A 139,822-nucleotide genomic window follows, 5' to 3' on the forward strand; every position below is an offset into this window, starting at 1 on the left:
AAAATGCCAACCTGGAGGCAGACATACTTATTTTTGCTCCGAGTTTCAGAGGTCTCAGTCCATCTTGGGGGGCTGCGCTGAGGCAAAGTATCCTAGCAGAAGAGTGTGGTGGAGGAAACCGCTCAGCTTACCGCAGTTGAGAAAGAGAGCGGGGGTGGGAGGGAGAGGAAGATAGATAAACCCTTCCAGGGCTTGTCCCCAGTGACCTCTTTACTCCAAGTCGGCCCCATCTCCCCGTAGCTGACTCAGCCGTTGATGGATTAATCCACTGAGGAGGCCAGAGCCTCATGACCCAGTCACTGCCCTGCAGCATCGCTGCCCAGGGAAAACATGAGACTTTAGGGAACAGTCCAGACCCAAGCTAGTCTTTTCCCCACTTCAATTTTGGGTATAGACAATTCTTCTAATATGTCAATCATATTGTAAGTGTTATGTAACCGTACCTGGAAAAATCATGAGATCAATAATTTTCTTTGATTTCCTGAATAATTTTTTTTCTGATTTCATCTAGATTTTTTTTAAAAAAAACTTCCATGGATGAGCATATGAAAGAAAAGTTAGAACTTGATAAAGAATATTTTATTTATTATTTTTTAAGAAGGCAAGTTTTAATTAGAATCCATCCCACTTATTGATTCTTGATTTTACTTCTTGCGCTTTAGGAGTCTTCTTAAGGAAGTCAGATCCAAGGCCAACGTAGTGCAGATTTTGTGCTATTTTTTCTCCTGTTAGGTTCAGGGTCTCTGTTCTAGTTCCTAAGTCTTTGATCCACTTTGAGTTGATTTTTGTGCAGGGTGAGAGATAGAGGTTTAATTTCATTTTGCTACATATGGATTTCCAGTTTTGTCGGCACCATTTGTTGAATAGGTTATCTTTTCTCCAGTGGATGTTTTTGGCACCCTTGTCTAGTTTGAGATAATGGTATTTATGTGGGTTAGTCTCTGTGTCCTCTATTCTGTACCATTGGTCTACAAGTCTATTTTGGTGCCAATTACCATGCTGTTTTTGTTACTGTAGCTCTCTAGTATAGTTTAAGGTCTGGTATTGTGATGTCTCCTGCTTCACTTTTCTTGCTAAGGACGGCTTTAGCTATTCTGTGTCTCTTATTTTTTCAAATAAATTTCATGATTGCTTTTTCTGTTTCTATGAAGAATGTCATTAATAATGTGAGGAGAGAGCCTACAGATTCACCACATGCACCTCTGATAAAGCATTAATCTCTAGGATATATAAAGAACTTAAAAAAACACTAAAAAATGCAATCAATAAATAGGCTAAGGAATTGAACAGACACTTCACAGAAGAAGAAATACAATTGATCAACAAATATATGAAAAAGTATTCGACATCTCTAGCAATTAGAGAAATGCAAATCAAAACTCTAAGGTTTCACCTCACTCCTGTCAGAATGGCAATCATCAAGAATACAGGCAACAATAAATATTGGTGAGGATGTGGGGGGAAAAGGTACACTCAAATATTGCTGATAGGACCACAAATTGTTGTAACTACCATGGAAAGCAGTATGGAGATTCCTCAGAAAACTGGGAATGGAACCACAATTTGGCCCAGCTATCCCACTCTTTGGTTTATACCCAAAGGACCTAAAATCAGCATACTATAGTAACACAGCCACATCAATGTTTATAGCAGCTCAATTCACAATAGCTAGACTATGGGACCAACCTAGGTGTCCCTCCATAGATGAATGAATAAAGAAAATGTGGTATGTATACTCAATGGAATATTACTCAGCTTTAAAGAAGAGTGAAATTATGGCATTTGCCAGAAAATGGTTGGATTTGGAGAATATCATGCTAAGCGAAATAAGCCAATCCCACAAAACCAAAGACTGAATGTTTTCTCTAATATGTGGATGCTAATTTACAATAAGGTGGGTGGGGGAGGCACTAGGGCAGAATAGCATTACCTTAGATTAGGTAGAGGGACATAATGGGAGGGGAAGGGAGGGGATGTGGGGATAGAAAAGAGCAGAAAGAAACAGACATGATTACTGTATGTATATATGTGACTACATGATCAATATGATTCTGCAACATGTACACTCAGAAAAATGAGATATTATATCCCATTTGTGTATAATATATCAAAGCACATAAATGCATTCTACTGTCATGTATAACTAATTAAAACAAATAAAAAAATTTTAAAAAAGAAGGCAAGTTTGCAAGACGGATTATCAGGTAACCTCTCTATATTATTATTAGATTACTTTTAACCATTTAGCTGCCACCAAATGAAGTTCTGAAGTTATCAATTGCAGGTTGAATAATTGTCAGGGTAAGAGCTGTAACCTGGAAAATTTTGTTTGTATCTAACATTTTCCCTCTTGTCAATCTTTCTAGAATTGTATTTTATTTTTATTAAAATTTCCCAGAGAAATAGCTTTTGGCTTTATTAATCTTCTTCATAGATTTCTTCATTGATTTCTGTCTTTATTATCATTACTATTTCTTTAGATTTGCTATTTTTTATTGTTCTTATTTTGTGTGTTGAGCCTTTTTGTTTTTATTCTTTCCTGTTTTTGATAAGTATATTGGAAGTATAAATTTTCCCCTAAAAATGCTTCAGTTGTGTCCTTAAAATTTCTGAAATGTGTTTTCAATGATGAGAGATTCTAAATATTTCCCATTTCATTCACTTTTCAATCCAAATATTTTTATTAGTGTAAGATGTGAGATATTTTTTATTAGTGTAAGTCCAGACAATTTGACTTTTTAAAGTCAAACTCTTATTATTAATTTCTATAATTCATGCATTGTAGCCAGAGAACAAAATCTCTATTAAGTTGAGTCTATGGAATTTTTTTGACTTCTTTCAGAATATAGTATGTGTGTATGTGTGTGTGTGTGTGTGTGTGTGTGTAACACACATATATGTGTTATGTATAACAAATATTTATAGACATTTATATACATGCAAATGTGTATACATATATATATACACACACACATCATATATATTTCATGTGTGCTGGAAATGAGTGTGTTATTCTGTTTTTCAAGTATGGAGTTCTATGTGTTCAATAGTCTTAACTTTCTAATTTGTGTCATTTTGCTCATTTGCATCTCTCTTATAGTCTGCTCAGTTATGAATTTCTGAAGGAGATATTCTACGATTGCTGAGTTCTTTAAATCTCTCTTCAGTTCTAAAAGTCCTGCTCACTTAATATATTTTAAGACAACTTGTTCTATGTCTATCTATGAAAGCTATATTTTCAGGCTTTATTTTTTTAAACACTGTTTGACATCTTCTTTCTCCATTGTGAGAGTGTGTGTGTGTTGTGTGTGTTGTGTGTGTGTGTGTGTGTGTGTGTGTGTAATGTATATGTTTTTTTTCAGGTATTGAAAATTGTCATCACAGCTTTCTTTGGGTGTGTGTCTGCTTGAGTATCTGTTTCCATCTTTTCATATTTTACCTTCCATATCCTTTGGTTTTCTGTGTTTCCTCTTTTAGATGGTGTTGCTAGTTCTTCCTTTTTAAAATCACATTTATTGTGAAATACACCACACGGAGAGGAGTGCGTGAAACAATCTTGAACAGCCTGTGGTTGATCATAAGCATAGACCCTGGACACTGCTACTGAATGTGCTGGGACCCCTGACTCCCCTCCTGTGCTCCTTCTGATGTCTCCCCACAGCTGACCACCCTCCTGCCGCTTGTGGTCACCAAGTCATCCTTACATTCACTTGTACTTTTATGGTTCAAGTACACCTCCCTGAACACTGTGACCCTGTTGGCCTGTTTTATTATTTTTATAAATGAAATCATGCACTTTATATTCTTTTGTTTCTGCCTTCTTTCTCTTCATGTTCTGTCACTGTGGATACAAGGAACTTTTTCTTTTTTTATTGCTATTTTCTTTTTTATTGTATGACTATATCACAGTTCATTCCTTCATTTTCCTGTTGATGGACATTGGGGTGCTTTTTATCATTCTGGTTATTTTTAATGAAGCTACTACATACTTTCTGATACATGTTTTCAGAGTGTAAGAGGAAAGTTTATTGAGTGATAAGCTACATATGCAATAAACTTTACCAGATGAGGACAGTTTGCTCAAATATTTCCCTGCTAGCAGTGTTGGAGAGTTTTCATTGGTCTTTACCCTTGCCTGTACTTGGTGTTGTCTGTCTTTAAAATCTCACTGTTCAGTGGGTGTGTAATTGTCATCTTGCCTTGCATTTCTCTGTTCATGAAAGCACCTTTTCATGTGTGTATTGGATAATTGATTATCCCTTTGGGAAATGTTTATCAGGGTTTCATTTCATTCCCCCAGGCCTGTTTCTTATTGATTTGTAGGAGTTCTTTATATATTCTGGGTACCTGACCTTCTGCAAGTTACAGGCATTGCACATATCTTTTCTCACTCCCTCTCTTTAACAATCCCAAATATTATCTTTTGGTGAATGGAAATTCTTAATTTTGGTGTGTTCAACTTATCAAGCATTTCCTTCATGGTGAGGGTCAGAGGAGAAGTGACAATGTATTTATTAAATGACACTGAGATAATTGGTTATTCATTTAAAAAATGAATTGATCATTATTTAAAACCATAATAAAAAAATCAATGCCAAGTAGATTATAGATCTAATATGGAAGTCAAAATAAGAGAAGCTCTGGAAGAAAGGGTAGAATAATATTCGTATGACCATAGGATAATAAAACTAACAGCAAAGAAAAACCTCTATGTAATATTTTTAAAACATTGTTTTCTGATTAATGAACCTGACATATCCTTCAATTTAGTTGAGCTTTCTCTAGTTTCTTTCAGTGATTTATAGATTTCTTCATGGAAGTCTTACACATCCTTTTTAAGATCCATTCATAAATTTAAAATTTATGATGTTGTTATATATGCATTCACTTAGAAATTTCATTTTTAAACTTTCTATTGCTCATCTATAGAATTTTACTAGTTTTTAACATATTAGTCTAATATCTAGGAATCTCTTACATCCACCTGCCTAATTTTAATAAATCCTATGTAGATTCCACATGTAAAACCACATGTAATCATTTGAAAACACTGGCAGTCCTAATTTCTTCCTTTTAATCATCCTAGCTCTTATTGTTATCCTAACCACTACTTCTGATCAATGTTGTTGAATGATAATGAGCATCTTTGGCTTATTCCTACTATCCAAGGAAAAGGTCTCAACATATGACCATCACATATGAGATGGAGGAAATAAGGACCTCGTTGCTTAGTGAGAAAGGCAAAGGATGGACTTGTTTTGCCCATGTCGGGAATTTGGGTAGGGCTTGGCTTGGCTGTCATCTTTGTTCCATGTGGCTTTGGCTGGGTGGCTGGAAATGGAACAACTAATTCCAAGATCATTTTCCCATCCACTTGTTTGGAGCCCTGGGCTTCTGTTGCACAGGATGTCCCATTCTCCTGGGGCTGTCCCCAGGGATAGGCTCTTTATAGCTCGGCAGCCACAGAATACGTGGACTTGTACATTTTAATCAGGCTTCTATTAGAACACGTGTTCTTTCAGATCTAAAGTCCTCTGAGCCGAGCCAGGTGTGGTGGCGCATACCCGTAGTCCCCGCTACTCAGTAGGCTGAGGCAGAAGGATCCCTGAAGCTCATGAGTTTGGGGCCAGCCTGGGTAACATAGCAAGACCCAGTCTCAAAATACATAAATAAATAACTAAAAATAAAATTGCATAGGCTTGCATGCATGAGGTCATGTCAATTGCAATTAAACATACATATTTCAATAAAAAACCCCAAAACTTTGAATCTAAACTTTTGACGTAACCTGATTGTAACATTATGGGGAAGAGGAAAAAAATCAGCTGAGGCCTCTCTTGTGAGACAGGCTTTTTCTCTCGGGTTAGATGAAGTCATCCAGGGCGAGAGTGAGAGGCGTGTGTAAGCTGAAGGTGTGTGTGTGGGGGTGCAGGGTGACGGAGGGGCAAGTGAAAAGCAGGGGTGTGATGGGGAGTGGGTGGACACAGGAAGCTGGCGGACCACAGGAAGCTGGCTAGAAAAGGTCTTTGACTTTACCTATTTTAAAGCCAGAATTAAACAACCCAGAGACAGATGGAAAATCTCACGTGCCAAGTCTCTGAAGAGGTGGAAACAAAAGAATAAACACCCATGATCAGGGGAAGGTGAGCTAAGGGGCTTACCTACCAGGGACAATCCGCTCTGTGGTTTTTATATTTCTTCTCAGGACCTCATTCAGTAAGATAGTCTAATTAGAGGGAGAGAAAAACAGATAAAAGAGCAAACACTTCCTTGAGAAATAAACACAAAATGTTCTTTTGTAAAATTTAGACGTCTGGATTTATGATTCTAGTAGTTTTTTAAAAATGCTCTATTAATATCCAGTGGATGGTAAATTGCAGAACGGGAATGATGTTTGAATCCTGTCTGAAGCTCACGTTGTACTCGCCGGCTTTTCCACTAGGTGTCCCTTTGCATACACGTTATGATTCCAGAGAAAGCCCAACTACCTGAAGGCATTAGATAATGTGGATTGTATTAAAAAAAAATGCCTCAATTTTGGAAGTACTTACGAATGACTTCAGAACAGTTCTTCTTAAAGAATCAAAGGCCGTGTCTTGGCTACAACCGTCACTCTTGCTTTGGAAACTTAGGAGACACTAGCCCACAATTGCCAACAGATGCAAAATTGAGGTCCCCATGCCCCTCCAAGTTGATGGCAGGTGACAGTGATGGGAGCCTTGTTCAGTAGCCTGTCCTATGCAGATTCCAAACAGGAGGCCATCCCCCCATTACTCCTGAATGAAGCTTCGGCAAGGATGCGCACTTCTAGAACAAGCTGCCTTTGACTTTCCAGAGCCTTTTTCTGGGAGCTCTATACCTGGCCGATCAGACCCTTCATATCAGCAGCAGGTGATCTGTGACTCCACCTGTAACTCTTTGATCATCCACATAATAACTGCAAGTCACATGGGTTTCCTTCTGAATTGTTTGGCAAAAATCCTACCCACTTTTGTACAAAAGTTGAGACAGGGTCAGTACAAGTCAACAGGTGTATATTAGATGCCTACTGTATGGGTGACCAGATGATCTATAAGAATTATTGGATTTATACATTCTATAGATTTGTTGTTGGCAGCAAAATTAAGCATGCTGTTAAGAAGAAGTAGGAAAGGTAAAAATTATTTTTAGTAAGAGCACTGTTGTTGATCAAAGAACCCTGGGCTTGGAGTTTGAAGATTTGAATTCAAATTCTCACTTTATAATTTGCTTGATGTGTCATTAGTCTACCTGCTCAGTATGTTGGTTTCTTTTTCTCTAAAACTGTAGGTAGTGTTACATTCCAGAGTTGTTGGGAAGACTCAAAATGGTTTGCATTTTTTTAAAGTCATTTTTTTTTAAAAAATATTTATTTTTTACTTGTAGTTGGAAACAATACCTTTATGTTATTTATTTATTTTTATGTGATGCTGAGGATCAAACCCAGGGCCTCACACGTGCTAGGTGAGTGCTCCACCACTGAGCCACAACCCCAGCCCTTGCAGTCACTCATTTTTAAGGGACTCTTGATAAAGGTAGCCTTCCTCCTGGTTGTGCACAGTAGTTTAGCTCCTCATGGTCTCTACCTGTCTGACGAGGCCTTGGATACTACCTTTGCAAAATCCCAAAGCCCATTAAAGAGAAATTTCTAGGAACGAGCTAGCCAGACAAAAGAATTTTGGCCCCAATTTCAGAGCAGAGTGTGCAAACTGCTGGAAGCTTTTATAATTGTTTTTCTTTTTTGGCCTCATTCCAGTCGGGGGTGGGGGGGTCCTGCTGCAGAGGCCCCTGCTACGTGAGGGATAGCAACTCGCTTTAGTGGAAAGAGTGTTGAGTCAAACACTGCTTGGCAAGGCTGAAGTAAAGTGGTTGGCTGCCTGAGAGCAGTGTATACACTGTCCAACTTCACTAAGGAGAAAAACACTCTTTTCTGTGTAGATAAAATATGATTATTACTTATATGGAGAAACTGAGGGATGCAAATTGCAGAAAGGTCGGGGCCATCAACTGCCACACTTGTCTGGCTGTCTTGGAGCACTACATCTCGTGTTGCCCCCACAGGCTTCACAATCACATGATGTTACTTTGTGTAAACCTGGGAGGAATCTGGCAGAAGCCAGGTTATGCATATGGGGCCAAATGGAATGGGCCTAATAACTGATACCTTTCCTACCGACCACCAACGCCTCCTGTGACTTTATACCCCATTCCTTACATGATGTAGAGTTTGCGGCATAACTATTTCAGGACATTGCCTGGGATTTTCATCACAAATCCCTTAAAATTGGACCTAAACACTAAGTTTGGATTTTAAAATAACTGGCTCCCAGAAGTTCCTTGGGTCTGAATCTAGTGTAGGAGGAGACAGGTGTAACAACAGGTTTTATTTGCATTGGTGAACCAAGGCTTCCCCTTGTTTGCATAGAGGTGTGGGTGTATGTGTCTATGTTTTTGTGTGAATGTGAATAAGTTTTGTGGGGCCCCTTCCTTATAAAAAAATTTGAGTCGCAGAAAGTCAGTTTGCCAGTCCCATTTTGGAGGGCCAACAGGAACCATTATACACCAGCGGATGCCATGGAATTTAAGACAAGCATGGGATAAAACCAACCCCGTGAGAATGAGGCTCAGTGTTCTTTGGATTACTGGTGACCCCCTGTGTGGTGAAGAGAGTGTGTCTTCCCAGGCCAGAATCTGGGAAGCTTGCACCAGGGTGCTTGGAGAAGCATCTGCTGGGGTCCATGCAGCCTGTAGCAGGTCCCCTTGCTCCAACTAAGTGTGTGCTGTGGGTACAGAGCATAATCTTAGAAGCTCTGGGATCTGGAAGTCTGCAGCAGGGTAGCAAACAACTGTGGCTGAGCAACTTAGAGGAGCTTCATGCCTCCCAGAGAGACAAGGCCAATAGCCATTTGCATCTGGTTGGTTCTTCCAGGGGATAAAGAGGCAGACTGAGCTCTCTTGCAGTTTACCATCTGGTTGTTACTATGGTAAAATGTTAGCGGGAAGCAAAGATTGACACTGACTGAAAGAGGGCTTTTATTTCCTTCAGATTTGTGGATTTTGTGTGTCTGAGCCTTGGTTGTCAGGACTGACAGCTTTGGTGGGAATGCATGGAGGAGAAGGAAGGAAGGGGCCTGCCAATCTCCTCAGATGATTTATTCCAGGATTTTAATGTGTGGAAAATAAAGTAATTTTAAGAATCACAGTTTTTCTGTTTAAAAAAAAAATTATGGTTCTTAAAACCATCTGTCAATTCATTGTGGAAGAGGAGAGCAGGAAAGAAATGCAGCAAATCAGAGGAAAAGATAATAGGGAAGATAATTTTCTGAAGCAAATGGAAAAAGTGGTCTGAAACCAGAATGTCAGAGCTTGTATTAAAAAAGAAAAAAGCTTGAAATAATTTGGGTAGGATCATTTTTGCTTTCAGAAATTCTCTGGAGAAAGTCACAACCCCCAAACCATCCATCATTGTGCTCCTACAAAGGAGAGGTCATCTTGCATTTGCTTCCTTCTCTCCTACTCTGCCCCGACAAGACAAATCCCCTGCTAATTGGCAAAACGAATGGATTATTTCATGTCCTTTGCTTTTAGCCAAGATGAATTTTCTCTTCTGCTTCCCATGACATTGTTGCAATGGACTATGATTTAGCAGCAGATGCTTGCTTATGAATAGCTCCTATTGCCCAGCTAAGTGTGCCCATTAGCTGCCATACAAAATGCTTTTTTATGACCCCGACTTCTGTCCCAAGGATGACCAATGTTTCCTATTTCCTCTTTGGCTCTAATCTAATGCACATTGTTTCGGCTTTCTTGCTGCTCAGATAATATCTTGTTAATGCTATTGTAAATTTAGAGGATAAGCAAGTTAAGAATTAATCTGTGAGGTTTAAAATTTCGGTTCAGAATTAAATTGTTTTTACTTAAGGCTTTGGACAAAAGAGAATAAACCCCCTATTTTATTTCAATTGGAAAATTATATATAAATCACTATAGTCTTAAAAAAAAACTTCCATAACGTTAGGCACTGTGTTTATTGTGCTACATCATTCCAGAGAATATGTCCAATAGGGAGTGACCAGAACAGTTGCTTTTAGATCAGTTGAACCTATACATTTCTTTAAAGGAATTATTATTATTTTTTTACTTCTCAAACAATATCAGTGGTACTAGCCTTCTTTATCAATAGAGGATTTGTTGCATGTGATGATCTTGTTTTGTTTTCTGGTTTTAAAAGGATTAGGACCAAAGTCTATATTTCTGACTTAACTTACCAAACAATTCCTAAAATTGTACTTGGTTTAAGAAGCATGTATTTTCTGCCTAAAACAAAGTGGAATGATTCTTCATTAGTATAGATGAAGAAAGATCTCTTTACAGTTAACTTCATCATTCATTTGATAATTAAATATGTTCTCTGCTATTTGGTTGCAGATATGTCGGAAATTGTTTGAATTTCATTTCACAAACCTTGAAACTACAAATGACCCCGTTGATTCATCTATGCCTCATGCTGCTGTGTATTAAGGAATTGTTCTTTTAAAAAGATAATTATTGCCAGGCCTGGGGGCACATGCCTATAATCCCAATGACTAGAGAGGCAGGAGGATCTCAAAAGGATCTTCAAAGCTAGCCTCAGTAACAGCAAGGTGCTAAGCAGCTCAGTGAGACCCTGTCTCTAAATAAAATACAAAAATAGGGCTGGGGATGTGACTCAGTGGTTGAGTGCCCCTGAGTTCAATCACTGGTATCTCCCCTCCCCCCAAAATATATATATATTTCTCATAAATATGATTGAGAAAATAATTCCCATAAACTCTAAGACACCAAAAATGTTGCTGGAAGAGCCAGCTGGGGAGTTGAGTCAGACTCGAAGAGTGAAAACGATTTTATTTGATGAAACCCGTTTTTATTCTTGCTCAAAGCCCTCAGTTGTACTAATTCCATTAGGATGAATAGTTTGTATAACAAAGCTCTTTCAAGGCAATTGCTTCCATTCGAGGTAACTGCTACCAGTTACCAAGCGCATACTGTGCCCTGAATGTTTTCTGTGGGATACTTCATTTAGTTTTCACAAAAACCCTATGTGCTGATTACTATTATTTCTGTTTAACAGACAAGATATTTCAGAGAAAGTAAGTAATTCTCCTAAGTTTCCACATTTAACAAGTGGGTGAGTTGGAATTCAAACTTAAATCTGTTGGTCTCTAATCTATGCGTTTTAGTCCAGTAGCTTTAAAACACATTTCTTGGTTGTATACCCATAAAATAGCCTGGAAGCTCTATGTGCCCACTTATATTTTAACTGTCACCTAAGGTTTTCAATATATGTGTAGTTGATAAAGATGTGGTTTCAGGCATAATGTAAATTCTGAAGTTTACTTGTACCATATAAACACCACAGAGATTTGAAAAGTTCCATCATTTTTTTTAAGTAATCTTTTAAGGACTTGTAAATTTTACATTGTTCTGTTTTGTCCTAGAACTTAAATTTTTATTCTACTATCACTAGGATTTTAATTGTATTGTTTAAAATTTTTATGCATGGAAACTTTCTATTATTTAAATTGAAATATATAATTATAACAGTTTTTGGTGACATAATTTTTCAAGTAAACTCATTTCCCTTTGAGTGAGTTGTTATAATTATTACTGTTACATAACTTAATTCAAATATGCTACACATTTTGACCAAAAATATTCAATATAAGAAATAAATATTTTTACTTAAAATGCATTACTTAATGGCATAGATGAGATTTTCTCCCTAATTATGGAGCACACCCATGGATGACTATTAGTTATTGCTAGAATGGGGGTTCAAAACGAATTGTAATCCTATTGCTGGTTTTTATTATGTAAGGAACTAGAAATAGTTTTTATAAAAGTAAATCTGTTGGGATGGAGCACTCTTCAAACTCCTTTCGATTACATGCTAAATAACACATGGTCATCCATCAAAACTATTTCCTTTAATAACCAACAATTCAAATAGTATTTTCTTTAATTTTTTGAAAGTAAAGAATTAGAAGTCTTTTGATTTGAAAAGGTGTTTTCTTACACTCTCATTAGGCTGTTACTCATTTTCAAATTTCTGGTAATACAAAATTCTTTATCAAGCGTATCAAACAACTCTTCTGTCTTTCTTTAATTCTTTAGCTCTTTATAGGCATTTATCTTACTTAGACTCATATTCTCATAAAGGTTGGGAAGATTGAAAAATAACTACTTTCAAAATACTTTTGTTAGACCTATTATCTTTTCATTAACAGCTTTTATTTTGTGCTTTACAAATATATTTTCACCAAAGCCTTGGAACTACTTATTTAACTTATCAACATATGGAGACCATATGCCTTATAACTGGACTAGCTGAACCAGTTCTCGTTGTCCAAACGACGATCAAATGTTCTTCATGACCACCAGTTTACTTCCATTTCCCTCAGAGCATGTGTTCAATATGAAAGAGGAGAAGCAAGAGTTGAACTTGGGTTATTTGATGATTCTTCTGCCCCAAAGGATCTCTGAATCATTTGGTGACATTTTAGATTTCATATATGTCAGCCACTTCAAGGGATAGAGTACCGAAGCCCCAAAGTCAATAAGTAGATGCTCAAAGATAGCATATGCAAAGGCATGACTGTTCCTAGGTGTCCACATGCAGGTCTTCCCCAAGCCAGTGATAGCTCATTTACTCTTTGACGGAAGGAAGTGTGGTATCAACATGGTTTCATTTCCACACCCTGCAGATCGGGAAGGGAATTTCTGATGGGCTCTCCATGACGATAATATTCCAGAAAACAAAAATTCAGCATTTATAGGCTCCCTTTATGGAATATTGTAGTTTAGTGATTATATTGTTTGTCCATTTACTTCACTTACCCCCAAAATATTTAATGAATCACCTTGTATACATAGAGTGGGGATGTAGCAGGAAATGTGAAGGGGTATGTTATGTTAACATTATATTATGGTGGGGAGCCAGAGAGTAAAGAACCGAATGCACAGTTAATCATTCCTTGCAGTGACGGGAACCTTTATGAATAAAAGGTAGGGTGCCCTGAGCATGTATAAAAGGAGATCGATCTCACAAGGTTCAGGGAAAGTTTTCTTGACTGACATTTAATCAGAGGATGGGAAGACTGGATGTTATATGCCATCTTGGGCAGAACTGCAGAGGAAAAGCATGCACAGTGTTCTGAGAATAAGAGAAATACATGCAGAAATTGTTAAAAAGGCAGGTAGGTCAGGGAGATAGGGAGATGGACACACAAAGAAGCCAAGAAAGGGCTGGAGGGGAGTCACAGGCAGATGGCACTGAGGCGCCCTTGTCACAGATCTTCACGATTTTGGTGTTTGTCTCAATATCAGTGATCATTGCAGATGCACAGTCAGGTTGTCATTGAAACAGCATGACTCTGGGTCAGAGGGAAGCTCACTCTTGCCTTATCCCCATTTCACAGAGGGTGTCCTTAGGCCTCCGATATCAGTTCCTTGCCCAACATAACAAACACATCATATATATCATGCCAAACTGAGATTTAAGTTCAGTCTGGTTCAATCCAAAGTGTCTACCAATAATCTACAATATATTTCCTTCTTTACCTAAAAGTGCTACGGAACTCAATCTAGTTTTTGCTTATAATATATTCTCTCAATTCTTTACTGTAGAGTCAATAAAATATTTGTGTAGTTCTACCTGCATATTTTCTTTTACAAATAACAGCTTATCAGCCAATTCACAATAGCTAAATTATGGAACCAACCTAGATGCCCTTCAATAGATGAATGGATAAAAAAAGGTGGTATATATACATGATGGAATTTTACTCAGCAATAAAAGAGAATAAAATCATAGCATTTGCAGGTAAATGGATGGAGTTAAAGAAGAATTGGCTAAGAGAAGTTAGCCAATCCCCTCCAAAAAACAAATGCCGAATATTTTCTTTGATATAAGGAGGCTGATTCATAGTGGGATAGGGAGGGGGAGCATGGGAGGAACAGACAAACTCTAGATAGGGCAGAGGGATGGGAGGGAAAGGGAGTGGGAAGGGAGTAATTAATGATGATCGAATGTGATGGACATCATTATCCAAAGTACATGTATGAGGACACGGAAAAAAAATGCTCCAGTGCATGTTACATTTGAGAACATATTGTATTTCATAATAAAACACATTTTTAAAAATTGGCACCAAAACAAAAACAAAAACAAATAACAGCTTATTGTAGAAAATAAATACATAGGGGAATAAAAATAATTTACTGCTGGGCGTGGTGGCGCATACCTGTAATACTAGCAGCTTGGGAGGCTGAGGCTGGAGAATCACAAGTTCAAAGCCAGCCTCCCGAGTTCAAATCCTCAGCAAAAGTGAGGCACTAAGCAACTCAGTGAGACCCTGTCTCTAAATAAAATACAAAATAGGGCTGGGGATGTGGCTTAGTGGTCAAGTGCCCCTGAGTCCAATCTCTGGTATTCCCCCAAAAATAGTAATGATAATTTCCTGGTTATTTCAATTCCCATAGGTAATTACTATAGACATTTTTCTAGAAATATGTTCAGACTTTCGTTTTCTCCCAGTGCATTGGTGTATGAATGTGTGTGTGTAAAGCTGTATTTTTATAACACAAAATGGATAGGATCACTCTATATGTATTTTTAAACTACTTTTTAAATTAACCACATGTTGCAAAAATCCTTACACATTTGGTCTGGTTATGTTTAGCACAGTTCATGGCACCCAGTGAAGGAATAGCTCAGTGACTATTGATTACAGTTGTCATAGTCAATGTTATAGACTTAAATTGCCCTCCAGTAAGGCTGAAATATGTTGACATCCCCAAACATGAGAAGATTCTTTCCAACACGCCTCAATCTCCACTGAACTTGGCTTCTATCACTTAATTTTTTTTGCCATCTTGAATATTAAAAATAGAATCATGTTGCTTAATTTTGTATTTGTTTTACTACTAATGGTTAAGTATTAGTTGTGGTTTTAGTTTTTGAATTTTCCTGCTCTTATTCTTCTGTTAGTTTGCTTATTATTTTCTTACTGGTGTGTAAGAACTCTCTCTATATTGTGATTCTTACATATTAAATGCTTATTACAGACATTTTCAGATGCTTACAGCTGATGATGTGGTTTTTAAAATTTAGGTATTAGTGGTTTTTCAAAAATAAATAAGTTGTAAATTAAGTAATTGAATTTACTAGCTTTTGTTTTCTCCTTGGCATTTTGCAAATAAATGCCTTATTCACATCTATGGAATATAAATATGTCATTTTTTATATTCTTCAAAAATAGGGGACCATTGATATGAGAAATGGAGCATGGTATGTATTTGTGGTGTCACTGGAAAGAAGTAAAAATGGTCTCTGCTTTTGGGAGAGTTTCAGTGGCTTGTCAAGTTTCTTGCTGTTCAAAGTCTGAAAAATCTGAGGAGTTTTTTCCTTTTGTTTTCATTTGCTTTTCTTGAAACCACAGAGTGTTTTGTGTTTCAGGTAATCCACTACAAAGTGCAATACATCACAAAACGCTCCTCTTGGTATCACAGTTGGGACTTCTAAGACAGGGGGTTGGTTACATTTTTGAAATTGAATAATAGCAATGGCCAATTAATTCCATATTGTTTATTATGAAAAGAAAAATAGTTTCACTTCTGAAAAAGAAAAAAGTAACATTCACTGTATTAAATCATGTCTTATTTGTGGGCTTAAAAAACACTGACAAATGTGCAGATGAAACTTTGTCTTACTTCGTGAACTCAATTTTAAGTAGTTGGCCTATTGAGTTCTGAATAAGTAGCTATTTAATGAATTGCCCTTATTATGAAATTCACCAATTGCAACAGAAACGTTTTCTGTCTACTTAGATATATGTTTTTATGAACACTTTAAACCCACACTTAACTGAAAATGCTTTTTTTCTTTCTAGATTTTGTTTCTACCAGTCTGATATTATACATGGCTACTGACAGCAATGCTCTTGTAAGTATTATTTGCAAAACTGGACTTTGGATATGGTTACTTTAATGAATAAGTAAAATAATAGAAAAGTTTGATTTTTAAGTTTGGTTCCCAATTTATTTCCTCCATTTCATTAGTCATAACACACAGTAGACGAAATGATCCTTTGTTAGGTTTCAAGGCTTTTATGATCACTAAAGCTTTTAAATTCTCTGACTACTTAAAGATCAAGTCCTATAACTATGTTGAAATTGACCAGATTATGTCATGTACATGTGCAGACACATCACAGTGAATCCCTTTGTTATGTATAATTAGAATGTACCAAAAAAAAAAAAAAAAGGAAAAGAAAAGAAAAGAAAGAAAGAAATACAACCTTGTACAGAATAAAAATCATCTGTGTGCTCTGATACTAAGTATGATATTAGTTCAATCTCTCAGGAAAAAAAAATCTGTTAATTATAACATTGAAAATATAGGGAAAAAATCTGTTAATCATTACATTGAAATCATGAGTTTGTTTTAAAACAATTTTATGGCCTTCAGTTTGCCTAAGATAGATAAGTAAATTGAGCAAGTGTGTATCTGTATTAGATAAGAAACTTAGGCACAGAAAATTAGCTTATGCTAGTAATAGGGCATTTCTAATGGAAAGGGATGTGGAATGGTGGGGGGCTCTATGGTTTGCATCTTTTGGCGAATGGAATGCCCTCATGGTGGATGCACAGGACTGAGTTTTTGGAGTAGAGCTAAAAGCAGAATCAGCAGTGATTTGTCAGAAGGCAGTATAGACTGCCTGCCAAATCGGGAAAGTGGACAATGGTTTCCTGATGCAGATTAGATAAGGAAGTCAAGGTGGCTTGTAGCAACAGTGACGGAGACTGAGTTAACTGGACAGCTCCTCGAAGGGACCTCTTACTAAAAAGCAGGGAAGCTGATACATTCTCTGCTTGGCTTGCTGACAATTTCATATCCCAGAAATAGAGAAGGCAATGAACACACTTTAAATCTGGTGCGGATTCTAAATAAGGAGGAAAAGCTTGTTAGTGATGAGAAATGGTGAGAGCTTTGGGAGACAGGACCACAGAAAGCTAAAAATGAAAGAACAAATTATGTATGTATCGTAGGAAATTTTCCATCCAAAACATGAAAGAAGAAAGGTATGATCCCTTGGACATTAATGGTTGTGTACTTTTTGATCATAGAAATGAGAAGCATCACAATGATAATAAGTAAGAGAAACAACTAGGAGAATAAATGGGGCTGTAAAGGGAGACTTCCTGCATATGTACAGGATATTGACAGAAGGTCCTGTGGTCAAGAGTGAAAGCAAATGGATCTCACCAGTATGTAAAAATAGGGAGGTTCAAGTTCAGAGTAACCAAAGTTCAAACAAGATTTAATAGGAAATAAATATATCTTGTAGTCATGTGTGTATGTGTTACATGGAACACAGAAATGAAAGAAAGCGATAGGAATTCCAGATCCCTGGGAAAAGTAATACAATGTTGCTTCACTTTTTTTTCCACTGAAAGAATATAATCTTCCAGGGGTTTATAAAAAAATGGAAATTGAGATATTAAGACAGCATTTAAGCATTTTAAACAGATTCACTCATTCATTGAAATATTCTTAAATATCCACCCTGATTCTGCCCTGTTTCAAGGACCGTAATGGGAAGGAAATGGAGACAAGTTAAAATCTCCATATTAAAAAAAAAAAACTTATGTCTTAAAAACCAGATACTGAAATAAAGATCACAGATGTGATTCCCAAAAGACACAGCTGGGATTTGGGTAAGCCCCAGTCTAGCCATGACCACTGTAATGTGTAGCCGGCTTCTGTTGGCCTTCAGGGGGAACTGGCTGTTTGAGAGTCCTTCTCACTTCATGAGCCAGCCTCCACAGCAGTCCAGCGGCCCCGCTCCTCTGTCTACTTTCCTGTTATTTCTCTCCCCAGCCATCAGTGTCTGGGAGGTGCTGCTTGACTCTCTCTTAAGCGTTTCTTCCAGCTGCTTTTCGGTGGTTACCCTACTTTCTCTTTCCATTCCGAAAATTAGTTCAATTTTCTGCTGCAATTTGTTCCCATAATAAAATGTAGCACTGGAGGCCTATTTTTATGCGACAGGGTTTGGGTAGGTTTGACACATTTGACCTAATCACATCCCAAATTATGCTTCATTTCCACTAAACTAACATTTACTGAGCTCTACGTGTAGCACTGCTTGGCTCTGGGGTGTGAACACGAGCTGAGTCCCACCGCACAGCAGAAGGAATGTATTTTTAAGGCACTTTGGTTGCTCTTAGCCTGATAGTTAGTTGTTGGGGTTGGTGTGCTCAATGGTACTTGGAGTTCAAGACTAAGTTATAAGTATTTGAAATTGTACTGTGTGTAGCACGGTCCTTTTTTATGGAGCCGTGTAGTTCATTACCTAATAGCATTATTTTCTCTCATCAAAAGGAAACAGTGGAATTTTCAAAGCTGAAGGAGCACAGGGGACCTACGGTGCTAACTCACCCGGTTCTACTGCTGCTCTCTCTTGAACATTTCCCTGTCTTCACAGCCACTCTCGCGCCTTCCCTCTGCCTTCATACCTGTTCCTCTCCAGTATCCTCGTCATGCAACTACTAAATGGATTTTCTTGAACATAAATAAGGCTGATGGTGTCCCTTACCCACTCATGCTGGCTCCATGGCCACCACTGACCTTCAGATGGCTTCTCAGTTCAGAACATGACTTACCGGCCCCCAGTGAGCGGCTCTACCACTCTCACAGGTTCTGCCCTCCACTCTGGGGCTGATCTTCCTGAATCGGACCTGTGTTGCTGTATCTGATCCTGTTTTGCCCGGGGTCTTTATCTTTCAAGTCTGCCTTGTTCCACTTACTGATCCTTCCCTGACTGCCCTCTCCTGGCTGAGTGGCCTCACTCCTTTTGCCTTTTTTTTTTTTTTTGCCAGCTTACCAAGGGCCGTCCTTGTCCCCTCCACTGGAAGCTGTGAGAGCTTGCCAGCCACTGAATCTCTGATTCTTGGAACCCAGTATTGGCACAATAGGTGACTGCTGAATAAACAAAAAACATAATTTATAGATTGTGGCCCAAAAGAAACAATAATGGATCAACCTTTAGAATTTAGCTTCTTGGGAAAACTTCAACATAATTTTTAGATTTGGTACAATCCTTAGATATCTCCAAGAGCCCATTTTATGTAGTTCTTGATACTGACCAGACGTGCATTCCATGCATCATACTATAGTGATCACAAATTAGACTAATTACTATTGTTTAGTTTTATGGTTAGTTTTTCATTAAAATAAACACATGAATGAATTAATCAATGATTACTTTCTCTAGTAGTAAATCTGATTAGAAAATTTTAAAGTCTTAGATTTTAGTAACAATGTTTTATCTAACAACAGAAAACAGCCTGAATTTAAGGATTAAGGAGATCAGAGGGAATGAAACAGATTGTTTCTTTTACTGTTATTCGTAGTTCTTTTATCCCAAGCATTTAAATGCTCTTGTTTTCAGAGATGGTGCTAGTGGAGAAGAAATATTGGAATCATCTCCAATAAAAGCTTTATTGTAGCATTTTCTTAAGAATTCTTTTAAATAAAATTCCTCCTTTAAACAATGCCAGAAGATAAGATGTTAAATGGAATTTTTCCTGAAGCAGGTATTTATACATTGAAATCATGGCCCCCTTTTTCGGTTTTCATGCTGCTGAGCAGTTCAGTGGCTGTGAGTGCACCTGTATGTCTGCCCCTGAGGTTGGTCTACTTGCTGCTGTCCGGAACATCCTTTGTGGGAGAGAGTGGCACTCCTCTCACCTGGTACTTCCTGCGTTTGAATCACAGAAAGCTTGACATGCGTTATTCACAAAACACGCATTGCCTGAGCTCTTCCTGACTACGTGCCGTGAACAGCCCAGGCATGATTTCTGCCCACATGAAACCTGCTCTGCTCCCAACTCCATCTCTTGTGCTCATGGTGTGAGCCTCAAGGAGGTGGTGGTATTCAGAGATGAAGTGAAAACTTTAGTTTTTCACGTGTCAAATCAACTGAAAAGAACTGAAGATTTGGCTGTTTGTTTCTTAGGTTACATGAGCATGACCCTTTGTTGAAATAACTGTGCCAAGGTGGTCAGCACAAGTCTGACACACTCAGGAGACTGTTGGGCATATCTGCTTTCATAAAGACTTCAAGTGAGAAGGATGAGATCCATGTGGGGAACAGACACTGGCAGGGCTGGGAGGGTCTTGCTGGCTGTAACTGAAAAACTTCTGTTCCCATGCCGCCTCACCCAGGCATGCTATGTTTCTTGGGTTCCAGATTCTCAGTATTTGGAGGGTACAGGGGATACAGGGTGCTGGAGAAAGGTACTGTGATTTTATAGCCAAGAGTGTTTTAGGTAGAGCTTTTGTTCAACAAAAGTCCATTTTACCTTCACAGAAATACCAATAGCTGCTGTCCGGAACGTCCATGTGGGTTCAGGTTTAATGTCAGTCAATGTCAGGGGATCTTCCATAAGGCTGTACCAATCTGGGGTGAGAAATATATTGGAGAAACTTTTATGTTGCTCAACTTTGCTAATGTCATTTGCTAGTGGAGGCACTTTGTAGCTCTGAGTAATCAAGTAAAAGCTATCTATGAATTTCTAGATACTTGTCAAATCTCTACTCTGTTCCAGGTTCATAGGAAGGCAGCATTCTTACTAAGAACGCTGTAGAAAGCAAATCTTAATATAAGATGCAGTCTTTTTGTCCTGCCATGTGTTAGACATTGGGCTGTGTGCTAGATTTTGAGGGTGTGACATATTCAAGAGCATCAATTCTATCTTGAAATCTTGGTCACTTGCTGAAGCATTTTAAGCAGAGTTGTAATGGTTCATAGGTATGTTGCTTAGGTTGTTGAAGTATTTGGAGGGTACAGGGGATACAGGTGCTGCACTATAGATGGGGAGACCAGGAATGTGATAGTCATTATTTAGGAGAGAATGAGGAGGACCTGTCTAAGGCAGAAATGATGGAGAGGAGAGGGAAGAGAGATTCAATAAATATTAGGGGGGCAAAATAGACAGGGGTGGTGATTGAGTACGTGAGTGAGATAGGGAAAGGTTACAAACAAATATGTACCACAGTGCACCAACATAGACCAATCAACAGATAAGTTATAATATCTATTCCAGCGGCAACAGCAAAGCACTGTGGGTAAATAGAAGACAGAAGGAGCAGAGTAACATATAGTTAAACAATAGACTTAGAGTCTGACTGGCCCAAATCCTTGCTTTGGCTTTGCCACGAGTTGTGTGTGATCTGTGGGCTAACCACACTGAGCTGAAGTTCCTCATCTGTAAAAAGGAGGTTAAAAATAGTAATGAACATGAAGAGCTTTGGGAGATAACATAAAGCACCATTACGCTGACCATAAGTAAATAACACTGAGTGAACATAATGTTATTATAGGAGCTTACTGCCTTCGATAGTCAGAGATAGCTTCAAGGTGGAAGTGGCATTTGACATGATCTCAAAGGATAAACATTAACTTGGTGAAGAATGGGTGAAGGAAAAAAATTCTAATTGTTAAAGTGCCTGATATTTCTACAGAATCAAGAAAAGCTTAAAGTGCTAAAAGAGCAAATCGATGTTTGATGGTCTGTTGAGGACAGTATGGGAAGGGATTGAGTTAATATTTTGATTATGATTTTAGGATGGACTCTTGATGAAATAGTTGACTTCCATTCAGGGATGGTCCTGTGGGCTCATACTTTGGGTGCTCCATTCTTCCTCAAATGTATAGTAATGATAAACAAAGAGAAACCGAAAACCAAGAAGGCAAAGTTAGGTTCAAAAACATACTAACCATCTCTGAGGATTGGCAATGAAAGGCAGTAAGTAAGACTGAAGCCCACTGAAGGGCATCTGGTCTGGAAACAGAAAGTAGTTCACCTCCTGCTGTAGGCTAAAAATGCCCCACTGAATGTGGGGAGAGCTAGGTCCGCTCCTTGATGACAATGGTGAAAGGGTAAAACCTAAGAAGAGAGCCCAGTTCCTAAGCCACTGCTTGAGGTTACACATTCAGCCAACTGTGGACCTAGGAAGGAAGGAGATACAAAACCAGGAACTAAACATACTTTCCTGCTGGAATATAAAAGATTCTGAATGCACCAGGGCATGATTGTAGTACTAGTTCTGCATTAAGTAGAGGTAACCTTCGTATCTGTAAAGAGGGAGGAGGGAAAGAGAGAGAAAGGAAGAAAGAAATTCTACATACTTAAACTCTGCTATGGACTAAATGTTTGTGTCCACCCCGCTGCTAAATTGTGTACTAAAGCCCTCATCCAATACCAATGTAATGATATTGGGAGAGGAGGCATGTGGGAGGTAATTAGGTCATGAGGGTGGAAGCCTTATGAATGGTATTTGTGTCCTTATCAGAAAAGATCACAGAGAGATGATTTTCTTCTTGGTCATGAGAGGATATAATAAGAAAATAATTGTCTGTAACTTGATCTTGGATCCATTCTCCAGAACTAAGAGAAGTAAATATTTGTTATTTAAGGCACCCAGTATATAATTTTGTATTTTCCAGCCCAAACTAAGACAAATTCCAAAACACATTAAAAAATAATGCCAAGAGAGTCTAGGATAAAAAATTAGAAGATAACTTCATTTTAAATTAATAAGAAATTTAAATACTGACCAAAAAATTAGTAATGAAATTCAGAAAATCTTTTAACTATTTTAGAGTCTTTTAAATAATTTGGACCAAATGAAAAAGTATAAATGGATTTTTTTGTGGTAACTAAAACTTTATTTTATTTTTTATTTTATTTTTATTGTTGGTTGTTCAAAACATTACATAGTTCTTGATATATCATATTTCACACTTTGATTCAAGTGGGTTATGAACTCCCATTTTTTGAAAAAGTTCTATAAATAGTAGAAAATCAGATGTATTCCTGGATATAGAAAGTTTAATGGATGGCATAAGCTCAACATTGGAAACTTTCAAAAAGAATATTAGTGAAATATTTTAATATATTAAAATGTTAAAATTAAAAAATATTTTTTGGTTGATAGAATAATTTATTACTAATTTCTGATAGATAAATGATAATAATCCTAACATTTGAATGGAAAAGTAAAAATCTAGACTACAGTAGCAAGAGCATAGACAATAAAGAAGGAGTTAAGATGTGATGATCTATGCTGTATACATGATAAATTTAGAAATATTAAAGCAGAGAAATAGAATGTGACAAAAGAGAAGAAAGAGATAAAATAAATTAAACTGAAAATACAAAATACAATTTACAATAAATGTAAATAGATTAAACTCACCTATTAAAAGACACAGATAATCTTGTATTTTTAAAGACATCTACACATATTCTTATGCTGCTTATACAAGAAATAATAGAAACAAACAAATGAACAAACCACACAGAGAGGTTAAATAAAAAGATAGGAGTACAGAGTTATATAAATTAAATAGAGATATAAAAGATTTGGGAACCATAACTAAGAACTTTGAGGTTTATAGAGAATTTAATGATATTTGACTACGTAGTAAGTCACAAATAAATGCTAATGAATTTCAAGAAATATCATAGAGATCACATTTCCTGAAAATAATGTAATGAATTTAGAAATCAAACAGAAAACATTTTTTAAAAGTTTCCATGATTCCACAAACCTGCAAATACATTTGACTATCTACTATAGACATAAATATATGATTTAGAATTGGAAAACAGGGAGATATAAGTAAAGTAGAATTCAGAAGTTAATTTATAGCTCTAAATGTATTAAAAACAAAGAAAAAATGAGGCAAACATGTCTAGAAATTAGAAAAAGAATAACAGCAAATTCTAAAATTTAAGGAGATATGAATAATAAGAACAGAAACTGTCAAAGAGAGAATTAAAAAGAGAAACAGGATGTATAGGGAAGGAAATCTGAAATTATAAGGGACCAAAACCAAAATTGAAAATATTATGTTTCAAGAGGGACTATAAGTAGACTAATTTGAAAGCAATTTAGGAATATCCAAAAAGTTAAAAGATGCACATACATATCTTATTACTATGCAGTTCCATTTCCAGATAAATATGCAATCCAGAAAAACATGTATACATGCACAATGGGAATTCTAGAGTTGTTAATTGCAACATTGCTGTGATAGGGCAAACTGTAAAAAACTTAAATGAACACGAAAAGATAAATGGATCAACAGATTGTGACAGTTTTATTTATGGCAGCATTGAAAGTGAGCTAGAGCCACATGCATCAACAAGGAAAAATGTCAAAACAATAACAAAAATTGATGGTCTATATTAATGCTATTGTTTTAATATTGTTAAAAAACTGTTTATCCATACGAAAATGTATGGGAATGAGGAATTCAGGTTAGTGTGACCTGGGAAAATGAGAAGGAAATGGAAAAGGGAGGGAGTTCACAGAAATTATAATTGTATTTATATTTTACTTCCTTAAAAATAATGTCAAACCCCAAGCAAAATGTAGTATAAAATAAGTCAAAAATTGCTTTCCAAATACATATTTGTATCTTATTGTGATAATGATTTTAAGCATAGAAGCTTGGTTTTGGAGGAAGCAAGTGATATTCTCCATCCTCTAGCACTGAGACTTCCTACACATTTATGTTTCTTGTTCAGTAAAGATTCTTGATGACTAGTCTGCAATGTTATTGATTTCCTTATTTCCCATTGTTCCCCAACCCATTTACCAATGAAGATGTCTTGCCGAGATGTCCGATGCACCTTTTCTTTTGTATTAGCAGAATTTGATGGTCTCAACCTACTATTTTCTTCAACTTCTCCCCTGTCTCCAGGACACCCTTGCTCCTGATTTTGTCTTTGGCTGTTCTGCTTAGTGCTCCTGATGGGTGCCTCTTTTTGCTTCTCTGTAATATGTTGGTCTTGAAGCCTTTGTCATCTGTACATTCTCCAAGTGATCTCATCCAAACCATGACTTCTACTACTTGTCTCCATTATTCATTACTAGAGGTTTTCATTTCATATTGATGTATTAACAGATATTTAACATAGTTTTTTAAAATAACAAGCAAGTTTTAAAATATATTATCACAAGTAAAATTTCACTAATCAAAAACTTTACTATTCCCTTTAAAAATGTGAATTCAATTTTCAAAGAAGGAGGAAAGGAATTTGGGGAGAGGTCAGGAGTTTATGGAGAACAGGAACTCTTTAGAGCTCAGGAATTCTTGTGGCTTGGTTGTTAAAGTACTGTTAGTTGAAATTGTCAATGATGTGTAGAATTGTAATACAGAAATTGGCAAATGTTATTAATCAGAGCTTCTGCAACCAGAAAGCCCATTTGCCAGTGTATACTGTATAACTTTTGCTAATGACCTGAGTCACAATGACAAACCATCTTATTCTAAACTTTAACACACCATGGGATAAATAGTGCCTGCAAGATTTAACAACTAAACTAGTTTATAGATTAGAAGTCAATACTACCTGTAACTTGGGTGTTGACTCCATTATTTAATCAAAGGAGAGTCCTTGGTATATTTCATTCTGATTATTTAGTATATTTCTGTGTTTTTGAATGACTAGTGGCCAAATGGAGATTTTGAATCATTTCTTTAAAAAATAGAGCAAAAGTGTATTTAAATAAAAAGAAAATAAACATTTTTAAGGAGAGTTCCCCCCGAATTTTAGATCCAAGTTAGGGCAGATGTAGGTTTTTTTTTTTTTTTGTTTTTTTTTTTTTTTTTTTTAAACGAATCTGTCTTCTATTTTACCTACAAACTGGAAAATAATAGTATGGGGAAAATATCTTATTAGGCTCTGAGTATTTATGGTGATAACAAATTATAATTCCCCTCTTGAGAAACTGTCTCAAAATTCAGAGTTTGTTGCTTACTTCTTTCACTTACTTAGTGAAGAAAACCACATTAAGATCTTGAGACTGACTAGTTAGTGGGTTCCACTTCCTGTTGTGAGGAGGAAAATTATCTTAGACTCAGTGAAGTTTTCAAAGATTGTTTTCATCCTCTCGTTTAACCAATTTAGGTTTCAAATTCACATAGATCAACTGAAAGCGAAACCCCTATAATGTGTTATTTCTATAATATGCACTCTGTCTCTGGCCAAGGGAAACCGTTTAAACAGTTAATAAAAATTGGTGTCAGGAGGAGTACTCTCTGAGCAGGGCTGACTCCCAGTACTGCCTTCCTCTTTCAAAGAAGGCTGCCCAAGGTGCTTGCTTGGACTAAACGCCCACTCTGTCTGAGGCTGCATTTCCCTGCTCCGGACTCTCACTTCTCACCCCAGCCTGGGCAAGAGAATAGACACCAAGGTCGGTCTTGGGCAAAACTGAGACAGAGCCCACAATTTAATTTGGGACCTAGGGTTTGATGGAGGGGGCTGGAGAGCCCCGGGTCTCACCTGAGCCCATGAGGGATGGGTGGAGGAGACCCACTGGGGCCCAGTGAGGAGCCATGGAATGCATGTTGCTCCTGCCGACCTTTGCAGATGCTATGACTGATCCCTAGGGATTGCCTCACTTACTCAGCTGGTTCCCTTTAAGGTGCTCTTTTTGTTTGAAATAATGTAATTTCATTTTATTCACCTGGGGCCCAAGCTCTCTAGAAATGACTGTGGTTGACTGTCTTTTCTCCTGGTTCCTCTGGTTCTTGGTTGTTTTAATTGCTCTCCGGGGGCCTCCTGCATCCCTGATTTTCCATCTGTTACCCACTATTTAAGTTCACATGTTCTAGTACTGGCTCTCGGGTAAGCTTTACCTTCCCATGCATTTTGGGCAAAAATATTTTGTCTATAGGCACTAATTGGGTTTTAGTAATAATCTCAGATAATTGGCATATTAAAAAAGGGGCTGGGGCTGGGGTTCAGTGGTAGAGCGCTTGCCTGGCCTGCGTGAAGAAGCACTGGGGTCGATCCTCAGCACCCCATAAAAATGAAATAGTAAAACAAAGATATTGTACCCACCTATAACTAAAAGAAGGAGGATGATAGGGATTTTAGACCAAGAAGCAGACATTTGGGAGATACTTGTGAAATAGAACTGAGACTTGGTCCTTTCCATGATACATGCTTAGACTTTAGTAACATGCTATGAATGTCACATGTCGGTCTTCGATTAAAAGTTATGGCAAAGAAATTAATCAATCATTCCTTTTGAAAAGGGAACATTCATAAAATAAAGAGCAGTATTTCCCAGGACATATATTTCCCAGAAAATACAACTTAATTTGAACTTTATCATTGCTGAAGGAAACACAAGTGATACTAAAAAAATTATGAGATTTTTTCTTATTAGATATGAGGTATTTGTTTATATGTTAATGATAGAATATTTTATTGCACTTACTCATATAAAGTTATGTTTTTTAGTTAGTGCATTTACACAACTCTTTTCAAATCTGTTTGAGAATTATAGGATTGGAATTCTTGTAAACATCTTGATTTTACAAATAAGGAAGCAGATTCAGAGGGATTTTTCCCTGTGTGACACAAACTACTCATTATGACAGCCATAATTGATTCTGGGCCTCTAGATTTAAAAATACTGTGACATTTCCACTGTATATCATACGTGCTTTAAAAATATAGTAGAACCATATACAAAAACTATTAGAGCAATAGTTATGTAGAATACTAGAAGGTATAGAATAATATAAAATGCCATGATTACCAACTTTAAGAACTATTTTTCAATTGTATGCTTTAAAATTTTTTGAATTCACAATTTGCACAAAGGCAAATTAATTAAGCTCGAATAAATTCAGCTTAGATATTGTAGAAGGAAAATGAAATTTCCTTAAGCAAAAATTTTCTCTATATTCGCACATGCATATAGACATACACCATTGAGAATTGTTTCTTTTGAGGTGTTTCCTAGTTTTGATGGTATTCTGGTAATACATGGGTTGTTTAAAATGTGTTGTGAAAAAAATATGTGTATTTCAAATATGTTGTCTTATATCTGATTTGAATATTGAAGAGTTAGCACAGAAGAGAAGTTGATAACAAATTTTTCCTCCATAAAACGTGAGAAATATTTAGAGCTAAAGACAGAATAAGAAATTTAATCTTAGCTTAAAATAAAAATTTCTTGATAAGGGTCACTGAGTGCACACCAAAAGATATATGAAATTTCTTTTATTATTCTCATTTTTGTGGTATGAGGTATTGAACCCAGGGATGGTTAATTGCTGAGCTACATCCCCAAGCCCTCTTAAAATTTTGAGACAGGGCCTATTTCCCAGCCTGGCCTGGAACTTGACATCCTGCTGTCTCAGTCTCCTGAGACACTGAGATTACAGGCCTGTGCTATTGTACAGAGTTGAATTTTTTTTTCCTCTGGGGTATTTAATTCATATGGTTTAGGTGTAAGTAAAATCATGTGATAGTGGGACCATGAATTTAGACCAGCATGAACCTGTAATCGTTTGAGTTGTCTTCCTTTTATAAATAATTTTTTCCTTTTTTTCTTTTTTTTTTGTGGGTATTGGGGATTGAACCCAGAGGTGCTCCCACTGAATTACATCCCCAGCCCTTTTTAATTTTTAAATTTTGAGTCAACATCTCTCTGAGTTGACCAGCCTGGCCTTGAACTTGTGATCCTCCTGTCTCAGCCTCCAAGTGGTTGGGATTACAGGTGTGAGCCACTGTGCCCTGCTGTCTTCCAGGTATTTAAAAATGATCATTTTTAGAAATGATGAAGAATATAGTTTTCCTTATGTCACAGAAAATTAAAAGGGGAAATATCAATGAGTTCTTAAAACTTCGGTGAGCACTGTGCTATCAGAACTGAAGTAGTAGTGAGAACTGCCTGTGGGTGGAAACAGGAAACATTAGTGATAAATGCCGGTTACATTTTTTTTTCGGGTTCAGCTCAATGTATATTGATTCTAATTAGCACATTTTGTGCCTCAGCTACTGGCTCCCCTTTAGCTCTGCTCGGAGAGAGTTTTTTTTAGAATCCACCCTGCTCATAAACACTGCCACCTCCTCCCTCCTTCTCTCTTTACAAATGTTACAACACAATCAGAAATTTCCTCTTTTCTTTCCTTCCAGCAGTTCCAGCAGGTTCCCTTGCGTCAGAAGCCGAGGAAGAAAACTCAAGGTAATTAGATCTCTTTTGTTTCTTTAATCTCTTGTGTGCATGAGTGTGGATTTTTCTCCCCGATGCCTTGTTTGGGATCAGATTTTTGTCTGTCTGAACGTTAATATCAGGAGGTGGATGACAGATTAATTTTCGATCTTAAGAAATGACGACATGCTGTTCACTTGGATTAATCCCTCGTGGTATGTCAACAGAGCTTAGAAAAACTGGCACCGGTCGGGGAAGTGGCTGTGTCGCTAGGTGAGGTTTAACCCTTCCACATCTATTGCATAACTACTGCTATCATTGTTCAAAGGAGCTGTGACAGCAACGATGTCCCTGCCAGCCTCCAGATGTTCAATTTTCAACTTATTCTTGGTGAATAGTATTCTTAGAGCACTACTTGCCTATTAGTCTCACGGCGTCTTTGCCCCATGTCTTATGCCTTCTGGGCATCGGATGAATGTTTAAAAATAAAACAAACGATTTTTCTTTGCATTTATTTTGCATAAATCTTGGTGGAAAAAAAAATCCAACTTCTAGGAGGTATACCACGAAAAGTTGATTTAGGGTCTCACATAAATCGGGGGGAAGACTTACCTGTCGGTGTAATTATTGCAGGTTTTTTCACCATGAGTCGGAGGAGGATATCCTGTAAAGATCTGGGACACGCTGACTGCCAAGGGTGGCTGTATAAGAAAAAGGAAAAGGGGACTTTCCTGAGCAACAAATGGAAAAAGTTCTGGGTGGTGCTGAAGGGGTCCTCGCTGTACTGGTACAGCAATCAAATGGTGAGTCCTCCGTCCTCCCGCCCCAGCCTCTTTACAGACGGGTGGATTAAAGATTTTGATTTCTGGGATTGGGAACATAGCAAATAAATAAGTTACAGAAACCCTTTCTGATGCAGTGAAAAATGTAGGTGATCTTGTTGTGTTTTACAAAGGAGAAAACCATTCTGCTTGACCACTTCTTGGTTGGGGAGGAAGGAAAGAGGGGATCCCAGTTTATATCCTTGCCGAAGGAGGCTTTTGGGTTCTATCAATGTTACTGTTCCATGAGAGATGAGGGAATTTTCAGGATTCACATGCCCATGTAAATCACTTTATAAGGGAACTTGACATGGCTAAAGTCTCCACTGAAAAAGCGTTCAGCCTTTCCCTCTATCAAGGATATGAACTGATTGGGAGCAGAGAAGCTGTTTCTATTTAGTTTCCCCTCCCATCCTTCTGACCTTTGCTATCCATCGGTTTGGAACTGCTGCCCTCCGGGCCAGTGTTGTGTTGGCCACTGGAGTCTCCTGTTCTGTGATTGCATTAAACCACTCATGTGTGGACAATGCCGGATGAGATAGTCACCTAATTTATCCTTTAATAGGCAGACACAGTTGTGGTCGGCTGCACAGGCTGGTTGTCTGCTGCTGCGAGGAGAAGGAAAGAAAGTTCTTGTTAGAGGGTGTGCTCATCTTTCATGGCTGGAAACATTTAGAGATGCTGATGTTGTCCCATATGGAATCAGTAGACTCTTCCAGGTAGGACTTCTCTCCACTGACCCCGGTGAAGTCCATTGCTGATCTCGAGGGAGCTCAGCCTCTTTGTAAACATGAGAATGGATGTCATTTAACCAGTTAAGGGAAAAGTACTCAATAGATTTTCCATAAGTCAGAAAAATTCTATTTATGTGTTGCCATTCTTTTAAAATGTGCAAGCCCATCTCTCTGAACAATAGCGTCATGGAGCATGTAACTTAACAAATGGGAAACAGGTGCTGCATATTGTTTGTGGGCCAGCTTTTTAGTGATAAATTTACCTTCATTGGCCACTAGTCAAAATACATTTGCATAATCAAGAAAGAAACAAAAATAAAATTAAAAAAAAAAAACTAGCCAAAAATTTAAATTACTCAGATAATTGGGCACCTTCAAGGAATTGGTTAAATTGGACTCAGATTCAACATCAGTGTCCTGGAGTAAGCACACTTTGCTGGGCTTCTCTCTGCACCCCTCTTTCCAGGATGATTTCTTTGATTTCACTCCATGCACAGCATGGTACAAAGCTCACCATCAAATTCTACAAAAATCCACTTCTTTATGCATTTGATGAATTATCAAAGATTTAGGGCGTTACCAGAGACAGCCTCTGGTAGCATGGACAGCCTTCTACGCTCTCCTTTCTCTTTCCTGTCTCCTTCTTCCCTTCGGGACCCATCTTGTCTAGCATGGAATAGTTTTAGCTTTTCTTCTTCAAGAAAAGCTGGGGCTGAGGTCTTGTCTCCTATCCTGAGGAGGGTTTCCTACACAAATACAGCTTCCTTCATGGGAATTAAGGGTAGCATAAGTTTTTTTTTTTTTTTCTTGTTTCTTACTCTTTTAGGCTCTTGCTCTTGGGTGGTTGTGGCAAGTGGTGGTCATCTGCATCTTTCCTAAGATGAGGGGACTTCCTGATTAACCTTTTAACAGCTCTGGGGAACTTCCAAAGACTGTTGGATAAATGGGGTACTGATGCTGCACAGTGCATCTATGGGAAGTAAGGAAGCTTCATTGGAACTGTAAATTCATCTTCTCAGATTATTCAGCAGATATGTTCTGGATCTATCCCTGTCTTCATAGACTTTAAAGACAGTCCCTCTGAAACCCCATGTTTATAGATTTGACTCATTTGGCTTATGCTTTCCTTAGAGGAGCAATGAGTTACCCCCAGGCTTTAGCAAGCCTTTCATATTGTAGGTATCAGAATGTCAGTCTTCCTCAGGGGGCAGCAGCATTGTCTGAGACTAGACTAAAGAGAGGGCAAGGTCAGAGCTGCAGACCCATGTAGGCACCTGTCCTGATTTGTTTTTGTGCAAATGCCAAAAGCAGTACTCAGGTTGCCAATCATGTCCTCAAATAGAGTTAGATTAGCAACATCATGTTGAGAACAAGCTTGACAATAGGTGGCCAGGAAAGTAGCAGATTAAACTTATGGTCTACAACGGAAGGACCCTTCCCTAGGAGAATTACCACCCCCCCTTCTCTCTGTCTCTGTCTCTGTCTCTGTCTCTCTCACACACACACACACTCCCTGACATCTTAATTATATATGTGTTGTGGGAAACCCTCAATGAATACTTAATTAGCAGTCATATTGTGAATATCAGCTGTGAAATAAGAGTCAAGCACATGCCTCCAAGCTAAGACATTTATTTACTTTCTGCCACTTGAAGAACTCAGGTTCAACAGAGTTGCTCCTAAGGCATCTAAATGGAGAGCGAGCTCTTCTCCTGTTTTCCATATTTTCATTCTTGGGGGAGGGCCAGCCCTGTGATGTGTGACTTCTTGACCTCATAGTAAAAGCCACCTCCTTAACAGGATGTGGGCTACATGCCGAGGGAGAGTCTAGGAACCTTTATATTCGCTTTTATTTAGTCATTAGAAACACCCCCACAGGCAGTAACTAGTCCACATTTTTGAAAGTTGGGAACATTGAGACTCAGAGCAGTTGTTTAAATCGCCCCAAGTCCTATGGGTAGTCAGTGGAAGAAAACAGCATCACATTCAGGCCCCTTGATTCCTAACCCCCGATCCTCGTGCCCTGCCAACCTGGCTGCATCTGGGGACCAGGACAGAGGACATGATTAGGAGCACCTGTTCCTGCCTTCAGTGGGGTTCTGGAAGAACAGGGCTAGAAGTGAAATCTAGGCCAGTTCTCCTGTGAAGTGACGGTTGATCCCACTGGACCCCTTTGCTTGTCCCTGTTGGTCCCTACACTGCCTGAGGAGACCACACTACCCCCTCCCTTCCCAGGGGTTTTGGTGTTATTGTTACCCAGTGACCAAGGCAGAGCGTCCCTTCTTCTCCCCACACTGTGCTGCTTCCAATTGCACTAGCCAGACTTCCCTGAGAAAGGTCACCTGGCATATTTTGCCTCAAGTTCCCTGTGCTTAGACTGTGATACAGCACACAGACTGCATGCCAAGTCTCGCAAAGCCATATGTACGTTTAACAGCCATGAAAACCCCAGCTGCTTAAAATCCCGGAATTAAAACGCATACTCTGGTCTCCCCTTGCCCTTAAGATAAAGTGCAACTTCACTTCCTGTGAAGCAAAGGGATTCTCTTCAGCTGGTCCCTATCTTCCTTTCCCACACCTCCCACCCAACCCCAGGCTTCCAGACAGGACTTTGGATCCCTCTCTCCTGGGCACCAGCTCCCACTGAGACTCTGCACACGCTTTTTCTGTGCTTAGAAAACTCAGGTCTCCAGGTCCTGAAATCTTTCTTCAGCCCAATTCCATCCAGCTGATTCCTCCTCATTAGTTAAATTTTAGCTTAAAAAGCGCTCCTTCTACATGGACTCACCTAATCTTCTGACCTGAATTTTGTCTGCCTCTGTCTGCTTCCTGAGCATCTCTATTATTTTTGTAATCACGCTCATCCTTGCTGTTTTTCCATAATTGATAATTATCTATGTAGGGCAACTATGGATACATCTTCAGCATCTTGCTCAGTATCTTACATTTAATAGGCACTTGGCTAAAATTGGTTGATTTCATGCGTGAGAATCAGGAATCATCAGCCTTTGCATTGCTCATGGGAACTGTGAGAAATGGGACCTCACAAACAAGGGCTGCTTTTGAAAGCAAATAATTTTCTAAGAAGGGTATCTCCAATTCTGTTCTTAAAAACAGATAGAGGGAAAGGTTCAATTTGGAATTTGCTAGAAAGGCCCAAGACTTCCCAATAGGTCCCACACAGCTGTTCCTGTTTTATCCACACTTATTAGGAGTTTTGAGAGGTAGAAGGAAGGGGGATGGGCATCCCCATGTGATGTGATGGAGAACAAAGGAATGAAAATGTAAAGAACTTGTGCCAACCCACTGTGTTAAGCATCATATTGAATTCTCATAATAACTGAGCAAGGTAGGTTTTTATTATTTCCATTTTTCAAGTGAGTTTACTGAAGTCCAGGGGAAAGGAGGAACTTGCTCAAAGCCTTATAAGAGGTAAACAGCAGAGCTGGTATTAACACCAAGATCCTCCATCACCAAAGCCAGACAGCATGGCTTTCTCACTGAGAAGTGACCCAGGGCAGGTAAATGAGGGCCTCGGCACACAGGGTAGGGACGTGGACATTATCCAGCAGGCAGTTGGGAGCCATTGCATATTCCAGAGCTGGAAGTGAAATTGGCACATGAAAAATACAATGTAGCGAGCGGCCAGGCTTTGGGAATGAGGGGACTTTGAGAAAGCCAGTTAGGAGAAGATGAAGATGAAGATGCAGGCATTCAGACACAAGCTTCTAGACTGGAGTGTCCATCGTGAAAATTTGGGACACGGTTTGCTAATAAGAAAGAGCGACATATGGAGAGTACTTGGACATAGGACAAAAAAATTGAGGCTAAAGTGAGACCAAATGATTGCCAAGTTTTGGAGCCCAGGGAGGCTGGGAAAATAATATGAAGATCGAGGAAGGAAGAGTTTGGGGTTAAAATACAGAATTTCATTTTAATTCATTTGTATTGTTTATTTGGTTTATTTCCATTTTGTCCATTATTTATTTGTATAAAATTATTAGATACCTGCATTTTATAATAAAGTAACTATTTATTGATGCCACTTGGGCTGTTGTATCAACAATTCAAGGGAGCCCGGGAGCCCCTGGGCGCATCACCTGACCATTTCATGAACGTTTGTGGGAACCCGATGAGGTTTGTGGGTGCGTAGCTGGTTTAGTGCACAGTATGCAGGCTTTTCAGTTCTTTGGGAATCCAATCTGCCTGTGCAGATGTGACTGTTTCTTCTTGTCTGGATGGCTCTGTGTGTCTGTAGAGTCAAGTGACTGCGTCTGTGTCACCAGCTGCGCATGCAGAAGATCTTAGATTTGGAAAGTGTTTTCCTTGGAACCAAGTTTATGAGAATCTTTATAGCAAAGCTCTTATCCATTTTTAGATTGGGCAGAATTTACCCTTGTTGAAAAATGTTATTTGAAAACCAGAATCTCTCTATTCATGAGATGACTATCCTGAAAATTTCAGTATAGAGTGCCTTTCTTTGAACTGAAGGGGGTGGGGGGAAAGAATGGTTTAATTCTCCCTGAGAAAGAGGCTTTTAGTCTTCTGTGCCTTTTATCCATAATCATGTATTAGCATACATTTTGGAAACATGTCTGAGTAAATTTTCCGTAGGTTAGAACAAAATTTAATTTTTCTTCTTTTATCGACTACAGTGTAAACACCTGAAAACATATTTTTGTGTGATCTGCATTGTATTTGAAGACTAGAGGTTATACATATACAGTAGGTGGCAGAATTTTTAAAGGGAATTGCTTACTACTTTATTTAGCTATCAATTAGTTATGTAAATTATCTAATCAAAATATTAAATATTATATACTTATCTCTCGATATGTTCCTATCAAAAGGAGAATAATAGGCTTCTAATTCATCTGAACTCTATATTCATTGCCTTAGCCAATCACCAGTTTCTGAGTGTATCTTTAGAAATTCCAGTGTTTGAAAATGTTCAATGAAAATAATTCAAACCAATTACATGAAATTAGCGAACTGTCCGCCAGCCTAGAATTCATGTTAGAAAGGAGGATGAGAAGCAGAAACATTGACAGGCTAGATGGGATGCGCCAGTAGCTGCCAGTGAAGAGTTGACCTCAAAATGATGATTCATGGATCAAGACTTATTTGTCTCTCTGTAGAATTTAAAATAAAATTGCCTTCCATTCTAAAATCCTTTAAAAGAGCAAACAGGAAGTGAATACACCACAGCTCACTAACCTAAATCTGAAGTAATATGTATTAAATTTATTTATGTATAAATGTATAAATACTAATGTGTATATATAAATGTTAATGTTTACAAATATTCATATACATAATATATTGACACAGACGTATAAATACGTGTACGTACACATTTGTAAAATTTCTTTGCTCTTTTAAGTAAGAAAGCAGGAAGGTGGATTTTGCCATCATGTATAAGGTTGTCTGTTGTGCAGATTCGAGCTCTGCACTTTTTCTCTTGAAGTTGGGAATCGCTAGGTCACTGGTATAACTCTATGCATTCATTTTCTTATAAGTAAACTTTGACCTAGAACTCTCTCTTTATACAATTCAGAACTGCTTTGAGAAGATCAAATGGAGACAAAGGCAATATAAAAACATCAAAGGAATGCATACAAAGAGAAGCACTTTTATGTTGGCTTTAGAAGAAATAGGCTTGCATAAGTATTGTGATTTCAGGATGCAGAGTAGTGCTAAGGATTTCAGGACACTAGAAATGGTTTCCCTTGGTGGCTATGGCCTACCCTGTGCTGGGAATACTAAAAATAGGCCTACTACCCCGTGCAAAGGGTGACTGTAAGCCATAATACAGGGAGGCGGCTGGAAGACATGGGGTATTCTTCAACACAGTGCTTCCCTTGCTGGGGAAGAGGGCAGATAATACATGACTTAGTGGTGGCGTTTCAGGAGTTAGCACATTTCCCAAGCATGGAGTGAGGAGTGACCCATGAGATGAGCTGAACTTTTGGTTTGATTTGAGAATTTCCCTGAGAAATCTCTATCTGAAGACTTACCAACCCCACTGAGGCGAATGCTTTCAAGAGCCAGGGCAGATGCTTCTGTGGACTAGATAGCTGAGAAATCACTGTTGTCCCACTGCTGAGTTCCGTCTTCCAGAGAACATGCTTCAACAATATTTGCAAAGGAAGCTATGCAGTGGAAACTTCAAAAAAACTAAATGGAATGTTTTTAAGGGTGCAGAATTTAGGGGAACATTTTTGAAATAGTGTCTTCAAAAAAGACACAAGGAAATGGCATGCTGTATCTGTTGGAAGCTACCCCTGGGCTCAGCACCAGGACAGGTTTTTAACCTGACCTTGCAGCCAGATGTGTCCTCATCTGCCAAACAGAAGCATAAGTAGGTGCTGCTACCTGGGAAAGGGTCAGCGCTCACCAAGGGCACGTGAGCCGCTGACACTCTTCCACTGTGAATCTTAGAAAACGTCCTGTGCCAGATGCGCTTCCATTCTTTTCTGACACACAATGACTTTAGGGCAGTAGGTGCAGTTTTTAAAAAGTTCCTTGTTTCAAAATCATGGATGAAATACACACACTATGAAGTTTATCATATCCACCATTCTTTTTAAATTTAATTTTTTAATTAATTTTTTTTTCAAATTTATATGTGACAGTGGAATGCATCACAATTCTTATTATACATATAGAGCACAGTTTTTCATATCTCTGGTTGTATACAAAGTATATTCACACCAATTAGTGTCTTCATACATGTACTTTGGATAATGATGACCATCACCTTCCACTATCATTTCTAACCTCATGGCCCCTCCTTTTCCTCCCACGCCTCTGCCCTATCTACAGTTCATCTATTCCTCCCATGCTCTTCCTTTCTACCCCACTATGAATCAGCCCCCTTATATTAGAGAAAACATTTGGCATTTGTTCTTTTTGGGATTGGCTAACTTCATTTAGAATTATCTTCTCTAACTCCATTCATTTACCTGCACATGCCATGATTTTATTCTCTTTTATTGCTGAGTAATATGCCATTATGTATAATGCCACATTTTTTTTTAACCATTCATCAACTGAAGGGCATCTAGGTTGGTTCCATAGTTTAGCTATTGTGAGTTGTGCTGCTATAAACATTGATGTGGCTGTGTCCCTGTAGTACACTGTTTTTAAGTCCTTTGGGTAAGACTGAGGAGTGGGATAGCTGGGTCAAATGGTGATTCCATTCCCAATTTTCCAAGGAATCTCCACACTGCTTTCCATATTGGCTGCACCAGTTTGCAGTCCCACCAGCAATGTATGAGTGTACCTTTTCCCCCTCATCCTTGCCAATACTTATTGTTGTTTGTCTTCATAATAGCTGCCATTCTGACTGGAGTGAGATGAAATCTTAGAGTAGTTTTGATTTGCATTTCTCTAATTGCTAGTGATGATGAACATTGTTTTATATATTTGCTGATTGGTTGAATATCCTCTTCTGAAAAGTGTCTCTTCAGGTCCTTGGCCCATTTATTGATTGGGTTGTTTTTTTGGTGTTTAGCTTTTTGAGTTCTTTATATACCCTAGAGACTAGTGCTCTATCTGATGTGTGAGGGGTAAAGATTTGCTCCCAAGATGTAGATTCTCTGTTTACTTCACAGATTGTTTCTTTTGCCGAGAAGAAACTTTTTTAGTTTGAGACCATCCCATTTATTGATTCTTGGTTTTAATTCTTACACTATAGGAGTCATATTAAGGAAGTTGCAGCCTAATCCCCCATAATGGGGCCTAATCCCCCATGATGGAGCGTCTGCTTTTTCTTCTATTAGACACAGGGTTTAGTTCCTAGGTCCTTGATCCACTTTGAGTTGAGTTTGTGCATGGTAAGAGATAGGGGTTTAATTTCATTTTGTTGCATATGGATTTCCTGTTTTACCAGCACCATTTGATAAAGAGGCTATCTTTATGTTTATGTTTTTGGCGTCTTTGTCTAATATAAGAAAATTGTAATTTTGTGGGTTAGTCTCTGTGTCCTCTGTCATATTCACCTTTCTTAAGGGTACAGTTGAGTGACATTGAGCATGTTTATGTAGCTGTGCAACCATCTCCAGACACCCATCTCTAGAACTCTTCATCTTGCAAAGCTGAAACTCTGTACCTATTAAACAGCGACTCTCCATTCCTTCTCCTCCCCTTTCCTGACAACTACACTTCTGCTTTCTGTCTCTAGGAATTGATTGCTCCAGGTCCCTCACGTAAATATAATCATATAGCATTTGTCATTCTGTGACTGGCTTATTTCACCTAGTGGAGTGTCCTCAAGGTTCATCCACTTTATAGCCTGTGTCAGAATTTCCTTTTTTTGGAAGGCTGAATACTATTCCATGGTAGCATATTGCACATTTTGTTTATCCACACGTATCAGTTGCTTTCTTTTCCCTTTGATTTTTGTCAATAATGCCTCTGTGAAGATGGACAGACAAACATTTCTCTGAGACTCTGCTTTCAATTCTTTTGGGTATATACTCAGAAGCAAAATTGCAGGATCACCTGGTGATTCTGTTTTTAGTTTTTTTTAGGAACTGCCAGACGTTTTCCACAGTAGCTACTCTACATTTCACCAACAGTGCCAGGAGCTCCAGTTTCTCCATGTCCTCACCAACACCTACTTATCTGGTTATTTACTTTTGATAATAGCCATCCTAATGAGTGCAAAGTGATATCTCACTGCAGTTTTGGATGGCATTTCCTTCATGTTGAGTGCCATGAATGTCTTTCCCAAGTGCTAATTGGCCATTTGTATATCTTCTTTGGAGAAATACCTTTTCTCCATCTTTGAATTGGATTTGTTGTTGAGTAGATGATTTTTTTCCCTTTAGAATTATTTTATTAAATCATAAATATACCACAGCTTTATAGCTCTGCACATGCACTAACAATTTTTAAAGGAAAAATGTTATGTCTTATTACATAAGACATGATCCTGGCTAATAGCTTTTCAAAACTTTGAGAAAAACCTTGAAAAAGATTTCACATGTCACTTGAAACTTACAAATTTAGTGTTATCAAAGAAGGAGTGCTTCTACACTGTTACAAAGATCACTAGAAAGAGACAACAATTAAAAAGCTAAGACACTGTTTCAGAAGCATTTTTTTTCCTTACAATCTTTCATCCACAGTAAGGTAATATTATTTAATAATACAATCCATTCACAAAATGGCTCTCTGCATTTGCTTTGGTGTCTTCTGGCATATCACTGCCTGTTTGTGTATAACTGATAACAGTTCCCTTAATATTGTTATTTTGATGATCTGAAGCTATTCTGTTACCTCTGGGCTCTCATCCTCTCTTATTTATACAGTGAAACCAATGGCAAGGAGGATGAAGCTCAGTAACTCCTTCCACCATAACCTCCACTTCCTCCACTTCCTCCTGCACCATAATTTTCTCCAAAATATGGTTCCCCCATGTTCCTGCTACCACCAAAGTTTCCACTCTTCATTGGACCACAGTTAGAAGGTTGCTGGTTATAATTCCAAAATCAGCACAATTTCCACTTCCATAATGTCCTCCTCCATTGTTGTCCAAACCACCTGGTTGCCATATCCAGGTCCTCTTCCACTATATCCTCCTCTTCCTCTTCCATAACCAGGGCAACCTGCAACATTGCCACCTCCAGGTGACTATGAAGAAGCTATTTGTTGGTGGAATTAAAGAAGATGAAGAGAAATACCACCTGAGAGATTAATTTGAAGGATATGGAAAAATTGATACCATTGAGATAAATTATTGATAAGCAGTCTGGAAAGAAAAGAAACTTTGGCTTTGTTACATTTAATGACCATGATCCTGTGGATAAAATTGTATTTTAAATGATCACAATGCAGAAGTAAGAAAGACTTTGTCTAGAGAAGAAATGCAGAAAGTCCAAAGCTCTAGGAATGAAAAAGGAGGCAACTGCTATTTTGGGGGTTCCCACTGTGATGGTGGTGGAAATTTTTTGGACCAGAACCAGAAAGTAACTATAGAAGAGGATTTGATGGATATGGAAGTGGGCATGGATTGGAGATAGTTTGTGAACTTTGCTAAAGCATCTTGAAGAGATCTGAAAGTTCCTGAAGAATTTGAAGATTAATATACTTTGCGTGAAGGCAAGATGTGTATATCCTCATTGTGATTTTAAAAAGAATTACAATTTTTAAAGTTTCTTAAACGGTGTTTCTTTATTCATTCTTCCTGATCTTGTTCTAATTGTGGGTGGTAGATGTGATTTATTAGGTGGATATATAATTTATTCTGTAATAGTGAGATTTAAGCAAATGTCTTTGAATTCACTTGACACTTGCTCTTTTTATGTATTACCTCTAAATTGTTTCTCTCTTTTCTTTACTTTTTGACTCTTGAAGAGACCAGCATATGTAGGTGAAGATGTTCATATTTCTGGGGTTAACAGTTTCTAAGAGAGCAGGTGGTAGCAGAAGCTCGCAGGGGTAGCATGTGTGCTATGCTGAGCACTTCACACTATGGAGAACTCTCACATACAGTTCTTTTAAATTGTGAAATGTCCACCTTAATTGATTTTGAAAATGACATTTCTAGAAGTAATGACTACCTTCGAATTTCTGACTACCTGGAAGTAACACAATTTCAGTTATGATTCTATAGGGAGAGAACTGAAGAAGCTAAGTGAGTCAGGAGAGCTGAATTGCCAGTCACAGAAGAACATGCCAGCTCCTCTTGGTCACCACTTATGAGGACCTAATGTGATAACGAGGGAGTCATGTCCTTGGGTAATTTTAGGAGGAGATATTACAGAGCAGGTGGGTTATTTATTCTGCTGTGGGCTTGGCATCCTGGCTTAGATTTCCCAGAAGCAGACCCTGAAGAGGATTTGGGTGCACGTAGTTGATTTGGGAAGACGTCTTGAAAATAGAGTCATCCTGTGGGATATGCAGAAAACTTTTCCAGGATGTCCTGGAACTCTACCATCCTTGAATCTTCAAGCCCTCATATATGATAGTGTGGTATTTGCTTACACATCCTCCCCTATGTCATGTCTAGGTCATTGATAACAAAATAATGTAAATGCTGTTTAAATAGTGTTTGTACTGTATTGTTGAGGGAATAATGAAAAGGAAAAATTTGCACATGTTTAGTACAGATACCATTTTTTTTTCCTGAATGTTTTTGATCCATGGTTGGTTCATGGTTGTATATGGAACCCAGAAATCTGTCAGGCTGACTGTATCTGCAGGAAAAAAAGACGGTCAAGAGAGAGGGTGGGAAGGAAACTAGTAGACTCTGAGGGTGATTGATGCTTACTCATGTTGGGAACTCGGACAGCTTGTGAGAGGCAAGAGCTGGGGAATTTATACACCAGGTTCCATCAGCCATCAGTGGAGAGCTCACCCTGAGCACCTCTGCATGGGGGAAGGTGGGACGTGGGCAGCCAGAGAAGCCTTCCCTCAAAGGGGTGCAGGTGCCAGCAGTGGGAAGCCTGGCCAGGGGACCTGGGTGGCAAGGACCAGGGGACCTGATTGGGTCCCCAGCAGCACCTGCATGCTTCAGAGCCCTTTCCCTCTCTCCCTTGCTGGAGTCTGCACATCCTCAGGACTGTCATGATTGTCATCAGCAGCAATTTGGGTCCATTTTTATAATTAATACCCAGTCTCTGGGATCTATAGGAAATTGGGCCTTTCTGTTTATTAGCCAAAATCATTTATCAAACGTTTTCTATGGAGAATATCTATGTTTATGCATTTGTAAAAGGAAAGTCTCTGAGGATCAAAATTATGTTCATTGTGTCTTATTAGATAAACTCCAATGCAATACTGTTGTATTAAAAATAGGCCCCGAGTAATGTGTGAAGAATTTAGCAAGCTTGCAAGCATTGTTATTCTCCAAAGAATTTCAATTTTTTCCAACCGTTTAATCTGATGCAAAGATGACAAAGGAGAGCTGAGTTGCAGACGCAGTTCTGCACAGGAAGAGCTGTTTAGTGACAATGGACTGAGTCAGAAGGCTTATTTAAGGTCACCTTTCTTTTTCTGAATTGTTCCTTCTCTTTTGTTTTCTTTTTCTTCCTCTTATTTCCTATGGATTAATGATAACAAAATCTTCTTTTTATATAGCTTTAACAGATTTACGGTATTAAATACATTCCATTAAAAATTCACCTACTCAGTGTGTCATTAATTTGAGAAGCTGTTTATATGTGCTTTTTCATTGTGAGGACACTGACTCAGAGAGGTGAGGTGTTCTGCCTGAGATCACACAGTAAGTGACTGGCATTGAGATACTCTGACTCCAAAGTCATGGTTCTATTTCCTGTGCCAAGCATTGATCACAGATTCTTTTATCCTCTTATCACAGCTCTTGGTTGAGACTGAAGAATTTCTTTAGTCTCATGTGTAGAATTAGTTAGTTACTGGGGCCTGGTCTGAGTTCTATAATTTTATTAATATGCAATTTTCCCATCTGATTACTACGTTGGTTTGGTGCTCTAGGTTAAAAACCCATCCGTTTCATGAGTTCCCACACTCAGAATAGGATTAGTGTCTCTCCAAAGGCTGTGCATAGAACCTCTCTGGTTTATGTTGAATGCTCAGTTAAGGCTAGCTCTTATTTGATGTTACTCGGAATTATTTTACTTCTTAGAAGAATTTCCAGGTGTTCCCAATACCAGGCCTACTTCTATCTGGAAGAAAAAAAAAGTCCTTTTCCCCCTTGCTTCCCATGTAGTTCTGGTGACAGCCCAGTCCTAAGCAGCACAGCTCTCTGCAGGCAGAGTGACACCAGGTGAAGGGAGATCCACTTGCTGTTCTGATCCTTGTCCTTCCTTCTCTGAAAGGAAGAGGGAGATGACTGGCTTAGGAGAACCAAGCGCTGCGATGGACTTTACTGTAGGAGAGAAGGAGGAAGGCTTTGGAGGCTGTGCAGAGAAAACACCACCCAAACTACCCTAAACGATGATAACATTGTCCTTCCTGGAAGTTCTTAGACAATATCCCACTAACTGTGAATGATCAAAATTCTGTGCTCTCAGGTCTCTTGGAATCATTCTTATTCATAGGGGGCGTGACACATGTTTACATTCCGTTAATTTCTTTGTTTTCAATTTGGGGAATTGCTTCTTTTTTCTGATTTTTTAAAAAAATCAATCATTTACCCAATTCCAAATTCAAGGCTGTCTAACAAGTTTCAGCCACATAAATCTTGCCTTTGTGTCTGTTCCTCTACCTTTTTCTTCCCTTTCTTCCTATTTGTTTTGGGTTTATGTTTTTCATTGTTTGCTTTTGTAAATACAGACACGTGTGCATGTCAAATGACACGCTGTTCTCTTCTTCCATAAAACATTCACCTACTCAGTGTCATGCTCCAACTTGCCTCTTCTCCTCCTGTGACCGAGAGCGCCTCTCTCTGTATAGATATTTTTCCTGGTTATGCCTTGTGTGTGGATTCCATTTATCATAGCAATGGACATAAATATTAAAATCTAATGTCCTATTTTAGCTACTTTCTAAAATGCTTTATTTTTAGAGCATTTTAGGATTATAGTAAAATTGAGCAGAAGATTGAGAAATTCCCTATTTCCTCCCTGCCCCTACGTAGGCATAAGCCCCGTAGTCACTATCCCCACCAGAATGCTGCGTTTGTTACAATTGACAACCTACCTTGACCTGTCATTATCACCGAGAATGAATAGTGACATTGGGGTTCACGCTTGGTGAACACTGTGGGTTTGACAAATATATAATGACATGTATCCACCATTATAAAAATACAAAGTATTTCACTGCTGTAGAAAGTCTCTCTACTCTGCTATTTAAATATTAAAATTTGATGTCCCATTTTAGTTAATTTTAAAAAATGTCTGAAGTGTGACAAATTTCGTATGAAATATTTATGTCTCGAATTCCTGTAGCCCAAGCTTGAAACCTAGTTAAGCTAAAACCATTGGATATCAGGAATATTGACTCACTGGTGTGTCAAAGTTCAAACCAATCATATTCAGCAAGAAGAGGGCAAAGACATCTTATTTTGCCTTTTTCCCGGTATCACTGAGAGCTCAGAAAGAGAGATCTTATTCACATGTTTTTATTTATTCCCAAATTTTCTTGCATTTCAGGTTTTTTAAAAAACAGCTTCCTTGAGGTATGTTTTATGTGTCATAAAAATCTACTCTATTTAAATGTATAATGTGATTGTTTTGGCAATTTTACTGAATGATGAAATCATTATAATAAATCAATTTTAGCTCATTTTCGTCATACCTGTAAGATCCCTCATGCCCATTACAGTTAATCCCGTTTTCCACCCAGGAACTTGCTCTCCTGATTTCTGTCTTTATGGATTTTATGCAGATGGACTCATAGGGCACTGTGTGCTCCTTTGTGCCTTCACTTAGAACAATAAGGTACAGCATGTGATCATTGTTTGCTCCTTCCTGTCATTAAACAGTGCTTGATTGTATGAACACATCACACTGTTTATTTATCAGTTGATGACTTTAGGTTGTTTCCAGCCGTAGGCTACTATGAATAGCACCGCTATAAATATTTGCACACAAATTTTTGCGTGGGCACGCACTTTCATTTCTCTTGGGTAGATACCTGGGAGTGGAATTGCTGGGTGTGCGGTAATTATATGTTTATATTTTTTAGAAACTGCTGAACTATTTTTCAAAGTGTCTTCTGTTGCTCATTTTAACACTTTCTTTATTGTCAAAGGAAAAAGATAATTGTCCCTAAGGCTTGATCACTCTTAAAACTCCTGTATTCTACAAGTATTGAACACCTATCTTATTTGTAAAAAAGAAGTATAAATGACACAATTATTTTTTTCAAGGCACCCACACTCTATTGGAGAAGCAAATAATACTCAGATAAGTAACTTCAGGGAGAGCAGTACTGTAGGGAAAACCCATCTGTGGTGCAGGAACCCAGGAGGGCACCTATTCTAGGCTGCGGGAGCAGGACAAAGGACTTGAAGAAGGTCCCACCTATGTTGAGTCTTGGAAACTTATCAGAGTGAAGAAAGGGCTGTGTGGCCCAGGCTGAAGCAGGCCCCTGTCCTGCGCACACTCTGCAATTCCTTTACACTGACCAAATTCACTTTTTTTCCCATAGGAATTATTGTCTACCAGGTGCCTTGTAATTTATGTGTTTACACGTTGAGCTGATTGTCTCTTTCCCTGAGAGCAGGGGTCTCTGATTTGTCCACTGATATATTCCATATGTTGGTACAGTACCTGGTGTGAAGGGGGCACTTGATCCATATTTGTTGAATCCGTGAGTGTGTAAAGCCCCGTAGGTAAATGAGAGCAGAATGTTTAGAGGAGATATAAATATAGGTGATTCATGACATGAGAGAGGTTATCAGCACCTTATTCCATGCCCCCCATCATTTTAACATGAGCAATTTTGATAACAGTGAGAATTAATGCTTCCTAAGGACAGCAACTGCTGATGTCGTTCTACCAAGGTGAACAAAATCAGAGATGCTGGGAAAAGAGGAAGGGAGGCCTCTGTGGTCATTATATCAGCAGAGAGCATCGTAACACCAAGTGAGAGGTGTGGTGTCGCTTCAGAATTTAGGACTGGATTTGGTGAGACAAGTTTACACACGGGGCCAGAGGATGGTTTGGTAGTTTGGGCGAGAGCACAGTCTTCATTGGGTTGTAATTCAGAGGGAAGTTTGCGGGCACCGATGCATAACTGTCAAGTAACTCTTTAGAAAGTTAGGAATCATTGAAAGGATACCATTCAAGCAATTTATTTTAGTTAATATAACTGGCAACAAGGGATCTGAAAGGGGTAGGAGGAGGAAAAGGAGGAGGAAGAGAAGAAAACTGTCATTCCCTTAAGATTTACCCACCTTGCTTGTCATTTCTAAGGCTTTTTTTTTGCAAGTCAAATAAGCAAGGACCATTTTTGACACAGTTGTCTGTGACTTTGAATACAGCTCAAATGTCTTCCAAAGAGAGAGAGAGAGAGAGAGAGAGAGAGAGAGAGAGAGAGAGAGAGAGAGAGAGAGAAGCCTCTGCTTATAAAAGGGAGGATTCACTGGGGAACACTAAAAGGGCTTCACTCAAATTTATTTGGTGTTCTGTTTGAAAAAAATTCAGCCATTTCAATAATGCAGAAAAGGAATCCACCCAAGTGAAGATATGCAAGTCTTTTACACTGGTTTATTTTTAAATGAATAAAAATATCGGCAAGAGCATATACACGTATGTTTCATTTTGGATCGAATTTTGTATTATTGTCATTTGAGACAGGCTTGTTGTATGGAAAAAAATTGTTTAGAGACTGATCATGCCACAACTTGGATGTCACTTCTAATTCAGCACCATGGAAGTATTGTGATTCGTTTGTTTTATTTTTTCTGTTTGCTTTTGATGAACAGAGGGTAGGAACATTGGAGAAAATGAAATTGTAGAACAATAAGGGATTAATATAAAAGGCCTCTGCTAAGACAGTTAGACTTTATCTGAGGGAAATTGGGAACCATGCAGAGTTTTAATTAGAGAAGTGACGTGAAGAATGTTCATGAGGTGAGCCGGGAACGGTGGCACATGCCTGCAATCCCAGCGGCTCTGGAGATTGAGGCAAGAGGATCACGAGTTCAAAGCCAGCCTCAGCAGTGGCAAGGCACTAAGCAACCCAGTGAGACCCTGTCTTTAAGTAAAATACAAAATAGGGCTAGGGATGGGGCTCAGTGGCTGAGTGCTCCTGAGTTCAATCCCCAGTACCAAAAAAAAAAAAATGTTCATGGTATAGATTCCCTGTGACTGTGTTTTGAACACCAAATTGAATAGGAGAAGAGAATTAGGAAGAAGAATAGGAGTAATTCAAGAAAATGTTAATGGTGATCTGAAGGAGGTAGGAGATAGTAGATTGATTAACAATCTGCAACAGAGGAAGCAATGATTTAGATTTGTGTTGTTTGAAGCAGTGTTTTTTTTCATACCTGGATTCTGAGAAGTGAATTGCCTTAGTCCAATTTCTATAACAAACTTCCAGAGGCCGGGAAATGCATGAAGAAAAGAGGTTTGGTCAGACTGGAGGTGCAAGAGCATGGTGCTGGCATATCTGTTCAGCTTCTGGTGAGGTCCACTTGCTATTCAACTCAGGGCAGAAAAGTGGAAAGGGGATGTGTGGGTGCTAAAGGGGTCAAGCATGCAGACTGGCTTTCCTTTTTAACAGCTCACTCTCACAGCCACCTATCCAGTTCCAAGAAAATGAGATTCACTCCCATGAGAAAAATGTTAATTTCTGTTAATGACCTAGTCACCTCCGGCCATTGCCAACACCTGAGTGTTGGTGGGGACCAGCAGTATTCAGACCAGAGCTGGTCTGGTTGGAAGAGTCATGAATGTCTCCCAGATTTCCTTCTCTCTCTTGCGTCTGGATGGAAAGTGGTGTTGCTCACTGAGTGAGAGAGCACAGGAGAAAGAGCAGTGGGCATTTTGTGGAATAAGACCATGGCTTTGGTTTTGGATTTGTCACTGTTGGGGAACTCATGGAATATCCACGTGAGCAGGCTTTGGAAATCTGAGACAGGAGCTCCAGGGCTGAATTGAATTTGAAGACAAGATTTTGGATATGTGTGTACAATGATGATACCTGAAGCCACGGGGGGGCACTGAGTACCCCAGGGAGCACTGCTCACCCCAGGGAGCACTAGAACAAGAAGAGTACAGGTGTGTGGAGAGAACCCTGGGGAACCTTGAGCTTTAACAATAGGCTTGGAAGAGAGGAAGGAAAGATCTGTTTCGAGCAAGAGGAGGCAGTGGTAATATGTTGTCAGAAAAGCCAAGGTGGCAGGGCATTGCAGAGGGAGGGGACAGGCTATAGTGTCAGGTCCCAGAGTTCAGTGGGAGCCAAAGTGGTGAATGGGACTCAGTGACTTGGAAAGCATTGAGGTCCATAGTTTCTACAGTTTTTTTTTTTTTTTTTTTGGAACAATGAGCATAGTATTGAATGGGAGGAGGCAGTCAAAACAAATGGTGAGGATAAATAATTTTTCTCTTTCTAAATCAGTTATGGGAATTTTACCTTAGCATAACATTGACTTTTTTTTCATTGAGAAGGAAATCATATAAGATTAGCTATTTTAAATTAAATGATTCAGTGCATTCACAATGGTGTGGAACCACCTCCTCTATCTAGTTCCAAACTATTTTAAATCACATAAAAAGGAGAATCCATAGCCTTTTAGCAGTTGCTCCCCATACCTCACTGCCCCAGGGCCTGGGAGCTATCAAGCTGTACTCTGTCTTTATGAATTTCCTATTCCAAATACACCATAAATACACCATATAGATGGAATCATGTAATCTGGTACATTCAGTATCTGATTTCCTTTACCTAACATAATATATTCAAGGTTCATTTATGTGGCATTTACCAGTACTTAATTATTTTTCACAATTGAATAATATTACTTCATATGGATATATAAAGGAATATTATGATTTGTTTATCCATCATTTATTGATGAGCATTGGCTGTTGTGAATATCATTCCCATGACCACACATGTCTGTTCATTTATTTGAGTGTCCTCATCCTGTGAGCGTATCTCTAGAACTGGAATTGATAGAACAAACCAGTTTTTCAGGACTACATTTTCATATACTGCTAGTGGAGAATCCACAGGAGGCATTGTGAATTGTACAAAAGTGACTTAAACAGTCTAAGCTCTTTGCCTACTTTATTATTCCCTTTCAGACAGGATTGGTGAAACCACCATGTGGTAATTAAGCAGCCCATCAAGAGATAAGGTGCAAATATATGCAAACATATATATATGTATATATTTGAATATATATTCACTCAGTATAGGCACATGTATATATATTTAAAGGAAGATGCGCTCATTAAAATTGAGTTTTTATTTTTATAAGAAGAAGCCATTGTAGATGAAGAATGGAATAAACTAAGTCATGTAGGAGATAGATGATGGGAATAAGGTTGAATGTCTCATAGTTTAATGTTTCTGAAGAAAAGAGTGCAAGTTGCCCTTTAGTTGTTACTAAGAAAAAGAGACAGAACAAGGAGGTGAACTGAGAGCACCCATGGCACTAGTTGAATAGCTAGCTGACTTTTAAAATTAAGGTAGTATTTTCCAAATCAACTTTTACTCATAGTCCCATAACCACTGACTCATCCATGTTTAATCTTATGGGCTGAATTTCTCCACTTAGACATCAGTGTAGATAAAAAGAGATTTGCATTCCATTTAGGACAATCTGGCTTCCTTGTGGCTCAGTTAAATAGTTCTTCACAAAATATAGATTAATGAATTCATAGAGAGGTAGCATAATTACATGTCCTGTGAAATTTTTGATGATTTACAGCAACACTGATGCTATGTCCTCAGAACCATCATTTTCCCCCTGAAGTCTTTCCTTTATAGGAATCGATTATGGAACTGAGATTCTGCAGGATGTGGCTCTGGGCTTTATTCTCTAAACACTGCCTTCAGTCTCCAGAGAGGGAATAATGTTTGTTTTGTCTGCTAAGTTTTTATTCATCTGGGCTCATTAAAGCCGTAACAACCACCTAGAGAAAGATCCATGGTAGGAATGTAGATGTGCTAACTCCAAAGTCAGGGTGCTAGTGGTAGGCTTAGGGTGCCTATGCCTGCAGGAAGTAGGACTCTGGTGGTGGGCTATGTGGGTTCCCCCAAGACAGGGAGTGTCTGTGCCTGACACACATTGACCATCCCTGAGCATGTCACAGTTCTCACAAAAAGATTCTGGGTGACTAATGATGAGAAATTAATTTCCTTATGCACAGTGTATCTGGGATAAGCTCATAGTTAATTAATGCTGGTTTGAGGAGGTCCATTGGATTCCACCTCACTTCATTTAAACGATCTCTATTCCATGTAGATGATCTCAGTAGATCAATCCCTCGGGCTGATGTATCTATTTCTGTTTGTGGCATGTGTTTGTTTCAGGCAGAGAAAGCTGATGGATTTGTGAACCTGCCCGATTTCACTGTGGAAAGAGCATCTGAATGCAAGAAAAAGCAGTAAGTTGTCTCTTGCCCTCCGCAAAACCCTGAGCTGGGATAATAACTGTTTTTAATGTCCACCAGGTGATGTGGTGATTTGGAAGTGAGTGAAGGCAATGCTCAGATGTCTGAGAATTTTGAGCATCATGAGTTGGCACCCTAGACACTCATAGAAATATTTAACCTCTTGCTTCCTGGCATTTCATTTTGTGGAGCAGATGGGTTTTCAAACCCCCATGAAGCCTTGGCAAAGAATGTCGTTGATAACTGAGTGTGCGATGGAGTGAAAAGTGTTCCCCCACCCGGGGCTGGCAAGGTCAAATGTCAAGGTTTTGACCTTGTAAAGAGAAGAACAGATGGTGAAGGAGTCTCACCGGATGACATTGAAGGCATCATGGTGGGCCAGAATCTCCTTGCTCATGTAGCACCCTGGAAGTGAACTCTCTGAGATATCTTAAACTTGGGATTGCACCCTGATGTAGTTTACGTCCCAGAGATTTGACAACTGGCAGAAACAGAGCAGTCCCCTGCTCACGGTGCTTGTCTTCTAAGGAGGGAACAGCCTAGAGAGTCTGTGTGACCCACCCAGGGCTCTGGGCAGAGCTGGCTCTGACTCTGGTCCCCAGCCTCTTAGTCAAGTGCCCTCCCATGAGAGCTCCTGATGTATTTGCTCTTTCCGTCTTTTTTCACCTCTCCTAGTCTGTCTTCTACCTTTGGCATCTTTTCCAGTTTTATCAGAAAGGGGCATTTCCTCGTTCATCTGTTACTAGTTGCAGTAATTTGTTGTTTTCTCATAAGAAATTAATAAACCAGTGTTGGCTCTAATTCTTTGACATTCTGGCCTAGCAGCGTGTTTCGTGATACATGTGGTGTGTTGATGCCTGTGGTTTTTGAGTGGGTCTTTTAAAAAAAAAACTGTCCTGTTCTGCAGGACTTGCGGTCTAAATGGTAAAGGGGAAACACTTTATTGTTTGTTATCTTCAATGTTTCATATGTCTTCTTTAAACCCAAATCCACTTCCCATGTTCCCTTTAATAATGAATGGTGCCTTAGATAAGCTTTCTGAGGACTTGTTGTGTGTGGAAGTTCCATATCTGATTATTTTCCTGTAAATAAAATGTTACTATAGATTTGATTGAATTTGAATCAATGGTTAATGTGAAGGCGTTGATATGAGTATTTGACACCTCTGTGAATCTAAATTCTAACTTACTGTATCCTTATCGTAAAGCAGTTAGCAAGTGGAAACAAAAGGTTATGCCCTTATGTTTTAAATGGAAACTAACACTAAGACGCAGCCTTGACATGGAAATTGACCATCAGCACCCTAACTAAAATAAGGACTAGTCAATAGGTATTTAATCGAATAATTTTTTTTGGTAAACTTATAAAGAAAGCAGTTATTTAAGATGACTGTTGTATTTGATTAGTATTTTATTTACTTACAGACCCACTGATAAATGCAAGTACTAATTCTTATATGTTTGTGCTTTTCCCTCCTCAAGTGCATTTAAGATCAACCATCCACAGATCAAGACCTTCTATTTTGCAGCTGAGAATTTGCAGGAAATGAACGTGTAAGTAGAAGAACTTGCTAAATCCAGTCCTTAATGGAACAGACTTGCCTTGGCCAGGCCTTGGAATTTGTAGCCTATGTTTGTATTAATTATTATTTTATTTCTTTATGTTATTTAAGAATTAATTTCCTTAGCAGTCATGAAGTCTTCTTGCTGACTTCTATGTTCAGAAGCATTTTGAAGAACCACACATATCCGAATGGCTACTTTAGGGAAGAAGTGGTAAGATTGTTCTGAGGGCACCACTAGGTTGAGGAAAGAGTAGACGGAAGTCATGGTGAGAACATATTAAAATGAGAATCAGCATTACAAGGAGAAAAACTTAAAGGTATTTTGTGACTGATTTTGTAGCTTTCCACATGTAAAACTCTCTCTCTACTGCATTTAATATGTGCTGTGTGAATACCATGGTGATTCACGATTTATCACTTCTTCATGCATCATTCTGAACATTTTGTAAAATGTCCTTGCTGAGAGCGTCTATCATTTAAAAATTTTACATCCAGAGCTTCATTTCCTGTTTGCTCTGTTTAAATAAGTGCGCTTTAAGGCCCTCTGTCCCCTCCTGGTTTAGATCAAGGCACATGACGATGGCTGCTGTTTGAATGAGGTTGTATCTCAGGGGCTGACTTGAGGTGTTCCATTTAATTTTAGCCTTCTTCCCATAATTCCCAGTGTCTCTTATTACCTTCACCTCACCAATTAAAATATGTTTATGAAGCACAACACTGTGTGCCCCACGGTAGCAGATGATGGGTGGTAGCCATAAACACACACTCAGCTCCTCCATTCATAGAGCTTATGCTGAAAACCTATTTTATTTGTACCTAATAAAATCCTTACTTATCTGTATCTTATGGACTTTTTCTTTGCTGTCTCATCTTAGAAACTTAAAGAAAATAATATCTAGCTTTCATCTCCCCCTCCCCACCCTCAGACACACACGTCTCTCTTTATAGCCCTGTCTAGCTAGGAGCATTGGTGTTTGCCCCCTACTCTTACCTCCCTGCCGTGTCCCTTCAGATGAGGGCACGATGACTCGCAGGTAGTTGGGAAATCCTGTGTTAGGCATAATGAGGCACGGCTTTGACAACTGTCTTCCAAATATGTCCTTGGCCAACTTAGTTAAGGACAAAAGTTTCTCCCCTTTTTGATTTTAGCTTTTTTTCCATGGTCTTTTTCAAACATCTGAGAAAAATTATGAGCAGATACACAAAAGGAGAGGAAATTTAGCATTTCACAAAGTTCTATCCTTATCTTTTCATTTGTACTTTGAGCCGGTCCTTTGGCTACGCAGCCCTTGTTCTGTAAGGTATTGGTCAAGGCACAAGGTCCAGCCTGAGGTGCTTGGTACCCTGTGATGGTGAGTGCCAGTCTTGCCGAGCCACCAATGAACTCTCAGTGGTCTTTACTGGCCGTGAGACTGTGCTGCCTGCCACCCACTCACAGTGGCCTCCTGCTGTCCTTGACTTCTCCCCTCTGTAGGTGTAGACCCTTCCCTCTCGCCATCTTTTCCACCCATCCTGGGTCTGATTCTCTCAGGGTACTTCTGTTTTCCCCCGTAAGGTGTCAGTGAGACTGAGCTTCTCAGAGAAACAATCCCTTCTGAATGTTTTGTCAGCTACTGAATTTTTCCTCCAAACCAGTCAAATACATTCTTCAACTAATAAGAGGCAAGACCCTTAGTGCCTTTACTCTGTCCATCAGATTTCAGATTATAATTAGCTCTTTGAATCACATATCAGAGTTATTTAGCCTCCTGCCTCCCTACCCCACCAACTATCTGACTTTCCTGTACATATCCATTTGGTCTTCTATGTTTTTATGCTCCATTTGCAGATATTTCTTGAATGGCAACTCATTTATATGCATAGTAGCTGTAGATGTGTACATAGACTCAGTGTATTGGCTGTTACATCAAAACTTGTCACAGTTATCAAGCCAAGGTCTTACTGCTCATCTATGTTGTGAAGAGCTGTTATTTTTCTTGAAAATTTGTTAGTGTTCCTCTTTCTAACTTACAAGCAAGATATACATTGAAATTTGAAATTAGGGTGACTTGATTCCCTGTTTTTGAATCTCTGTAGTGACATTTATGCATGAAAATTACTCATCTGGTCACTCACGGGTACATGGCCTTTTTTATCTATGCCTGACTATATCAGGATTTCTTTATATGTAATGAGTATATGTAAGTAAAGTATGAATATTATTATGGAATTGTATTATTCTGAAGATGATTTTTTTTAATAGCCAATAATGCAGAATCTCTAGGCTACCAAGTTAACTTTTTTCTACCACCTGAAGATCTTCTCTTCTTTTGACGTAGTCTGTTTACACCAGTTCATAATGTTTCTGGTGAGATGCAGAGGTGTGAGGGAGAGAGGAGGTGGCATGGCCGAGATGGGCTCTGGTGCAGATGTTCATCTCCTGGGTAACTGTATTTCTGGGTAGTGACATTTCGCTCAAGGGTGATGAAAAGAAAGGCAATTAAGTTTAATAGAAACTTCTCATGTTCTGCAGCGACCCTCAATTTACAAGTACTGGGTAAGTAATTAAGGGTAATGAAAGAGCTGGTTTCTAGGCAAAGACAGGAGATTGATGCTTTCTAGATGGTATTTGTGGGAAGAACGCTCTTGTTTTTCACATCTTCATTTGTGTAAGTATAAGTCCCTTTTGCATCTATTTAGCCACAGAAGTTTTTGTACTACCATAAGGTTCTAGAAAGACAACTCACTCGGGTTCTGAACAATCACTAATCATTGCAGCAGCTAACTAATGGTGGCAAGGAAAAGTGCATGAAGTTTTGGGTGAATGTGGAAAGGAATCTTTAGTCAATACTCTTCCACTTAGCAATATTTTTCATGTTTTGGAAAGAGGTTTAGAAATGCATTCTCTTATTTCAGGTATCCTCATTTCAAAACTATTTTCTTTTCACTTTTTTTTAAAAAATTTTGTCTATTTCATTTTTAGATCCTTTTTTGAGGGAGGCAACAAATGGTTGTTATAGCATTTTAAAAAGTGAACCATGAAATTTATTGTGTTTTTCCTCATCAAGTTTTTAAGATGTTGGGTTGGGATTGTGGCTCAGAGGTAGAGCGCTCACCTAGCATGGGCGGGACTGGGGTTTGATCCTCAGCATCACATAAAAATAAATGCATTGTGTTGTGTCCATCTACACCAAAAAATAAATTTAAAAAAGTTTTTAAAATGTAATCTTTAATAGTAACTACTATTACTTGTACTTAACTAATACATAAAACATTCTTGTAAAAAAAAATCAAACAATGCAGAAATAGGAAAAATGAGAGACTGCCCATATTCTTATTTTACCTTCCAACTCACCTTCTCTGCCTGGGGTTAACCACTTTTAATAACATGATGTATATCCTTCCTGACACTTTTCTATCATAGCAATTCATGCACTTACACAAATATATAATTTAAAAAATACATTAGAACAGCTAAACATATTTGATACTTGGTCTTTTCAATGAATCATATGTTGGGATTTTCCAGGTTACTATACGCTATCCCCTTAGTCTTTTAGTGGCTTCATTATAACATGGTGTCAGTAAAATCAATGTCATAATTTATGTATCCATTTTATTTTTAGTGGACAATTATATTGAATCAGTGTTTTTCTCTTTCTGCTATTATAAGCCTCAATGGCAGTTAACATTTTCCCATGTTTCTGTACATGAAGATATGTTTAAAGGTATAAAATAGACATTTATAATTTAATTTTTGGACAAAAGAGTGGATATTTAAAATTTGAATAATAACATCAAATTGCCTACTCAAAATCGGCTGTATTGATTTTCATGTTTAATCCAACAATGGATGAGAATGTCCATTGTTCCATTTTCTCCTAAGCACTAGAAATCAATATTTTTTCTTTTTTTTAAATTTTATTTCTTAGTTGTAGTTGGACACAATATCATATCTTTATTTTATTTATTTTTATGTGGTGCTGAGGATCAAACCCAGGGCCTCACATGTGCTAGGTGAGTGCTTTCCCGTGGGCCACAACCCCAGCCCTAGAAATCAACATTTTTTAACTTTTCCAATCCAGTAGTGAGTATATTTTCCTGTGTTTAGCTATGCATTTTCTAAAATACTCTTGAGGCTGGATAACTTTTCCATTTATGTATTGAGTTTTTTTTTTTTTCCTGTGATGTTTTCTGTTCGTTTGCTTTGCATAGTTCTTTACTGGGATTTGATCAACATTTGGGGGTTTCTGTGACAGGGCTCTGATATTGGTCCAGTCTTGGTCATTTTGTGCTCATCTTTTTTCTTGTAGAATCTCCTATTTTATATATTTTGAAAGTTAAATTTTTTATTTTTTTCTGTTAAAAAAATAATGAATATAGTCAGGTCATTGCTGGCTGATGATCAGGTAAGGATTTCTAAATAGTTGACAGTTATGGGTCAGAGTGTGCAATCTGTGGACCACGGTGTGAGTGCAGGGTGCTGAATGAGGCATGAGGCGTTGTAGGACTAAAAGCAATGAAAGTGAACATGAATCCAGAGATATAGAGCACTGTTGATGTTATTTTATTCATATTGATTGACTTAGGTCACTGTGAAATGATCATTTCTCAAAAAAAAAATAGAATACACAGTATGATATTTTAAAACACACAGAAAAGTAGAAATAAATTACCTAGATAGTCCTGCCTTCAAACCACATTTTACCTTTAAGCATAACACTACATAACTAGGAATATATGAAATAGACCCATTGTGTCTCTTATCTTTTAAAATTCGTGTTTTAAAGTGAATTCATAGCAAAAATCTTAAGAAAAACTACTATGGCCTCAAGTTATAAACCAAATATGAGCTCCTTAGGGTTTGCCTAGTAGTACTATTTTTGTTATTGAAGTTTAATTGGACTTCATTGTCAATAAGATGAGAAATCAATAGAATAGAGAAGATGGTCAATTTTTATTTTACATAAAATTTTTCAAGGAATAGATTTCCCCAGTTTAGAAATAACTTTCAGTCTTGGGGGCAGATCTTTTACTGATTGATGTGGTAATCTTTCTGATTTTAAATCGATGGTCTTTATATTTTCTAAAATAAATTGACATTATTAAAAGTGATAGAGATATAGCTTTAGTGAACAAGTTACTACATTCAGTGGTAAATTTTTTGATGGTTACTGAAATTTTCAAGGGCATAATTATAAAAGGTATATTTGTTTATGTATTTAGAGTACCAGATTTAGCTGCCTGCCTTAACCAACTGGACGTTGGCCAGCTTGCTTATCTCACAGAGCATACCCTGAAAGGAAAGTATAAAACTAGAGGCCTTATTTTATTTTATTTTATTTTTTTTTTTTTGGTACTGGGAATTGAACCCAGAGGTGCTTAACCACCGAGCCACATCCCCAGCCTTTTTTATATTTTATTCAGTGGCAGGACCTCGCGGTGTTGCTTAGTGTCTTGCGAAGTTACTGAGGCTAGCCTTGAACTTGTTGTCCTCCTGCCTCAGCCTCCCGAACTGCTGGGCATGCACCATGATGTTCAGCAGAGGCCTTCTGTTTTGATGCCCTAAACTCATGCTGATTCTTGAAATGTTCAGGCTGACAGTTGAATTAGGATTGACTTTCATGATGGAGTCTGGCACCCACCCTCAGATGGTCCAAGGGGAAGGTGTGAGGGAAGGGGGCCAATCTCTTTGGTCTAACATTTACTTTCTACTTGAATCCTAGGTGGTTAAATAAACTTGGAATAGCTGTGGTCCATCTTGAATCCACTACAAAGGACGAAGGTATATTCCATTCTAAAGTTCTGAAAAAGTAGCCAGAAAATTAGACTAAGATGAGAAAAACAATATCAAATTCTATATATAGTCTGATCCTGAGGAAGCAGTTTGGCATTTGAAATGATCTGAGTGTAGAGACAGACACATTCACACAGACTTCACCAACAGAGACGAGAGCTTCCCAGGCCGGCTCTGAATGATTTCACACTTCACCCACACTTGAGCAGCTGTAGGCTTCACTGATATCTCAGGCAATTGCCAATGCAAATGTTTTATTGCTCTACTTAACTGAATTCTTACTCATACCCGTGAACTTGTCATGATCTAGGCAGATAACTTTCATCCCACTGTTTCCTCTCTGATATTTTCACATTTCCGCCAGGTGTGTGCTGAGAGTGATTACCCCAAGATTGTACTGGGAACCTGAAGGTCAGATTGGGACACAGGCCATATTTTTAGCATGCTCTGTAGCTCTCAGGGTTCAGAAGCTGCAGGAGTCTAATTCTTCCTGATGTAATTACTCCTTGCTGTGAAGAAGAGGGCAGCTTTGCGGGCTGCCAGGGCCACTGAACTGAGACTGTCCCTGAAATGCTCAAACCACATCCAGAGTCAATTCTAGACTGAGGAATTGGAAATAGGGAGTTTTGTTTTTTTGATAACAAATTTGTACAATCTTAAATTTAGAAAGGGAACAGTGGCAAATGACTTAAAGCCATGAAGGAGTCCAATACGATCTCGTCAAATAAGATCTTGTCCCCCAAACTTTCAAAAGCTTCATTTTCAGTGTGCCTTGGGGGTCTCTATATATCCGGTTCTCCCCACTGACTTGGCCTCTTGGTCCCTTCCCTGTTGGCCCACTCCTGATGGCTTGGGTGCCCAGCCAGCGTCAGCTCACTCAATTCATGACGTTTCCTATCAACAAACATTTCCCCATTGACCTTCTTCTTAGTGTATCAATTCTTTCTTTGAGGAGTTCTTCTATTTTCCCTGAACTCTGGTTGGTCCTCTTCATGCGTGTGGGATGTTCTTGGAGAGCAGAAACCCAGAGGGGCCATTTGTTTCTCCATCTTCAGTAATTCCTTTGTACCAAGTATTCCACTAGATTTGTTTTTTTCTGAATTGGATTGAAATTGCAATAGCTAGATGGAGAAAAACCTATGCTCATACATTATGGAATAAATGATGGCAGCATTTAAACATGAAGTGTTTTCGTTTTTGTTACAGAATGCTACAGTGAAAGTGAGCAGGAGGATCCTGATGTAGCCGCGGAGACTCCGCCCCCTCCTTACTCTGCCACTTCCTCTCCTTTGGTAGGTGCGGACGTCAGTGGTCTGTTGGTCAGTCTTTCCTTCAAGTAGGTAGAAACTACTTTGCCTGATACAATTTTTTGAACAGGCTGAATTAAGGTATCTGCCAAAGAGCAAGTCGGTTCTCAAGGTGCTGACTCTGAGCCTTTTCTATAGCTACTCACTGATCTAACAAACACGGTGCATCTGTGCAGGACGCACAGAAGTATCCTGCTCACAGGATTCATGGAAGTGCAAAGGGTGTCGAAGTAGTAATTCAATACTTGGAAAGACTTGCTTTGCAATGTTTTTTAATACCCTGTTTGTCCTCAGAAAGAATTTAAAGCACCTTACCTAGGTGCCTGTAATATAAGAATGCAAAATGAATTTAAAGAGGATAAAAAATAGCATAAAAAGAAAAGTAGAGTCAGAAAAATAGGAAGTCAAGAGTGGGGTTATTGCATTAAGATTGTGTGTGGAATAATTTTGTGATTCAGTAGAGAACAATCCAAATTTGATTCTAGGCTTTGTGTGTGTTGGTATTATTTACAGGTAGTAAGACTAGAGAATTGCTTCATATTTGGATGGATGATCCCTAGAGAGGGTCAGAGAAGGATTACTGTGGAAGTAGATATAAGTTTTTTATTTATTTGATTAATTTGCTTTTTTCCTGTATGTGTGTGGTTCAACCCAGGTCCTCATGCATGCTATGCACAAGATCTACCATTGAGCTACAGCCTCAGTAGGCTTTTTTTTTTTTTTAATATCTTCTATGTACTAGGACTTATGTAAATGACCTAAATATATGATAATTTAATCTTCTAACAACTTTGAGAAGTAGCATTATTTAATTTGCATTTTACTGATGACTGATGGCATCATTATGTGTTTAATACTGTTAAAATGACATCTTTTATGTTTATTGGCCATTTGGATTTTCTCTTTTGCAAAGTGTCTGTTAAGCCTCTGGGTATTTTAAGTTGCTGCCTGTTCCTCTTTTTATATTTAATTTATAGCATTTCTTAATTTATTATTATATGTATTAGTATTAATATACTAGTCATGTGCATTATATGCAAATAAAATATATATTTGTCAGCTAAAAGTGATCAAATTTCACTTGTTAACTCTTTAAACTCTTTCATACTTTCTTTTTATAAACAGATGTTCTTTACAATAATGTGCCAGATTTATCCATTGCTTCCATTTGGTTGATGAAATTTTTTCCTGGATTAAGAAATGTTTTCTTCTGCTGAGGCCATGAGGAAGTAGATGTCACTGTCCTATGGTTAGGAAACAGGTTCAGAGGTGTTGAGTGGCAGGGCCAGACCCGCAGCGGACAGCGCCTGTCGGGGAATTGAGGCTATTCTGGCTGGGGAGTGTGTGCTCTTTCCCCTGTCTGTTGTGCTTTTCCATCCACAGAGCCAAAGCTCATGGAGAGCCTGTTTGGTAACAGATAAATGAAGGGATGCTTATGAGAGCAGTGAACCAGGCTGTTAAATTTTAAAGATTCTTTAGAATTTTCTGAGTCATCCATCAAATGTTATTTCCTACTATCTTCTAAGTTGATCAGTTTTTGACATTCCATTAAGGCTAACATTTTCTTAAGAAATATATTGGAAAATAGTCAGATAAATGTTGAATAATCAGATTTTTTTTCCACTTAGTAACAGAATGTTCCTCCTGCTCACATATTTTCCAGGCAGATTTTGTTTTTGTTTTCTCTTGTTTTGAAAAACAGACAAGCAAGGCACTTAGTTAAAATAACATTGAGCTTTTTAAAATGTAAATGGATGAAGTTCTAAGAAATCCTGGTAACTTTTATCTAGTGCATGAAACTAGGTATTGTTTGGCTGGAAATTATATAGGTTAGCCATGAATTGGATATACAAGCCTAGGGTGAAAAATAATTTTTTTCTACGTTCTTGCTTTAGAAAATATTTTGGGTAATGGATTTTCATTTCATGATGATGAACTCAACTATTATTAATATTAAATAATTGATATTATTAAATATTATTATTGAAAACCATCTCAAAAAAATTTAAGTCTTGAAAAGAATCAGTTCAATGTACATCCATTCTAATAGTTGTAAAGAAAAGCAGTGAAACTTGAACACCAAACCCGTTTGGGCTTCTGCTCCAAATGGGATGAATGACCTTCCACAAGGGAATGAAGACATTTAGGGATCCTCCTGTCATGAAGAGGAGGTTTGGTTCATGTTCCTTCACTGTGAGCAGGCTTTATAGGATTGAGAGTGGGAAGGATGCTGTTTATCCTCAAAGGAACTAGAAATGGGTTATTTTTTCCACAGACTTATTAAAAGACTCAAAATAGATAGGGGCTGGGTGCGGTGGTGCACACCTCTAATCCCAGCAGCTTGGGATGCTGAGGTAGGAGGATCACAAGTTCAAAGCCAGCCTCAGCATTGGTGAGGCACTAAAGTCAGTGAGACCCTGTCTCTAAATAAAGTGCAAAAAATAGAGCTGGGGATGTGGCTCAGTGGGGGAGTGCCCCTGAATTTAATCCTGGGTTCCGCACCCCCCAACAAAAACAAAAAAAAAACCCCAAAAAATAGATGGGCATCTGTAAGTTACACTTTAAAAGATTATTTGTAGAAATAGTTTTCCAGGATTCCTTGAAATTTATAAGAGAGCAAGAAAAGCTTCATTCACGTTATAAGCCTGATTTTCTAAGTTACAAAGTGATTTAAGAGCTATAAGCATCATGAAAAATCTCTTCCATGTGTTTTCTTAATTTTTAAAAAGTGTTATCTGATAAACTTCTCTGTCCTTTTCTGCTCATTCATTCATTTAAGAGGGGTTCCTGGAGTATTGTGGACCCCTCTTCTTGCTACTTGGGGCACATCAGCGAATAAAGCAGGTAATGGTTCACATTCTGCATGGAGCCACACTCCATGGAAGGAGATGTATTGTCAACAGTCAACCTATGAAGTAAACTTGTGCACTATCAGTGGCACTGGAGAGGGAGAGTGAGGAGATTGGGAATCCTGGGGGGTAGAGATTGGGTTGTGACAATGGACAGGTGTCCAGGATGTCCCCATTGAGAGCTTAGATCGGAGCAGAAATCTTGAAAGGCACTTTGGGAATTGGCTGAGGGGCTATGTGGGGAAGGAGTTTCCCTAGCAACTATGTCAGAACCTAGGTCTCTCGGTACAAAGTAATGCAAGGAGGCTAGTGTGGCAGGAACAGGGTAAACCAGGAGGAGAATGGCAGGAGGCCAGGTCAGGGGGTGGAAGCAGCCACACTGTAGGGGGCCTGTGGGCTAGTGAAGGGCTTCCATGTTCTGTTGGAGTTGTTTAGGGAGCCTTTGGAGGGTGTGAGAGTAGAGGATGTGATAATTTCCATTTTAAAAGGACGCGGGGAGGGTGTGTAATAATCTACAGTGAAAGATGGCAGTGATTTCCATGGGGGGGTGGGTAGTGGGGGGGGTTGCGAAAGGAATGGTTGGATTTTGACTGTATTTGGAAGTTTGAACATCAATAGGTGGGTCAAATATGAGAGAAGCAGGGATGAATAATTACAATCTCAGCTTCAAGAAGATAACTCTTGAAGATCATTTTAATGTAACAGTCCTTAAATTTTGATACTTTTTAGAAGTATAATTCCTTTATATCCAAATGTTGAAAAAAAAAAGAGTCAGCTAACAGAAACTAAAGAAGCAATAAGTAAAAATAAATCCTGCTGCCTGGCTCATTGGCCAGGGACAGAGGAGGAAGTTGAGGATTAAACACAGAAAGGGTAAAATTAATTTTAGAAATTCAGATTTAATTCTGACAGAATGGATCTTGAATAGCTGTCTACTAAAGGTCACTTTATCATTCAATATCTGCACTAGATGAAATGGTAGGAATGCTTGCCTGGGTACAGTTGTATGAAAAATTATCAGAAAAAAAAGGAAAGTTCACTCTTTTCCTTCAAGATGCAAATAATAATAATGATCATCATCATGAGCATCATCATAAGCTCTGTGGTTGAACATTGAACTGACTTTAAGACTTTTCTAAAATTTTCTCGTATATTTTTGCCTCTTGCCTGACCGGTTCATCTTTGCAGCTGGCTCCCTGGCAGATTCAATCACAGAGCACTGTGCCTGCCCCACCACCTCTTCCTGTCTTCCTGCCCTAGTCCCGGCCCTCATTAACTCCTGTGAGTTATTGAAATAGCAGGCTGTTTTTCTCTTCCTGCCTCTAGTTGCCTTCTTCAGTTAAAAACCACCTCTGAATTGTTCTTCCTGAAGTTCAGGTCTAAGAAGATGGATTCATTACACACAACCTCTCACTGCATCTCTTTGCTTATAACATTAATTCCTGACTCTTTGCCTTGGTCTTTGAGGCCCTGGGATTTCTTCCAATAACCTTTACAGTCTTCTTGCTGATTTCTCCTTTGCCATTGGTCCAGGAAACTGCCTGCTATTTTCCAAGAGCTTTTTACTCTTTCCTGCTCTTGTGCCTATAGTGAGAAGTTTCTCGACTTGCAGGAACCACTTGTCCCGTTCCTACACCAGTCCCCTCTTCTACAAGTCTTTCAAGCCTGCTTCTTCAGATGTTCCTTCCTTCACAGAGGTGGCCTAGTCGTCTATATCAGGAGGAGTCTGCCTTTTTCTGAACTCCATTTCTGTAGCATTTTGGTTTTTTGATTTTTTTCATGTTATCATAATCTGCCTTGTATTTTAGATTTTGCATATCTGACTTATTTTTCTAATTATTAAAATTGATTTTTATTTGTTTATGTGGTGCTGAGGATTGGATGCAGGACCTCACACGTGCTAGGTGAGCACTCTACCGCTGAGCCACAACCCCAGCATAATTATTAAATTTTTAGAATCAAAGGTGGGGCGGCTAGAGTTGTGGCTCAGCGGTAGAGTGCCTGCCTAGCACGTGTAAGGCCCTGGGTTCAATCCTCAGCACCACATAAAAATAAATCAATAATAAAATAAAGGTATTTTGTATGACTACAAAAAATATTAAAAATAAAAAAAAATCAAAGATGGTTTACAGTATATTTTATGTTTACTTACAGCCTTTGTGACTGTGTTCAGCACATACTTAAAACCAGATAAATATTTAATGGATGATTAGGCGGATGAGTAGGTGATTACTGTGACCTCATCTGTACCCTCCACAAATTTTTTGCTCTGCAAATATTTTCCTATGTGGTTTAGAAGAAATGACTTTAACTTTGTGCAGTGCTTTTGCATAGCTTTAAGAGGATTTTTTTTTAAACAAAAGTCCTGTATTAGTTTTACAAATGAGGAAGCCAAGGCCCAGAGAATTGAAAGCAACCATTATAAGTAACATTTGCAAGATGTTTATGTTTTATTGAGAAGGTTTCTTCATAGTATTTGATTCTCTTGATAAATCTGTCAGTCAGGCAGCTGATGAAATTTTCATGAATGTTCCACATGCCAGATCCTGCTGGGGATAAGGAAATACAGAACTGGACAATGTCCCCTCCCTTGGTCATCTTAAGCTCTTAAGTTGAAAAGAGGGACAATAAATTGATAGTTCAAACAAATTATTTCAAATACTAATAAGTGCTGGGAAGCAGATAAATGGGATACTGTGCTAAGGAGTGGTTGGGGCTGTTTTGTGCTCCTTGACAGGGAAACCCTCCGGAAGAAGTGATATATGAGTCGAGGTCAAAGAGATAGGGAGGAGAGAGCCAATCAGTTATCCACAAGAGGGGCCTGTCAGTCACCACAGATGCACTGAAGGGACAGAAAGGAGGGAAACGTGACCAGAAAGGATAGGTGGAGGGGACATGGAAGAAGGTTTAGTAGAGAGGTATTCAGGGGTCCTTGTGAGCCTCCTCAGTTCTCATGACGACAGTGCATATTTTTGTACTGGTGGTGGGCAGTTATTGGAGGGCTTTCAGTGGAAGAATATCATGGTTTAGTTTTTGCTTTAGAAATGCTCTTGCTATTGTTTGGAGGATGCCCAGGGAAGGGACAATGGCATAGGCAGAAAGCCAGTAGAATAGGGCTTGGAGGTAAAGTGACTTCTCCAAGGTCACTTGGACACCAAAGATTGGAGTGAGGAGTGGATCCCTGACAGCTCATGCCCAAGGTCATACAGAAGGTCAGTGAGGAGGAGGCAGTGCACTGTATGTGGTCTTCTGTGTGTTAGGGCATTGCTTCTCCTAGCTTATGGGAGAGACACACACCGTGGCTCCTAGGGATCCATGACTGTGGACTGCTCTGCTTCTATTAAAAGGCCAGTAAGGGAAAGAACGTCTGTGTACTTTCCTTCCCTTTTTCTTGTTTGATTTTATTATGCTTAGTATTAAGTGATTCCTCCATTTCTTTTTTTTTTAATGTACCTTGACTAATGTTACTTCAGATTTATATACTGAATCACTTCTTCCTAATTACAGGCCTTTGGTGGTTATTTTAAACTATTTTTCACCATGTCAAACTTGTGTTTTGAAAACAATTCAGAGAAAAGGATTTTAGAGCTGACTATAATTTGAATTTAACTCCTTCAATAAATAAAAGTATCCTATGCAGAAAATAGGAAAAATCAATTTTAGTTTTTAAGCTTAATCTTACCAAAGTTTCTTAAGTAAAACCAAGATCTTTATAATGTCTTTAATTTTCTCATCAAAAATTAAAACATTTCAAACCTGAATGTTTTTATTTATTTATTTTATTTTTATTTTTTAATTAATTTTTTTATTTATATGTGACAGTGGAAGGCATTACAATTCTTATTACACATATAGAGCACAATTTTTCATATGTCTGGTTGTACACAAAGTATATTCACACCAATTAACATCTTTATACATGTACTTTGGATAATAATGTCCATCACATTCCACCATCATTTCTAACCCCATGCCTCCTCCCTTCCCCTCCCACCCCTCTGCCCTATCTAGAGTTCGTCTATTCCTCCCATGCTCCCTCTCCCTACTCCACTATAAGTTAGCCTCCTTATATCAGAGAAAATATTTGGCATTTGTTTTTTTGGTATTGGCTAACTTCACTTGGCATTGTCGTTTCCATCCATTTACCTGCAAATGCCACGATTTCATTCTCTTTTATTGCTGAGTAATATTTCATTGTATATGGTACTTTTTTTTATCCATTCGTCTATTGAAGGGTATCTTGGTTGGTTCCACAATTTAGTTATTGTGAATTGTGCTGCTATAAACATTGATGTGGCTGTGTCCCTTTAGTATACTGTTTTTAAGTCCTTTGGGTTTAGACCGAGGAGAGGGATAGCTAGGTCAAATGGTGGTTCCACTCCCAATTTTTAAAGAAATCTTCATACTGCTTTCCATATTAGCTGCAGCAATTTACAGTCCCACCAGCAATGTTTGAGTGTGCCTTTTCCCTGCATCCTTGCCAACACTTATTGTTGTTTGTCTTCATAATAGCTGCCATTCTGACTGGAGAGAAATGGTATCATAGAGTAGTTTTGAGTTGCATTTCTCTGATTGCTAGAGATGATGAGCATTTTTTCATATATTTGTTGATTGATTGTATATCCTCTTATGAGAAGTCAGTTCAGGTCCTTGGCCCATTTATTGATTGGGATTTTTTTTGGTGTTTAACTTTTTGAGTTCTTTATATACCCTAGAGATTAGTGCTCTATCTGATGTGTGAGGGGTAAAGATTTGCTCCCAAGATGTAGACTCTCTTTTCACCTCACAGATTGTTTCTTTTGCTGCACAGAAACCTTTTAGCTTAAGTGCATCCCATTTATTGATTCTTGATTTTCATTCTTGTGCCAAAGGAATCTTATTAAGGAAGTTAGGGCCTAATCACACATGATGGAGATTAGGGCCTACTTTTTCTTCTATTAGACACAGGGTCTCTGAACAAACCTGAATATTTTTAAATGGATGAAACCACATAGAGTTATTAATCTCTAGGTAAAATAATTTTATTTAAGATGAGAGCATTTGTGGGATTATTTGCGTTGTAATTTATAGCAATAACCCCTTGATCCTGGAATTAGGATAAAATACCTTTAGCAACTCTAGAGAGAATTTCAGGGAATCTTCAGTAAGAGACTAAACTATTCTGGGGATCTTTTTTCTATATACTTGGCTCTCTCATTCATTCTTTGCTGGCATTAATTTGTTACCAATTATGTATCAGGCACAGATGCAAAAAAAAGTGGAGGTTCAAAATGTCTAAAAACAGCCTGTTCTCAAGCAGCTTACCAAGAAAGGTTAGCAGTCCATCAGCAATTGCAATATAAGGTAACAAATAAAATGGCATATACTGGCTATGCTGGAAGTAAGCCCAGGTGCAACAGGCATAAGTATCTAACAGGCCCTGAAGTTTTCAGAGAAGGCTTCCTGGAGGAGCTGGCATTTGAACTCACAGGAGGATGGGCTCCTGTCAGTCAAACAGAGATGGGTGGAAGAAGAGTCTGACCCTCCTTTCTACCTTCACTGGCACTTGGGAGTTTTATGAGTATATTGCAGAGATGCTTTACCAAGGCACTGACCTAAGATTTCTGTGCTTGGTATTGGCCATTGGTAACTACAGAATTTTAGTTCTTTCTTTCTTTAATCTTTTTCTCCATTTCATCAGCGTTACATGGTGCCTGGGGAAATTGCACTGATAATTTGCATTTTGTTTGAGTAGCACCCAACTGGAATATAGAACACTCCACAGACTTATCCAATTCTCATCTTACACATCTTTCTTTAGTCCTTTAAACAGTTTGTTGAGGTTTAGAAAACCTTATGGAAAGTATCTCGGCAACTGAGTACACAATCTTTTTCTCAAATAGCCCATTTTGCTCTAATCCAATTAAAGTAGTGTCGGCAGGAGCAACAGGAAAAGCTCACGCTTGGTCTCTTTTCAAAAAAAGGAAGTTGATCACGTGGAAGCCAAGTTTTACCCAAATAGCTCACAATCAGGGGAACGTGTCAGGGCTGGGCCAGCATGGGTATTTTTGTTAATATGTATTTTGTAGATCCTGTTAATAAGTGAACTATTCGTGACATTTATTTGGAGCATTTAGGGCTTGTGTGTTCCCTCCTCCAGATAACTAAGCCTTTATTTAGTGAGTTACAGATCTTTTATCTCTTAGTGATTAAATGGCCTCTGTGATTTAAGGTCGCCAGTTCTCAAGCCACTTGACACATTCTTGAATGGAACATTTTCATGTCTGTGCCAGTATTTTACTATTGAGAAGATGGGTGTGATCGGTTTGCATCTGAAATAGATATTTTAATGTCATGTTTCTTTAAAAAATTCATTATGTAATAATACATGTTTACTATGCATTCAGTTTGGTACATGTTGAATAAATACTGGATTTTTCCCAATAAAATTCAGAGTTTAGCACTTGCAGAATTTTGGAACAAAGTTAGCCATTCTGAAGAAGTTAGTTGCAAAGATTTTGAGATTTGGGGAGAGGATCCTAGTTTGCTCTTTTGCGTATTCTCTGTAATAAATCTCCTTCCAGCTGCCTCCTTTGAGATTTGAGTTCTTGAAACCAATAGGTATATAGTATCTAATAGCAGGATATAAAGAGTGATAAAATGAAATTATAAAAAGCCCTTCTTGTCTTATGCCATTGGAGATACAAGGTGGTCCAGAGAACATGAGAGTCTAATTCGGGGGTTTTATTGACCAATAAAATGAACAGTGGAGCAACAGCACAGAGTTGCTACATAGAACATTAAAAGGAGCTCTCTGCAGAGCAGACCCAGAAGATCCCACGTCCTCAACCCCCTTCCCTTCTCCGTGGTGCCACTTTTGGTTTCTTATGAAAGAATTGAGAGGCTGCTTATTCTTGTCTTCCTCCTCGAAACTTTATTAAATGTTTTTCAGACATTGAAGGGTGAGTTAATGTCCTCCCGCCTCACCTGGGTGGTTATGACTTGACACTGGTCATGTGCTGAGGAACATGTGGGCCACGATCCTGGGCACTCATCAACATGACCAGGCTTCCTGTCTGGCTCCAGCTGTTGCTGCCCGTCCCCTTTCAGTGTTGGGGATGGAGCCCAGGGCATTGCAGATGCCAGCCAGGTGTTCTCCCTCTGAGCTGCACCCCAGAGCCCTGCTGTCTTTCTCTTAATCACCTTTCTCTAGAGGTTTTGCTCCATCTGTGTGCTCTGAATGACAGATGACAAATCATATTGTTTTGCTCAAGGTGTACTTCAGTATTCTAAAGAGTGCATTTTAAGTTTCTGGAGAACATTGAGGAATAGAGTGATGTGGAGATTTTTCAGATCCTCGAATGGCAAATTCAAAGTTCTACCGATCAGTTTTAGAGAATGGGATCTCAATAGCTGCCAGATGGAAATGAATAGCATGGGTTTGTCCTTCTATTCTCTTATTCTTGGTCACCTTTTGAAACAACAGCAGGATGCCTGTATTAAAAATAGGGATAGAGACTGATGGTTTGATCACCATTTATTTTATTCTTTCTTGGTTTTATTTGTGGAAATAGGCTGCCCAGCGGGCATCTTCGTCCTCACCCAAATTGAGTGAAACATCGTGTTCTTTCTCTTCCCTGGAAAATACAATAAAGACGGCCAGCAGCGGTTCTTCCTCGGGATCTAAAGAAAGACAGTCCTGGCTGGACATCGTGAACAGCTCACCTGCTGCTGGAGATGTGGGGCACGCACTCGCCTTTGCTGTGCAGGTCCAGGCCCCTGCACCCTCAGAGGCTCCCAGTTGCAAGACCCTGGACACCAGCTTCGTCACATCCGAAAGTGGGTTTTTGAACTCTTTGTCTAGTGATGACACTTCTTCACTGAGTAGCAATCAAGATCATCTCACTGTCCCAGACAAGGCTCCTGGATCAAGGGTGATGGAGAAAGGTAAACTAAGAAAGCATTTACAATTATTGAGAGAGAGAGAGAGAGAGAGAGAGAGAGAGAGAGACTCTAATGTGAATTTGTAACAGATGAGTGTGAATTTGTAACTCATGAATGGTGATTTAAATTTACATGATCAAGTGGGGCCAAGCCTCATGCTGCTTGGGTAGTTTCCCTGTGACAACTTCCATTGCCAGGTCACTAATGACCCGCTCTAAGTGTCATTAAACAAATGCTTAAAACGGAGACATGGGGTCATGATATAATATCTTTCCACTAGTTTAAGGAAAAGATGGACTCTGGTTTTGGTTCCATTCTCTGGAGCTCGTGATAGTTAAGTGGGGAGGGGAAGAGAAATGGCCCACTGAGGAATGAAGGCTGAAGATCAGATGGTGGGATTGAAAGAGGAGACTCAGGCTGGCCTCAGACTCAGGAGCTGTCATTGTGTGGACCAAGTATTGGGCTTACTTGTGTCTCCTTGGAATGTAAATTAAGGTCAGTGGTACAAGTGAAAAAGAGGTACTAGGTTCAGCATAAGAATTTTCTTTTTGATTTCATGAGCTGTCTGTATAGAGCAGGCTCCTTGGAAGGTATTACGTCCTTGTCTTTGGAGGTATTTCCTTATTCTGAGAGAAATATTTTCATTGAATATTGATTACCGATTGCATATCGATGGCAATTTTTGTTCTTATGATATAATGAAGAGAGAATTTATGATATTATGATATAATGAAGAGAGAATTTAGGTATCTTGATTTAAATGACCTCAAATTTGATGCTTGGAAAAATCCTTTCAGATAGAGGATTTGGATTGAAGAAAATAATAAAAACTACTACATCTATTATAGCTATTATTTTCCAGTTAAAAATTCTTACTTTAATCTATGAGTAGAACTAAAAAAGTTTTCGACACCTCCCCCCCACTCACCCCCATATAATGAGCATAGTTTCCTAAGCACCATAGATACTAAAATTCCTTTTATAGTCTTTCCCAAGAGATAACCCTGCAGATGGAGAGTTTTCCTTTAGGATCCATAGCCTGAGAGTCATGGAAGATGAATGCAGTTCTCGTCTCTGTCTAAACGCCATCCTGGGAATGCAAGTGCTATGGAGCTTGGCGGGGCATCAATAGCTCTTTTAATCTAAGAATGAGGAAACCTGGTGTTCTTTAGCTTTGAATTACATGCAGAGTGACCAACAAAATCTGGGTGCTTCTTGGAACAGCTTGAGGTGAGGGTGCTTCTCTCAATAGAGAGGAAGAGAATATGGAAGTATTTTCCCCTCACTGATTTGTTGGAGGTTACTTACTATGTGTTACAGAATTTTTGCTGATGATTTTCTCCTGCTGCTGAGGATTTGATCAAATTCCCCAAAGAACTGAACCACATAAAGTCATCTCTATGGAAACAGCAGCCCAGCCTTTGCTTGTATTTTTGATGACTTGCTGTTGAGTAATCAAATTGCATATTGTGTATTTTCTTAACGTGTTTGCATGTTGGAGAAGAAGGTAGCTTTTCATTCTTGTGACTTCTAAACAAATATTGGTTTTGAGTTGCCAATGGAAAAAAAAAAAGCCCTGGAATTTCTGTATCTGAAACACTGCTCAGGGTGTTTTTATATCAGGAATTGGAGTTTCTACAAGGTCCAAGATAGAAGTTAAATTTTCAGATTAATTTTTAGATTCCCAGACTCAAGATGTGTTTGCTGGAGAAAGAGGCTTTTATCCTCAAAAAGATGTTTAAAGGTTAATAACTGAGTCCTGAAACAAGCAGACAGCATGTATTATAGCCTTTCTTTTATTTAAACAATGAAAGAAATATTTTGCAGTTGGTATGCAATTAAAATTGTGCTTGCTAGAATTTGATACTGAATTTAAAACTCCTTGTAGACATTTCTCCCTGTAGTGAAAGCTATTAAAAAAGAGGGTGTTAATTGCATTATATTGCTTTTCTACTCTGCAGAGTTTCAGACTTTCAAGCTCTAGGGATTCATCATGGTCTTTCCACAAAGTGTAGCGGGAAGAGAGGTGATGAGGTTAATGGAGTGCTTGTCACATCTCAGCATCACTTTGGGATCTGCCTTTCTTTTTCAAGTGATATTTTGGCCAGGGTCATGCCTGTGGTGGTGAATCACAGGGTGCATCACTGCATACATATGTACAATGTGGGCTACCTGTGGACAATGTGGACAAGGTCGCTCTCACTCAGTGAGGAGGAACCATATCCCAAATGTTGAAAAACTGCAGGTTAACTGATAAGACTAAAGCCCAACTGGTGTAGATCCATTTCCAAGTGCAAGTACAGCCAGAACTGCGAGTGATGTCAATTACAAGCTGAATAGAAAGATTGTTAATGAAGAGACGAGCATTCTAGAGCATGCATGACATCTCTGAGCCAGATTTCAGGATCTGAAGGACATTAGAAAAAATTATGCACAGTCTGAGTGTGGACAGTACAGATGCTACATTATTTTAGCTGGCTATTTGGAATGTGGATGTAGGAATTATGTGGTATGCCTCTTCAGGAAATGAAGAGATAACAAAAATACGCCCCTACTGAGCTCAACTGAAGTTAGCATTATTATTATTAATTAGTACCTAACATGTACTCGTGTACTTTGTGCTAAAGGGAATCCAAAGATGAGCAGGATACAGATTCTGTTCTAAAAGACTTCTAAAAGTCTAATGGAGCACGTGAGAGGAATCATTCACATCTAATGCAAGAAATCAGAGTGAAATGGGTGCCAAGAGGGAGCTACAAACAGAACACCCCAGGGTGGTCACACCTAAGGGGAAGGATCTGTGCATTGAGAGGGGAGACACAGGCAAGGGAGACTGAAAGGAAACCCTGGTGATGTTGAAAGCTGAACCAGGCCTTAGTGAATTATGATATATAATTTATAATCATTTCTAATTATGGTAATCATATAAATAAAACTATGATTTAGAAAAGTTATCTTAGCTGTAGGATGTAGGGCAGAAGAGAATAAGAGGAGGCAGAGGTCAAGAGGAATTAGGAAGCTTCTGTGCCCTACTGCATACTTAGAACTTAATTTAGTCCCTAGAGTATTTCCTAGTATTCCTGAGTTTTGAAATGTAATTTGAGAACTGATCTTAAAATGGAAATGAACATTTAGTACCGTGAAAATAATCTGGTCTGAATGGCCGCTGGCCTCACTAGCATGGATCTCAGGCACGGAGAGTTCACCACTGATTTCACTGTTCCCATGTCAAGTGGCTGAAGATCCCCCATGAGTGGTCACAAAAGAACCTGGTTAAGTCACCTATACTTTTGTGTGATCTAAATAGGTCATTTGAAGTTCGCAGACTTTTATCTTCATATCTTTTGTTGTTGTTCTTATATCCTACAACTTTTCCTGAGACAGGGAATCATGGGACAGTGAAAGGTCATGGGAACTCAGTGGAGCAAGGGTTTTGAAGCTGCTGACTAGTGAAATCTGGAGTCCAGGGGCATGCAGACTCGAACCACAGGTAGAAAGAAGTAGGAGGGGTCAAAGAGCGGGAGGTCATGACCAAAGGTGAAAGATAAATAAGTTCTGAAGAGAGAAAATGTGGTTAAGGTGAAAGAGGATGCTTGTACTCCGAAAGAAGTAAACTTAGAGTTGACATTTAGATGTAAACAGTTCTAGGAATGGAGAAAGGCGCGTTAAAAATGATGTGCTCTGGTGCTGGGGTTGTGGTTCAGTGGCAGAATGCACGCCTTGCATGTGTGAGGCACTGGGTTCAATCCTCAGCACCACATAAAAATAAATAAAGGTATTGTGTCCATCTACAACTTAAAAATATTTTTAAAAAATGATGTGCTCTGGTGTCAAGAGCACAAGACATACCACTGCTTGTGGCCACAGGACCACAGAGCCAGGCCACAGGTTCCACAAGACCCAGAACGGCAGGTTCATTCCGGAGAGAAACCACGCCTGCCCTTACAAAACAAGGCTTGAAGCCCACCTTTCTCTTTCAGTGCTACCAGAATTGTGTTTTACCAATATTGTGTTTCAAGCAGTCACATTTGTGTAGAGTACAGGGAAAACACTGTCTTTTGACGTACACAATTATACCTCTTTAAACGACGCTGTGCTGTGTTTTTGTTTTTAGACATTTTCTCACTTACTTTTCTTTCTTGGGCTTTGCCTGCAGTGCAATATTGACATAAATGGTGATTATGGGCATTTTTGTGGTGTGCTTGATCTCAAAGGGGAAGTTTTCAGTGTTTCCCCACTACCAACAACTTAGAAATAAAGTATTTTATTTTCACCTCTACGGTATGATGAAGAAACGGGGGCTTACTGTAGTTAGGCAAATTGCTTAAGATAGTCATGCAACGATGGGAGGGCGAAGGGTACGTTTGGGATGGAGTTCTGTTTGACTCTAGAGCCCGAGATTTTAATCACCCAAATATTCAAAATAAATAATCAGCAGGACCCAGGGTTAAGTTAAATAGGTGAATCAAGTCACATTTCATGGAATAATTTCCCTCTTTAGACAATTATTCTATAACACGTGTTCCTACAATTACTAGTGAAGCAGTGCAGGTCAGCCAGTGATAGGAACAGAAGCATTCAGGTACTACGTGGCACTTCAGGGTCCGGGGACTTTGTCTATTCAAAAATATTCATCAAGTGCCTCTTCCATGTCATGTACTGGCCCATGTTTCTGTTCTAAAAGACTTCTAAAGGTCTAATGGAAAAGAATGTACACTGGGAAAAAGTGAACAGAAGGCAAAATAAATACCCTCATGGTGCCAATGTTGAGGGGAGACTGGGAGGGAGACAATAGGAGACAGCAGGTCAGTACTAATGTCTCCAGTGGTTGTAAGTGCCATGGTTAACAAGAGGATGGGTATGGGTTTAGAGAGAGATGGAGCTGAGATTGGGGCATGAGGGAAGAGGTGCTATTTACATCAGTGGTCATGGGAAGTCTCTCTGATAAGTTGACATTTGAGCCAAAATCCATGGAGTGGAGTCTCGGAGCGCCCAGTTGATATCTTCCAGGTACAGTGTGCACCAAGTGCAGGGGCCCTTCGGTGGCACAGTGTTGAGACCATCAAAGGCCCCTGCAGGAAGGTGAAGTGTGTAGAATAGAGGATGTAGTAAGACTCTGGAATCTGTTCTGAGTTATGGAGAAGCTGTTGGAGGATTTGAGAAGAGCAATGAAATCATCCAACTTACTTTTTTTTTCTTTTTGTTTTTATTTGTTGTTTTTAGATAAACATGATGGCAGAGTGTATTTTGACTTATTACACATACATGGAACACAACCCATTGCAGTTGGGATTCCATTCTTGTGGCTGTACACTATGTGGAGTTACACAAGCCATGTATTCATTTATGAACAAAGGGAAGTTATGTCTTATTCATTCTCCTATCTTTCCTATTCCCATCCTCTCCCTTCTTTTGTCTAATTCAGTGAACTACTATTCTTCCCCTCCCTACCCTCCCTTGTTGTGAGTTAGCATCCACATATCAGAGAGAACATTTGGCATTTTGGAGGGTTTGGTTTATTTCACTTAGCATAATATTTTCCAGTTCCATCCATTCACCAGCAGATGCCATAATTTCATTCTTCTTTATGGCTGAGTAATATTCTGTTGTGGGTGTATATGTATATATATATGTACGTATACATACACATACACACACATATACGCACACATACATATATATGTCTTTACCAACTCATCTGTTGAAGGGCATCTAGATTGGTTCTGTAGCTTAGCTATTGTGAATTGAGTTGCTATAAACATTGATGTGGTGGCATCACTATAATATGCTGATTTTAAGTCCTTTGGGTATATGCCAAGGAGTGGAATAAATGGGTCAAATGGTAGTTCTATTACTATCTAAAAATTTTTTTGTTGTTAATAGCCCACATCAAGTAACAAGTTCTTCAAGGAATCACAGTTCTTTGTGTCCTAAATTGCAAATCCAAGAACAGAAGTGAAATGCTGAGGTGGGAAAATAGACCAGGTCTTTGTCTTTCAGAATAAAAACAAAGTGAAGCTGGAGGCATAAAATTCTTAGATGAACTGTTGGGGAGTAACTCAGCATCATTCTTAGTTAAATGAAATTTGACTATCAAATTCTGTGGGTGTACAATCTGTAAAAATATCATTTCCTGAGAACTATATCTCCTAACAAAAGAGAATTTTAGGTAGTAATGGAACCGACTTACATTTTGAAAGAATCACTTGGCTCCTTGGTGGAGAGCAGACCTCCAGCACAGTGGCCGGCGCCGTATGGGTGCAGGTGAGAGGTACAGTGTGGTATTCCTCTGTCAAGGTGGACGAGGTCAGGTGCTGCGTGTATTTCAAGGAGAGTGGGTGGGATTTGCTGATAGGAGAGTAGGAAGAGGAGTCAAAGATGATTTCAAGGATTGCACCCTGAATGATGAAAAAGAATGGAGTTGCCATTTTTTTGAGACAGGAAAGACCTCCTGGTTGGAGGTACAGATCCAGAATTTGAGCCAGACGTGGTGGCACACGCCTTAATCCGAGCAGCTCGGGAGGCTGAGGCAGGAGCTGAGTCCAGAGTTCAGAGGAGGCCCTGTAGATACAAAATGTCTTGTCGTTGGCATTTAGATTGTATTTGAAAAATGGGGCTAATCCGAACAGCTGGAGGGAGAGGGCAGTGAGAAGGGGAATCCAGAGTGATGAGCTCTGTGGTGCCCTGATGTGTTCAGGCTGCCAAGGCACCTAGAAGTGCCTGTTAAGGAAGAGAGCCAGAGGTCATGTGTTAGAGGCTCAGTGAGGAAACCTGTCAATGCATTAGATGCTGTTAAAGAACAACAGCAGCAACAACAAGTGGAGAGGGTTACTTGAACATTAAGGAGTTGAAAAAAATCATAAAATGGAACTTGACACCATATGTCCCAAATAAGCTGACATGTATCCTTTGTGTTAAAAATCAAAACCAATGGATAGCAATTTCATGACCCTGCTTATTGAGACGTTCCTTCAGCCATTCAAGCTAAGCCTTAAGCCATGTGAAATGGCACTGAACAGATTTTCAGGTTGGGGATGAGAGGTGGCATCTTTGACCAGTCACAATCTGAACCTTCACTTTTTGCCATGAAATGCAAAATGCCTGCTAGAAATATTTCCTAAAGATTTGAAAGGCACACGGTGCATGTTTTTCAGTTTGGAATTAAGCACCATCTGACAAGAAGCACCTTGGAACCTTGAGCACCCGAAGGCCTTGATTAGCAGCAAAACTGAACTTCTTCCCCGGGTTGGGTGCCTGTGTTTACATTTTCTGTTAAGTGCACTGTTCACTCACTTGTGTACTTCTGATTGGCTTCTTACTGGTTTTTAGAAGCCCGTTTATTTTTTTATGAATACTCACTATATTATGGATATTGTGAATATTTTTCCTTGCCTATTACTTGTTGTTAAAATTTTATTTTCAGTGCCTCCATGCGGAAATTTAAAATCTTTATGTCATCAACTTTGTCATTATTTTATTTCTGGCTTTGAGTTTTGAGTCTTCCTCATAAAGAATCACTGCCTCAATTTATGATAATATTCATTCGTGTATTCATTGCAGGACTAAAAAGAGCTCTTCTGTTTATGATTGCATCTAATTTATTTTTAGGTGAATACGATAGCCCAATGCCGTTTCACAGATTCTTTCCTCCCTAATCTGTTGTCACCTTCACAGCATCAAAATTCCTGCACACACTGGTGTATTGTGCAGCCTTTCTGCTCATTCACTGATCTTTCTCTTACTACTTTGTCAGTTCGGTGGTTAGGGTCCACGGTTGTAGAATGTCCTGTTATTCCACACAGAGCTGCTCTTGTTGATACGGTCGTCCAGGTAATCTTTGAATTTAATTATCAAGCTTTACTTAGGGTACCACATTTGGACTTTGGTTACCATGTCCTTGACTGTGTAGGTTAATTTGGCAGTAAGTCTGGCTTTAAAGCATTGAACCCATGAACATGGTATAGCTGCCTGTTTAGGTCACGATACACAATACACAGGTAATTACGGATCATGCTAGATTATAATTGTGAAGATAAGGAAAAGAGAGCCCTGTCTTATGGGGGCACTGATCTGCTCCAGACCTTTGATTTCTTCCTTCCTCTTGCCTCCCTGCTGTTGGTTTGAAGGGCTCTTCACTTGTCTCTTCTCTTTCTGAATATTCCATTTCTATCTTTTCTGTTCCCCTGTCCTCATTGCAGTGTTTGCTGGAGCTAGCCGGTTATAGGGCCAAGTGGACATCTTTATCTATGGTATGTTGAGTTGTACCCCTTGGTTTAAGTGACTTTTAGAGTCCCCGTTTCTTTTCCATTCAAGTTCCACCTCATAAATGTATTTTGAAAATAAAATTAAGGAAAAAAAAAAAAAACCCTGTCCTTCTTGAGTGCTTGCTTTTTGTTTTTTTCTTCCCTTGAGATGTGAGCAGAAACCTAATGTCTCTTTAAATATTTCATTTTATCCTGGGTGCTCATATATTTGACAATAATTTAAAAACAAGTGGAGCACATGTTTTTAGAATGTAAATGCCACTTCTCAGACGGTTGAGCAGCAGTTTCAACCTAAGATGATTTCAGAAAATCACTGCCACAAGCTACAGTGTTAACAACACAGAAGAACAACATCAAAGATCACCAGATCGACCAGGTGTGCTCTTGTCCATGAAGCCAGTAATACATGGAAGAGTACCAAGTCGCCCTAAGGAACAGAGGGGTCCCAAGAGAAGACAGGTGCACGACTCTCGCAGAGAAGGTAGAACAGTAGAAAGGAACGAGGGGAATCAAAGGGAAGCCACTCTTCTAGACTCACAGGAGCACAAGTGAAAAATTTTAACTTTGAACAGCGGCCTCTCTCTGATTTCTGATATTCAGTTTGATTTCTCTCCCGTGGAATTTCTTACTCTCTTTCCCAGCTGGTGTCCTCCTGCCTCTGCCTTCTTTTCTGAGCACTGGCTGCTGTCCTGTGCTCAGGTGGTCGTCATGAGTCTTCTGCTCCTGATTCTAACTGGCTCCTTCTCTCCAGCTGCTGGTTCAAATCCGAAAGTCAGGCTCCTGTCCTGAGCTGCTGGCCAGCTGATGAGTTTCCAGTCCTGGGTCTAGTGCCCTGTGGTCTTGTGGGAACTGAGTTCAGGCACAAAAGCTGGGCCCCTCAGTAGAGTCCCAGCAGAGGCTCTGAGTGGGCATTTTTCCTTCGGGGCAGAGAAGAGCAGGCAGGGTCTGAGCTATGGACTGTCCAGTCCTCTGGTTCCCATCTTAGGGGCTATAGATGGCCTGATTTGAAATATAGTGTCTTCATGGAGTTTTATGCAAAAAAACCCCAAAAAACTGCCCCTGATATATTTATAAGGTTAGGAGAGTATTTAAGGACACTAGCTTTGGGTTCATAATTTGTCTTTTAGTGACTTGGGTCAAGGCTGAGATCTCCATCTTTATGTCAGAGTTAAGGATACTTTCCTCACAGGGTTGTTGAAAGATTCTGAGATAATGTTGGTGTAACAGTTAACACGGTGCCTGGTGCAGAGTAAAATCTCTGCTCTCGACAACAGCGGAGGCAGATTTCTCCCTCAGAATTACACTGGGCTCGTGTTGTTGGTCGTTGGTGTCCCTTCTATTAAAATGAGTTTCCCAGATTTATTATTAGCTGTGTAATTGAAGTCTGTCATTATGATTTCAAGTCTGGCTATGTTGTTGTCAAAATCTCTAAGTAGAGAAGGACTGTGAAATTCGTTCGATCTGTTGACATCAGATGCCATATTAAATGACATCTGTAAAGTTTTAAAAGCTATACAGAGTGTTCCAGTGACTGTATGGAGGCTTCTTCTGTTTGAGACAAGTGGTAGCTTTGTTCTGAAACACTTAGAACCTTTCATGCGGACCAGGCAGTGCTGTTTTCTACCTGAGATTTTCCAAGTGTTCCACAGTTGAGGACTAACATTATTTTCCTTGGGACATCATTTAGACTTTTCTAATCGCTACACAGACTCCTTTCAAACCCTGCTATGAAATCTGGCAGTGAATTCCTCTCCTGTGTCCTGAAGCCAGCTTTTATGTTCTAAGTAGAAAATAAACAGCCACATTCTAGAAAGCACAAGAAAAACCAAAAATAAGACAGTGGGGGAGGCAAAGTTGAAAATACAGCATTTCAGGAGATAATCTGCATACAGCGTTCAACAGCCATTAAATGCTGGGCCTGGAGCAGGCCTGTCCTGTCAACAGCCGACAAAAGGCTGGGTACGTGGGAGGAGGAGGAGAGAGCTGCACATTCATTTGGCATAATTTTGGAAAGGAATGAATTTCTAACCGTTAGTTAAAAATGTTTTGTTTCATTTTCTAATATCACTAAGAAGGAGCTTGTTAAAAATACATATATTTGGTAGCGAGGTTTTTTAAAATATTCTTTTATTCAACATTCCCTTTATTGAGTTTAACTAGCAAACTGACCCAAGTTTGGAGATAGTTACTAATTTGACCTCTTAAGATAGTCTCAGCCAGTCTAACAGATACAAAGTTCACGGACATTGACCTCACTGCTCAACATAGGAGGGGCTCATGTGTTTAAGCAAGGATTCTGTTTCCTTGAGTGAAAATAAATGCTGGTTTATGGACAAGTCCCAACTTGCTAGCTGTAACTGCAGTGTCTTTCTCTTCCAATGAATGGAGGCTGATGTTGCATGAAGATTGCTGATGTCTAGCCGTGCTATTCAAAGTATGTTTATGGACCAGCAGTTCCAGCATCACCTAGGAGCTTCTGGAAAACTAGGAATCTAAGTGCCATCCCACATGGACTGAAGCGGAATCTGCACTTTAACCAGTTCTCTAGGAGATCGTTTGCCTGTTAAATTTGGAAGACATGGGTCTAGAAGCGCATGGTCCTGTACCTTGTGGAATGGAACTTTTGTTCTTGACTCCATCACTGATATTGAAAAAAGTCACTCACTCTTTTTCCAAAATCTTCACTTTCCCGCCCATAAAATAATAGCTTTTATCTTCCTTGACCAAGCACTTGTGAGGTGAGGTGCGATCAAGTGCCCTATCTGGCAGTGATAATCAAAGTCCTGCTATTTTATGTGGGGAAATTGAAAGAGGCACTCGAGAGGAAGGATAAATATTGCATGGGAACAATTCACTGTCAGACAAAATTCATTTATTTTGCTTCAGGAGATAAAGGAGGTGGAAATAATTAAACTTGGCTTCCATTCCTAATGGGAGAGTTACGAGTGGTGTTTTCCGCCAATCATTTTTTCTTGCTCTTTGTAAATATGGTACAATAAGAAAAATAAGCTAGAGCTTTCTAGTATGAAATTATAATTTAAAAAAATATTTACATAACAATGGAATGGGGATTTGAAACAAATATTATTTTACAGAGAAAACTTTTTGCAGTACAAGAACAGCCAGAGAGGATTAAGCAACCAGCCAGCTCTGGTCTTGGTATGGCAATGGGAAGGACTTTCACCTCTGCTTAAGGTCAATATGTTTGTTTTTTTTTTTTTTCTCTTTTTGGTGCATTTGTTATCTTGAGATTCTATTCCTCAACTTCTTGTATTATTATTGTTCGTTTTATGGCCCCATGAAGACCTTAGCACAATCCCTGAGCAATAGTCAAAACAAATTTAAGCCTCTGGCTAGGTCATGAATTTGACTGGATCACAGGTGTGTCCTGGGTATTAATGTTTTCCATCTCAAATAATGACAAATGTGCACAAGCACACACATACACACACACATGTACACATACACGCACACACGTACACATACATATGCACACACAAGGGCACACAGAATAACAAAGGTCTCTTCTTGACTCCTAATGTTACCAGTTGTAATGTTAGTTTCCTTATGTCTGTGGGTGAATCTGGAATCAGGTTATTAAAAGTCAAATATATAGTGTTTCTGCCTCAGGTTTCCTTTGCGGAGGAAGGAATCCTGGTAATTTGCCTGTCTTTTTTTCCTCGTTTCCCTGACAGGTTTAAGCTTATATGAACATACTTGCTCTTTATTATCTTGTTTCTGGATGAATTAAAATAGACTGCGTCTTTTCAACATTACATATAAATTTTAGGTGAATTCTGCATTAAGTTTAGTAACTTAAGCAGGTATATGTTAATTTGAAAATTCAATTCTATCTTGGAGGGTCGAGTTATAGAGACACACACACACACACACACACACACACACACACACACACACACTAATATCCTCATGGATAATGATCTAAAGTTTAAGTTGCAGAACAGAATTGGGGAGGGGGAGAAATACAGCTTCTGATATTTTTAACATAAAAATCATATATTTTATTTTACATTTATTAAATAATATTAGAATTGTCCAGTAAAAGAATCCTATTTATTTTTCATTTAGGAAAGAAGCTTAATGCCATGTTATTCCAATATTATTATTTTCATCTTTCTTGATTTAATATCAATTGATTTCAGATATATTTTCTTTATGTAATAATTCTTACCCTGACATAACTGCAAAGTAAGTGATTATTAAAAAGTAGTTCTGTTTTCTAGCCCCATCTTCAGGACCAGGGTGGAGCTGCTTGATGACCACAGAGAAGGTTCTAGGTACATATCTCTAGTATTATGATTTAGTATTTCATTTGTTTAAATTTTATACACAGATATAACCTAATTTAAAATGCCGTGGTATTGAAAGCTATGCACTTAGGCTTTATTCCAAGTAGTGTCCTACCTGGCTGGCTATATATTTTAAAATAAAGGCCATGTGAGACTATTGTGTCCTTGTTTGTCTGAAAACTCCAAACCCTCAATCCTAATGTCTCTTCTGCAAATAAGATGTCTTTCCATTTAATTTTCTGAAGACATTTTAATGTCTTCCATTACCCAGGGACTATTTCATGCTTACAGTTTCTGCTGTGGACATATTATCAGATATCATGACAGCCTCATAAAAGCCTACAATGTTACAATTGTACAGAGATATATTTCCCATACCATAAAATGCATGCACAGGTGTACAGTTCAGTGGTTTTTAGTACATTCACAGTGATGGGCAACTGTCACCACAATTTAATTTGAGAACATTTTCAGCACCACCAAACACACCCTACAACATTAGCTGACCTCCTCACTCCTGCTTGCCTCCTCCCAAACTCCAGGCAGCCACTGTTCTACCTTCTGTCTCTGTGGATTTGCCTGTGCTCAACATTTCATATAAGCAGGATGATACTGGATATGGTCTTTTTGTGACTGGCTACTGTTGACTGTCATAATGTTTCCAAGGTTTGTTCATGTTGCAGCATTGTGAGCCTTTAGTATTTCTTTTCTTTTAATAACTAAATAATATTCCCTTAGGCATACACTACATTTTGTGTATCCACTTGCCTGTTGAACATTTAGGCTCTTCCCTCTCTTTATCTGTTATGTATAATGCTGCCGTGAGCATCCTTGCACAATTGTGTGAACATGTTTCTCACTGTCTCCACACATCGCCAAGAGTGGAATTGTAGCATCCCATGGTAACTCTGGGTTTAGGATTTTGAGGAATTGTCACTCCTTTTTCCAAAGTGGCAGTTACAGTTTACATCTGTGCTAGCGATGCATGAGGATTTCAATTTCCCCACCTCCTTGACCACACTTAATGTTTGTTCTTTTTTATTTTAGCCATCCTTGTGGGTGTGAAGTTGCATCTCCTTGTGGTTTTGATTTGCATTTCTCTAATGATCAGTGAGGTGGAGTGTCTTATCATGTTCTTGTAGACAAAGGTCCACTTTTGATGTTTGCCCCTAGCCTGAGCCAAAAATCCTAATTATTTTCAGCTACAGTTTTAAATATCTTCTCCCTTACTTTTGTTAGAGAACAAAGAGGTTGTGCAGTTCGGTACTTTAAGTCAGTGACAAAGTTAATACATCATCTTTGCTCTCCATTTTACAAGACTGTTGGGAACCCTCGTGGTAACTTTCTGGGATTGGTGGGAGAAAACTAATTCTTGCTTCAGGATTCCTAATCTTAGTGAACTGTAAAGTGAATGGAGTTTGCTGATTCTGGGCTCCTAGAGTGCTATTCTATGCTTCTATCTTCTCCTGTTTTGTTCGGGTTCTCTTGTGTAGGTCTCCTGGGTTTGTTCTCAGGACAGGATGTAAAGCATTATAAGCACTAAAGAGCACATGGTAGAAAAAGAAGTATTGCTGTGGATCTTTCCCTGAATTATTTTCAGGGAAGGAAAAGAATACACGATTGAAATTCTCTGTGAGAAATTAAGGCAACATCAAGACATGATTTTCTTTGGGTGACCTGGGCATCATTGGAGGTCTGTACAGTTTTACAGGATTGAAACCCATACCCAGAGGAGCTTAACCAAGGTGAGAGATTGGCTCCCCAGGCTGAGAGAGCACCAGTGGTCTCATCAAAAGCCATGTCTCAGAGTGGGTTGGCTTGGTTGTTCTTGGGATGCCACCTGAAAACTTCCAGCTCACATCACCACAGCATTCTGTGTAAGAGAGATTCTTCTCTGCTACCCTTGAAATGAAATCCCGGAACTGAGTCTTCCTGGCCCCATTGGCTTGACCTGAGTCACTTGCTCATCACTGAGTCATGGACTGTGACCAGTACTGTGGGCTGCATGACTTAGTCTAGTCACTTTGTGTGGGCCAGGGAGGGGAAGATATGGTGGAGAGGGGAGGAGAGTGTGTGCAGAGTGACGAATGGCCATTCTCTGCTCACAACCACAGACCACAGGCTGGCATCATTCTCAAAGGGCAGTTCTGAGAAGGACACCCAGCGGTCATCCAAGGCCGTGGTGTTCAAAGTTGGGAGTGTGTGTTAACTTGCAGGGCTTGCCTGTTCCACCTGGTGTTTTAGAAGCAGATGCTTTATCTAGTTTCACAGGTCCAAAGCTGGAGAGGTATTTTGTACCAGGATCTCACCAACACCCAACTTTAATAACATTTGGATGAGATTTTGGTGTTAGAGTTGATGTTGAAAAGGATACTTGAGGAGATGTTGGACTGGAATGAAGATATTTTTCATGTGAGAAGGAAGTTAATTTTGAGGGGGCAGAAGGTAGACTCTTACACTGAATTATGTCCCACCCAAATTCATGTTGCAGTCCTCATTGCCTTCCCCCAGGATGTCCGAAGGTGATCTTATTGGAAAATGTGTTGCAGTTGCAATTTGTTAAAACGAGGGCATTCTGGTGAACCTTTATTCCACTATGGCTGGTGTCTTTATGCAAAGGGAGGTTTGGACCCAGTGACATGCAGGCAGGGAAGATACCATGTGAACTGGAGTTAAGCTGCCACAAACCAAGGGAGGAACCAACAGAGGCAGGAAGAGGGGCCTCGAACAGTTCCTTCTCCAGGATTTTCAAAGAGAACACAGCTTAGACAAGAAAAAAACATTTTCCTCTAGTTTTGGAGCTCAGTCTGAGATACAGGTGTCAGCAGGTGGGACCGCAGCATCTAATGTTCTCTTCTTGTTTTAATTGGTTTTGTTGTTATTTCTTCTTCTTCTTTTTAATAGAAGAAACAAAAGCACCTGAAGATGATGAAATGGAGAAACTTTACAAATCATTAGAGCAAGCGAGTCTGTCTCCTCTTGGGGACCGCCGGCCTTCGACCAAAAAGGAGTTGAGAAAGTCATTTGTGAAACGCTGCAAGAACCCATCCATCAATGAGAAACTTCACAAAATTCGAACCTTGAATAGCACATTGAAGGTAAGATGGTTTCCGACTGTGGATAAACTCTGTGGATGTGAGGCAAAGAAGGACGGGCTCCGCAGAGGTTCATGATAACAACAGTGTGTCTGTGGGGGTGGAGGCCAGGGCAGTAAGGGTAAGTGTGATCTTTAGAGAGTAAGGTGACCCTGGACATCTTTCAGTCACTAGGACATTCCCACAGTGGCACCCATGGTGTTTTTCCACAGCAGGCCTTCCTTTTACTTTCACTCTGCTATGAAATTTCACATGTTAAGCTCCTACATGGCAAGGACCACACACCATTTGTTTTTGTAGCCCTTATGCCTCAGTTTGCAGACAAAGACAAATATTCAGTAAAATTACTGTACCTGGCATCCAACCTCCCAGCTTCAACAATAAGTATTTACTATCTCAGACTTTCTGTGGTTTTGGAATTTGGGAATGGCTTGGACAAGCGTCTACATCTGTGAATAAACATGACCATGAGGCTATGACTAAGGTGTCCCCTAGCACAGTACCCAGCTCAGTAACTGTTGACTACAGTCGGAGATCATCAGTGGGTGAGAATCAGCTCTTGGGTTTTCACCTGATTCCTTTGAGAGTGCCATTCTTCTGAGCTATATCTGGGAGAAAGTCCTCCTTTTCTGGTATAGCAAAGACTTTCAGCTGTAGGACTTGCAGCCAAGTAACACCGCGAGAGCCCGGCAGTGAGCAATAGACATCTTGTGGTAACAGAGGAGCAGATGTTTTCACAATGGGAGAGAGGGACCATGCACAGGATGTACTGAAGCTATTTTCAGGGTCTCTCATAACTAAAATGCTTCTTTATAACAAAAGCATCCTGCTTTCACATTTACATTATAACATGAGCAGGAGAAAGCCAGGAGACTTTGTAAAATAGTCCTAAATTAGCAGAACATTTGTAGATTCTGAAAAGCCTTGATAGGTCCTGCAATTTAATTCTGTTTTGCTCATGTCCCTTTGCATTAAGAATTTGAGTCCTTTTCCTGAAAGAAATGTCAGCAATCAAAAGAACAAGGCTACAAAGACATGGCTGAAGGGCTCTTGTTAGTCAGAATTCTAGTAAGTCAACAGCAAGTCAATAGCACTAAAGGCTGAAAAAATGAAGTTGGAAAAAAAAGCGTATTTTTAATTATATAAAGAAACTCCAAGTGCAGAGAAATTCCCTAATATTAAATGATGGAAATATATTACTAGCATTTATTCCACAGTGTGTACAGAATTGATTAATGTGGTGAGTCACATTAGCCATAGTATGTTAGAATTTTACTATTTGTCTTTGTCTGCAAAAACGGAGATGAGTAAATAACTTTTCATCAAGCAGCATTTCCTGAATCATACTGTGTACCAGGCACTCGTCTAGGTCACAGTGACCGTGGAGTGAAAAACCCTGGGCAAATGGAAACAGAGAGAAGAACACACAGCTAGAATGCAGTGTGGTGTGAATGCAGTGGAGATGATCTTGGGGGTTTGGTTGCCCAGAGAAGGGAAGTGACTGACCGTAAGGTCAGTGAATGACAATTGGTCAGTGAGAGAGAGATGAAGAGTATCAGGAAGGAAAGGGAAGGGCCTTCCAGGAAGTGCAGTGTCTATCAGTAGAAGATACACTACTACCCATGTTGGGAGAAATAGGAGGGAGAGGCTAAGGAGACCAGGGCCACGTGGACCATTTGCAGGAGAGAGACCGTGGCCTCTGACTCTCCATAGAGCAATGGACTAAAGATGTCAGACCTTCACCGGGACATGCACCAACCAAAGAAGTCCATAGGCCCTCTGGGACAGTTGGTTTTTTTTGTGCAGATTGGCCACGTCATCAATGAACTCAGCAACTTTTTCTTTTCTCCCAGTATATTACTGGGCAATCTGTTGCTAGGTAGCAAATTACCCCCAAACTTAGCAACTTCAACAATAAGCATTTACTATTTCAGACTTTCTGTGGTTTTGGAATTTGGAAATGGCTTGGACAAGCTTCTGCATCTGTGAATAAACACAGCTATGAGGCTGTGACTAAGGTGTCCCTTAGGGCTGTGTTCATTTTTCCCCTGGGAAGGATCTGCTTCTAAGTTCTCTTTGAGTTGTTGGCAGGTTTCTGTTCTTTGCAGGTTGTTGGACTGAGGGTCTCTGTTGCTCTCTGGCTGTTGGTTGGAGGCCACCCTAGTTCCCTGCTATATGGACATCTTCATAGGAAGCTCGCAGCCTAGAACCTGGCTTCTCTCAGAGTGAGCAAGAGAGCAAGATTGAACAAGCAGCATGAGTTAGAAGTCAGCATCACCTTATTTCTATACTGTTCTATTTAGTAGAAAAGCAAGTCATTAGGTAGGTCCATACTCAGGGAAGGGATTATACAAGGAGATGAATCTCAGGACATTTGGACATTAGGCTCCATGATAGGGTTGCCTCTGATGGCCCGCTGGACTGCCCTCTGTTCATTTGAGGAGAACAGCCCTTTCCATAGATCCTTCAGGTCTTGTAAAAGTGGAGTTCTAGGGCTGATGAAAGTAGTCCATGTCATGTGGACCTGTCAAGGTCAGGAGGTTGAGGAGAGGATGATGTGGAAATTGGCCTTGGTGAAAAACAAATAGCAAACAAAAATGAAACATATCAGCTTATCCAATGGGGAAAGAGAAATTAGCATATGTGATTATTCATGTTGAAAAACTTTTATAGTAATTACTGTTTAGTTCTTTTTTAAAATTCAAAGCAGTTAGGCTGGGGACATAGCTCAGTTGGCAGAGTGCTTGCCTTGTATGCACAAGGCCCTGGGTTCAATCCCCAATACACAGACTCTCTCTCTCTCTCTCTCTCACACACACACACACACACACACACACACACACAGGCAGTTAGAGTATCAGTTGCCCTTGAGGGAGAAGAGGATTTTACTGGGAGGGGCAACAAGGGGAGCTTCAGATGTGCTGGGTAAGGGTCGTTTTTTTGACCCTTGTTATGGTTACATGGATGTGGTTATATGGTGATAGTTCATCAAGCACAAATTTTTCTGTCTGTGCACTTTTCTCTGTGTATGTGGCATTGCAATAAAATGTTGGTTTAAAAAATACTTCAAACTGGGCATCATGGCGCATGTCTATAATCCCCGTGGCTCGGGAGACTGAGACAGAAGGATCACGAGTTCAAAGCCAGCCTCAGCAATGGCGAGGCACTAAGCAACTCAGTGAGACTCTATCTCTTGAAAAAGAAAAAAGAAAAAAAGGGCTGGGGATGTGGCTCAAGCGGTAGCGTGCTCGCCTGGCATGCGTGCGGCCCGGGTTCGATCCTCAGCACCACATACCAACAAAGATGTTGGGTCTGCCAAAAACTAAAAAATAAATATTAAAAAAATTCTCTCTCCTTAAAAAAAAAAAAAAAAAAAAAAAAGGAGAGAGCTGGGGATGTGCCCCAGGGGTTGAGTGCCCCTGAGTTTAGTCCCTAGTACCAAGAAAAAAAAATACTTCAGAGGTGAAATGGGGTGAGGCAAGAGCAGCAGTTTCATGCAGAAACAAAGAAAATACTGTAGTAATAATGTTTATGTTAGTAATAGGTACATTCCATAAAGAAAAATCCCTTCACTGGGATGATATTGGAATGCATGCTCTTTGGGGAAATTCTTGGAAGTTGAGCAAACTGTTATGTCATATACTATAAATGGAAATCTTCTGGAATTTCTGCTAGCTCAACATTCATGGACTTTTGAGTAAGCCTGTCTTTATTTTAAAATGAATGATTAATAGAATGGTTAGTGGGGCAGAAGGAAACTCCTTCAGTCACTCTGACCTATTTCACCAGGAATGAACCCTGTCTTCCCTGAAGCTGCGCTGGTGGGCACTGTGCCAACATGCTTGGGTCTTGAGTTAGACCACGAACTGAATATTTGGAGGATAAATGGAAAAATCCACATTTTCTCTTTCCTGGCATTGTGGCGACCCTGAAACCTTGCTTGCCTGACTTAAAGAAAGGTGGACCTTGGCAAAGTAACCTTTGATAGCTACTTCGATAGCTTTGTGCGACAGCCAGGAGGAACAGGGCCACTGTGTGAGGTTCTGGCTCTCAGGGCACTTTGCCTGGGAAGGAGCTCAGAAGGTTTCATTAATGCCCTGCTTCTGTATTTTTTTAAATTTTTTTTTTTTTTTTTGTACTAGGGGTTGAACTCAGGGGCACTCGACCACTGAAGCACATCCCAGCCCTATTTTGTATTTTATTTAGAGACAGGGTCTCACTGAGTTGCTTAGGGCCTCACCATTTCTGAGGCTGGCTTTGAACTTATGATCCTTCTGTCTCAGCCTCCCGAGGTGCTGGGTTACAGGCATGCACCACTATTCCCAGCTTACTTCTGTATTCTTGTCCATAGTTTTTTCTTTTATCTGTATAAGATCTAACACAGATTTCACCCAAATATCAAGAAATTTGGATTGTTTAGAGCAAGAAACCAAGTGAGAAGTGTTAACCTCATTTCCAAAGACCTTTAGCTTTTTCCCCCAAATTTTTATCAGTTTTAAAGTGGCAGTAAATTCATTCTTGCCTTTTAAAAATCAATTTCCCAAATTTTTATTAATCTTCAAAGATTCTATTTAGTTTTCTCAATAAAATATTAAGATCTCCCTCTGAAGCAGATGTCTGAATTTCTTTAGAAAACATAAAACTCCCTGAATAACTTCATATTAATAGCACTGGGGGGCTGTCAGAGGATGAAAGCTTATTATTTATTTATATTTTATTTGAAAAAGAATTTTTTTGAAGCATAAATATTGAGAACTCAGAAGAAAAGAAATAAAACTCTGGGCCTTGCCTGACTTCCACAAACAACCCTCTGCTTATCTACTCACCCTTTCTTTCTTCTGCTTCTGGGTCCAGGACCACGACTTGATGTCCCTCTTTGGTTTCTTCCTGCTCCACTGTGTTTGACGCCAGCAACGTGGGGGTCGCTCTTGGCCTTCACAGTTTTGGTGGGATGGTAGAGGGCAGAAACCTGGCAGGAGTGTCTGTGACAGAATGGGCACGGGGACACGGGGGACAAGGAGAAAAATGGAGGGTGATTGGATAGGGGTTGGGTCAGAGGGGACTTTTAAAGTGGGAGAAGTAGCCATGTGCAGGTAGGCCTGTGAGAAGGACCCAGCAGAGGTGGGACGTTGGCGAGTCACAGGCGAGCAGGGGCAGTGGTGTCCACGTGGAGGGACTGGCTTTGCGAGGAGCACAGACATTTTATCTGTATGAACCGGAGGGAAGGCGCCTATGTCTGCTGATGTAGGTAGTGAGTGATAGGAACTTGGGAGTACTTTTCTGATTATTTTCATTTCCTCAAAAAGATACAGAGCAAGGTCATCAGCTGTGCGTGAGGTGGAGGGGCTGCTGCAAGATGAGATCACAGTGTTTTTTTTTTTTATTTTTTAAAATTTTTTATTGGTACCAGTGATTGAATCCAGGGACAGTTAACCGCTGAGCTGCATCCCAAGCACTATTTTTTAAATTTTTTTATTTTGAGGCAAGGTATCACTAAGTTGCTTAGGGCCTTGCTGAGTTGCTGAGGCTGGCTTTGAACTTGTGATCCTCCCACCTCAGCCTCCTGAGCTATTGGGATTATCAGTGCCCAGTAAGGTGGCAAGTTTGAAACAGTTACTTTGGAGATGGGGAGAGAAAAGACAAGTGAAAGTGTGATTACTGGATAGCAGGGAAAGTCCTCTTACTAGCAGGCGTCCTGAATTGGGGGGGGGAGACCAGCAAGCATGGTTGGGAAGTTCTAGCTACACATGCTGCCCTGGGGTGGGCAGAGGGAGTGGTTCCCTCGTGGGAAGGTGCTGAGTGTGTACATGGCACATGGCATTGCGTTGGGTGCTGAGCGTACAGCAGTGAGGAACACATGTCCCCTGTCACCTTCTTTAAGCTTTAGAATAGGCAGCGTGGCAGGTCCAAGAGCATCTATATACGCCATGGTAGGTTCAGAGCATCTGATGGCAGGAGAGTATAAAAATGAAGAAGCTCCATAATCCAATTTGGGGAGTCTAGGGATGGTTTTCTGGGGAACATGCTGCTTGAAGCGAGTGTAGATGTTTGAGTTAAGTGGAAAAATTGGGTAAAGGAAGGTTGGAAGGCATTCCATGTGAAAGCAGCTCTGGAAATTAAAGTCGGTTGGATGCCACTTGGGCTTCATGGAGGCATGAACCAGCCTTTGCAGGTCAATACTGTCAGCGTGGAAAGGCAGAGGGAGGGGAATATCAACAAATGCAGCCGAGGTTGGTGAAGGGCCTGGGGCACAGGGAAATCATCAAGAGGACTCGGCAGGTGGGCGCATCCCTGCTCTGCTCTGCCATGCAGAATGTGGCTGTAAAGTGGGGGCTGGGGCGGGCCCTCACTTAGGAGGTCACAGTGGCAGAGCAAGTGTGATATGCCGGTCTGTGCCTCCAAAATAAGGACTCTGGTCCTAGGGACCAAGAAAACCACTTGAGATAAAATTGTCAAGAGCTGAGTGATCTACTTATTTTAGTATGGAAAATGAGGTATATTATTTTTTACTCCATTCCTTGACTCAGAAAAACTGTAACCCAAGGCAGACAATTAAAAAAAAAAATGTGAGTCACTGCTTTCTGAGGAGGCAGATAAAATAGCACTAATGGAATTTTTACTCTATTATCAGCATTTTTGGAATACATACCATTTTGATATGAGGTTGGTGTTTCTTGACTAAACAGATAACCCGCCTGTTTATTCTATATATGCTGATTAAATACGATTTATCAAAAATCAATTAAGAATTTAATAACTATAAAATTTTAAAAAGACATACTTTGTGCTCCTTTATGCGTTAAAGTGTTTGTCTTAGTTTTACTTAGTGAAGTTTGGCGGGGGGGGGTGGTCAATGAGATGCTTTTGCGTATAATTCTCAGCTCCTGGAGGTGTACAGTTATGCTAACACTAAGGCAGGGTCATTTCTGGGGTGTAGAGTCATGGACAGATCAGGTAAGAGCAGCATAGAGGACCTGGGCTCCTGTTAATTCTCCCCCTCACTCCTGGGAAGATACTTAATGTCCTTATGGCCATCATATATAAACAGAGGTGGTGTCAGATTGCTTAGGCCTGGTGCAAGCATTCAAATATTGATGTGTAAAATCACTTTGATAATTTTATGAATGAACACTTCACAGAGGGTGGGTGAAGATAATTTATTGAAATTCAGGTGCTCATGACACTGACACCCCCCTGTGCTCCCGCTTTTCTTCCTGGGCAGTGTAAAGAACATGATCTGGCCATGATCAACCAGTTGCTGGATGATCCGAAACTAACAGCCAGGAAGTACAGAGAGTGGAAGGTCATGAACACCCTCCTGATCCAGGACATCTATCAGCAGCATCAGGCCCCAAGTGAACCTGAAGGCGCACCACAGGAACTCACGGAGCCCCCTTCGCCTGCCTGTCTGGAAAATTCTATCTGAGGAAAAAGCCAGAATTCTCTCTTCTTGTATTTTACTGAAAGCCACTTTACAGGATGTTGCAGGAGCTTCTGTTTCTCCTTGATGGGAAAACTGAAGTTCCCCTCTGCAGCTCAGCTGAAGACAGTCACCAGATGCAGCAGGTTCCCCATCGAGTTTCCCCGTCATGGAGCCTGGAGTGATTGGGTTCAACTGAGCAGACATGATTTTGTGTTCCTACTGGGAGCTTGTGGAGATGGTAGGCTCTAGGTGGGATGTGAGAAACCTATCTTCTATCCTCTGCTTTCAAGAGAATCACAATGTACTGTGCCCAAAAGATCCTATTTTACTAGGGATAATGAGTCATAGAAGTATCATTTCTTCCCCCAAGAAGCATGAACATTCTCTACTTCACGGGCCTCAGAGTACTCCAAAGCATTCTTTGAATGGAGGTGTGCTTTGTATAGCAACAGCTGGAACAGGTCACAGTGGGATTGTGGAACAAAAATTCTTTGCCATGGCTATAGAAGGGTGGTCCTTTTTCCACGTGTTGAGAAATATTTTACAGAGTGGAGTGCAGGAGGGCCCGCGGAGGGGAGGTGTGCTGTGTTACACTCACTCAGGACTGGGTGGTATTTTCACATTTACCGGGATTGGGGAATATGGTTGATGTATCTTTTTGTCACGGCAGTTAGAAAAAAAAACTACTCCTCACAGTGGGGGACCACTGCTCCTCTCTGGCCTCCCTACAGGACTGTAGGGGGTCCTAACAGGCCCAGCAAGGAACATTCTGCTGCTTTTGTCTTTGGCTTGGTCCCCATAAGCAGTATGGATTTATATCCAGTTTTCCTGGGATCAATATTGGAAAGAGGATTCTGGCATTGGTATACATATCTGTTCTGGAAGTGGAGGACTCAAAAACTAAAGATTTTAACATGATTGTTTTATTTTTGTAAGCTCATGTGTCACGGTGTGCTTTGTGAATAGCCATCTATGTTTTTTATTTAAATATATTTATAGAAGTTCAAATTAGTAGTGTTTTAAAAGATCACATACTATTCTATGTTTTGTTCAGCCTATATATTCTGGAAGTGTACATACTTTTTGCTTGAGAAAACTAAGGATACTATTGATTTATCAGAGTTAGATTGCACTATAATGTACCAGGAATGCTCAGGAAATCTTGTAGACAACTATGGGGGCATGTATTAATAATTTTTCATTTGCTGAGATCTCTCTTTCTGTCTCTAATTCTTTTCATAGCTCTTAAATTGTTGTATTCATTGCAAGTCTTTCCCCTAACTTTCATCTTAAGTGGTCCCTTCTATTAAATAAACTTTTAAGTTTATGTCCATAAACCCTAGGCCAAATGAAACACAACTAACGTATTATTTTGACTAAATATCAATAGAAATGTCGGTTTATTAAAGAGCTCAACAGAGAAGCAATATGATATTGTTCACTAATCACAATGAAGATTTCTCACCTTAATAATAACCACAACCCGCTGAGAACCAATTTGGACCCTACCTGCTGCTAGAAAATTGTTAGCATAACACATTTCATTTTATTGCATCGAAGTGTGGCTTGACATTTAAATGCAGATAACCGCCTGAATTGTGTCTGCAACCCTAAATGGAAATAGTTGTTGAGTATTTCCTAAGAGGTCTTCATACTCTATAAACAACAGAACGACAACCTTAACATTAAGAAACAAAACACAAAACAGGAAGCAAGTTGAAGTACTGGAAACTTCTCTGAGATGAGGCACCCTATCAGTTGGTTTGGCTCAGCAAAGGTTCTCCTGCACCGAATACAGCAGAGTGCGTAGAGATGTGCCTAATGAGGGGTCTCCTGGTCTTGGAATGGGGTGGTGTTCTGGTTTGAGAGTCTGGTGTTTTAACCTCTTTATTCTGGCAATGGTTCTTTCTGTGAATAGCAGGTTTTATAAGGTAGCAGTTTTTAGAAGCTTGGTGGTTTGGGATTCACAATGTAAACCAAGTGTGAAGGGAAAGCAGAAATAATGTAATGGAGGAAATCATAGAATGACACCAAGTGTTTTTCCACCTCTTTTTTGGTTTTGTGTTTCACAGTTCTTTTTCTTTCTATTTTTTTTTTATTGGTGCATTATAGTTATACATAAGAGTGGGATTTGTTGTTACATACTGGTACATGCACACAATAAAACAATATAATTTTGTCAATTTTGTTCCCTAGAACCTTTCCACTATCTGTCCCTTTCTTCTTCTACTGTACTGATTTTCCACATTTTTTCTTCTTTTGATTCATAAAAATATTTAATTTTTTTGGAGGGGGTACTGGGGACTGAACCGAGGGGCACCTAACCACTGAGCTACCTCTCCAGCCTGTTTTTGTATTTTATTTAGACACCAGGTCTCACTGAGTTGTTTAGGGCCTCATTAAGTTACTGAGGCTGGTTTTGAACCTACAATCCTCCTGCCTCAGCCTCCCAAGCTGCTGGAATTATAGGTATGTGCCACCATGCCCAGCTACATATTTAAAATTTTCAGTGCTTTGTAGTTATACATAATAGTGGGATTAATTTTGACATATTCATAAATGAATACAGCATAGTTTTCTCCATTTCAATCCCCAGTATTATCCCCTTCCCACTCCCTGATACCCTTCCTCTATTGGCCTTCCTCTTATTTATTTATTTATTTTTAAATTGGTGAATATGTGTGTATATATGTGTGTTATGTGTATACGTATATACACACACATATGTGTACATATATATGGGAATATGATATGTTCATACATACATTTACATATTTGTTCCCCAGTTCTTAACCCTTCCTGCCCCTTTTCCCTCCCCTTTGGTCCCCCACCTTTACTCTCCTGATGTCCCTTCTATTTTTATGAGATCCCCTTTCGTTATTTCTTTATTGTCTCTAGCTTCCACATATTAGAGAAAACATTCCATCCCAACTTTCTGAGTCTGGCTTATCTCATTTAGCACGATGTTCTCCTGATCCATCCATTTTCCAGTAAATAACATAATTTCATTGTTCTTCACAACTGAGTAGAATTCCATTGTGTATATATACCACATTTTCTTTATCCTAAAAAATTAATTGCGGATTTATACCATATTTTTTTTTTTTTAATCCATGCGTCTATTGACAGTCATGTGGGCTGGTTCTACCACTTGGCTATTGTGAATTGCACTGCTATAAACATGGTATGCATGTGTCAGTATACTACAATGATTTTAGTTCTTTTGGATAAATGCCAAGCAGTGGGATAGCTGGTTATATGGTGGGTCTATTCTTAGCATTCTGAGGAATCTCCATACTGCTTTCCAGAGTAGTTGTACTTTTTATTTGGTTTACAACATTAACTTATAAACTTCTGAGCAGTTTTTTCCTAAATTGTAGATCCTTAAACACTTTTGACCAGAACTTGTGGATACATTTACATGTTTTACTTTGATTTTTCATCAGTACCTCTTTGACTGAGTTTTTTTTTTTTTTTTGCTTTATTTTTTTTATTGGTTGTTCAAAATATTACAAAGCTCTTGACATATCATATTTCATACATTAGATTCAAGTGGATTATGAACTCTCATTTTTACCCCAAATACAGATTGCAGAATCACATCGGTTACACATTCACATTTTTACATAATACCCTATTAGTAACTGTTGAGTTTTTAATGTGAACTCCTTTAGTACATTCAAACTTAAAAGCTCAATCAGCCCATGAGATGGCTTGACTGAGGCTTAAAGTTTTTGCTCAAGTCATTTAAGAAAGTTGGCCTAGCAGTTTTTACTTGGTATTTAAAATGTACTTTGCAGAACATTCCCAAATGAAAGTCATACTGCATTGCATGATTTCCACCCTATCTTTTTAGACCCAGATTCCCTGATCATTAGTCATTTTTACTTTGTAAAGAAATGCTTTTGCTCCATACTAGGTTGAGTTAGGAAGCAGGAGACTGCTTCATTGAGTTTCCAGCCTCAGCTATAGTCACTAAGAGGAGGATGGAGACAGAGCAGAGTGGGAAGAAGAGTGGGTGATACTTTTCATGACACTCAGTATAAAAGGAACCTGGTAAATTATGCCTTGACTTCAAGTCACTTTTCCTGTCCAAAAGATATTGAGAAAACTGGACTACTTCCAGTTTCTTGCTGGGGAGTAATTATCTCTCAAATGGATTTTGGGTAAGGGAGACTCCTGCACCCACTCTTCTAGCCACAGTCTGTGGCTGTGAAATTACTCAGAACCATATATGGCTGCTTGGAGAGGAAGTTAGTCCAAATCTGTGGCTCTTGTAAGGATTAGGATCTGGGAGCTATCTGCTTAAGGATTATGATGACTTCTAACCTCTGTTTTTGGCCTGTAGACCCAGACTGGAGCCTGATAGGGACTCTTACTGTTGGGTACCTTGCCAATACACACCCGAATCACACATTCATCTTGCATTCGAAGAGTTTATGTTGTTTTAAGAATTCTCAGTTTTGCTACTGTAGTTTAATTTAGGATGGATTCTACATTCGACAAAGAATCCTAAAGCATAAAATTGCTAAGACTCCAGGAAGCTTGTGAATCAGATTTCAGTGTGAATCCATGCCTTTATTTACTCAGAACTTTTTAGTTTGCAAAATCAAATGTGTGCTACAAGCCCTCCATCTGCACTCCCTACCCCCGCCCCCCCGCCACTTCCTGTTACCCAGTAGTCTAAGTGGGATGAATGTGGATTATTGATACAATGAAGTGCCTGGCCTCAAATCCCAATTGGTGAGGCCAGAATTTAAGTTTGAGCATCAGGACTCTGAGTCCCTCCCTATATGCCTATTCTGTTGCAAAACTTCTGCTGGAGCAGACCTGTTAGGAAGCAGTCTCCTGTGGGTCATCCACCCTAATGGTGCTGGGCTCCACACGGACCAGGCTGGTCAGGGTAGCTTTATGTGGGTCCATCCACCTGAAGCCTGAGGGGCTCCAGACCCTGAACACCATCTCTTTCTAATGTCCTGCCTTCACCTGCTGTGGGTGCTCTGTGAACTGGGGCTTGACCTTATCACTCTGTGCTTATTAATTTGCTTCTGAAAAATTTCACTGTTTTACCAAGTTTAGTGCTGTGAGATCTTAGATGAAAGAAGTATATTTAAAGAAATAGAGTGTATTTTGTTTTTATTTTCAGGTGTGTCTATCAGATGTCAGAGACTCAACTCAGTGATTAGGGGTTAGTCCTCTGACTTTTCTCTCTCAAATTCTTCTGTCATTGTGATAATTTCCTCAGGGAGACTTCAAATCACAAACAAGATCACAGCCATGAAACAGATTAAAATAAAAAAGTACTTTTGAGTTTTTTGAGGGTAGGTGCTATAGAAATTCAACCTATATTTAAATTTGTGGATATATACCTCTTTGCAAGAAAGAAGGACAATTTTTTGATGTAGCCACATAGATGATTTAGTGAATAATTTTAGGTACAAACACTGAAGATCCAAATGTCACTTTATGCGAAAAAATACTGTGTCCAACTGAAGTATTAGGATGTATCTCTTCTTCAGTCTAATAGAACACGGCAGGTGATACAGGTATTCAAATGTATTTACTCTCCTACCCTCCTCTCACAAGAGAAATTGCATGCATAAAGCCTGATCACAAGCAATTAAAAGTAAAACGTTCTTCACCAGATTTTTGCAACACATGAAATTGGTGGTGTTGGGGGAGGGGCATAATTCTAACCCCCAGAAAGCCGCATCCCAGGGAATGGGAACTGAGCAGACATGCAAAAACCGATTGTTTGTGAGACAGGAAGAAATCTCCTTGCCTCTTCTTTATTCTTTATTCTTTCCCACACAATCACAGCACCACATAAAAAAAAACATTATAAATGGATTTAACATTGAAAAAGTAGTTTTGCATTTCTCGTACTGTGAGGAAGCGGAATTGCTCTGTATTGATAATCTCTACCATTAGTTCAAAGGGAATAATGCCCCACAGAGACACTCGATAATAAAGTCCAGGATTTAAAATCACCACATATTTTCATGTCTTTGCATGATGGGGATGTAACTTTTAACACTGCATGGTGTTTGCAGCAAGATGCTCATGTGGAAATGTATCTGAAATTTCATTTGTGCTTTTATTCTTTGTCATCTACCCCTTTTGACTAAACTGGAGAAGGAGGCATGGCTCATTTCCTTTGCTGTTTTTAAGGTTGACTTGTAAGATGCAAATAAAAACAAAACAAAAGAAAATATATCTAGTAAAATTACATGGAAAAAAAAATAATCTACTGGTGTTTATTTTCTGCCTTGCTCTGCTGCTTCCTCAGATTGGGAGGAGGAACTGGGAAGTGCGTAATGGCTCTGCTGTGATGTTCCACAAAGGCTAGAGTGCCCTCTGGTGGCAGTCACCAAGATAATAGAGTCCAGGAAACTTTTTCTTTAAAAGATCTAATTATATTGCTGTTGGTCCACACAATTTGACTTGCATATTATAGTACCTTTTATCACTGCTGGACATCCACATTTCGTTTCTGGTAATTTTAAAGATTGGCAGATTTCAAAAATTACCATCAATGGCACAAAAGCTCCTTAAACCACATAAGATACATTTTGGGTAAAGTGTACAAAGAAGATATTGAAATCTCTAAATAGTTTGCCTTTGTTTGTATCCACCAATCAGAGGAGGCCAACCTGCATTTGGATGTGATTCACAGCTGTCTATACAATGGGTGCATTTTTTTTTCATGTTTTTACCTTCTCTCTCGGTTCTTGCTGCACTTGCTGAACCCTCCTTTGTCTTCATTCCTGCCATCACCAAAGATTCTTGGCTCCCATATTCAAGCAGTAAAAATCATTTTATACCAAGGGGATCAGAAAAAGACCTAGGTAGAGTGGGTTCCTGATTTCTAGAACAGCCTTGTATTAGTTTCCTGTTTCTGCTGTAACAAATGGTCACTGATTTAGCAGCTTAAACAAGTTTTTACTTTAGTGCTCTGGAGGTCAGAAGGCTGAGGTGGAGTTCCCTGGGTTGAAGTCAGAGTTTTGGCAGAATGGCATCTTCTGTGAGGGCTCCCGGGGAATATCCATTATTTTCTCCAGCTTCTAGAGGGTACACACACTGCTTTCCTTCAGTCCCCTTCCCCCATCTTCCTAACCCTCTGTGCCTTTCTTCTGTAGTTACATCTTTCTCAGGCTGACTCTTTCAAGGACTGTGTGGTCACAATCAGAGCAACTGGCTATTTTCAGGCCAGGTGATTTGCAGCCTCAATTCCTCTTGGAATATGTAGAAATGTATCTGAAATGTATCTGTGTAGGTTCCAGTAAGCAGGACCTGGACATTATGTCACTTACTGCAAATCTCCCTTTCAGGTGTCTTGCTCCATCCCCATGAACTATCACTATCGCCTAGAAACTCCAGAATTTCAAAGTTTCAAACAAGCTTGAAAGTCCTGTATGTCATATATACTATGACTTGAATTTGAGTGTATCAAGGGAAGATGATTTTTTTTAAAGAGAGAGAGAGAGAGAGAGAGAGAGAGAGAGAGAGAGAGAGAGAGAGAAAAGAGAGAGAGAGAGAGAGACATCCCCAGCCCAAGGGAAGAGAGAGAGAGAGAGAGAGAGAGAGAGAGAGACAACGCCAGCCCAAGGGAAGATGATTTTTATCTGAAAAAGGAAGACTTCCTGGCTAATGAAATCACACACACAGGTGCAATGGGGCCAGTGTCTAGTTATCAGATCAGGTGTTCATGGTACCTACATGTAGACAGCTGGTGCCGTCTCTGGGTGTTTGAGGGGTGCAGGGTGATGCACCAAATCCCAGTGAATGTTGGCTGCTCACAGCTCATCATGCCCTCTTGTCCAGAGCTTGGCCTGTGACTGCATGGCAGGTTCTTCTCTAGAGAGGGTTTCCTGCTCCCCTTTCTCATCCCTCCCCTCAGCAGTTACTGTCCAGTAACTCATTCTCACAGGATAGGACCAGCTCCATGGTGCAGTGTCTACTGCAGGGCCTCCCTGGAGATGAGATTGAAGCTAAGTTCTATCCAGAACACTTCATTAATGAGCTTTCTTCTCCTGCCCTATCCTCCTTCCCAACACCCCTTCTGTGAACCCTCCTCAATACATCGCTTTAACAAAAATCCCTGTATTGGGTTGTCTTTTTAGGTAGTGTGACCTAAGACACTTATCCACCTGTCTGCATGGCTCTTCCATGTAGGGGGCCCTTTCTGTTCTATGTTGCATAGGGTCCCAGGAAGCCCAACAGACTAAAGGTGCTATTGTATTTCTCTAGGCTCAACAATTTGTCCACCCAGAGAATGAAATCAGAATGCAAATGCTCTTTTACCCCATTCCAATCTGTTAATGTAACATCTATGAGTGAAAATCAGAATCATTTGTTTGCCATTACACAGCACATCACAAACACTGATTTTATGCCTTCTTTATAGAAGCCTTTCTTACATAACTCAAAAACTGGTTGGACTTGAAGTATTTACCTGCCATTACAAATTGTTGGCCAGAAGAGGTGTATGAAATTTCCTCTCCCATTTTCTTCATCCAGATATCCCAGTTAGGCAAATAATCCCTCTGAAAAGGCACTGCTTGGCAATGCCTATCACTTAGGTGATTTTAGGAAGGAATGTGTGTGATACTTTTGTATTTAATGTCATGTTTTTAAACTGTATGAATCAAGGTTCTTTTTCTTTATTTTTGCCTATGAATGTCCAACTGTTCCTGCACCTTTGTTTGAAAATGATTTTTCTTCATCAAATTTGCTTTCAAACCTTTGTCCAGAACAAGTTCGGTGTATTTATGCAGGCCTATTTCTGGTTCTCTGTTCTGTGATCTCTATTTGTGTCAGTACCACTCAGCCCCTGATTACTGTAGCTATGTAAATAAAGATTAGACCAGGGATAATTTCTTCTTTTTCAAAATGTCTTAGATAGATTTTTTTCTTCCTCTTTTAGAATAATCTTGTCTATCTCTATAAAAAATATTTCTGGGATTTTGATAGGAATTACATAAAAACCTGCATATCAATCCATGGGAAAATTGACATCTTGAGTAGGTTGATTGAGTCTTCTAGCCTATAAATGAGGTCTGACTTCCAATCTATTTTTGATGTCTTTAATTTCTGTCATGAGTGTTTCATAATTTTTAGCAAATGAATCCTGAACACTTTTGGTAGATCAACAGCTAAGAATTTCATTTTTTTGAGTGATTGTAAGTGAAATTGTATTTCTCATTTCAGTGTCTACATGTTCATTGCAAGTATGTAAAATACAACTGGTTTTGAGTGTGTTTGTCTTAAATGCTGTGATTTTGATTAATTCTAGAAGATGGATTTTTGAAAACTTTATTTTTTTGAAAAGATTTCTTAGAATTTTATTGACAATCATATCATCTGCAAATGGGAAGTTTTAATTTTTTTCCTCTGGACTATATGGCTTATATTTTTATTTCCTTCTTTTATTGTACTGGCTAGAATTCCAGCATAATGTTGGGTAACAGTAGTGAGACTGGATGCCCTGACTTTGCTCCCATTCACTGGGGATACACATTCAGCCTTTCACCATTAAGTGTAATAACAGCTATAGTTTTTTAGTAGATATTACTTATCAAGTTAAGGAATTGACTTTTCCCACTTATTCTTTTCCTCTGAGAATTTCTATGATGAATGAGTGTTGAATTCTGTCCAATGAATGGTCTGCATTAGTTGATATTATCATGATTTTTTTCTTGAACTCTTAATATGTTAGAATGCTTGATTTAGTTTTGAATATCAAACTAGCCTTGCATTCCTGGAATAAACTCCACTTGGCTGCTGTTTATAATTCTTTTCTAGTATCACTGAACTTTATTCTAATATTTGTTAGGAATATTCACTTCTAGATTCTTGAGAGATATTGGTCTATAATTTTTTTAGTATATCTTTATTTTGTTTTGTTATTTGCATATAATTTCAGAAAGTAAATTAGGGAGAGCACTCTACTCTTACATTTTCTGGGAGAGATTGTATAGAATTGATGTTAATTTTTCTTTAAATATGTAATATACTTATCCAGGAAAACATTCTTAGCTTAAAGATGCCTTTTTTGGAGAATTTTTAAATAACATTTTATTTTCTTATAGGGTATTAATTTCCTGTTTCATATTGGGAAACTTGTGGTAGTCTGTGGTTTTTGAGGCATTAGTCCATTTCACATAAATGGCCCAACTTACCTTTGTTGAGTTTTCTATAATATTCCTTATTATTCCCTTAATATCTGTAGGTCTGTAAATCTTTATTCCTGTATGGGAAATGTGTGTTTTCTCTCCTGCTAAAGGTTTGCCAGTTTCTTTCTAGACCGTTATCCTTTTATTGTATTGATTTTCTTTCTTGCTTTTCTGTTTTCAGCATTTAGTTGTATATTGTAGGAGAAATAGGGAAAAGTACATCTACTCCACCTTCTCTGGAAGCAGTGAATTTATTCTGCATACTGCTCTTCCTGCTTTCAAGTTTAGAAACTGGCACAGAGCATAACTAGTTAAAAAGGGAAATTTCACTTCATCATGTTAAGTGTCATGATGGGAGAAAGCATGGGGTGCTTTGAGAATATGGAGGGAGAACATAGGCAGGCACATTATCGTGAAAAATGCTTTCCGGAGAAAGTGGCATCTTTATTAAAAAATAAACCAAGAAAGAAAAGAATAGAAATTGGCTAAAAGGCAGTTCCCCAGTGGAAGGGGAAGGGAGCACATCTCTAGGGAAATGAATGGCCAGAATGTGGCGTGTAGAACAATGACAGATTGTTTTGCTGGTGGAGTGAGTGGATTGTGTTTGGGTAGGATTTTAAGGAAGGAGGCTGTGACCTTAACCCAGGACAGGATGGATTCATCTAGAAGGAAAACTGGGAGCCACCGAGAGGTTTGAAGTGAGGTATTGGCATGATCAGAGTTGTGTGCTAAGAGTGTCTGGCTGCTGAATGAAGATTGGTGAACACCAGGCTACCGGAAATGGAGGCAGCCAGAGCCCTTTGCAACTCTCTAATAGATGGTGACTGTATGGTAGGGGCAATGGGGTGCATAGAACAGGGACCTCAGAGACCTCATGGATGCCACAGAGCCTGGGAACTGTTAGGGTATGAGAGGGGGTGAGGTCAAAATCCCCACCTCGATTCCATCTTATACCACAGGAGTGGAGCTGCCTTTTGTGCAAAAGTACATAGAGAACAAAAAAACATTTAAGAAAGTATTTTATTTACAGCAATTTACTGTTTTATTAAAGAGGCAGCATGTATGATTATTAAGATCACAGGCTGTGGAGTCAGCCTGCTTACGCTCACATCTTTGCTCACCACTTTAATGCTCTGTGATTTTTGACAAGTCACTTATCTTCTCTGGTATTTAGGTGTATTATTTCAAATGGTCCACAGGACATCAAAGCGAGAATACCGAGTCAGTCAGTCAGATATGGGCTTAAGTATTAGTTGTGAAAGTTGAAAGTTGAAACTATAAAATCTGTTCAGCCCAACCCCTTCAGTTTAGGTGCAAAGAAGTGAATTCAGAAAAGTACAAGGAATGTTTAAAAAAGCACAAGCAGCTTGGCATCCTGTAGAAAAGTGATCAAAATACTGCCAACTCTCTTCTATTGTACGTGTATTGTAAATATTCAGTAGTGTGCATGTATGTATGTATATATGTGAGTGACAATGCTTTTTGATATGTTGGAAATAGGACTGGATCAATCTGGCTGGGGGTCCTCTACTCAGGACAGAGAAAGTTCGAGAACTTCTTTCAAATCAATACCTGATGGGTATAGAACCTAGATAAAGTGTGCAAAGGATCTGGTCCAGGCTTGGGGTTGAGATGAGACTGTGGCTATTCGATGTGGCTATTTGAACCTCAGCTGATGCAGGCCCAGGGAGTGAGAGAAGTGTCAGAGCACGGGCACTCTGAGGGTGGAAGTCTCTAGAGAGGGCCACAGGTTGGAGGGGACAGATTGTAGAGCCGGCATATTCCAGAGATTCCAGGTATGGAGAGTTGGGCCTTTTATATTCCTTCTGCTTTCAAGTGTCCAGAGACACTGGTAAGGACAGCTCCATCATGCTTCTGGTGCCCACGGGGCTTCAAGCTTGCTCAGGAGAGTCAGAAGGCAAAGCAGCAACTGAGGCTTGTGGACTGGGGAGGTCATGCAGGGCTTTGGACAAAGGTAGGCAACAGGGCTGCCTGGAAGTCCACCATTCCCACCCCACCAAGGCCTCCAGGAGGGGTGATTCAGGAGGGAACAAATGGAGAAAACTGAACTGTTGAACATGAGGTACCTGAGGGATGTAGACCTGAGACTTAGGGGGAGACAACCCAGTGGGATATTTGTACTTACCATCTAGTGAAGGGCAGGACAAACTGGTGCCTTATACTATAAAGGGAGAAGGATTTATAAACCCCTTCTCTCCTTTATGGGAGGCAGCTTTTGTCCTTTTTATAAATGAGAAAACTAAACCAAGGTTCAGGTCCGTTAAATGTTTTGCACCAAATCACGCAGCTGGAGGGATCCCAGTTGGAGAGTGCTAAACCTGACGGACCGCTGGACTACAGCAAGGGTCAACTACAGATTGGCTTTTGCTGCGTTACTCTAAGCCTGCAACTGGGCCCATGCCTGGCTCTCTTGTTCACGCTTGCTCTACAAATGTCTAATGCTGGCTTAAAACTGGCGTGTGATGAGAAATAACTCAGTTGATTTGACCATTTGTATCATCCCGAGAGCAAAGGGGCACAGTAGAGCACCCCACCTCCTGTTTCCCCAAACCTCAACAAACGAAGGGAACAAGGAGGGCAAGTCTGGGCCGAAGCGTTCAGGTACATTTTACCTTGAAGCACTCTGGCTGTCTTTTATGCACACTGGGAACTTGGACAAGTTGGTATTTTCTGTAGAAAGCTACTTTCTTGTAAGTGAACCAAGACAGTTGATCCTTGGGATGTTGGTCAGATAAGGAAACTAAGCCAATGAATGGTAATGACATCACTGCTTCTGCACCCTGACATAGAAAGTCCCTCTCTGAGTGGGGACTGGCGTGGAACTGAGGGCACTGTGGAAAGGATATTTGTCACTTGTCCCGCTGTCACCTCTGGACACCCTGTTGCCCCTGAACTCTTCTTGGAGCTGCCACTGATCTCTCCCAAGCTTTCACCAATAAACCACGCCTCTCATGCTGTCTCTAGGTGGTTTCTCTGGCCTGTCTGCAACCTTGCCCGCCCCCCTGGCACAACAGGGCTGTGGACTAGACACCATATGAGAACAACATCCAGAGAGTTAGGGTGTGCTGAGGGAAGGAGGTTTGCCGAAAGGGTGCTACCTGGAGGGAGTCAAAGGGTGGCGAGTGTTGCTGTGGCACCCTCTGAGGGTTGATTGGCACATCAATATTCTAGTTGCTTCCAGTGCTTTCTGGAGCTGCATTGGAGCCCTGGGAGGTGCACCTGCGAGCAGCTCCTCCAATATAAACGGTTGAACTTTATATTATTTTTAAGGTTGATGATGAAACAAATCATAGGTCTGGGAAGCGAGGGAGCCTGAAAGTTGAGGAGCTCTGAAAGTCTTACTTCCTCTGGGGAGGATAAAAGCTGCGGTTCTTTTGTGCGATAATGACAGACTGTCAGTGTCTGCCTGTTTGCCTGACTCCCAGTCACTGAATAAATGCTGGTAATTGCTAATTGCTTTCAGAAGAAAACTGACTCATAGCCTGAGAGTGACTTGCATATCAATGTTTCAGAGCCTCTCTGCTGGTTTTATCTCAGGGCAGGGAACAGGGCACTAGAGTCTGCGCACTTGCATCGCTTGCTTCCTCAACAGTTTTGAGTTCGACTGATTCTCCAGTGATTTTTGCCAGGAGATAACATCACTGGCAGGTTTCAAAGGTGGGCAATGGGAGTAATGCTCTTGGTTTCTGGTCACCTGGGCTGCAGATCAGATCAGATCTCCCGTTGCATACACAGCAGAGAAGATGAAAGGCATTCAATCATTTCTAGCGAGTTAGTTGCAAGTTACCACACTTGCCAGGGGCGTGTGTCTTTCACAATGATTGCTTCTCTGAAGATACATCAGCCAAGTACAGACTGATGGCTCCGTGTTTACCAGCTGCAGCCACAGCCAAGCTCTTTCTTTCTTCGTGGTAACTAAACCTCAGAGGGTATCACCAGGGACCTTGCATCAGGGGCCCCGTCTGACATGCCAGGCACATCCGTGAGGATCGGGGTATAGACAAGGCACCACTCAAAAGGCCATTGCTATTGCTTGTTCTGTCCTTGGGACACTGCAGCCATTTAGATCTGTGTAGCTTCTGGATTGTAATATGCTCCAGGTTGAAAGAAATTTTAAAGGCAAGAGATTGCACGGTGGAGAAGCTCCAAAGAGTTTGAGATATTCCCTAAAGGGGAACCATTTTTTAAGTCCCCAAGGAAAAAATAAAGCCATGCTCCTGACCTCTTCCTTTCTTTTCTACTCCATTCTTATACCATTTACAAGAGTAAGGAATCATCAATATCTGGAGACCCCTCCCTCCAAACACATAGACCAAGCTACTCATTCTTTTCAAATGCTCAACCCAGAAAACACAGACATGGGAGTCACATGATGGACTTTTAAGGAGTCCTCATGACCAGGTAGCACCCTTAGGTTCCCAAATGATATGATTCATCTGGAGCCAGCCCAGGCATGGTTTTTATTTTTATTTTAAAGCTATCAGATGATTCTAATGAGGACTTGGATTAAGAGTCACCTCTATATGAAGACATTCTAAAATGTCAGTATCATTAAACACCCACTTTTTTTTTTTTTTTAAGGAAAGCTTTCTGATTATTGTCTCATTTAATCTGCATGTTAACTAATAGTGATTTGGGCTGGGTAGAAACAGGCTCAGAGAGGTTAAAACATCTAGTAGGTAGACATGGAGATGATCTTTTTATCTCTCTGTTCCCAGTGCTCAGCAGGATGTCCAATGCTAGTTGGATATGAATGGATTCTGAATGTTTGTGAGAGCAGGGGCCTCACAAGAGGGAGGATCTTAGCCTAGAGGTGCCTGTGATCCTGGGCCCGGCTCTTGTGAGTCCCTCTTCCTCCCGTGAGTCCCTCTGTCTTCTATGACTTTGATTTTAGTCTCCTTCACTGACCTCGACTTCATACTGTGAATTTTTCTTTCTTGGCTTTTCTTTTTCTAATTCTCATGGTAAATAAAATATATTGATTTGTGACCTTTATCTACATTTCAGTGGAAGGTCCCTATATGCTTGGGGAATGAATTTTGAAAGAATTCCTCTAATGTGGAGGTGGAGAGCACAGTGATGATGTAGCTCATGAGCTGGGTTACTGTGGATACTGTGCTCCTTCAGTACCGATTTCTCCATCTGTAAAATGGGATTCTAGTAATGCTGCTTGATAAGGTTGTTGTGAAGATTAAAGGAGGTAATAATTTTGAAGAACGTAGTGTGCACAGTTTGCACTTGATGAATGTTCGCAATATCATTATCACGTCTTTGTTATTAAAAGGGTGAGTGTTCTCTGTTAGTCAGCTTTGTGTGACTGTGACCAAAATATCCGAAAAGCACGATTTATAAGGAGAAAGGCTTATTCTGGCTGACTCTTTCTGAGGTTTTGTCCAGTTTAGGAGGCTCCAAGCCAGAAATATGATAGCCAAAGGGAATAACAGAGCAAAACCCGTGGCCAGGAAGCAGAGAGAAAAGAGATAGGAAGGGGCCGGGGTAAAATTATTTCCCAAGGCCCTGCCCCAGTGACCTACCCCTTCCAGCCATGCCTGATGCCTACAGTTACCACCCGGTAGTCTATTCAAACTACTAATCCATCAAATGGATTAATCCATTGATGAAGTTACAGCCCTCATGATCCAATCTTTGCATCTCTGAACCTATCTGCATTGTCTAAAACATGAGCACTTTAGGAGACAGTTTAGATCTAAATCACAACACTCTTGAAGGCACTTTTTATTTTCAAATAGTCATAGGGTCTTTTTTTGACAGGCAGGTGGGATCCCTCTACCTCCTACTCTGCTTACCTTGCTGTTGAGCCCTTCCTCTGCACGTGAGCATTGGAATCCCTTCCAACCTCAGCTGCACCCATGTCACATGGTGGGTCATGCAAAGCAGCTTCCGGTTTCCATTGTTCTCCATGTGATTGAATTTAAGGAGCTATTTGTTTTTGTTGTGCTTGAACTTCAGAATGTGTCTTGGGCATCCGCCATGGGGATGCTGAGTCGGCAGGAGAGGAGCGCTCAGGCCCGAGGCTCGGTGGCTGAGGGACCAGGTGGGATGTGAGGGCCCCTTGCCTTTCTAGAGAGGAAGGAGGGAATGATAGACTTAGAGAAGCTCCTCCTGCAGAACCCCTTGGCTCTCTCTGACATCTCTTTCTAGATTATTCAGCTGAAATATGATCACTTTGTTTTTCTAGAAGAGTTGAGGACAGTTTAATGCCATAAATTCCCATAGGGATTTCTCTTATTTCTCCCTCTCTTTTATCTTGGGCAGAATGTTTGTCATTTTAAAAAATTGGCCTTAGAATGGATTAATGGTGCATTTAGGATGGAGGGACAATGGGAGGAAGCATCACCCCAGCAAAAGGGCACTTGGGAAGGCTGTGACCTAGGTAGGACTTTTTGTGGCAGCCAGAACCTAACAAATTCATTCAGCTCTTTCCATGGAACCAACCAGACATTTTCCTCTGGGATATAATAATTCAGGCTTTCCAGATGGGCACAGATGAATTACATTTTTATAAACCTTAAACCCTCAAAAGATAATGGTTTCTACACTCTCAACATGTACTCAAAATAGTGAGAACATTAAAACAAGGAATATTAAATATCAAATTCTGTCAGTTTTCTTTATCTCCAACTTTTGGTGTACTTGCTTTGATTTTACGCAGAACACCCCCATCTAGTTTTAAAGAGAAACTAGCAGCTTTAGCCCTGATGCAAGCATTAGGCTGTGCTGGCAGAATTTGGATCGCTGCCCAAAGCTACTACTGCCTCCATTCCTTGGGAGCCTCAGCATCCGCCAAGGCTGAGAGAAGTCTGCAGATTTGGATATTAGGCTCAGGTAGCTCAGAGAAGTTGGGCATTGTGGCTGGCTCAAGCCTCCCATATGCTGAACATGGAGCCTGATGCTAGGGAGAACATAGAATTTAAAAGACAGCTAATGCTACCCAGGTCAGAGATTAATTGTATCAGTATTCTTTAGGATGGGAGCACAGGGTACACCAGGAAGATACCTCTTCTCGTGCACTTTAATTCGAAACTGTTTTCTTTTTTGCAAAAGATATCTCCAGTTTTATTCTATACAGTGAATAATAAGTGAAAATAAATCTTGTCAGGACATGCCCTATAGGTTTGACTAAAGTTCCAGGACTTGGTTGGCCACTAGTCTGCAGCTGGGAGTCCCAGGATCTCCTAAGGGATGGGTAGAAAATAATGAAGATCCATGAGAATCACCTATTTTTGGTAACTGGATATTAACTACTGTTCTCATGTTGACTTCTCAAATAGTGTTTTTTTTTGACTCATCCCAGAAGTGCTTATTAATTTTTAAATGAGCTGCTTGGCAAATTAATTTTTTTTAGGGGAGAGAAGTCTGTACTTTTGCCAGGTGGCCCAATTGTTCCTGCTATCTGGGTCACAAGTCCCAGGAGGAAGAGTCTGAATCATGGTTGAACATTTTTGATGAGCTGCTGCTTTCAGTTTTGTTGTCCACAGTGCGGCTGCAGGATGTATCATGACTTCAGAACTTTCAGTGCTGGGTCTGCTTCTTGCCTCGGCCTGGGGACTTTAGGGGCTACATGCATGTGTGTGCCGTGTGTGTGTGTGTGTGTGTGTGTGTGTGTGTGTGTGTGTTGTGTAGGAGTTGTTCAGTGTGCCTCTGTACCAGAGCTCTTGTACCTGCCATCATCATCTGGCACATCCCAGAGAACTGCAGGTCTCCCTGCAGACGTAGGCTCAGAGAGGTTGGTGTTCTTGTGCCTCTCAAACCAAGACTTGGATAGAATGCTGGTGTTCCAGAAGGGAGCGTTACCTTGGCTTTTCTCACTTGGGAAGGTCTCTCCCCTTATTTCTGGGGGCAAACTCTTAGCTCTGTAGTTCTGGAAGGAGTGACTTACTCTTAGCACCTGGGTATGAATATAACTTTGCACTGAGGGTCGTTACCTGAGAATGTCAGTGGTTGGAGTCTAGCATGGGGGCTGCCATAGTGGTCATTCAGAACACAAATCTAACCAGCCGACTTCCCTGCCTCAGTGTTGACCACTGCTCCCTGCTGTCTATAAAGTAAAGTAGGACATGCTAAGTTCTTTAAAATTTGGCTGTGCCTAGGCTTAAATGTTTTTCCATTATTCATCTCTCAAAACCTCTGCCCCAGTCAACCAAATTGCAGGCCATTCCCAGCGGGCAGCAGTTTATCTTTATCCAAACCCCTTTGGCCATTCCTGTCGAAATTTACAAATGAATAAGATGAAATATAAAGGGACAAGAACAGTAGCTCAATCTTCATATCATAAACCTCATCAAAGCCTTCTTCCTATCGTACCAGAAGCAATTTTCAGATGGATCATAGACTGAAAGGTAGAAGCTTCCAGATGAAAAGAATGTCTTTTTCACTTTCTAGGAGGCAAAGATGTCTTAAAGAGGAAATAAAACAAACTGTCAGTGAAAAATTAGATTATGTTAAAATCTAGCACTTTCATTCATCTGATTATACCTTTAAAACAGTAAAAAATTTTAAAAAACAGAGCGAGAGAAAAGATACTTGCAAAAACATATTACAATGAAGGATTGTATCTAGAAGATCTAAAGAACTGCAAGTCAAGAGAACATAACTAACAACCTAATAAATAGTAGATAAAAAGTGTACACAGTCACTTTATAAACCCAAGTGTCTTAATGCCAATAAAGGTAAGATGGTCAGCATAATTGCTATCAAAAATGTAAATTAATCCTTAATAAAAGATCACCAAATACCACCAAGATGGTTAAGATTGTTTAAAAAGTGACTATGTCAAATGTTGACCAGGATGGACAGCACTGGGAACATCTCACATATTGCTGGAGGGAAGGTAAATGAGTTAAATTCCTTCAAAAAACCACTGGACATGATTTACCCAACCACTCTCTCCTGAAGATGTGTATGATCATCTAAGACTATGAAACAACCTTTGCATCTATCAGTGGCAGAGTGGGTAGGTAAATCATGGTATCTCCACACAAAATATGAAAGCCCTTAAATGTCATGGGAGGGAATTGGAAATCCCAAGTTTTCAATTTTGTCCCAGGAAGTCTGTGAGTATTTTAACAAAATTAGCATGGATACATGAAAATAGGTCTGCAATAATAATCTATAGTTTCTACATCCTTTAGATACATTTTCATATATATGTATATTTACACATATTAAATGAAAATATTTTCTAATTCTATAATTATTCACCTAGTAATTTTTTCAAAAGAATAGAACTCTAAAGACATGGTATCCTTTTCAAAAGTTACCATGAATGGTTTATTTGCTGCTCAATTTAAGTTTTTATAGGTGTCCCACATCTGGGATGAAGGAGCCTTACCAGTTAGTGGACACTGTTTAAAAGTTGTGATTAGCAGAGCAAGAAAAACAGAAGAGGGTTTTAAGAAGTCGCATCAGATAATGTTCTGCAGAAATGTGCTCCCATTTGGATATATTTTTTTTCTTTTCAAGAGGTTCATGTTGATAACTCTTCATAATACATTACCTGGAGTCATCCAATGTTATTTTAAGATAGTCCCCCCACCCCAGAATGTTTTCATGTTGAGATTCTTTTATTATTTTAAAATAGTTTTTCCCCCACAGAATGTTTTTATGTTGAAATTCTTTGCACATTGAAAAAATCACACCTAACCACTTATTGTATACTCTAAATGTCACCTATTGAACTCCTTGTTTTTTGCAAAATTTTTCATTGCTTAATATATCAACAGTACATTTATTTTTTGAAAAGTGGACAGAAGTGAATTTATCTGCCTGTATTTTCTCTGCCTGTATTTATAGCAGAGAATTTTTCCCCTTTATGATTTCATTGGATATTCTAGCTTAAGAAGTGATTGATGGTTATTAAGGTTTAGGGATGTTTTGGTTCTAAAATTAGAAATAATTCATGGAGACAGAAAGTCCATTTCTTTTATTCCCTTCGTCATGTTTAGTATCAAAGACATCTGCCAGCATAATTCTAAGTTCTTTTCTACATTACAGAGTTTACCTTAAGAAACTTCTTTCTAAACAGGCGAGTTATCATACAAGAATAAGAAAGACAAGGGAAATTAGACTTGCATCACTATTAGGTTTTCTTTATTAGTCATATATGTAAATATCATACATTACATGCAAGAATATCACAATACAACCCAAAATGTTTATGGGTTCTGGCACATCAAGAGTAATGCAATGCAAACATTTATATTATTTTTACATACAACTGTATTAAACAGTCAAATAGGAATGATGTAAAAAGAATTTAATGATGTGCTTACTGTTTGATATTCTAGTCAACATTTTGATCTGCATATGAGACCATCATGATGAATCAGGTAATTCTTTGAAAGCTACATCTGAACATCTTGTCCTACCTGGAAATGTGCATAATGATAAAATGATAGCTTAGTCTTTACTGAAAGTGAAAGTACTTATGTTTTCAATAATAAAAAGACAGTATGACGGGGTTAGTATCTTAATTAAAACAGAATAAACAGAATATTGAAGGAAAATTTCCAGACATCACGATGAAAAGGATGTTGTATGTTTTTAAATATTATTCTTTGTTTATCAATACAATGAGCAATATATGTATTTGTCTCTCATTTTCCTGGTAGGGGCATATAGATGAAACAGATTCCCAGGGAAGTATTTTTGAAAGGTAGATGTGGGAAAAGGTCTGAAAGACAAGCACAAGAAACAAGTTCTGCTCATTGTTAAATCTATGGATTTCATACTATGTTTTGAAAAATGTGGTTATGTTTTCATTCATTTGGATACAAACCCGTCAAATACGAGCTCTCCTAGAACTTTCTTATGCTACTAGTTGGCATTTCTATTTGCTCTTTAGGTATTTGGACAGATGTAAATTAAAATGTTATCCTGCCGTGGGGCAGGACTCCAGTTCTCATTTTACCCTGTTGTTTTCAAAAAAAGAGATCAAATTCTGCTCTTCTGTCAGACCAGGAAGGTATTCGAGAGATGCATGGTTCGAGGACTGATTGGTCATGTTAGGTTTAACTTGAAGCTACAGAGTAAAGAAGGAACAATTCTGTTGCCCTGTCTGTTGCTGGGGAGGAAGGTAGTTTGTGGGCATGAATCTGTTTAGAATATGTGAATTTAATTATGACAGACTCTAACCAAGCAGATTCTTAACAACAGTTTTATTTTATTTTATTTTTTTGCCACTGAAATATTATTGGTATATCTTAAAATTAAATGTTATTAGTTGACTCAATTTCAAAAGTAATTAAAAACTGACAGCATACCTTCTCTTTTCTAGCAGAAATTATCATTGGATAGCAAAAAATGTGTCATGAATATTAAAAAAAATTGATGACAAGTGACATAGCACCTAATGTTTAAATTCACACTTTAAAATAAAACTTGTTTATTTGCTACATTTGATAGATTTTGAAGTTTTTTTTTTTTTATAAAGCTCTGTTTGCAAAATGGTTTCTTTCTTCATATAACAGCAAAATAAAAACAAGATCACTTGTCATTTTGGTTAGAATTATTATTTACTTAGGTCAGAAGTTCAGGATATGTTCTGCAAAAAGAGGAATGACTTAGTGGAAACTCATTTTTTCTTTAATTCCCATTAAACTAATGAGAATTTATATGCCAGTATAAAGTGTATGATAATTATTAATACATTTCCATTAATATGAAAACAAATTCCCATTCATATCCATATACATACCTATAGTTCTTTTATCTTTAATAAATTTCCATAAAACAAGGGCATATGTGGATATGTGTGTGTGTATTTTTTGGCATATAATGGGAATAAATACACTAATATTTATAACTTAATTCCTACTAAATTGATGAGAACTTATATCCCAACATTCAAAGTGCTATAGTCAACACAGACGTTTTATGATAGGATTATTAGATTATGAATAGTAACATTAAATACTATGGATTAATATTTTATGATGGTTCATATTTTCAATGAAGTTGATGGCTTGAGTAGAGATAATAGAATGATTTGAACTTCAAACTAAGATTGAAATAAAAAAGGTATGGTTGAAAGCATGTTGAAATTTCCATTTTATTTCCAGAATAAAATGTAAATTATGAGTTTACAAGTAACTTATTGATTCTAGACTTCCAATTAAGGAGGTAAGCCCTTGCTGATTTTTGTTCATTGATTACTTTTTACTTTGATCAAATTTACCACATGGTTTCTAAGGTTTTAGTTCACCATGTTGTGCATATGTGTGAATGTGCATGTATTTGGCATATTGTGTGTGCATGTATGTGAGTGTGCATGAGTGCACTCGTTCATGCACATGTATGTGTTTGCACGTGCCTCTGGGTACGTGCCTGTATCTGTATGCATGCATGTGCATATATGTGTGTACTGCATGTGCATGTATGAATGGATGTGCATGTAAATGTGCATGCATGTGCATGTATGTGTGTACTGCACGTGCATGTATGAGTGGATGTGCATGTATATGTGCATGCATGTGTGTGTGTGTGTCTGTGTCTGTGTGCTCAAACATGTGTGAGTGTTTTGGGGAATGGTGGTAGGTATTTTAAGGTATGAAGATGCGTAGCACCTGATCGGTAATGGAAAATTCAACCAAATCAGCCATTTGAAAAGACAACAGTGGTCCTTGGATTCTTGAGAGGCTGCAAAGCTGTTCCCACTGGTCAGAGGGGACATGGCATGGGTTTTTCTGGCTTTCAACTAAATAAATATGTTTAAGAAGATATATAGAACTATTTTTCCAATGAATTTAGATGTCTTTGAGAAATCAAATTCACATTTAAAAGTGTTATCAACATTTTAATTTCCATTATGGATTTTTCTCAAACCATGGGCACTAAAATTCCAATGATATATGTATGTGAGTCTCAATATTATGAGATCTCTGCTTTAAAATATAAAAAGTACAGGGAGGTCAAAACCCCTATTCTATTTTAGCATTGAAGAATCAGAATGATTTATGTTATAGGTCCAACCCAACATTAAATTTTCCTATTTTTTATGAACATATTTGTGCCTTATGCAAAAGCAGAGCTAGAAGCATCACTTCTCATTTTTAAAGCGATGCCAGAAGTACATAACCTTTAGCTGGCATTGCCAATTCCTGGATTTGCCTTCGCTAACTCTCAGTTCTGCTTGAAGTACCAGGCGGCCTTCCTCTCATGGTGCCTGTAATTGCTCAGTTTCAAGCTGTCTCTAAGTGAGAAATTAGCTAGGCAGACAACAGCCAGCGTGTGGCTTCAACTCTCTTCAGAATCAATAAGAAAACAAGTAGCCAAACTGATCTCTCAATTTTCTACTGGAAACTTCAGTCTCATTATGAGAAAAAGGATACTTTAAAATAGAGATATCCATATTTTTATATGCTTATCCATGCACATGTGCCAAGCTGTCAGCATCCTGTCCCTGAAACCTCAACAGACCACTTCACTTCTTAGATTTCACTGGGATTTATTGTAGTGAATGTTGCTGACAATGATAGACATCAGCCATTGAAGGAATTGTATTAGGTAACTTAATTTATAGATTTGGTTATGATAAGATTTGGTTAGAAGGGATGAGTTCATTCTAAAAGTGAAAAAGAAATCATGTGATCAGGATTAACTCCACCCTCATGTTTTTCCTGCAAATAAATGCATGGGATCTATTTAAAACAAACAAAAACCAAAAGCAATGGAAAGTTTTCAGGTAAACTCAAATTTTTCTTAAGAATTTTTTTCCCCAGCCTTTGCAGAAGTTATGCAATTGATTCATAGATAGAAAGGGGATTCTGAGAACACTTGCCCAACTACTCTTTCCAATACCAAGTTTATAAATCCTGAAAATAACCTGTTATTTGAATCTAATTTTATAGATGCAGTAGCTTGCATGGAAAATACCAGCTGCGTAGGAGGCCTGTTGGCTTTCTCTATTCCCTGGTGGAAATAAGGGCCCTAAATTTCCATAAAGCAAATGAGTTTTGAGTTAATACAGTAGTGATCAGTAGCAGCTCCCCACTGAGTTTGAGCAGGGGTGAGCCTGGGGGCAGATAGGAACAAATTGTATCATAGCCAAAGGAGTAACAGGAAGCCTTGTTATTCTCCTGTTTTCCAAGTGGACCCCTGCAGAGGCGGGAGCAGGCAATTGGAGTCAGGTTTTCCCACCTGCAGAGAGGCAGGAGAACAAGAATCAGCTGATGGGCTTCTAGTGCTGGTAGGATATTGGACATTGAATTCTGACTGGCTCTCTATCAAAATGATGGACAGAGGGATACCTCAGGAGGAGAAATGGGACTGTAGGTGGCCTGCTATGGTGTCAAGTCATGGCATAGGCACCTCTCAACTGGTGGCATTGACCTCCCACAGAGGTCACTGCAAAAGAAAATCCATTCAGGAGAGAGAGGAAAGGCTGTTGGGTCTTATTCTAAGGAGAATATTGTCATGTGATGAGCGGCATTTTAGGGAGAAGGGAAGAACTCTGAATACAAGGACAAATAACAAACAGCATCCACCTCAAATCTCCAAATCAAAAAGGAAACAAAGAACCACAAAAACCTCTCAAAAACTGGGCAACTGAGGAACAGGCCTTTGGAAACCCCTAATGACTCCTTTTACCCAATGCACATTGGTAGTCAAAATCCTTAGACAATAATGCTCAGTAATCTTAAAGTAACATGTCTGGGAACATGGCAAAAGAAAAGCCCTATGTACTGTCTGGGGGTGGAAGAAAAGCACAGAGGTTAATACTGCTCTCAAGTCTGTGCTGTGTAATGGTGTTTTCTCATTAAGGGAAAGTGAGGACACTAATGTCACTCAGAGTCCAGAAGGGTCCCCTGGCTCACCTCTTCTTGGAGAACTTCAGAGGGCTCACAGAGGACCCAGCACCTGCCATTAGGCTTCCTAATGCAGAACTGCCAAGAACAGGGCCAGCAACTCCACCCAGACTTGCAGATAGAAAAGGCATCTGCTAATTCATAGGCATGGTTGTTCTGATGTCACAGAAGTGAAGGGTGGTGACATGGCCACCATAACCAGATATGAACTAAGAAAAGCATCTCTAAACCAGAAGCCTGTCTCCAGAGGCAACCAGGGCAAGGAGAGCCCTGCAAATATCATGCAATGGTGGGGCACATCTGCTACCCTCCGAGGGGAGAAAAACAGTGGCTGTTCTCTTTCTCAGAGTCCTCTGCTTTGACTTCTTGGGTAGGAAAATCACAGCCACCAGGTCACACACATGTAACCTCCTCTCCCTTCTCTCTCGTATTCATTGACCAAATTAATTAAATTAACGAATCTCACTCTTGCTGATGGGCATATGTGTCTATGTTCAGTTTCACTTGGGATCTTAGCCATCACCTCCACTCTTCCTCTTCTACTTATTTCTTTCTCAGTCCATACCACTTCTTCTCTCGTCTCCAGTTAGTATTACGTAACTCTGGTATTCATGGGAAATTTCCTAACATTATCGGGTAATGCAAATTGAACACTTATGCGTTTAAAGTGAAAGGTAAATAGCCTGCTTTAAAGATCTCGGTCTTTTCGAAACCCCAATTTCAAGACCAGAAGGAAGTGGTAGACAATATTTTAAACAACCTTTCCCTGAGACACCTTTTGTGGCTAAACATTTTTATTATGGTGCATGCCAAGAGGTGAATTTCCCCTGTCTCCAATGTGCTTTGGCTAGGTTCCCTCTCTGAAATCTTAAAACTAATGCATTTTTCTTTATAGGCAATGCATATATTGCTAAGAAGTTAATACTATTAGTTGGAACTTGAGCAGTTGATCTCTTTATCAATGAGACAGGCTAGATTTCACACACATGATGGCGGGCTGAGAAGTAAAGTACATTTGATTTGAAAAGCAGTTCTGGGTGACCATAAGTGATTAAGACATACAGAGACAGAACTTCAATTACCACAAAAATGGGTTATCCTCCTTTGTGGGATATGATTAATATCACCATCGTTTCAAAACCAAAAATGAAGACACATCACCTGAGAATAGAGTTACTTTAAATTAGGTAGAGGGGAATGAAAGGAGGGGAGGGGATAAGTAGGTAAGAAGGATAGTAGAATAAATCAGACACTCTATGTACATATATAATTATATGACAGATAGGATTCCACATCATGTACAACCAGAAGAATGAGAAATTATATTCTGTCTATGTATGATGTATCAAAGTGCCTTCTACTCTCATGTATAACTAATTAGAACAAATAAAAAAATAAAATAAAGTTTTGAAAAAGTCAGTTGAAATTTTTTTCTAATTAGATTCAGTTGGCTCCTGGACAGATGTTCCACAGTCAGGCCCTTTGATGGGCTTTTGCCTTTGACCGTGATGACAGTATTCTTAAACACAACCTGGTTGAATTGAAACATCTGGAACTATTCTGATCAATCTTGGTAATTTTTAAAATACCAGAGGACTAGTTTAGCTTCTGTGGTGTTCTAATAAGAACAGAACTTTTCCTGAAAACTGGGTCAGTAAAACCACCTAGTGAAGCTGCTGGTGCTCCAATGTGGCCCTGAAAGATCAGAATCTGTGCAATTTTGACTAGATGGCTACCTACTCTACAAAACATCTGAGTACTTTTAAAGATGATTTCTTTGGATAAAGGGTGATCATGCCAACTATTTTCTTTGAGTGCAGTAAGGTGTGAAGCTAACTAATTCCAAGGGGAGGAAAATAAAAATGGCAAGTGCTCCCTTCCTTTCTTACCCTGCGTTGGTTCTACTGGGTTCTCCATTCCCATTTCCCAAATACACAATCCTGCCTGCCTCAGACCCCATGGTGTCATCTAGGAGCATCTCACTCGATTGCAGCAGAGTTTTAATTGTCTCAGCGTAATGAAATGCTCTCGGTTGTGAATGGATCAGAGACACACTAAATTTCTAGAGTTTGAGAGATAAACGGGAACTGGCTTCCCTGGGTGCCGAGTCCAGGACTTGCAGATATGAGCATTTTAAGCATTATTTCCAGGTGGTTTGACTCTGAAATGCAAACCTGAATCTCTCAAACTGCAGAAGAAGCAGGAACTGTCCCAACTTCCTCTGTAGCTTTGTAAAGTATAAGTGCAATTCCATGTGCAGACTTCAGTGAACTTCTTGGTTACGCCAAGCTAAGAGGAAATGCAAAGTGAGTTGAAACACATGTGATTAAATTTGTATCCAGTGTGTGATGAAAAGAATGCTGGAATATTAATTTACCTTGGAATGTGTGCCCAGGGTCTAGAAGCATCCATTCGTATATTTGAGTTAAGAGGTGCTTCCTAAGATTGATATATTTAATTTTAATGTTTGCAGAGTGCCAAAAGTTCCTTTAAAATGCGTACACAGCATTTATTCAATGTTATTTGAAAAGTACTTTTTTACTTCAATACCCACTTAATCCACTTCTCCTTGTACTACATCTCAGTGTCAGTGGTGCCTAGGTTCTTTTATTTGTGATGCACCTGCACATGGCACTGTATTGGATGAATGAAATTAACTTGACCATCTGCTTCCTCGTTTAGGAAGTGCCATGACAAGAACTTGAATACTGCCACACACTGTAGCACATGGAGCGGTTGGCATCTGGGTTTGCTTATTTCTTTGCTTATTTATTGATGTTCATAAATCCTTATATTTTAAACATTTTGATGACAATGGAGAGCAATGACTGTGGGTTGAAATTTTTTTCTGATTAAATTCAATTGGCTCCTGGCCTGATGTCCCACAATTGGACCTTAGTGATAGTCTTCTTAAATGTAACCTGCCTGCCCTGTTCCCTCACTACGATTCTGAACCATCTCAAACAGGGAGAAAAGGAGGCACTTCTCAGGGTTTTGTGCCAAAAGTGATCAGAGATGGTTCCCAGGGATGATTCCCTTGAGGTTTCATCTGCCTATTGTTTTCTTCCACGTTGATCGTTTTCATTTATGATTTTCACGACACACAGGGAGCATTTACTACCTGGTAGGCCAAGCTTTTTATATACGTTTGTTATGGTTTGGATGTGAGGTGTTCCCCAAAAGCTCACGTGGGAGACAATGCAAGAAGGTTTGGAAGAGAAATGATTGGGTTATGAGAGCCTTAACCCAATCAGTGAATCAATCCTCTGATAGGGATTAACTGAGCGGTAACTAAGGTGGTACGGTGTGGCTGGAGGAGGTGGCTCACTGGGGGCCTGCCTATGGGGTATAGATTCTGTATCTGGTGTATATCTGCTTCCTGATCATCATGTGAGCTGCTTCTCTTTGGCCATGATGTTCTGCTTCACCTCAAGCCCTGAGGAATGGAGCCGGTCTTCTATGGATTAAGACCTCTAAAACTGTGAGCTCTCAAATAAACTCTTCCTCCTCTACAATTATTCTGGTTGGGTCTCTTAGTCACAGCGGCAAAAATGTTGACAACGTTATCTTCCTTGATCCTGATCACAACCCAAGGAGGTTGCTGTTATTATCCGTACTTTTAAGAGAGGACAGAAGCTAGAACTGAAATATACTGTTCAAAACTACAAACCCAAACACTTTCACAGCGTGTCTTCAGATGCAGATCTGAAGTACCTTAAAACCCAAGCTTTTAGTGTCTTCACAAACACATATTCCATGTCAACCAATTAAGATGAATCCAGAACATTCCAGCAAAATGTTTAAAATAAAAGTGTGACCAGTCCCCTTCTGAGCTGCTCCCCACAGGCTTCCTTCATGGATCCCTGGAGTCACTCTTACCCCAGCTGGGTCTCCTCCCTCTCTTCTTTCCTTTCTAGTGACTGGTAGGGAGAGAAGGACATGGGGGCAAAACAGCAGTGAGGTGAAGGCGGAGACGGAAGTAGAGGCCACCACTGCTTTGGACACAGCCAACTAGCCCTCCTACCCCAAGTACTCAAAGTAGCAAGACTTCTGCTTCCTGTCTGCAGTCTGTGTCCCTGGGAACCACCCTAGGAAGCAATCCCATCCCTAAGGGGTGAAATAAGAAGGAAGAACAGATAGAACCCCGTGTTTTCTGTATCTTCATATTTACAAGGAGCTGTAGCCCACCTAAGTTGGGGTGGTTACCTCTCTGCTTGTCATGAATTTTACAACAAAAATGGTTTTCCAGGCAAAACGTCAACAAGGTGTTATTTAGAAGGTCCTGTTTGTAAGATGAAGCCCTTCATTGTGCGTTCTATGCAGCATCTAAGAGATGGCATGGAAGAGCCTTTTGCATACATATGCGCTTGTAGGAAAAGTTGGACCAAGTCCTCTGTCAAGACTGGACTGCCTCAACCACGTGCTGGACAATTCATACTGAGAGAGGCTCATTAGGCAGAAGGAGGATGGCTGAGAAGCAGCCTTCTGAGCAGAAACCATCTCTTGAGGGAAATCCTATTATCATGGCATGTTCAAAGCAAGAATCCTCCTCCCCAGTACTTATGTACAAATACTTCATTCTCCCTTAGTGTGCTTCATTTGCAATTTTCTGCTTTAAAACTCTAAATCTTTTTTTCAGGCTCTGATTTTAATTACTTTTATCAGAAAATGTGAAAAAAATTTAATCATTATGTGTTTCTATCTACTTGAGAAATGGAGCTCACCAGAGACCAACACAAGGCATCGTCAGGAGGAAGCATTAAAACATTTATCTTGGCTTTTGTTTTTTCTCCTGGAGTGGATCCTGGGCTTGGGCCCACATGATTACAGCTGGCAGGATCTGAGATGGAAAATTCAGTCCTTCTGATCCCTGACAGCTGTCTCCTGTGTGGATGTCTGGAGTGTATTTGTGTCTTGTTAGATTGATGAAAGGATACACATTTTACATTCGAGTCTCTTAGCAGCTCATGGGCTCCATAACACTTGCAAGGGAAGCAGGGACCGTGTTTTGTAGATAACTGCAGTGGCAGTGCACTGGATGTATTTAGACAGACGCGCAACGTGGCTGCTCATCAGGGCCGTCCAGCTTGCTGTCTACACAGATCAAATGAAACGGGCATTCACCAAGTCTCTACTGGTATCGCACAAAGAAAGCCTAGGAGAGGAATTGTCTTAGAGAAACCACTCAGAGGACTGATGTTTTACAAAGAAAACTTGACCGTTAGCAGAGCTCAAAAAAGACCCAAATATTGGTGATGATATTATTACATAATTGCAGTGTTTGGGGAAACGGTTTGGGGCCATGGCGAATATTTCACATCCAAGTAATTAAACAAGGTTGGAAAGCAGATTGCCTGTTTTCCTCTGTGGTTGTTGGAGTCTTTCATGTTTTGTGATTAGGTTTATCGAGTCCATATTTTTTTAAAAACCACTGAAACTATTCTGGCACTCAACAGAAACATCTGTCATTTTATCACACTGATTCAAAAGGCGTCTGTATTTTGAGCTGAGTTTTAAAAAAGGAAAACACGGTGTACAGCGTGGAGAGAGGGTTGAGAAGGGAAGCATGTGTTGCAGCGTTCTGCTTTCTTGGGCATGAAGCGATGAGTTGGTGGGCTGACTGCTACCCTCCGTGAGCACTTAAATGAGAGCCAGCGGGCGAATAGACGACAGCCCAAGGAACTGTCACCTCCTGTGACTCTCAGGAGGTGCTTGCCCTGTGGGAGATCAACCCTTCTGCCGCTGGTCCACACATTACCGGATGAGCTTTTCTGTTCATCTCTTGCCTTTCCATTATGGTACTCGGTGAGGCAGATGGCGACTCTTAGACGACAGGAAACCAAGACATGGAAGTGCAAATGGTGTCTTAACCAGATGGCAATTTTAAGGTGGACATTAGGGTCACAAATAGATTACCTCACAAAAGATTAGAGAGACCGGGACTTTCCACGAGACGTGCGTGGTCAGAGGTAGCGTTTACTTTATGTGTCACTGTGGTGGATTTAACAATTGGTGGTTTTTCTTTGACCGGGTCATAAATATTTGCTGGCAACAGAATAGTAAGTACAGAAGGGTCACCCTCAACGATGACCCCAATTCACATACCACGGCAGACTGCGGTCCCCTTGGGCGACTTCCCTGTGATTATGTACACAAGCCGGGATCATGGGTGTGATGTACTCTTTTCCTTTCGAGGGCTTGATAGAGCTTGCATGTCCCTATAAGGTGCAGAGTGGGGAAGCCAGAGAGGACAGACTGGAGGACTCGGAAGCAGGCGCTTGCCTAGGAATCTCGGGCTCCTGTGCATCTCACAGTGACTCGTTTCCACATAGATAGAGGCTTCGAAGCTCAGGGAGGGTCTGAATGGCAGGAGGCCCCATTAGGGCAGCGGAGCGGTTTCTGCTTCCAGATTTTCTAGCTGAAAGGAGAGAAAAAGCAAAGACGGTGAACACTTTAGATTTGTTGTAGCACATGTTAATTGAGCATCTTCTGTATGTAAGAACTGCATTGAGGGCCCTTATGTATACTTTCACCTGGAACTCTCGGATTTTTCCTAAATGTCAAGATATCAATTAATCCTTTCAGTCATTAGGAATACCTCTTGGGTCAGTATGAATATGCTTTAGCATTTGTGTGTGCAACTGAAGAAGAACTTATGCTGGCTATCACAGGGCTATTGTGGATGGTTTCCTTGAGAGAATACATATTAAGCCAAACACATTTTCTCCCTCTATTCTTTACTTTCTTCCTCTTTTCTTATCTTCAAATCATTTATGACCTGACCAAAATTTCTAAAGGAGAATCAAACCCTTTCTGTACAATGCTTTTAGGATTTTTATTTTTATTTCTAAATAAAATGTTCTCAAAATTAATGGATTTTTCCTTTGAATAACTGATTCAAAGTGCATCTGCTCCCCACCTTTACAGTAAAGCCAGCGTATGTGTTGAGAATGACATCTGTTCAAGCACAAGAACATGTGGTTTGGTCTTTAAAAAACAGGAGAGAAACGCTGTGGAAATGAAATGTCTAGCAATTAGCAAATAATTGTTGACACCACTATTATTGTAATTTTGGTGAGAAGAAAAGGAGATGTTTGCACAGTAAGCAAAAAGGATGCAAGATTATTATTTTTTAAGCTTTATTTTCATAGATTTCAAGTTTTAGTAAATGTGCAAAAGAATTCTGTGGGGCAAAGAACACTTTTCTACCTGATGTCCTGATTCAACTACTACGAATGTTCACTTAACTGTTGGCTTTCTCTTTCACCGCTCCCCCCCCACAACAATTGATACCAAGGTGACCCTTTACCCCTAAATATTCCGGTGTGTATTCCTGAGAATAAGGAAGATTGGATCACTACCACATCAGGAGAGGAAGGCCACCAAGAGCCGACACTGTCTCTGTACACACTTAATGACTATGTCCCAAAGCCTGTGACACTGGCCATCTCTGCAGCTAGGACACGTCCAGGGAGCACAGCACTGACCCCCGTGAGAGTGCTTGGTCCTGGAGAAGGCTTCTTAGGCTTCTTTATTGCTCCCCCAGGTGCTGTGACTTTGGCTCTGGGTCTCTCAACTGTGACAGAGCCATTGTGTGTGTAGCTGCCATCTGGCTCTTTTGCACTGCCCTGGGGTTGCAGGCGTCAGGGGAACTGGCACCACTATGCTGACGCTTCCCTTGCTCACTCTGCTGCCATGGACAGTCGTGTGTCTTCCTGCTACAGTCTCCAGAGTTGCAACGAGACCACCTGCTCATTGCTTGGTCATGTCCTTTAGAGTCTTGTTACTTTTTGCCATCTCTTGAGAGCCTGGGCTTTTTTCCCAAAGTGGCATAAAGTTCAGAATGCCAAGGTAGGTAACCCCTCTTTGGAAGAAAAAAGGCAGAGACATCGGAAACTCCCCGGGGCTGCTAGCAATTGTTCTTGCCCAAATGGTACAGAAGCAGGCTGGAGATGACCCACCTCTGTCCGACCTGTGGAAGAGCACAAGTTGGAGGCTCCATGGATGGGACTGGAGGTGAGGGATGACATTTAATTAGCTGCCCTGGTGGCACATGCTCTCCTGTGGGACGATACTCACAGAGCATTCTGGGCCCCATCAGAGAGGAAAGCATAATTGTGCCAAGTTTTTTTTTTCTGCAACCAAGAATATCTGGAGGGCATTATGTCCCACAGAGCACATCCATTATGAGCGGGGAAGGAGGAAAGTGCAGGGGTGCTGTCCTCAACACCCAAGAGCCGTCAGAATCTGGGCTGAGGTGGTGGTGGGCGGAAGGAGCGAGAAGGTGGTGCTTCTTGGGTCAACAGTAGCACCCAGGCTGTGCCATAGGGGACCCTGTGCCTTAAACCCCTGTATAGATTCGTCCATGGAGACAGATTCATGCCTCAGGTGGTGCCTGCTCTTGTAAATGTCTGTTTTGATGACGACACATGGCCAACCCAGGAGGCTTTCTTGAAGTCAGTAAGTTGCATGAAACACCACAGCGAGAGCAATTCAAAGCCTGAGGATGCCACTACGAGAGATTCTGTCTGTCCCGGCCACCAAGATCCAGGCCACAAAGACCCCTCACCAAGGGCATGACTGCTGAGTTTTTAAGACTGCCCTCCGCTCCTCAAGTGGAAGACCCCATTGCCCTTGCGGCTGGAGATCCTGAACTGGGAGCTCTGCTGACTCAGGGCCATTGAAGGCCAGGAGAGAGGGGGCAGGCTGGAACCCAGGCAACATCTCTGCTGCCCAAACAAAGCTCAGGATGCAAAACCTAGTCCCCAAAGGCCCCAATCACAGGGCAGTGTGGATATGCTTATGAAGGCAGGGCTTCCCAGGGAAGAGACTGACAGTTGATCTCCAAGAAAAAAAAAAAAAAAAAAAAAGCATCAGATTTCAGGCTATGGTGAGTCCTGCAGATGTGGTGTGTTCACAGATGAAACCACCTGCTTCCGTAGAACTGGATTCCTCTGAGATTAATCTCCGTCTAATGGAGGAACTAGGAAGACACTGGGCACTTCACTCTGCTCCCCCAGAGGCCCACTGCCTGACTCTGCAGAGATAGGGGCCTTATATCATGGGAAGGCACAATGGAGGTGGGGGGTGGTGAAAGTGAACTTTTATGTCTCTTTTGTTTGTTTTGGTAGTAGGGATTGAACCCAGGGTCACTTAACCACTGAGCTACATCCACAGCCCTTTCCATTTTGTATTTTGAGATGGGGTCTTGCTAAGTTGCTTAGGTCTCACTAAATTGCTGAGGCTGGCTTTGAACTCATGCTCCTCCTGCCTTAGCCTCCCAAGTTACTGGGATTACAGGCAGGCCCCACCATGCCTGGCTTATATCTCTTTTCAATATTCCTGGTCAGACACTAGGTTCTGTTGAGGGGCAAGGACCATGCATTTAACCGTCCAGATTAGAAATGGAATAAAACGGGAAAGGAGGTAACTGTGATCATTGGGCAGGACTGTTTGGACCCCTGTGACACCCTGCTTTTGCTGTTTCCGAGGCTGACTGTGTAATTGGTACTGGTGATTTAAGTGCTTGTTCTGTGAATGCTTATGATGTCCAGGGGATTTTTTTTCATGTTTTTCAAGAGCCGCTTGTAGACAGATGATATGTGCACGACAGGTCACAGCTTGGCTTTCGGCTCCCTTCCACGTTTTAAAAAGAAACAATTTAGAATTCTAAATTCCAAGAGGAAAGGCAACCACAGCCTCGATTAAGGACTAATGAAAAAAATGCAGTATCTCTTACAATGGCCCTGTGTGGCCAATAACAAAAGCCGATGGGACCTGGAGGCTTAAGATGGATGATTGTCAACTGGATTCACATTATAGTTCTGGCTGTTGCAGATGGTGGCCTGCAGTCCTACTGGGTGTTCGGACACCGTGATTGCAACGAACTTATTGCTCAAGATGACACCCGCCTGGACACAGGTCAGCTCATTCTTTTTTACTTGAAGATAAAGTCCCTTCTCCTGGTTGAGCCTCCAAAAATACGATGCCATGCTGCTGAAGAACTACTTGAATTCTCCGGCTATTTGCTACTAAGGGATGTTTCAAAACACAGGCCAAGTCTCTTTTTTCTGCAGGTGAGTTGGTCCTACTGAGTGAAAATATTATATTGAGAGGCCACAATAAACAGTAGCTGCTAGATCACATGAAGTCTCCTGTGGGAGAAGCTCATGTGACTTTGTCTGACAAAAACACAGGAGTCAGCCATCAGAGTCAAAAGTCTTAAAAACAATGTGGTCTGATCCCAGAGACAGTTAAGAAAATGTTCTTTGCCCTGTGGTTCGCCACTGTCATACTGGAAGCCTGGCACTCAGTTGGCCTACTGAGATATCAGAGACAATCTGTGATTTATCTGGTATCCATTTTGTTGAGTTGTATGTATAAGTTGATGGAAAATTAGTCAAATTTGACTGGGGACCTACATAGCAGGTGACATGGAATCAGGGGACAGTAGACCAACCCTGTGGCCCTTCTGGGAAGGAAGTCAGCTTCCATCTGGATGTATCCCTAGAATTCCAGACTGGGTTCCTCTTCGGTACCACTGCCCAATTCATTGAGGGAAGGAATACGTTAGACTCCCAAAGTGTGGGAGAACAGAATAATTAACATTTCTTTTTTCTCTTGAATTCCTGTCCCTCAGTCTGGCAAAACTATCACATGGTCCACCAGAGATAAGCAGCGGCTCTGACAGTCCAACTGTGCCACTATTGGATTTATCACCTCCATCCGTCTCCTGTGGGAGAAGCTCATGTCGGCCGGCTTGGTCCTGAATTATTCTACTGTACCTGATGTTATCAAAAGAAATTCCTGAAGATGAATCTCTCTTGTACATGTAGAAACACTCAGAGGTAACTTTGTGATAATTAAGCTCATACAAATTCATGTGCTTCCCCTGACACCTGAGCACCTGGGGATTATGCCATGTATGGCTGTCCAGGCTACAGGTACTTGGTGACTCTGCCAATCTGATTTAGCAGAACTAATGTAATGGCTATCTGAATCACCTTAATCAATAAATCCTGGGAAGGAGTAACTTGTCTCCTTTCTGCTTCTATGTGGGAGAATAAGCCACAAGATATCCCTTCAAGGGGGCTGATTTTTGGCTCATCTTTGACTCCTTGCAATTATTGGCACTAATCCTTGGGTCATATTCCCTCCTTTGGGCCCCAGGTAAAGAGGGATGTTCTACTTGAAGGATACAGTTTTCTGTTTCCATACAGCAGTAGGAGTTACCTGTTACCTGGTCTCAGAGAACACATTCTAGAGACAGATCAAAAATCTCTGTTTACATCTAATCATGATAACCAATGAGATGGAACCAACCGTAGGAAATCAACAAGTCTGCCTGCACTCCCTAATTGTAGATGGATCCTTGATTGGCCTTAGATTACATCCTGAGCAGCAGGGAGGGTATGTATCCGTCTCAACTGGAAGAATACCAACAGGATGGTGGCTCTATCCATGAGTACCCTAAGGAAGGAAGCTACGTGTTTGTCTGAAATAAGACTTATTAGTCTTTTCTGGGACTTACTCACTTGATCCTAGAATACTGGAGTTCATGATTAAATTCGATATTTCAGATGGCCCTCATCCTGTGGATAGGATTCTGTTGATAGTAACCTTAATCCACGATTGGTTGAAAAAAAAAAAAAGGAAGAGATTTGGTCCTAGTGTTCATATGTTTAAAATAAACTGCTTATGGGGTAGCCAAATCATATGAATATTTAAATTCAACTAATCATATGCTGGGCTGACAGGTGAACTACCGGGAGACACAGTCCCCTGAGCATGGGATGCTGATCCTCTGACCCAGAATTGTTTCTGTAGCCGGTCACGTAGTCAGTTTAGAACCTTCACTCCCTGCCTGGCCACATGAAGACGATCATGACCCATTGTGACTCTCACTTACGAGGGAGGAGAACTGGTTTGCTTACTGCCCACTGCAAAGGCACTGACTCTCAGGTCTGGGCTCCTCAGAGGCCGTGCGATGCACTGTGTGCAGCAGCGATCTGTCTGATGCGTCACACAGTGAGATGTGCCGGCAAGGAAGCTGGCATCACCATACTAATGTGCCCGTTGTTTGTTGTGCTGAAATAAACTCTTCTCTCTGGTCCACTGAGTCAGATTGTCTGTTTTTTGGTCACCCATGGAGTAGTGACAAGCCAATCTGCTTGCTTGCTAAAATAATACTCCCTTTGGAGTCATGGAACTCTCTTCCATTTTCTAAGGCTGGGTTTCTTTCCCCAAAATAATCACAGTGCAGTCACACATTTGGTGGATTTGACATTTGACATTAGATACCATACTTACTGCATTGGATACATAGATATAATACGATTTCCTACCAACAGTTTTCCATTTTTTTCAGCAGTTTTTTTAACTATGATTTTTTTTTCCAGAAAGTCAACAAACAAATCCTTTTGGGCTATCTTTTGGTCTATTAAAAAAATAAAATGCTTGAAAAGCTTTTATGCTTCAAACTGAAGCTGATCTAAGGTACTTTTAGTTTCTCTCCACACAAAGATTGATGTGTTCTTTCAGTTTCAAAGCTAGAGAAAAATTTTAAGAGATTATATTTTTTAACTTTATCAATCTATGGAAAAGACAAAAACCTGGAGAGAAGAAGTGACATGCCCAAGGGTATTGGGTGAAAAAATCCAGCTTAACATTATTAGTTTGCAGTGACTTTCCTGAACTTCCGTTTTTTTCTTTCTTGTTTGTGATGCCATCCAAATTTGCAATTGAAGCCAATCACAGAATTGGGCACTGTTGAAGCTGATCAGAATTTCAGCCAGTAATAAGCTTCAAAAATCTTATTCATTACAGAAACCAAAAACCAAATCAAAACAAAACAAAACAACAATAACAACAAAAATAACCCAAACAACCAGAAAAACCCAGCAGAGCTTCACAGGAACCCCTTAGAATTGCTGACTCAGGGCGAAGACCTCTGCGTAGCCATGTAAGAGGGATCTCAGCCCTTCTTTCAAGCTCCATCACCTGAAGCAGACATATTGGGATCCAGAGTAGAAGAGTCCGACTTCAGTTAAGGAGAACTCAGGAGATGTGGAATAATTGGTATCGATCCAGACTTGATTTGCCATATGCTTTCTCTTGCTTTTAATATGGACTTGTTGTGTTCAGTATAATAAATCTTTTCTCTTGTAAAATAAAGATTTGGTGACTATTTTTGTGGTCCACTACAGAAACTGGCCTCCATAGTCTGAATGGGGCAATCAATCAATCCCAAATTATGGTCCTAATTCTTGGGCACTCAAAAGAAGCTAAGAAAATCCTACTTAGGAAGAGCTCCTTTAAGCTGCCCCTGGCATGAGATGCCAGACTGCCACAGGGGGTCGTCATTATGGCTGGCACCAGAACACAGGTTCCCTGGCTTCAAATCTTGTGTTATTTCATAAGAAATTATTATAATATTCAACCTTTGGTATGCTTCTGACAGTTTACTATAGAAGCCTTTTCAAATAAATGTTTCCTCCAAAGACATTTTATTCAAAACAAAAGAATATGTCAGTTCTAATGCTTACCCTTAGCAATGTGTAATTTAATTCAATAGAAACATATCCCAAAGCTATATAGACTCTTTCCCTTATAATTATAGCCAGAAAGTGGCAAGCTTCAAAACAAAACAAGAGTGAAAACCCAAACAAAACACAACCCTCTCTGTTTTCAGAGAAATGACTTTTTAGTATTTTATTTGTATAAAGAAGTAGGCAGACCACTTATTTTATATGAGTGGTAATAAGAGCTCAATAGTTGATTTTAGTATTCTTGTCAATGTCATTAGACACTGAACTTTGAATAGATTATTCATAGCTAACTCGGAGTGATGGTCTACAGTAGATTTTTCTAAATGGCTTAGAGAAATAATTCTGTGAGATGGTATAAGGTGTTCTGTGGAAATCTGGACCTTAATTTGAGAAACTTGACTTAAAAATGAAATACACACACACACACACACTGAGAGAGAGAGAGAGAGAGAGAGAGAGAGAGAGGGAGAGAGAGAGAAACAGTTTAAAACACTTAGAATGCTAATACACAGTAACAATCCTCATAACTAAATAAAAGCAACCTTCTCTGCTTTTTCTTCAGGATGGTTCTCCATGGACTACTTTACATTTCACTATAGTCACGATCTGCAAGAACCCAGTGGAACTAGTAAACCTGAAAACCTTAAAAATCTTAATTTGGAGAATCATTCCCTCTGATTTCTTAATTGCCAAATCTTAATACCTGACCTCTCTCTCAATGCCCCTTTTATATAGGCAAAATGCTGATGTCTGAATGTTAGAAACTTCTAGTAACAAGGAACTATCTGTATGTCAAAGTAAGAAAAGAAAGTCCTTTCTGAACCCAACAAATCATATACATTAGGTAAGTATATCTTCCTGTGTGTCAATCACACAACAATAAAGTGGTTTTAAAAAAAGAAAAGTTATTTTGGGTTGTATTGAAATATCTTTCCCTGTAATTTCTACCCTTTGGCTTTAATTAGTGGGGTTATGTTGGAAAGGGCAACATAACTATTTACGTTCCTCTAAGTGTGTGATGACTCTGGTCCTCCGGGAGTCTCTGTTTCCTAGGTAGCCATTGCAGTTCTAGTAACTCCCTTGGCCACCTCGTTTGTTCATCTCTGAGCACAGTTTAATTTGCTTACCTCATTCCTGAAGTGCGAGATTGGTCTGAGTGAGGCTAATATTTGATATATTCTAGACACAGAAGTTCTATTAAAATAATCAATAATTCCAAAGGTTTGCATGGCCTATAGCAGTCTGTTGTCCATGAAGTAAAATAACCATGTTTCTTTTTTAATCTGTTATCACTCATATTCTATGCTTCTATAGTTGAATTTTTGGATTAAAATGTTTCTCTAATAATACATTTTTAGTTTTGCCTTATTTTCTAGTATGGTTAGCTCCCTTTTCCTATTATCTGGGTTATTTAGCACTCCTCCATTGATAGAGACTTAGGGCAAGAGTCAGTTAAGTTTATAAACCTGCCTCATTGTACCACTACATGCCGATCATGACTAAAGACAGCACAATCTCATGGAAATTAACGAGAGCAAATCTCGTGTTGCAAACACTGTTGATATTGATGCTAACTGGTCTCCCTGGCCAGGGATTCTATATGAAAATAAAATTTGTTTTGCCATAACTCATCCGATCTTGCCTCTTAGAGGCTGCTGGCTTCCTTTCTGAGTGCTCTTAGAACAGTTTAATCATTGGATCTGGGTTTGGTGGCGGTGCGCACAAAGCTAGCTGTTCTGTGGTCTTCCGTTGCTACAAATGTTCCCATTCATCTTGGGGCTCTATTTCTTTGGGGAACTTTCCAGGGCTCCTCTCATTCTTTGCTTCAGAGATTCTGATTTGTGTTTCATTAACTATGTTTCATCCACAAGTTCTCTAATGTCTTCATATTGCAGGAGATTTGACCTCATTCAGGGCCTCCCAGGGTTCTCTAGCAATATCTTCACCTTTATCGGCCTTTAATTCTTTCTTAATAATGTTTCAAGCTGAAGATCACCTTCTCTGAGAGAAAAACCTAAAGTAACACCTGGGTGGAGGAACTGTGCCTTCCTTCGGCTTATCTTCCATGAATACTGGGCCTTTCCCCCACGCAACTGGGGAGCATGCCCAGGAAGGCTTTCTTTGGAGAGATCAGTGTGATGTCTCAGAGGAGGGTTCAACTAAAATCCGGCCACCCGAGGTCTAGTTCCAACTCTCCCAGGCATGGATTTGATGGCATCACGACTAATTTGGACCTTGATGCTTTCCATCTGTTCAACAGTTGGTCAGGTTGTATCAGTGGTTCTCCCTGAGTCCCCTCATGTCCAGGGGACAGTAGGTAATGTCCAGAGACATTTTGGCTGACACAACTGAGGGTGGGTGGATACTACTGGCATTTAGTGGGTAGAGGCCAGGGATGCTGCTGGACTTCCTGCAATGTATGTCTGCCAAAAAATGTCACTAGTGCTGAGGTTGAGAAGGCTTGGCTTACATCACCAATTGGCTCGTTATTTCATTTCTTTGAAATATTCTTTACAAGAGAATCAATTCGGTTATGGGAAAAGGGAAAGGAAGAGGTGAAAATAGTAACACCTAGCCAAGTGGCTTGACATAGTAGCAGCCAGTTACCTGGCCTTTGCCCGATCATCAGATGCCAAGCTCACATCTAGCTTAAGCACTGGCCACTGTAGTCGTCACCATTCTTACAGGTGGGGAAATTGAAACACAGAACATTTCAGAAAACTGCCCAGGGATACTCAGAAGACCAGTGGCAAAGTTTGGGTAAACTGAGCCATCTAAATTATTTTCGAGATTCTATACGATTCATGTATGTTGTTCCTTATCTAATGGTAAAGTTTCCTTTTCCGTTTTAAATTTTTAAATTAAATGTACATGCATGCACCAGAGTATATGTAAAATCTAATTATCTGGGTTTTTTTTCTTTAGTTGCAAAAGTGTTCTTAAACTCAATTTGGTGTCTTTGGAAAAACTTCATTATCATTTTTTTATGTTTAGAGAAAAAAGGCACATATTGAAAATGTGTTTCTGGGCTACAGTTTCCCCATTTGTGAGAAGAGGTGTGGACAAGATGGGCTGTACTATTTTTTTTTTTTTCAGTGCCAGTGTCTAAGCAATGTGACTGTTTTTGAATCTGCTTGATAAATCCAGTTGCATTTTTGTCATTTAGATGTTGCTATTTACTTATCCTGTAGCCATTTCAAAATCTATTTGTCTCACTGGATTTCTGAGGCAATCAGAAAAATGTCTAGTTGGTGAAGAACGTGCAAGCCCTACGGCTACTCTCATTTGCAACAGTGTGAAATCCTGTGAAACACCGACTCTTCCATTTCCAAAGAGTAGCTCAAAAAAAGTTTGTTTTTTTTTTTTTTTTAATATTGATCATTTGAATCTGAATAAGTCTATATTTAGTTTTATTGAGGGATTTTTGATCATAAAGCTGTCTTAGCTGATGTGATAGAGAAACAGGAAGAACAGCAAGAGTAATATATTCTTGCTTAGTTGTAAATTATAAGATGGGTTCAGTAGGTGATTTTATTGTCAAATATATGGTAGTCACGTCCCATTCTATATCCACTATTTAATGCATTTTCTTGTTGTCAAAAGTTTAAAAACTATTTCAGGTTTTCTTAGCTGAAGTGTTCTTATTTCATAACGTCATCTTCCTTAGACTTTGCTTTTCTCACACACGTCTTAGAGGTACCCATTTCATCACAATAAGAAATCATCTATTTCTTCTCTTTAAAGGACTTGGGCATATCACTGGGAACTCTGGATTACACAAGTAATCTCATAAACATGTCTTCTTATTAAATTTTAATACTTGGTAATATTAAAAAGTAGAAACAATCCAGCTTGTATTTATTAGATTATTTTATATTTCTTGTATTCCTGAGACTTTTGGTTTCTGTCTGGAAAATATAGCAGGGAGAAGTAGCTGGTTTCAGACACAAAACACTGGCAGGTTAGCTCTTTCCCTTTCTCCCTCTCTCTTTCTTTTTCTTTCATTCTTCCTTCCTCCCATCTTTTACTCATATAAATGACCCAGATTGTTCCTCTATATATTTATTCTTGGATTGAAAGGAACATTATTTCAAAATGTGATGAAACTTTCAGCTTCTATTTATTTGAGATTTAATGGTTTTATGAAGCCAATTTATCTGGCTTATTATTTATTTGCATGTGTTCCTAGTACGTTCAGGAGCTGTAGAAAGAAAAAAAAATGGTCCATTTTCTTGATTTATAAACAGTAAAGCAATAAACACCACATTAACTTCATACTTATCTACCATCCAGGTAAGGTTAATGCTCATGGATACTCACTCCCTGAGCCCACGTCACAGGCAATGGGGGGACCAGACTCATGTGGGAGACAACATGAGACCTTATGACTTCCATATATCATGAAAATAATTCATGTTTTGAAAAAGTACTGTTTAAATTATTTAGTACTTGAAATGAATCCTGTTTCTAGCCTCTCTCACCCCCCATACACACATTATATAGATACATACACATGCATACACACACGTACACACATGTATGTATTGGAAAACAATATAGCTTTGATATTTCTTTCATTGTGAAAAGTTTCCATTCACTCCAATCCCATGAACTCTACTATAAAGGAAATATGTGAGTTTGCTAGGAGAGAAGGCTGACCAAATGTGTGGCTCCAGGTTCTTGATTTTCAGGTAAACAATTTGAAAGGGAAATGATCAGTTGAACATATTTCATTCAGCAAATCTGTAGTTCTCACGGTGTTTTTCCACATAACAATTTTTTTCACTTTTTAAAGTCAAATTGTGTCAACTCACAATTATTTATTTCAGCCTACCAAAAGATTGGTTGTCAGAATGACAATCAAGAGTCAGCTGGGTTTGTGATAGACACACTCTTTCAAATGGTCATTGAGTTCAATGTGAGGAAAAAATGCAAATATTAAAAAGTACTAGGAAATTGCATTTCAAGTTTTTGGAGGTTTAGAAGTAAAAAAAAAATATGTGGTGTCATAGAAAGTTAAAAAGGAAAACTATCTACCTTTCATAGCTTCCCAAACTATGTGAGACAGCAAATAAAGATTGAGGCATTTCAAAATATTAAATCTCAATAAATGAGAATGTTTTCATCATAGATGGCTATAAAATAAAAATTCACCACCTATGTTTAGTCAAATAAGAAGATATATTATTTTTAATTACTTTTTCAAAGAAAAATAGGCTGCTGTATTTTATGTTACTTAACATTAATTGGAACAGTGAGCACAAGAAAATTCTGTACCAATTTTATTAGTTAACTCAATCTTTAAAATTGAATCTCCCTAAAAGATCAGTGATCACCCAGAGTGAAAACCAGACCAGGGGACAGTAGAGCATATTGAGTAAGAGCCTGGTTTATAAAACCCAGGTTTATTAATCCTCAGCCACTACTTTTTAACTATGGCTTTGGGCAAGTGACTTCCTTAAACACTGCTTTCCCTGATTGTAGAGACTTTAATCCATCCCTCATGTGATTGAGTAAGTATAGCTTCAGCTACAAACTGATTAATAGATGCTATTAGTAATATTCTTAGAGCCAAATATGTTTTGAGAAAAGAAATATTTCTAGTTTAACAATATTTTACTCACTCAGATTATAGCTAATTAGTAGAAAACACTAGGTTCTTATGTTATTTATGAGATATTATTTATTTCAAACTTAAATATACTGTAATTACAATTGCTTAAAGGCATACGTGTATGTGCACACCCATAACATGTGCACACTCGTGCACGCGCACACACACACACACACACACACACACAAAAAGGTCAGATGATTGGAACCAATTTCCTTTTAAACCAATGAATTGACAGAATAGCCATTTGGGGTTCATTCACAAAATAGGCATTAATGTGGTCTAGTGCTGTAATTTTGAAGCTATTCTCATTTGGGGCTTTTGTCACGGAAAAAAATGTCATTAAAATAATTTCCTTCCCAAATTAGCTCTCCACAGATGTCTTGTAAAAAACCAATATCCAGCTTTTGTGAGTGATGTGGTTGATTTTAAAAGTCAGACTTCTGCTTTTAGTTTAGCTGGGAATAATATAGTTTTATATTTAATTCAAACACAAAGCTTCTGCTAATTTCCTGACCTGCTACTTGCATTAAAATGTCCAAAAAAGTGCTTTAAAGATGGTAACGAGAGGGTTTAGGAATGGACTTGCCATATCCATGAAGAGGAATGAGCAGGGCACAGAGTGTTAAGTTGATTGCTGTTATATACTTTGTCCTATAAGGCTCAGTGACAGATACATTAGAAAGTTAAGACTTTTTCAGGGATAATTACATTGTTTTGCAAAACTCATAGTTTATTTGGTGAAGAATTTATCTCAATCAACTTGACGGGAAATAATTACCCGGGTCAGAAAATAGTAAATTTAGTAGTGTTTGAAGATAAAGTAACAGTTAAATCAGAATTTTTGATTTTGTGTTTTATTCAAAATGCAGATTCTTGGCTTCTGTCCTCACACAATGAGCTGCAATTTCCTAAAGATAATCTTAAGAATTTACGTTTCCTGGAGTCCATAGTAAGGTTTGAGAATCTCTGGCTGCAATCATATAATGCTAATTAAAAATGGCAGAGCGCAGGCAAGTGGAGGAAGGCTGTGGATTGATGTTTGTCTGGACTTTGCCTCTTAGAGGTTGTTTGATCTATACAATTGTTTAACCTCCATGAGCAAGTTTACACATGTTTACACATCCTGATTGTTATAGAAAGCAGTTGTGATGGTGCTCATTAAAGTACTTTTTAATTTGCACACTGTCATAAGTATGTATGAGAACATTATACTAAGGTTATAGTTTCATTAACTGCTTGAGTAATAATTCAACAGATGCAATTGAGTGGTTCTTTTCCTATGTAATGTTAAATATTTTTAAAGATCACCTCAATGCTGAGATAGGAAATGCATTGTAAGTATGATTGGGCTGGAAACCAATCAGGGAAGGCTGGTGAACAGTGAGCAGGGTTTTCAGGTCTGGGTTGTGCCTGGATGGATCAGAGTGTTGGGAGAAGTGTTTTGAAGCACACTAGAGTTCAGTAGTCAACAGCAGGCTGGTGTGCTGTGTGGGCAGAGAATTCAGTTGCACTGAGAGCAGATGGAAAATGAGTGTCTATGCCTGAATGTACCCAATAAAGATCAAGAAGCCATAAAGACAACAAGTTGAACATGAATCAGGCAGGCTTCAGCTGGAGCAGAAGCTGAGCCCCGGAATGAACAAACACCACACGAGACCATGTCTTTCTGTCCCCTGAACACTCAACCTGGAAAAGACCTCTTTAGGGCACCAAATCAGCTCTTGGTCTCATCAAAACCACTTGTTAGAAATAAATTTAGAAGAGAAGCATACATATACCCAAGTTTTAAAAAAGTATAACTTTTGATCCGAATACCAATGGCTGAGCAGGAGAAAATAAAGAAGCCTGCCTTGAATATTTTCCTATTCGAACAGAGTGAGCCGGAAACTATGCCAGAATCTGAAGCCATTGTCGCATTGTCAGTAGTCTGCACCAGAAAGAGGTCATTCCCATGTGCTCAGCATGCAAGACACCATGAGCTCACCCATCACTCATTCATTCAACAGATCTTTCTGGAGCACCTTTTAATGTGCCAGACACCGGGCTAGGTCGATTCTGGAAGCCCAAGAAGAAGCTTGACAGATGAGTCCCTGTGTTACCAGCTCCTGCATCATATGTCTGCTGTGGATTGTTAGCAAAAGTGGCCACAAGTATCCAACCCTCCCCGTCCACAGCTGTTTGTGGGGTCACTGCGGCTCCTATCAGCCCCCACCATTGAATCTAGGTTGGTGCTGACTTTACCTCTCCTCTAAAGAGCATAGAAATGGCTTTGTGCCACTTCTGGCCCTGGGCCTCAGGAAGCTTTGTTCTCTTTTCTCTCTCTGAGTCCCTGGCCACTGGGAGAACAAGACTGGGCTAATGAGGACAAGAATCCATCTGGAGCCGGCCATTCCTTCTGAGGTCAACCCAAGATGGGCAGACAGCTCACTGGTGGGTGACACTGAAGTGAGCCCGGACAAGACTGGAAGGGCAGTCCAGGCAA

General features: G+C 39.6%; 1 protein-coding gene across 1 annotated transcript; it reads left to right on the forward strand.

Moving 5' to 3' along the window:
* Positions 1-29,730: 29,730 nt before the first annotated feature.
* Positions 29,731-95,454, forward strand: Ipcef1 (interaction protein for cytohesin exchange factors 1). The gene is made up of 8 exons (XM_076858107.2): positions 29,731-29,889; positions 50,565-50,638; positions 52,126-52,197; positions 57,914-57,972; positions 59,191-59,276; positions 69,694-70,066; positions 85,542-85,735; positions 92,955-95,454. Exons 1-8 carry the CDS (start codon positions 29,731-29,733, stop codon positions 93,156-93,158), a joined length of 1,221 nt encoding a protein of 406 aa, XP_076714222.2. The 3' UTR covers positions 93,159-95,454.
* The last annotated feature ends 44,368 nt before the right edge of the window (positions 95,455-139,822 follow it).

Source organism: Callospermophilus lateralis, chromosome 6, assembly GCF_048772815.1.
Source record: "Callospermophilus lateralis isolate mCalLat2 chromosome 6, mCalLat2.hap1, whole genome shotgun sequence".
NCBI classification, from domain to species: domain Eukaryota; kingdom Metazoa; phylum Chordata; class Mammalia; order Rodentia; family Sciuridae; genus Callospermophilus; species Callospermophilus lateralis.

What these genes read in the sequence shown, in the direction of transcription:
- Ipcef1 (XM_076858107.2), top strand. Translation starts at nt 29,731, where the DNA reads ATGAGTCGGAGGAGGATATCCTGTAAAGATCTGGGACACGCTGACTGC. An exon ending in ATCCACTACAAAGGACGAAG is followed by an intron (nt 57,973 to 59,190) that starts GTATATTCCATT and finishes TTTTTGTTACAG; the next exon opens with AATGCTACAGTGAAAGTGAG. An exon ending in ATCAAGGGTGATGGAGAAAG is followed by an intron (nt 70,067 to 85,541) that starts GTAAACTAAGAA and finishes TCTTTTTAATAG; the next exon opens with AAGAAACAAAAGCACCTGAA.